The 142704-nt window shown below is 39.3% G+C and overlaps 2 protein-coding genes across 4 annotated transcripts in view; both read left to right on the top strand.

Annotated features, from left to right (window-relative positions):
* The first annotated feature begins 21112 nt into the window (after nucleotides 1–21112).
* Nucleotides 21113–93512, top strand: VWA3B (von Willebrand factor A domain containing 3B). Its single transcript, XM_069876311.1, has 29 exons — nucleotides 21113–21198; nucleotides 22543–22629; nucleotides 24498–24716; nucleotides 26627–26721; nucleotides 29051–29301; nucleotides 31653–31812; nucleotides 34806–34975; nucleotides 37558–37682; nucleotides 44318–44434; nucleotides 46745–46941; nucleotides 47576–47730; nucleotides 49544–49682; nucleotides 51067–51198; nucleotides 54248–54346; nucleotides 58728–58910; nucleotides 60347–60474; nucleotides 61855–62036; nucleotides 63289–63452; nucleotides 64502–64554; nucleotides 64674–64830; nucleotides 69095–69213; nucleotides 71703–71753; nucleotides 73846–74065; nucleotides 81336–81456; nucleotides 82569–82693; nucleotides 83870–84007; nucleotides 84543–84640; nucleotides 87219–87457; nucleotides 93212–93512. The coding sequence occupies exons 2-29, from the start codon at nucleotides 22590–22592 to the stop codon at nucleotides 93448–93450; spliced, it is 4116 nt and encodes a 1371-aa protein (XP_069732412.1). The 5' UTR covers nucleotides 21113–21198; nucleotides 22543–22589; the 3' UTR covers nucleotides 93451–93512.
* A 35730-nt stretch (nucleotides 93513–129242) lies between these two features.
* The window catches only part of CNGA3 (cyclic nucleotide gated channel subunit alpha 3), a 22460-nt gene continuing 8998 nt past the window's right edge, over nucleotides 129243–142704 (top strand). For 2 of the 3 annotated variants that reach the window (XM_069876298.1, XM_069876289.1), the window contains exons 1-3: nucleotides 129243–129381; nucleotides 134855–134971; nucleotides 137704–137883. In XM_069876298.1, the coding sequence (XP_069732399.1) occupies nucleotides 129281–129381; nucleotides 134855–134971; nucleotides 137704–137883 (398 nt within the window). In that variant the 5' untranslated portion in view covers nucleotides 129243–129280. Of the gene's footprint in view, nucleotides 129382–134854; nucleotides 134972–137703; nucleotides 137884–139260; nucleotides 139315–142704 lie in introns of all 3 variants that reach the window. The other variant, XM_069876281.1, reaches the window with a different exon arrangement.

The following is a 142704-nucleotide window of genomic DNA, read 5'->3' as shown; positions in this document are numbered from 1 at the left end:
GCTTTAATCAGCTTTAGCTGGATTTTTTGCAGAGTACCATATTTACCAAAGTGTAAGGCAACCTTGAATGTAAGATGACCTCCCGCTGTCTATTTTAGCAGGAAAAACAAATCAAATATCATCATGTGTTGAAAATTCTCTGAATAATCACTGCAACCCAGAACAATTCTGCCTCTGACAAGCCACCCCTGATGCCTGCTGGAGACAAAAGAATTAATATGGAGCAGGAAGCATGCTGGTGTTAAGTAAAGACTAGGTTTGCTCTTACATGTGACAGTTGCTTGTTCCCCGTGAAGTCAAGAAAAAGCCAGAAAAAAATAATGGCACCTCTTTAAATGCTGAAGGGTTTTTCCAGGGGCATTTCTGGAGAGAAGTGTACAGAAATGACAGTGAAGACTTCTTCAATAAACAGTGTGTGGGTTTGTGCCTATGATACGTGGATAATGACACGAATGCTACCTGTGGGCAATTACGTAGCTTATTGGATTTACAACATAACCCATACATTGGTGGAGATAATTATTTCAGTAATTAAAGGTATACCTTACATCTAGATCCTAGGATCAACAACTGTGGGAAACCACAGTAGGTTCAGTTTTGTGTTTGGTAACCAGATTGTAAAAGAAAGAACCATGAGCTACAGATACTCCTTGCTAGCAGCAGTGCCTTCAGCTAGATTTCAGGATGCTATTATAAGCAGTACTACCCTTAAAGATCCTTTTGATAAACATTTGATAAAGTCACAAAAGTAACCACTTTGTTATTCAACCCTATCCAGGAAAGGCACATGGAGACAGTAATGCCTTTCCTACATGCAGCCAGCCAGATCTCACGCAGAAAAGCTGTCTTCTGTTTCTGAGCACTGCTTTGCTGTCTGTAGAACTCGTGATTGCAATGGTGAGATTGAATTTGTGGTATAACAGCTCGAATAGGAAAAACGCACATTAATTCTAGAGGCTGGCTAAACCATCCATCCCAAACTCTACACAGGCTGAATGTTTCAGCACTCTTATGAAAATGACTTCATTTTCTTTAGTTGATTTATGATTGAGGTTATTATTCCTTTGGGAATCAGATTAAAGCCAGTAAAAGTCTGAATGCCTAAGTTTCCAAGAATAAGCCCTTTCTTTCCCTACTTCTCCTCCCTCTGGTTCTAAAATCTGAAATGAAAGCCCCCAAATCATTAAAGTTTTATAGATTTATTTAGCTAGAAACAATCTTACTGCACGCAATTACAAGTTTGAAAAGAAAGAGCACCCAGTTTTTAAAAATTTTGCAATTCTTGTGACAGACGCAAATTTCCTGGAAATGGCTTAAGATGTGTTGTACTGATTACGCTCATAATCATGCAATTTCCCTGATTTAGGCTGCAGCATTCAGACTTTCAGTTTACAAGATTGTTGGGGGTAATTCCCAAATGTTTCTGTTCACTCAGCCAAAAACAGGGAAGCTGATACAAAATTATTTTGCTTGGACCTGAACCCTAACATTGCGCAGAGTTAAAGCACTCAGAGCCACATGGCTTTGAACCACAGGAGAAAAGTCATGGCTCAAGGATGTATTACACATACGTGAGGACTACTTGGATGACTTGACAGCTTAGAGATGCTGGGGAGGAATATATTTCAGGAAGGTCAGGGCTTTGGAGCACTGCATGGCATGTCTTCAGCTCTGTGAGCTGTTCTCTGTGGGATCAGGTTTCAGAGAGGAATGCTGTCATGGGCGGGTTTACACCATGACTAAAACTGCTGACTTTCCAGCAGGATGATTAACCTCTTGTTCCAGGCTTGGCACTTGCTTTATTTACTAATGCAGCTCCTGGCTGTTACGTGGCAGAAAACTGAGGGTAAACGGTCTGCCTTGGGAGAATGTGTGAGTGGAGAAAGTACCAGTCATCTCCCCAGCGTCTCCCCAGTGTCTTATTCTCTCCTCCAAGGTAGTAGGAAGAGCCATCATCTTCAGTCAGGGAACTACTAGAAGGGAAGAGCACGAAAAGGAAGAGGGATTCACTGTCAGCTTTGAGCCCAGCAGAAAAAGTAACTACAGAATAGAGCATTTTAGTCTGTGATAAGTCTTTTGTTATGTTCTCAGTGCAGGGAGGAGGATCTGGACAGGACCCACTGCAAAGACAACAGCTGAAGGGAGGATTTATGGCCATGTGGTTCTACTAGAACTGTAGCTTTCTGGTGTCAGGAGATTGAATTGGGACAATTCCTACAAAACATACCTTTTGCTGTATGGCAACAAACTAGCCAGGGGTCAAACCTCTACCTGCATTCACACCAAAATATTATTTTGGGTGAAATAGTGGGTAGTCAATTACAACTTTGAAAGATCAATAATACTTAAATGATAACAGTTTCTTAATGTCACAGAAATACCAAGTTTCTTATTAGCTGATCTTTCATACTAGCAAAAAATGTACCTCAAAATACGGAAGTTCGAAACTGGAAAACGTGTAAACGTTGCTAACTGGTGCTGTGCTCTTGGTTCAGTCACTGCCGATGTTCACAAGTTCTTCATGAGTAACAAGGTTGCATCTTGAATCCCAGCTTCCTAAATCATGGGATTTATTGTCCTTTTTCTCTTGTCTAAGGATGATGTTGGCAGCCATCACGGAAGTATTTGAAATGGCAGGCTTCCTGAAGCCTGAAAAAAATAGAGAAAGCAAACAAAACCACGTTTTGTGTGTGTGTGTGCATACACATGCATACACCTATAGAGTCATAGGTATATGTATATATGTTGTAGATGGGTGTGTCCACATGTATCTGCCCATCTGTATGGAGGGAGGGAGAGGCATAAACTCCTCATGGTCCTTGTGAAATCAAGGATTTCAGGTTTTGGAAGGCAGTCAATGACAATGCCAGCCCTCTAAAAAAATGCCGTAGTGGAAGTTTGGAGGTACAGAGCTGGTTTGGAGCAGAGTCAGCGTGCTCCCATGCTAGGTCCTTTAGGAAACAGCACACTTACGCTTGGGTCTTTCAAGCACTTGATGCACGTGAGCAGCTTCTCTGTGGATGAAGGTGGTAGTCAGCAGGGAATGTGAGCTCTCCATGAAAAAGCATAAGAGCTCTGTCTCTTCCAGCAAAAAGATTCCAGCACCCTGGAATTCCAGCACTTAGTTTTCTCACTCATAGTAGTAAAGCTTGCATCATACTTTGTGAGGTCAGAAGCTAAGGATCCAAAAATTACATTCTTCCTCATGAGTAAGCTGTAGCATGATCTGGAATGACTCATCAGGTTAAAGGGTTGTAAGGCCAAGCCATTTATGAAAATACCCTTTAAATATTGGCTGAGTTTTCTGAGAAGGAAATTTTGTATAAAAAACCATGAAAAATTGCATCCAGTAGGCACTAGATATTTAAATATATTTATGTTAAAATTTGTAATTCTATTTTCCTTTTATTCTTTATTTTTTTTCTATATGGAAAAGTAAATTTTAAAGCAAAACCCCAATACATAAACGCTTGCAAATATTCTTACTATCCAGCATATTCAGCCATATTTAATTAACTGGTCAGGCTTGGTTTTTACCAAGCTCTTTCTGCGGCTATGACAAATTATATCTTCCAGATCTGATTATTCATTAAAAGTCTACTGTGAATTTCAGCCTCCCTCATGCTTAAAATGCAGTGCATGTTTAATGAGATTAAGAATTAAAATATGTTTCTTAATTTTATTTAATATATGACTTGAAATTAGAGTTTAAATTAGAAGGTCACTACAGAACACATCAATTAACTGTACTGAGCTAATTAACTTCTATATTTTTTTTTTTTTACTGAAGCACATATATTTTCAGACCTGAAAGATTTGACTGGACTGTTTATTACTGAGATTAGCTTAAAAGCTTTGTTTTGATTTCAGTGATGGGCACATTTTAATCCACTTTTGAAGTAAATTATTAGTGATTGAATGCTCATTGCAGTTATCAGAATGATTCAATTATTAAATGAAACATTATTTTAGAGTACTGTTTCACACTCTTTCTTGAGTGGCATAATAAAATGTTGGGAAGGTTGTTGCAGGATTTTAAAGGCATGAACATCTCACTGCTGTGCAATAATAAGCAACAAAGATTTTCCTCTCCTGCAGTAGGGGAGCAGGATTAGAGCTGAGGTTCTCAGTAGGTGCTGCTCAAAACCCCTGAGCCTGGCCCAGTTCACAGCAATGGCTATGGGCTGGTTCCCAGTGATTCCTATAGATCCCGGGTTAGATGGATTAGAGCTGTGTTGCACAAACTACTGTTGGCATATTGTTTTCATATGCCTGTTTCTCTGAAGAAAGGTGGTTTATTCTTTTTGTCATGATGATGACATTTTTTCTTTTTCTTTTTTTTAACCAACTATTATCCCTGTATGGAAGACTATTTTCTCCATTTGAGGCTATTAGAGACCCTTTAGCGCAACGTTAGGTAAAATTTGCATGAGAAATTATTTGTAGCACACAGCCAACCACCACTTCATTATACTCACAGGAAACTCCCTCTCCTCTCAACAAAGCAAAAATTTAAAAATAGGACTCTATATGCAGAGCCTGATGTTATCGCTGCTGTCTTCAGCTGCAGTCCTGTCATTTATGACAGTTGTGTAATTTGTGCGGCAAAGGTCTTTACAGGCTGAAAACTTGCTGGAAGAAATGCAATGCTTATGAAAATGCCATTAGAGTAATAATCAAGAAGGAGGACGCAGTGTGAAAGACAAGTTTAAAGGACAACACAAGCATCCCAGACCCATCCCAATAGATCTTTTCAACTGCCTTAACTGGGAAGGAAAATAATCCATGGACAACTTGACAAAGATTGTTTCTCCTTCACAAGTAACTCCAAAATCCAAATGAAAGACTTTTCCAAAATATATTTTCTGCTTCAGCTACAGCTACAAGCAAGTCCTACCGCTTTTGTTATGAACACTTCTCTGACTCAAAATTGAACATGAACAAGTCTTTGTGTCTTACTAGACCAACACCTGTCAGAAAGGCTAAGATTTAATGTCAATAGCTTACATTTCTTGTGGCCCTTTTATCTGTGATATCTGTGATAATACGTCATTCTCTACTCTCCCTTCGTAACATGTTTCTCCATGGCATCCTCTTCTGCATGGAAGAAGCCCTCTGAGGTCATCTCATGTTCCAGCAATGTGTTTGCAAGTCCCTCTTCTGCTGTGGTGCCTGTAAGAAAACAGCTGCTATTTAATAGCTTGAGAGAGGCACCTGTAAAACAGGAGCTATGCTAAAAGCATAAGAAACTTTGATACAGTTTGTTTTTATATTTGACAATGTCCCTCTCTCTAAAATGGGGACAGAGCTTGTTTTCTTAGAGCCTCATCTATGAAGGGCAGCTCAAGTGTGGCATGGGGCATTAAGAACCTGTGGCAGGTTCTTACAAACATTAATTAAATGTTTAAAAATAATAATATGTACACCCAGCCCCAGTTAACTGAGCCTGGTTACATAAGCAGTCATTTTGCTGCTGTGGGACTTTCTTTGCTGCTTGGCAAGAAGAGCTGGAAAATAGATTTTTCTGATTTCTAAAACTAGCTGGTGCCACTGCCAGTTTTGGATAGACACATGAATCCAGTTTTACAATCTGCGATGGAAAGCCTGTTTGAAGACATAGTAGGCAACAAGCCCTGACTCACTAAAATAATCCTTAAATGTCAGATATTCCTCAGTGTTGGATTGAAGGGTCTGCATTTAAGGCATTTGTTGTGTTTGGCATTCATGAAGTTCAGGACAAATGTCGCCATTCAGTTTTTGAGGAAAGAAATAATAATAACTGGGAACTTCCTTAGGTGTTTACTAAATTAACCTACTACTGTGCTCCTTAAAGTTTCACCTGAGAAGTGTTTTTATGGGGGCCTAGTTATCAGTATTAATTCCCAGAGCTGTGCATTATTGTGTTAGTTTTACTGAATATATGGAGATGAGAGATCACAATAGCATAAGAAAACCATTAATAATAATACCAATGAAAAAGGAAATCATAAAAGATAAGACACATTTTTTTCACATTTCTACAAAAATATAACAAAAGAGAACATGCAGATCTATACCATTGTAATTAATAACCATTTAATGATAAATGCAGAATCTGATGAATAGTTTTCAAAAAGACTGCCACAGATGTGGCAATGAATAAATAAGAATATTCAACAGTTTCTGAGTCTAGCATATTCCATTTCACTGTGCTTTGCAAATATCAACTGGGGAGTAAACATCAGCCTGAGATAAATGTGTGTCTCATTCCATGGTAGCGAGAGGGACTGCAAAACACAGAGGGACTGGGTGATCTGCATAGAAATGTCCTCATGCTCTTTCTTTTCCTTCCTGTGTGGTGTCAGCAACAATAAACTGAAAAATAATGTCTGAATTGCACCTGCATGTACATCACGTGTTTGTCTGTGCACTGCTTTTTTCCTGAGCGTTAGCACCAGCCAAGCTATGCACTGTGCCATGCATATAATGCTGTTTTTATATATGCAGAAGTATGAAGTAATAGCCTGTTTTTCTGTTAGATTTTAAACTACATCATGTTTATATATTTACCAAACATATCTGTGAGAAAGGAATATATGCAATGAAAAATATAACACTCAAATTTTTGTTTCAGTAATCAAATCAAGTAAAAGTAAAAAGCACTTTTCTTATTTTGCAGTAAAAATTAAATAAAAATTATTTAAATACACTATATATATGGCTGTCACAACAAAAAACACCTTCTAAAAGAGCAAAATAATCTTTAGCTTCAGAAAAAGTAAAGCAGATGTTCTTATAGAAGAATAGCTGCTGAGCATTATTTTGCATGTTTTCAAAAGTCTGAAAGCTATTTCTCTCAGGAAAGAAAGAGCTTCTGACTGAGTTAATCTTCAACCAGAAAAATAACACACTCTCTTTCAGTAAAAGTCTGGATCCTTTTTACATGCCTAGAATGAATGCTCACACTTAGCAGTTGACCCCCAAAACGGTAAATTAGGAAAAGTGAAAGGGTCAACTTTCACCTTTAATGACCAAGTAAATTACAAATCTGATTGTTTATCATTAGTATATATTGACAAGTTAAACATTTACACTTCTGTAGAGCACACAAGACACCAGGCTTTGACTCTAAAAGGAACAGCAGGGTGTGAAATACACAGTGGAGGAAGTCTAAGTTCTTTTCGGAGACAGGGAAATTCTTATTGTCACTCCAAGCTGTATTTTCAGACTCATTAAAACTCATGTATGGAATTACAGTGACTTCTCCTTCCTCTCACAGCCCTGTTGGAGAGAAGTCCATCTCTATTTGGAAAGTTTTTATATATCTGCTGAAGGGATTAAGTGTAGGCTGAGGGCCTATTTTGTTATTACAAGAATATTTTACTTAATAACGAGCAAGAACAGAAAGGAAGAAATGAGGTATGCCCTTTCCTGAATCAGCATAGTAAAGTACCTGGAGATGCTAATAAGTTGTGCTGACTTCTGCATTTTTTCTCTCTGTGAAAAGCATTAACCCTCCTCCGCCAGCTGCCTCAATCTCTTCCCAGAAAATTCCAGAGTTATAGATCTGTATTCCAAAAGCATTAATTTCCTTAGTGATGGAATTCAGAGGGCAAGGTAAAAAAAGGCAAATGTACTACCAAAATAACCTAAAAAAAAGAACCCAAAATCTTCTTTACTGTGAGGGTGACAGAGCACTGGAACAGGCTTCCCAGAGAAGCTGTGTAATCTCCTTCTCTTGAGATATTCCAAACCCACATCAATGCAATCCCATGCAACCTGCTCTAGGTGAAACTGCTTTAGCAGGGGGATTGGACCAGGTGATCTTTCCAACCCTGACCATTCTGTGATTCTGTGATCCTGTGAAAGAGAAAGCTCTGTTGGAGCAGTGCAAAATAATCCTATATTATTTGCTACATGTGCAGATCCATCCATGTGGGCTGCAGATGCGGCAAAACATGCTTCTGTCTTTCTCTGGGCTCATGGACTGTTCTCATTCAGCCTGTTCTCATTCATTGTGATCCCTCAGTTCAACATGTTTAACCAAGGCTAAAGACTGGGTCATCCTGGTTTCCAGGATGCTGATAACATTTTTCAAAACCAGATACTTTTTGCAAAGATTCTGGTGTTGCACCTTTATACCTTGTCCCCAAAGGTGGAAGGAAGGCTGTTACGGCAATGAGATTTGTTCTGCTTCTTCAAGTCTGTGCTAGGAAGATCCGGAGTCTCTCATGGGACTCTTTACTAAGGAGTGGAAAGAGGGAGAGCAGGGCTTTTGACAGCACCTTACTCAAAGAGTTCCTTGTTTGCTGTTGGAGGCAACAGAATTCTCTGTGTTTACCGTTGTCACAACACAAAGCTACTCAAAAGTTGTTGTGGACCTGTCACCATGCGCTTGTGTAAACACTTGCAAAAGCAAATAATTTAGCAAAAATAATATGAACTGTAAGTGCCAACACCCTTTTGCTAGTTGGCTACATCTTAAACTACTTTTTGTGCTCGCTTTCATGGCTAAACTCAAAATCTTCTTAGGTGTTGAGAGCTTTACATAAATATTCATTGCAAGACCACTGGAAGACAGACAGAACTGAAATGCATCCGAAGCCAAGGTAGGTAGCTGCAGGAAGTGGAATCTGCTGTGATTATTGCTTGCAAATGTCCTGGGTGCACTGGGAACCGCTTGATGGCATAGGATTTTTTGTTGAAGTAGATCTTTGGTACAGGATTCACAGCCTTTAGCTTCAAAATGGTAGAAGGACTTGTTACTGTATTTCCTTAAGCAAAGTAGAATAAAAAGCAAAACTAACTAGATTTCTGCCGACAAATAAATATCCTGGGCTTCAGTAATCTTTCAGATAGGTCCTTTGCTTCTCATTTCTCTCCTCAATAGTGCTTGGATAGTATCTGAAGAAGGATAAGGGTAATGATAAATTGATTATAAACTTCTATGAATTAAGAAACAGGATGTAAAGTTATTAAATTTGTGGATGAGTAACAGCTGAATCACAACTGTGACTTGAATTGGCAGACTCTTTGAATCTCTATTCCAAGAGAAATTCCAGAATAAGAAGTCATTCCAAAACAAACAAACAAAAATATATTTGAGATTGCACATGGAAGGAAATTTTTGAATTTTTTTTTTTCCAGGACAGCATTTTGAATTACGTATTTATTTGTTTTTCTCAAATTCTTCCTTGAGGTCCTTGAACAGCCAACAGCTCTGGCACTTTACCGTGCAGTGATGTGGGAACCTCAAGACTGAGAAAACCAAAAAAGCCTCATTTCATCAGTCTTGGAAGTCCTGGATAAAACCTTCACATGAGCATCTGTTTTGGAACCCGGGGCTGGGTTATTGTGGGATAATTCATACAACAACATAGACTAATCACGAGGACCTTGTCATTTAAATGCTCCAATTACTTTTTTTCCACAATAGCTTCTGTTCTTCTCCATGTCCCACAATGCATTCCAGGGCTACTATGATAATTGGAAGTATATTCCTGTGCATGAAGTGGACATTAATTAGCACCTAGGGGCCCATTCTAGTGTCCTGACTCATATGGCATGGAGGTGTTACCTCAGAGTCGCTTCATCGCAGCCTGTGGACCTACTGCTGATGAAAGGCACTTCCTGCTCTGGACGAAGGTTGGCTGGGCAGCTCCGAGCCACCCAGATGGGACAAGAGGTTCCGCTGACTCTATCAGCCTGCAATGCTGTGGCCTGGGGCCCTATAAAACAATAGTTACACGAATGTTTCCAATTATTTTTCTTGACTAGTGCGCAATATGAGTGGCTCCAGATTTTAAGTCTGTGAGCAATGTAGGAACGCTGTAAAAATTGGGATTGCAGGCAGTCTTCTAGTAAATGAATAACTTTGACTACTAGGCAAGTCATCTGTAAATGGGCCTTGAGTTATGAAGACACAGACCAACTGTGAGGAGTATTCTCCTCGAATACTGTGCCTCCTCGATTACTGTGTTCAGTTCTGGGCCCCTCACCACAAGAAGGATGTTGAGGTTCTGGAGAGAGTCCAGAGAAGAGCAACAAAGCTCGTGAGGGGGCTGGAGAGCAGGTCTTTATGAGGAGCGGCTGAGAGAGCTGGGGTTGTTTAGCCTGGAGAAGAGGAGGCTGAGGGGAGACATCATTGCTCTCTCCAACTACCTGAAAGGAGGTTGTAGAGAGGAGGATGATGGCCTCTTCTCCCAAGTGACAGGGGACAGGACAAGAGGGAATGGCCTCAAGCTCCGCCAGGGGAGGTTTAGGCTGGACATTAGGAAAAAATTTTTCACAGAAAGGGTCATTGGGCACTGGAACAGGCTGCCCAGGGAGGTGGTTGAGTCACCTTCCCTGGAGGTGTTTAAGGCACGGGTGGACGAGGTGCTGAGGGGCATGGTTTAGTGTTTGATAGGAATGGTTGGACTCGATGATCCGGTGGGTCTCTTCCAACCTGGTTATTCTATGATTCTATGATTCTATGAGTATTAGGGAATATTAAAATTAATATGATATACTACTACTTCAATTACAATAAAAGTACTGCACGCGTAAGCGATGGGAAAAGTGGGAGGGACATAACTCCACTGATTAGCATAATTACATCCATGCATCTGGTTTCCAAAAGCAGGGTGCAAATTGGTTTCAGCTTGGCATCAGCACCTCCTGCCAGCCATGCAGCAAGACAGCTGTGAGCAGACACCCCGGTCTCTGCTTCGTGGGGTGAATCTGGCAGCCAGGGTGGAAAGAAACAAAGGGTGCTGATAAAAACAAAATTCTAGTTGGCAGGTTCTGCAACCAGTACATATTAAGTCTTGCTTTTTTCCCTTAATGCTATTAATCGCCTTTCAAAGCCCTTACAAAATTCACTTCCTTGATGATATAAACCACCCCCTCCAGCATCAGTTTTCTGCCCTTTTCCGTGCTCTAAATCCATGTGCACTCAAAATCCTCACCTGGAGGACTGTGGGTACAAATGCTACTAAATGCAGCTTCGTTGGCGGTTTCTACAGAATACGATGTGTCACTGCCCTGTTCACAGGAATCAGATAACAATGCCAGAAGGAGGAACCAGAGGAACCAGGGCCAAGTTATAAATCATCTGGGCAGTGTCCTGATTGTGCTATCTCTAAGAGGCACGTCCTGCCCATAGTGACAGCTTGGGATTAAAATGTCAGCAAGTACTTCATGAAAGTTGTTATCTATGAATTATTTCATAACTCTGCAGATTATTCTGTAAAGGGTTATTCAGACTTGAGAATTGTTGTCTTAACTGTGCTTGGACTGGAAGAATAACTACAATGCACTGAGGTTAGTGAATGAGCTTAGTGATAGTAAAACATTTTAAAATGCTTTAAAATAAGGAGAAAGCTGAAATTATTTAAAGACAAAGCCCTGCCCAAAAATGTTCTAAGTAACATGCCCATCACAAAGGTAATACAGAAATATATGACAACTAGAAGGTGAAAAACAAATCTTAATTGCTTAATGCATTGCTTTTCCTGTATTACTGTATTATTGTTGTACTGGATTTTATCAACACCATTTATTTTATATTGTTAAAAGACGGTAAAATGTTTTAAAATAGAGCATTAATAGGTTTAATGTCTCCCGTAGAACCAGATGTAACTAATATAATGAGAAAAGACTGCATATCTGCCAGTGAAGAGAAAGCCTTAATATTCTTCTATATTTCGGAAATGATACACTAGGTGTTTTTTTCTGTATGAAATAGATGTCCAGTGTACATCCTGCTAGGTAAAGAATTGTCATCTAGGATATATTTCTTTTGGACAAATAGCTCTAAGCATGAATGAATGCAGAGTAATTAATTCAGTGGTCAAAACACAGGCCTTGGTACAAATACAGTGCCTGTGTATAAATGTTGCTTTCCGGATGAATATTTATTATTTCTCAGTGGTTATTGTGTGACTGATGATGCATTTACAAATGGAAACAAATCCTTTTTTCCTCTCCTTTAACTGCTAGCCTTGCAATCTCAGCTTAAGATTTAGGAGTCAGCTTTGAGATTTCTCCTTTTGGCACATAACCCGCAGACTGGCAGAGCTGCGAGACCCTCACCCGCACTCTTGGTCCTGTCTCCCCTGGTGCTCTAAGGAGGGTTGGTGCAGAGGTAAATGGTGGGAGCTGTGGCAAACGGCAAGCTCTCTGCTGCTGAAGTGCAGACCCCTGGTGCTGAAAACAGGCGTCTATCCAGCTGAGATGCATGGATGTGCATTGGTCTCTGCCACAAGCACAGGTCTGAGCCTGCTGGCAGGACCACACCTGCCCATCATTCACATATTTTCTAAAGCTGGAGAGACCATGAATGTTTCCTGCTTCGCAGAGGTGTGATCTGGCGTGATCAGCCTGGACAGCCAAAGCATACGCAGTTATGGGGAGGTGGCTAAATATCTCTCCCGATTGGCTCGTCAAGGAGGGCTGGTGACTAGCTTTGGTTAATCACTCATTTCATAGATAGCTGAAGTCATGTGTGGCAAATCCCTTTCTGTGGACCTAAGTGACCAGCAGCAATTGCCACCTGCAATTCTCATTTCCAGTTATCCTGTTTGATAACACCACGATACTCTACATGAAAGAAAGTAATACTATTTAATTTGAATAATTTTTCAAGCTGACGTACTGCCCTTTGCTGTGTGCTTACTGGTTGAGCAGCAAATCAGTCCTGATCAACTTTACCTGAAACAGAAAACGCTGTTTTCACAGCGAAATACCCAGCCTGGTACCCAAAGAGCTTACTGATGCTCATTTTTCATTTGTACATTAAAGCGTTGAATTTATTGTTATACAATGTTATATACCTCACATGATGGTAGTGAAGTATTTTGGGGTATCTCTTATTCTTCTGGATTCTCCTTCTTTGTCTCCTGTTGTTCCCGCTTCCATCTGTAGCCACCTCCTTCTCCCCCTCACGCTGCCCCCCCCCAGCAGCAGCCATCACTTAGGGAACCTGGACTGATTTTCCTTGAATAGTGCCTCTCTTACCCCAGCCTTGCTATAGTTTTGGCAGTAATACAATAACATTACATTATCTCTTGTCTAAGCGTGATTAGAAATCTTAACATACCCACTTTAATTTGCTGTTGTAGTGAAGTTCCTCTGTTATCTGTTATACAAGATGGGCAACTTCTTAAAATAAAATGTTTGTTTTTAACAATTACTGGCCTTTTTTTTCTGGCATTCCCAACATTGCCACATTGGAAGGATGGGATGTCATCGAAAGGGACCTGAACAGGCTGGAGAAGTGGACCTGTGAGAACCTCATGAGGTTCAACAAGGCCAAGTGCAAGGTCCTACACCTGGGTTGGGTCAATCCCCGTTTTCAGTACATGATGGGGGGTGACGTGATTGAGAGCTGCCCTACAGAGAAGGACTTGGGGATACTAGTTGATGAGAAGATCAACATGAGCCGGCAGCCAGAAGACCAACTGCATCCTGGGCTGTGTTAAAAGAAGCATGACCAGCAGGTCGAGGGAGGTGATTCTGCCCCTCTATTCCTCTCTTGTGAGACCCCATCTGGAGTACTGTGTCCAGTTCTGGAATCCTCAACTTAAGAAGGATATGGAACTGTTGGAACGGGTCCAGAGGAGGCTACAATGATGATCAGAGGGCCGGAGAACTTTCCCTTTGAGAACAGGCTGAGAGAGCTGGGCTTTTTCAGCCTGAAGAAGAGAAGGCTTCGAGGAGATCTTATAGCGACCTTCCAGTACCTGAAAGGAGCCTACAAGAAAGCTGGAGAGGGACTATTCATAAAGGCTTGTGGTGATAGGACAAGGGGGAACAGGTATAAACTGGAGTGGGGCAGATTTAGACTAGGCATTAGGAAGAAATTCTTCCCCATGAGGGTGGTGAGGCACTAGAACAGTGCGTATATTAAGCCAAACATTCCCATGCTGGAGGAAATAGTTCATTCTCCATCTTGCCTTGGAAGAACGAACTTTTAGCTTGGCCTTAGCCTTAACTATTTACTAGCTTTTAAACATTTCTGCAGAAAGTCTGTTGGATTTTTGAACTCTTCTGGCACCCAAACAATCCAAGCATTTTCAGTACAAACATCGGTCGCTATATGCATATTAACTGTGCCCCAAATGTCTCTCCACATTTAGTGTTTCTACGCTTGTGTAAAATGAGTAATAGAACCCAAAGGAAATTTTAATAAATGCCTTAATCTGCTCTTATTCCAATTCCTGCACTGAAAATTTCCCCTCCAGTGCAAATTAATCTACACATTCATTCCTTCTCTCACTCCTTGTTCCCATTTACTCCTCTCTATCTTCTTTTGGTTTATATCTTGCCCTTATCATATTTGTGTCTCTAGTCCTAAGAAAAGATGACTAGGCAGGACCTATTTGGTCTCTTTGAACCCTTGTATATCCACCTCTGTCATAAAGCAGTTTATGTCTCACCAATACAACAGCTTTAGGTCTGTTCCGGTTCCTCACTGTTTTCACATTTGAGAACTTTGTTCTATTTTCTAAACTAGAATTATTAATGTCCAGCTAAGTGTCCTTCATTTGCCTGTTGTACCAGTTCTGGGAAAAAAAAATCCACCCTTACTTTCTCACTTCTGCTTTATGTGCTTCCCAGCCTCTGTACCTGGTCTGGTTTTCCTCCTTTCTCACTAAACTCCTTCTAGACTATCAGTGCCTATAATGTTCAAAACACTTCCCAGACCTTCCAGGGTGGATAGGCCATGTCCTGGCGTTTCACAGCCTGAAGGATATTAGCAGGCAGATGTTTGTGGATGCAGGCAGGGACTTTCTGTTTGTGTTAACAAGAATCATCATGGAACAGAAAGACAGAGATGGGAAAAAGATGGAGAGAGATACCACAGTGAATGCATTCTTTTCTAGTTCCTCACTAGGATTTCCTTTTCTTTCCACTCCACTTAAAAAGAAGACCTTGGTTCAAGGACAACGTATAAAAAAGAGTGGCTCCAGAAAGAAGAAGCAGCACATCATTGATGATAGACTTGAGAAAGAACAAGAACTGTGAGAGTCTTTCCTTTATTTGCTGAGGAGAACATGAAGCACTTCCATCTCGTATGGGTGGGGTGCCTACTAGCATGTTTTTCTGCTTGTGCAAGCAGGCTACCTGGAAAGAAATCCATGGGATATAAGTAAGGCAATATCACCCCAGGGCAGTGAGAAATCGGCAGCATTTGTATCTGTCATCATCCGTTCCAGATGACACAAACACTGCATGGATTCTAGGGAGTGGCAAAACTCAATGTGTTGCGCTTGTCTTAAACACAAAGGTCATGGAACACTGATATCTTATTTTACTATTATTCTATTTATTTATTTATTTATTATTTTAAATTCTGATCAATCTGTTACCTGTTACGCAATGCTCCAAGTAGCATTGCTTCTTCAGTGAAAAGCTCACTTCCTTTGTGCCTGGTCATGCTACATGCAGTAACTGGAAGACAGAAATTTGCTGGGATGGAGAAGTTTTTGTTCACTCCTGTCAGTTTGACAACACTTCTAGTTAAGTATAGATCTAAAGACAAGGGAAAAGAACAGAAAAAAATATAAAAGCCACAGAATCGTAGAGTCATAGAATGGTTTATGTTGGAAAGGACCTTAAAGATCCCCTAGTTTCAACCTCCCTGCCATGAGCAGGGATGTGCATCTTCAGCAACAATCCTTCTTTCAAGACTGCACATGGCAGATTTGGAAAGCAGCAGAGGATGATTATGTAGAGAAGACACGAACGACACAAAAAACATGGCTGGGCTGTTGAAATAACCAGTTGCTGCCTTCTGTTAGAAATGTGACTCTTTTTCCTCAAGGTCTGAATCTAGATACTTAAACATGGGCACTAGATATTCATAGGAGATTCTCAGCTTTTTGTTATTATTGTATGCCTAACAGTTTAGTCCTACCACTATTACAGTTTGGTTAGACCTATTTGCTGTGATATTAGCCTCCTACTGCCATGCCTTCCTCCTCCAGTTTGGTGCTCCGACATCATAAGTCTTACAGTTTATCCAGCACATTCTATTTGTCAAGCAGATTGTGGCGCAAAGGGTAAAAAGTCTTCCACACATCACTTCCACCATGCCACTCCAGCCACAATGCAGTGCTTATTTTTCAGTTTCATGCCACCTCCCTGCAATGTCCTCATCCAAAAGCATCTAAGTTCATGTTAGGCAGACTAAGGCAGACATGAGCTAGAAGTCAGTCGCAGGCCGCAGGTTGCATACTTCTGACATGCAGAGCTTAAGAAATATCTTAACAAAACAAAGGAACACTTTAAACTTAAAATACTTGTCTTTGGGTAAGTATACAAGGTACAATGCAATGCCATATAGATGTGATTGAGCCTGCTCTAAATCCAGTGGTTAATTCAATTTCAGTCCAACTTGCTTTTGTTTTCCTCCTCAATCCTTGCAAGGGATTCCTGTCTCTCTTTGAGAGGGAGTCAACAGGAAGCATGACACTACGGGGCAGGATATGTGACAGGGTTAAACTTCCCGGAGAAGTTCCATTCTTTGTACTATCATAGCCACAATCATCAGTGCAATAAGTGTCCATACTTACTGATTGCGTCACTATAGAAGACCATTTCTTTCTTAACTCAATAGCAGTCAAAGTAGATGCACTATGTATAATGCTTTGCACACATAAAGAACAGTTGCAAATTTATGTTAAATGTGGTTTAATTATCAAAAAAAGGGAAAATGCAGAAGAGTGTTCTTTTATAATTTATGGGTTTTTTAAAATGGAATTAAAAAAAGAAAGAGTTGATTGGTTAATTTTGGTTGAAAAAGAATCGTTACAAAAAGCAAACCGAAAGTTCCATGTTGTAAGTACCAATATAGCGGAAATGCTGACAATGCTGACTTCTAGCGATAAGAAAAAGTGATGAAGTATATTTATTGATAGGTGAAATACTCTAGAGTCAGGACAAAGACATGCTTGCTAATGCAATCTCAGGCTCATGTTACAATACATTCTCTAATGAATGACATAATAATGTGCTTTCCACCCATCAATATCGCTTCGTCATTCAGCCTAAAGGTCAGATGACAGAATGGCTCAAGATTTATTTTTATCACCCCGGTACAAGGAGTGAAGTCCCACTTCTTAGCTGCTTGCATCCCAGCCTCCTTTATTATTCAGCCTTGCCTCATTCAGCAGGCAGCATCTGGAGAATACTTCCCTCATTTTCCACACAAGTTGCAGGGCAGGCAGTGGCCGAGGCAGGGCTTCAATGTGAACCAGGAACAATGCTTATTTGATGTGCAGAGATCATCTTCTTTTCCTAAAAACTTTAACTAAGGAAGACAGTCAGTTGATCACAAAGTCTGTAAGAGTTAGAAGTAGATTTGCATTTGCCAGCCTTTGCCCTTGAGCTTGTCAGGTATAAGCATTACAATTCAAAGCATTGTAAGGAATATTTTCTTGCAACAATTTCTGTTTAGCATAGCCAAGTCTAGAGTGGACGTTTCTGGCAGGCTCTTTGCAGAGAAAGTTACAGCACCTATAGTAACTTTTTTTTTAGCTTGTAATTACTACATTCACAGACATTCAGGCATGGGCTTGTTATTTATAGTATAGAAAAAGTGATCCAAGTGAGGCATTGTAGGTGCTTGATAAAAAAGATTCTGTTGCTGGAAGCAGCAAAACACATCAGGAATTTGACTAGATTGATTTTGAGGCATCAACTTATAAAATCCATTGTACTTGCACTTTCAAGGGAAATTTTAAAAGCTCCCAGGCCCCCAAACATGGGTCCTTAAAGAAGCTTGCACTATGGCAGTTGCGGTGTCCGAAAGGGTCCAGAGACCATGTAGTACCTACTATACTCAAAGATAAAATGGGAACCTATTTCATGCCTGAGAAATAAATGCCTTTTTTATACCTCAGGGGAACAGTTGTGCAATCCTGAACAACTTGCCATGCTCAGACTAGTCTTTAAACCCTTGGTTCCAACTCTACCAGAAGCTAGAGCTCCAGAAAGCTGTTCCCATCCCAACTGCATGCCCTATAAGGAACTTTTCTTTCCTATCTCTATTTACCTAAGTCATCTCAAAGAGCTGAAGCAATGCTTTGGCACGCCGCTGGACAGCCCCGTCTGTGCCTGTGGGTGTGTATTTCCATCTGAACATCAATACACAGATAAGACTGGTCAGTTGATTCTATAAAGCGACCGATCTTTTATTACTTTGTAATTTCATAGTAAACTAAAGCAAAGCAAAGAGAGTGTAGAGCTCAGCGATATTTGTTTCTCAGCTGGAAACTATGCTCACATTTACAGCCCAAACACTGCAAACCTAGGTTTCTGGCTACCTGAATAAATGGGAACAGTTTAATATCAAGTTCAGGTTTATGTTACACATCTTTTTGTACATATTACTAGAGAAGAGTAATTTTCAGTTAGGCTTCTGCAGGAGCATGGCAATTCCCCCACAGCATGGATCACTCCTCTGACTTAAACCAAGGACAGGGGGCTGTTCTTAGTATAAATATTGTCAATGGCTTGGTCTAAGTTATGAATTAACAAGACTAGAAGACACAAATCCACTATATATAGATTTCTGTGGCTCTCCAAGTTGGCTTGGGTTTTTTTGGCTCCTAAAGAAATGAATGACAGGAACACAGAATGGTCAGGGTTGGAAGGGACCTCTGAAGATCATCTGGTCCAACCCTCACCCCTCGCAGAAGCAGGGTCACCAAGAATAGGTGCTGATCTTGGGTCGCTGCTGGCCCCTTTGGCAATGAATTTATATTCCTCATTTATGCCCTGCAGCAGTGACACAGTGTGAGAAGCACTTATTCACTGGTAAAATACTGAAAAGGACAAAGTCTTTGAAGCAAAGGCAATTATATTTTTATTTTACAATTCAGTGCTGAATGAGATGCCTTTCTAAAAAAGGCATCCCATCTTACAAAAGAAGTAGGTAGATATACTAGTTTTAGACACAGAATCGTGTAAGTCCTCAAAGAATGTTTGGTTTTGGTTTTGTTTTTTTTGTTACCCAATCATGTCTGGAGACTCCTTTGAGGTTATTTCCTGACCCAAGACAACTACATCTCACAAGTCAATTCACAGAATCATAGAATCATAGGATAGTTTGGGTTGGAAGGGACCTTAAAGATCATCTAGTTCCAACCCCCCTGCTGTGGGTAGGGACACCTCCCACTAGATCAGGCTGCTCAAGGCCCCATCCAACCTGGCCTTGAACACCTCCAGGGATGGGGCAGCCACAACTTCTCTTGGAAACCTGTACCACTGCCTCTTCACTCTCACGGTGAAGAAATTCTTCCTTATGTCTAGTCTAAATCTGCCCTTCTCCAGTTTATACCCATTGCTCCTCGTCCTATCACCACAAGCCTTTGTGAACAGTCCCTCCCCAGCTCTCCTGCAGCTCCTCCAGGCACTGGAAGATCTCCTTGGAGCTTTCTTTTCTCCAGGCTGAACAACCCCAACTCTCTCAGCCTGTCAATTAAGCACACCAACAAATTCTTGCAGCCCTAAGGCAGGTTCTCTCTTGACCTAAACCAGCTACATCTTACAAGACAACTAAGCGTATCGATAAGTTCTTGCAACTCTAAGAGAGTGCTTATTCTTTTGGGTTATTGGTGTGTTACCTCTCGATACCAGACAGATGCACCTTACAAGATAGTTACACACGCAAACCAGCTGCAGCAAACCTCCCCAGCGCACCCTCACGACAGGGCAGCGCTCCCTGTTGGAGGCCCCTCTCCCTCCCCGCCCCCAGGCGGCTCTGCCCGCTGCCTTTTCCCCGTCCCCGGCTCGGGGCGGAGCGCGCGGTGCTGCTCCCCCGGCAACCGCTCGGGCTCCAGGTGGGAGGCGGCGCGCGGCGGGTCGGGAGCCCTCAGCCCAGGAGACAGGGATCTGCTAGAGCAAATCCAGAGGGGGGCCACGAAGGTGATCCGGAGGGCGAGGACAGGCTGAGAGAGTTGGGGGTGTTCAGCCCACAGAAGAGAAGGCTGCTTGGAGGCCTTACAGTGGCTCCCTTAAAGGGGGGCTCAGGAAAGCTGGGGAGGGGCTCTTTATCTGGGAGTGCAGCGGTAAGTCAAGGGGGAACTGTTTTAAGTTGAAAGAGGGGGGATTTAGATCAGATATTTGGAAGAATTTTTTTGCTGTGAAGGTGAGGAAGTGCTGGAACAGGTTGCCCAGGGAGATAGTGGAGACCCCATCCCTGGCAACATTCAGGGTCTGGTGGGATGGGTCTCAGCACAACCTGATTGAGTTGAAAATGTCTCTGATCCTGCAGGGTTGTAGGACTACGTGACCTGTAAAGGACAGAGGGGAGGTGATTCTGCCCCTCTATTCCTCTCTTTTGAGACCTCATCTGGAGTGCTGTGTCCAGTTCTGGAATCCTCAACATAAGAAGGATATGGAGCTGTTGGAACGGGCCCAGAGGAGGGCTAAAAAGATGATCCGAGGGCTGGAGCACCTTCCTATGAGGACAGGCTGAGAGAGTTGGGGTTGTTCAGCCTGGAGAAGGCTCCCAGGAGAACTTGTAGTGACCTACCAGTACCTGAAGGGGCCTACAAGAAAGCTGGAGAGGGACTGTTCACAAAGGCTTGTGGTGACAGGACTAGAGGCAATGGGTATAAACTGGGAGGGGCAGATTTAGACTAGATGTAAGGACGAATTTCTTCATTATGAGAGTGGTGAGGCACTAGAACATGTTCCCCAGGGAAGCTGTGGCTACTCCATCCCTGGAGATGTTTAAGGCCAGTTTGGATGGGACCTTGGGCAGCTTGGTCTGGTGGGAGGTGTCCCTGCCCATGGCAGGGGGTTGGAACTGGATGATCTTTAAGGTCCCAACCCAAACTATTCAATGATTCTATCATTCTATGACTCTATAATTTTGCCCTTTCTGCAGCTGGCAGCTGCCCAGCTCAGCCTTCTGCACACCTTTCCTCAGGGGTTCAGTGTGCCGGGTGACATGGGGCAGCCTCTTGCATGAGTTTTCCCAAGGCATTTCCCTGTATGAGGGACAGTCTGGTTGCATGACCTTGGTAAACACTGCTGCGTCTGTTAAAACCTCAAAGGATGTGGTGGGTGAAGGTTTTAGCAGATTGTGCTGGCCAAAATGGAAGGGTAGAGGTGCCCAGATGAACTCTCATTCACCTTTCAAAAATAAACTGTTTTCATTCCAAATTTGGGCTGAAGGTTATCCCAGCTGTCATTGGTTTTGAACTCACCTTTCCAAGACTTGAGGTAAACTCACTGTTTCCATTAGAAGTCACTTGTTGCCTTTCAAATGCTCCTTTTCATGCAGCACCAGCATTTCACATCTAAGTACTGAAAGCTAACGCAAGTGAAAATCTGTCACTACAAATCTGGGCGTCTGAAAATGAGGGTAGAACCTGGGATTCATTCTCTGATGCAGGCTGCTGCTGGAAATGTGCCTTAGCTGTTACAGTGAGAGTGCTGCAGCACTCTTTCTGCAGCCTGAGAGAGAAACGGCTGGTGACTTGCTGTGGCCATTCACTATTGTCTGCCATGGCTCGCTTGTGGCAAGGACTCCTTTTTACTGTGCTGACACCAAATCCAGGCTAATCAGGGGCTGTGCTGCTGGACTGCATCTTCTACACAATGCCTGGGGTGTTAGGGTGCAGAATAGAGTCCTGTTTTTTTTAAAATCCTCCCAGACTTTTACACTGTTCACATCTTTCTGCACGGACAGGACAAAACTGCAGTGGTTGATGTGTTGCCATATGGGTATTTAAACCCATATCAGAGGAATAAGTAGCATGTTCATTTCTACAATGAAGAAAGAGGGAAAAGGCTAAGTCTTTGGGTTATTATTTTATCCAGTTTTTGCTTTTCCCAGGAATAGTTGCTTGATGACTATAGCTAGCAGCTAGCCTACTAGTGATTCATAAATATCCCTCAGTCATTCATCTTATTTATTAAAGGAAGAACCAAGTAAATGCAAAACACGATATCTCAAAGAGATACACTCAGCCAATATGTGCTGTCTTGCTTCTCTGGTGTTTTCTGTTCTGTTCCTATGTTCAGCCTTATACCACATACATATACATGTATAATAACGCACATAATTCTTCTATTTTGTGAATCATCTTGTAGTCTTATAGGCAAAGTTATGAATCGCTTCACAAAATTACATCTCAGATACTCCTAAGTTTAGTCATAAATTGTATTATAGCAAAGATAAGGTATAGTGCCAAGCAATAACAGAATATAATGCAACTGGCCGACAACAGGCCAAAACACCACAGTCATTTTTCCAGCACATCTGTGTGGAAACTTCCATATTGGTTCTTTTTTTATGATAATTTGGAGGGATAGGAGGGAAATCATATTACCAATTTCCCACTTCCCCATTTCTGAGTATGGAGCTCCCTGTCAAATCTGAATTCAGCCTTTTGACATGGGGCATAGTTATCCTTTATTATTTATAATATTATTCTACTTGAAAATCTTGATCTCAGCCTTCTGCCTTTTATTATTGCCTGGGCCTGTGGAGCTGATCTCCAGTTCATTTTGACCTATGCATGGGAATGTTTTATTTTTTTAAAAAAACTAATAATTCCTCAGGTTTTCAAGAAGAAATCAAAGAGGAGCTGCCAATCAAGAGATCTATCATGGCCGGCAGTCCATCTAGGACATTTGGTACAAGTGACTGTGAGTATTTCAAGATTTTTTTTTGCATAGATGCCATGTTTTCCTCGATAGCCTCCAGTTTCATTTGCAGCATTGTGGTGTGCATGCTGCTAGCTGTGTATGAGACGTTCTAAAGCTGTGCCAGTCTCACCTGTGGTGTATATGGGGTGCTGTGCTGGCCTTCCTATCTTTTCAGAGGAGGAAACTGGGAATGACTGTTCAAGTGACTATAAACAGTGCCTGACTGTACACAATGCCCAAACAGCTGCAATTCTTCACCTGTCTCATTCTCCACAGTTACCATTTGTCACTGCTGCTCCTGTATTGAGTAGAGGAGGAAGGCTGGTAAAATGTCAGCCTCCACAGGCGTGCCAGCCCAGTGCCTGGCTTGTAGGACTGATGACTATGAAAAAGCTGGTGCCAGTCTGCTCGTATAGAAGGCTACTGTCATTGAAAGATGATTTCAGAAGATACGGTCTCATTTCCTTTATGTGTTATTAACTGAGGTACACTCTATCTAATGAACCTCTGTAACTAGGGTAGTTATTGTAATATTTGATGTTGGCACAGAGTTCTGATCATGTTCTCTACTAGACTGAAGGTTATTTTTTAGCCATTAAAGACAGAAGTATCCTTCTTTGTATGTATAACAGCCTGTCAGGAGAGGTTTAGATTGGATATTTGAAAAAAATTCTTTACCGAAAGAGTGGTCAAACATTGGAACAGGCTGCCCAGGGCAGTGGTGGAGTCTTCTTCCCTGGTGAACAACAAGCTTTTAGACATGGCGCTTTGTGACATGGTTTAGTAGGCATGGTGGTAGTGGGCTGACTGTTGGACTTGGTGATCTTAGAGGTTGTTTCCAACCTTAACGAGTCTATGATTCTATGATTTTGGACCAGTTTGATCCATGTGGTACATTTACAGCCAGCTTACTGTATATGGGCAACGGAGGACCGGCATACTCCAGATAATGTTGATGCTAGGAAAATGGGCAGAAATATGAAAAGTCCACAGAAAATAAACTTAGGTACAGCAAGGGTATGTAAACAACTAGAGCCAGCTTAGCTCATGCAGAGTATTTTGAGAATGAGCAGGAAATACCAAAGTCCTCGTAGAACCTCAGTGCTAAAGAACAGAGGCGTTATTGTTGTCATTTCTGCCTCAACCACTCTAGGCTCTGGGCTGTCTCTGCTGCTTTCAAGTGGAGCTAGCCTGGCCAGCTATACATTGGTATTGGGATATGTTCGTTGTTTCATAGAACTTAAAGTGAAAATAGACCTTCATATCCATGATTTTCTGTACATTCATATGATCCATCACAGCCTCCGGAGCAGATTCTGCCAGAGCCATCATTTACACTTGAGGTAAATGATGCGAGGAGAGGGAGTTTCACTAGTCTTGCAATAAAGTCAGGATCTGCTGCTGGCTCTGCTATTGCTAATGGTAGGAGTTCAACATAGAGTTGTTAAGAAATACTTGTTTATTGCATAATGCTTTTAATTTGTGAGCGGTGATGGTCTGACAATCTTTGAATGTCTATAATGAGTTCTTATTCCTGAGATTTAGGAGAGATGTCTTAGGAATTAGAAGAATTGCCATTCAGCAAACTAGACTTAGCTTTCAGGGCTTGGATTTCAGCACACAAGAGACATTTTCTTTAATAAATTGAAGGTAAATGTATATGGATGAATAAAAATATATAACAGCAATGGATGTGTAGGGGTGACAGCAGCTTTGCAGATTAAGGACATTGTTCAGCATAACAAAATAAAATGAGAGGCAAGCTATATGTGTATAGAGTACCATGGAATACAGGTAAAGAAAGGAGGCAAATGAAGTGAATTTTGGTTGAAGTATAAATAGGTTTCCCACATTTCTCTTTTCTACAGATACCTTTGATTCAAAGCACAGACAAGATCCCAAAGATTTCCATGAAGCCCACGAGAAGAACTCAAAAGAGAAGGAAAGGAGACTGCCGGTAACTCAGTGGGACATGGATGTACAACCCCTCACTTCATCTTCTAAATGGCTTCAAATTTATGGGCTCAAAAGAAACAAATTATCCCTATCCCACATATTGTCACAGATTGGATTCCAGCACAGAGAAGGTATAAGACAAATCGATAATAGAATGATAAAAAAATCACCAACTTCGAATAGTGTATAGGGTCATGCTCATTTCCCCCAGTGTAGGCAGAGGAGATTTTCCTGTTGTCTCTTATCTTATGATAATGGCAGAAAGGGAAGCTGTATCAGCTGCTGACACCGCCAGTTCAGAGAACTGAGGAACTCCAGTTCCTTTTGATCTGAGAAGGACTTAGAATCTGAGAGGGCTTTCTGTACTCAACTGTACTGGTGCTTTGTTCTAGGCTCCAGTTAAAATCCTCTCCAATTTAGCTATATCTGGGAAATAACATGGGCTGCTGAGGCTGTTAGTTTTCTTCTCTTAAAGAACACACTATAAGATGTCTGTCCATTTTTAGATGACAAATATAATGTACGCTGTGCCACAATCTGCAGTCTACTAGTTGATCATCAGGGCTAGCCAGCCTTCTTGGGAACAGTACAGGGATCCAGTCTCAAGGAAGCAGTTAAATTTGATTAGAATTCAGGCTGCTTTTCATGCAAAGTCAGGCTATAGAAAAATGTTCCTTTGCAATTATCTGGCAGCTGGAGGAGAAGAGTTTGCTAATAATTATTAATCACTGTCAGAACAGTGCTTTGCAGGGCATGGTAAGATATTCTTTTCTTCGAAGGGCTTGCTGACTGAGAAGTAGGAATTGTAATGTATTGCAATTGTTCTAGGCTGCATAATTTAAGGTTTTGGCTGGCTTGTGTCCATGGGGCATTCAAAGCTCCAAAGTGCAGATCCTGAAATCCTGTATGATGTAGATGAAGGAGAAGCTGTTAAGCAGGGTTGATGTTGTCACAGATTAATTTTAGGAGCAGAATGTACTAGCTTAGCAGGACAGCATGCTGTACAGAATAGCTGGTTTGTGACGTTAAATATTCCCACCCCTAATGTTTTCCTATCAGTGGAGATCCCGTAGAGGATTTCTAGCTACTAAAAGAGCAGAGTGCAACCTTTTCCTTAGTTGCACCCGCTCCTGCACCCGTTTTGTTGTGTAAGAGAACAGCATTATCTGCTCTGGGTTTTGTGTTTTGTTTGATAGACAAATATTTGTGAGTCCTGTTGTGAGGTAAATGGATAATACACAAGTTTAATTGCCTAAACCTTTCATTTATTCAAGTCCCATGTAGCTTTTTGACCTATGAATAATTAAATGTGGGGTGTTTCCCCATTTCTGGCTAGACTATCATGGAGCAGCAAGATCAGGGCTGCTCCATAGTGGGAAAATGAGCCTGGAGCCAAAGGGGACTGCAGCCCAGGCAATGCCCTCACTGACCAGGATGAAGTCCTGCAGTATCTAAGCACCACAGGCAGTGGAGAGTGCTGCTAACTGTGTCCACAGACCGTCCCAGACAAGTTGAGGTGATGAGCCATATCTGGGGTCCAGCCAGGGATTGCAGCCATGGATTGCAGGCAGGAACAGCAATAGATGGAGCCAGAAACAAGCCTGGAGACAAGGCCATGGCATAGGTCTAAGAGCCACATCCAGGAGACTGTACTGGAGACAAGGCTGTAATACAGGTGTGAGAGGTGCATCCAGGACAGAGGTCCACTAGCCGAACCTGAGGCAGGTATACCTACACACCTACACAGCTAAAGCAAAGATTGGATGCCCACACCTGAACACCCTGTGAGTGGAAACCTCACATGGGGCTGATCAGGTTAATCAAGGTCTGTTGGTGCCCTCAGGGCCCCAACACAGACATAGCCAGAAAAGACTGTAAACCAAAAAACACAATCAGAATTCTCCTCAAGTTTCCTAACATCAAAAGTTCCACACAGATGCATGTGCCTCGCACATGTACGGCATGCACATCAGCTTGAAAAATATCTGTTTGAAGTAATCCTTCCTATTAGCAACTTGATCTCTTGAAATCTTAACTGCAGATTATGTGACCACCTTGGGGAAATATGTGGCTTCTCGGTACGCAGATGGTCTCTTTCCTCAATACAAGAGAGTGCAAGATGGCAGCGTGTATAATGTAAGTGTGACTGACTTATGGTAACTTCCCTGTGCACTTAGAAGTTATCATCACTGTAGCAGAATGGTGTGACTAAAATGTCCCCCTGTGGCACAAAATACTTAAATACTCTGTAAGAACCTTATCTTTTGATAATTTTTTTTTCTGTTTTGTCAAACTGTTAGTGATAGCAATCACTGGTAGAGAAGCTAGATGTATTTTTTTTTTCCCTTACATCTTGTGCTCTTGCCTTGGTGCAGCATTGCAGTAAAACGTTCCAGACAAGACTGCAGTTTCTAAGCAACATTTACCCTAACTTGAAAGAGGGAACACTTAAAAAGAAGATACTCAGCTAAGTTTAAAAAAAAAAAAAAATAGTAGTCAATAAAACAAGAGGGGATGCTGAAATATTATAAGAAGACATAATGTGCTGTCATTGCCAATGCAAAGAGCTGCTTTGCTTAGTGCCAGAAGGTCACAAAAGGCTCAGCCTACTCTATAGAGACAGCTAGCTGGATCTCTGCCCAGGCTCATGTTCCAAGGAATGTCTTAGCAGCAGCTGCTGGCGGCCCCATTGTTAAGGGGATGGATTCTGATTGAAGAGATACACATGGAAGCCAGGAGGGGAGAGAGTTAATTCATAAAGGATTTTACTAAAGCAAATAGCTTATCAGCTTTTCTGATAACTATAGTCACATCCGAGGCACAGGGCTTAATATGGGAAAAGAACCATTTCAGGGAGCCTTTTCCCCTTAATTTTTCCCATCAATTCCATATGAAATATCTACATAATGTTGTTTAAACCTAGGACATGTCAGGAACCATGAAATGACATTTCTTGTAGCGTTAGGGTAGCAATGCCAGTATAGAAGATCAGTTGAGATCTCGTTTAGGATATTGTGTACAATATTGTGTACAGTTACCACTGAGAAGAAGCAATTCAAACCAGAACAGGTACTGCGAAGAGCTAGTAGGATGAACCGCAATGGAGTGCTGATCTTATGAGAGGGCTTGGTTGACACTGACGTATGTAACACTGAAGAAGACCGACAAAGGGTACCATTATTGCCCTTGAATGCCTACAGAAAAGCAAATTACAGGGATAGGGAAAAGCTATAGTTTTCTATGCTAAAAGGCATGCTAGTCCAATAATAAATGGGTATGAACTGCCAGGAATAAATTTAGGCTGGACAGTAAGAAGTTTTCCAGTGCTCAGAGAAATGGGAATTTGGACTGGTCAACTACAATTGAATGGATGATGCAAGAAAACTGCTTTGTTATAGGGTGGAGTTTGATTGGTGTAGTGCAATAAGCTTCTTTGTATGAGTCTTGCTGTCATAGGAGGAAACTGAATTTTCTAAGTTCTCCTTCCCAGGCCTACATTCTTTTGGCAGACAGCCTGAGACTATATCTGGAAGGGACAGTACAGGGCCCTAGCTGACATTAAAGAACAGAGAAAAATACAAATGAGAGGAAGAAGTATGCACAAAATATTTTCTTAATGAGAAATGTTCTTGTTTAAAAACATTTTTATCTCCAACGAAAGTTAGTTGGATATAGAAGGCAGCCAGTAAATTAGACTGGTCAGAGATATTAGGGGAATGTCTTTACTGGAACCTGTGGTGAATTTTTAAACCCACAAATCATTCTACGCAGTGAACATATATTCATAGGGAGGCTCTGCTGTTTTTCATTTTAATATTGAATGTAGGTTTTCCTTATTTTCCGATATGGTTTTGGAAGTTTTAGTTGTTGATTGCAGTTGCCTGAACTAAATTTGCTCAAGCACCTACCTACAATTGGTTAATCTGTAATGCTGGGCATTGTTAGTGAAATAATAGTACAAACAGGAAATGTTTTACATTTTCCTTTCAAATGCTAAAGACAAAGTGGAGATTGAAGTGCCCCTGAACCAAACCCATATGCTCCCTTGTACTGCTGTACAAAACTTGAAGAGCCAGTCAAAATTCTAATCTAAGAAGGTACAAAGTTTCTGTGTCCTTGTTTGTTCACCCATCTGCTCTGCAGCCCTTTCTACATCCTTAATTTTGTTCAGTTAATTTTAATTGCTCCAGTCTTGAGACAGACAAGTCAGCCAACCCACTGGCACTGTCCCATGCTCATATAAAACAATTATGAAAAACAATTAGGACAAAATGCGGTGTCTTTTCTATTTTAGCTTAGATGAATTTGTTAAGTATTTGCTCTTGAAATAGTGGAAGAAAAATGGGCTGTTTTCACTGCTACCTTGGCTGGCATATCTGGCTGTTGCATCTGTGCTAAGCTTGGGTCTGCATTTGTGTTACTTGTTTTGAAGTTCAATTCCTTTCTCTCCTTTATTTAAATAAAGCTGACAGCCAAAAAAGAAATGATTCTTCATTTTGTGGATTGTCTAATGGGAGCTATTGAGCTATATAAGCAGCGAATGGAATGGTTAACCAGTGAAAGTCGGCAGATATTTGGAGTGATTCAAGAACGGTGCATTGTCATAGTTCTGGATTTTGGCACTGCAGCTCAAACAGAATTTGATCTATGTCGGCACGCACTTTCTATGGTACTTGTGGAACAAGTGACCCAAATTGCCAAATTCAACCTTATTCGGTAAGCAGAAAGAATTGTAGAATCATAGAATGATTTGGGTTGGAGGGGACCGTTAAGACCACCTAGTCCAATCCCTCTGCAGTAAGCAGAGACATCTTCAACTCAATCGGGTTGCTCAGAGCCCTGTCAAGAATGGGGCATCTACCACCTCTCTGGACAACCTGTTCCAGCGTTTCACCACCCTCATTGTAAAAAATTTCTCCCTTATATCTAGCCTAAATCTACTCTCTTTTAGTTTAAAACCATTACTTCTTGCCCTGTCGCTACAGGCTCTATTAAAAAGTATGTCCTCTTCTTTCTTATAAGCCCCCTTCAAGTACTGAAAGGCTGCAATAAGGCCTCCCTGGAGCCTTTTCTTCTCCAGGCTAAACAAAGAAGTCCATGTCTGCCCATTGCTGGAGAAGAAAAAGAGGTCCCATATGATATAGATATGTATTTGTATACTATAATTTCTGTAGCAGAAATTGTCCTGATTCATGTAATGATAATTTCTATAGATTTTTCACCAAGTTTCACCCACAGTCATGCTGAGCTTGCTACTTCCGTTTAACAGAAGGCCATTGTTATCCTGAAGAACAGGTAAAGACTAACAGAACCCAAACACTGATATGCGCCTTCTACAAATGTAGCATAGGAAAACAGAAAGTGAATGTCCTGGCTCTGCACCTCTGCATTTGCAAAGCACGGTAAACTGGAAAGAATCCTTGATAGTTTAGCAACAGCTAAAAAAAACCCCAATCAAATATAAAAAAATAAGTGTATTTCCCACATTCTTCTCATATTAGGTCTAAAAACCAGCAGCTGCTGGGAAGAAAATTAATTCTGTCTCAGCCAAGCATAAACATTACCTGGCAACAACTAAAATAATACGTGTTATTGACGTTATTCTCACACTAAATCCAAAACACAGCAGCTACTGGGAAGAAAATTAACTTTATCCCACCTGAAACCAGGACAGGGAGACTTTGTGATGGCAGTAATGCTCTTCAAGCATCGTAAGTATTACAGAGTGAAAGAGTCCCATCTGACTGCCTGGGCATTCTTGTGTCTTTAGGCATTACAGGTTTCTGCCTTGCAGCTAAACTTACACTCCCCCAAGTGCCATAGGCACAGGCATAGTCATTTGTATTTCTATAGATTTCCATGGTCACAGAAATGAGTAGCAGAACTAGGAAACAATACTAGATTTCCATAACAAAAGACAAGTGCCTGTTCTCTAGCAGGAGCAAATGAATTTGGGTTTAGTTACAAATGGAAGAATAGTAGCAGCTATTCAAATTTATGTATCTCTGCACAAATTTTCATCTGCATAAGGGATTGAACACATAAGCTTGGATTTGGGTAGATGATTGGAATTTTGTGAGAAAAATTATGCACAAATGAGGTAATATAATTTTAAAATCGATTCCACAATGATAACTTGCAATTACACTGTGATTGTTAAAGTCAGTTTACCCAAGCTTTGTCCTACAGATTTAATTCTGGTGTCCTACTCCAAATTCTCTGCCTTGTGATACACCTGAGATTTGAAAAGCAGAAGATAACTTCTGTAGCTTTTGAGAAACATGTGAAACATCTTTTGAAACTGATCTGCAAAACCAAGTTAATATTTAGGCACAATAACTGTGTTCATCAATTTGTCTGCTTGTGGAGGAAGGAGACAAAGGACAACATAGCATACAAATTATTACTTAAAAAGAATCTTAGAAAGCATACTTGACTCTTAGATTTGCAGGAAATTCTTCAAAATAGTGCTTGATGGAATGTCACAGACATTGGAAGCAGCTAGTTTCCAATTTGGTTTCTGTCTTTTTATGTGCAAATGCACAGGCATACATGCTCATATTCTTTGTACCTCTGTATAAAGGCCTTTCATCAATTAAAGTATCAAAAACCTTAGCATCATAAGTTTTATTTTTATAGGTAGAGAAGGATCAGCAAAATTACTGAAGAATAAGGTCAGTTAAAATGGTCTGACACAAAGGTCATGCAGCAAGTTGTGGAAAGAGACCTGTAGAAGCCAGATTTATTTTCATATACATATTTTAAAAACTGGATTGTGCTTTCATGTTAAAGGTAAATATGAATTAGGAACTGTTTGTAAAGTACTTTAGCTGTCTTGACCCTACTTTGGAAACAGTTATCTCAAAAAAATTCTTATAAAATTACAGTATTTTTATAAGGGTTTTATTTTTCCTCTGCTTCTTTCATTGTAAGTCTAGACGTATCAGGAGTTTCCTCTAATTATTACTTAAAAATATAAAGGAATAGTAAGCGTAGCAGAGCTTCACTCTTTTGCTCTGCCAGCATCATTCTCACTGCTTCTGATTCATAGTTAATGTCATTTTCAGGACTGCTCAGCACCTTATGAAGTGGCAACAGAGATCTACTCCTGTGTCTCAGCATGCGGTAAAGTCTGCTGTTAGGTGGCTCTGGAACCTGGACCCTATGACAGCTACCAGCCATACCAGCTCTGCTGAAGCCCTGCTGGAAGCCAGGAGTGATGAGACGGTAAGCTTATACATCTTTTCAGAAGCCTCAAGTAAATCCAAGAATATTCAGTGCCAACTGGCTGCTGTGATTTGCACTGATGAATATTGCAAAGAAATATTAACGATGGCATTTGGAAAGGTTTTTTTTCCCCAAGTGTAACTGCATACCCTGTTACTGATGGCCTGTTCATGTAAATGTACTGTACTTTGAATGCAGAAACTTGTTTGTTTTCTCTTCTACAGTACACCAAAAAAATAACATATTCAGTAATTAAGGGAAAGAGAAAACATCTTCCCTTCCACTTTCTTTGCCGTATATGTCTTTCAGGGCTTCAAGCTTATGAGATAACTGCTAGCAGTAACATTTTTGAAGAAGAGAAATCATTTTTTTTTGTTATTTATCCAAAGTGGTTATGAAAAATTATACTTAAAATCCAAAATAGTAAGTACAGAGATTTATTTAAGCATTAACTCATGGTAGAGATACGCAAATCCTTTTTTATAAGCCAGGTTGTTGCTAGACTTTCTTTTAGGACAAAAAGACAAAACATGCACGGGTATTGCTGCAATTAAATTCTGTTTGTTTCTGAAAGTGCCGTGTAACTTCATGCATTATAGTAGTCACAACACATAAAACATACATGCCATCATTTGAGCTAGTCACTTAAAACTTGTGTCTTTAAAGAGGTATTTTATGAAATTTTCTTACAATGCATGTTATTTCAGTTCCCTAGCAGCCAAATTTAATAAAGAAGTGAGCCTAGTGAGAGTGGACTAGCATAATCAGTTTCCACTACCATTAAGATCCATCCCTGTGCACAACTCTAATCCTAGCTCTTTTGTAAATCTCACTGTCAGACATTGTTCGAAGAAGAAAGTAAATTTGGCTTGAATTTCCTTCTGGCTCTCTGTTCTGGTGGGTTCTCACCCAGACGAACCTGGATGTTTGGAAACCAACATTAAAAAGGAACTGGGCAAGAGAGAAACTTTGCAACAGTGAGATTTTTTTCTGACTGCTTTTTTAAATGCCTTCGACATAAATTTTATTAACATTTTCAATTTGCAGTATATTACTGATTTCCTTGCAGGAAATGAAAAAGATCATATTTAGATTTCAGTACTGTCTGGATGAAAAAACGGCTTGTTAGACCTGGAGGGTCTGCATATGAATAAACAGAAATTAAAATCCAACAGTGAGACACCTATTATTTTTCTCTGGATGTTGGAGGGCTAATGAGTAATCTAGGGCTAATGTGACAGGTGGTCAACATAAAACAAACTTCAATTACTCCTAAGTACAGTCATTATAATTCATAACTGACAGTTCAGTTGAGTGCAAGCTGTACTGTACTGCAGGCTAGGGGAGAACCCATTCAGTGCTAGGCAAAAGCTGCATACTCACTGAATAGACATAAATGACTCATTCCTCAGAACTGGCTTCATCAATAGAAGTTGCTCCAAAACAATAGCTCTTTTTTTCTCTAGACTTGGCTCTTCCTGTCATTCCTCTATCTGAGCTTTTCTTCCCATATATAGCAACTCGCTTGATTTCCTTTCCTCATAACCTGTCGGTCCCAAGCTCAAGATCACTCTGCTGTAAGGTCGCAAACCTTTGAGCTCTACCTGCCACAGATGCATCCGCAGCATTTCGCTTGCGGGTGCTGTACAGGTGTCACTCCACAAAGTGTGAGCTGCCCATCCAAAACATATTTCCCCACCAAGGTAAAGATGGTGACTCCTTCCTGTTCTTGTATGATGTTTGTTTGCTTGTTTAAATGGCTGCAGCTATTATTGTTTTCAAAATATGAAGGACTAAATGGAAAGGTTTTAACCTTTTCTGACTAATCTGTGTGGAACATTTCTGGTATTACTGGATTTGCAGCTAAGTAGAGTGAATTGTCTGTGGTTAGTAATTTTGTTGATTTTCTTGTGAAGAGTTTGTTCTGCGACAGCTATGCCCAAGAAACATCAGTGTTTTAAAAGTTGCAGAAGCAGGCAATAAATCCTTAGGAGGAACTGTGAAAATTGATAATCTTTATTGAATATCAGGTTTAGGAATTATTGGCAGTCGTAGAAGGCAGGGGTAGAACATGTGAATCTGAAGGAACACAGTGAAAAGGGGTTGTGCAATATGCATGCATTCCCCCAAGCCAGGAGCCTCTTTGGGAGTGTGAACAAGGTTTTGTCCAAGGATTGTGTTTCAGCTGACAGAGCTGTGTGAATGCTCAGATAGCTTTTTAGCTGGATGAAACAGTTCATGGGATAGCTATTGTTACATTTTTTTTAAATTATGGTGAAAATTCAGAAAGGATTTTACTTACCATGAGGATTGTTAGGATGGATATGTGTAGGTAATGTCAAATTCCTCATAATGTAATACTCAAGCAATAACTAAAGGACATTCCTTCAGCTTCTCTCCTTGTAATACCATTTTCAGAATATAAGTGTGTGTGGTCTTAATAAACCTGCCAAGCTCCCTCTGCCTTGGGAAGTTCAAAAAAATACAAACGATATGTAAATACCAGCAGTAACATTCAAATAATTACGCATCTTTTCTACCCTTAAAATACATACTGCCAGTAGCAGTATGTATGGCATAAAAGTTCCTGCTGATTTTTGGACCTGGCGAGGCAACAACATGGCATCTCTCTTCATAAAAGCGGGATGTGACTCATAATCTTTCTGTGACTAGTAATATGGTTATCCTTCCTTACACTTCTTTTTGGTTTCAGTGAGCTTCTGTGGAAGGGGTACTGTACTGGGCAGGATCAAATCTGGCAGCTGTGGGCCAGGCTCTCTTCTTACTTCAGGAAATTTTTTGTGGATTTGATTTGATTTACTAATGTAAGCGAGAGTGAGAACCGAAGATCTGAAAATCTTATAGCTCAAACAATGCATTGGTTCCAGCAAATTTTCCTACCTGTAGTCAGCACAGGATAGCACTTGAATAAGTACCAGGCATCTGTGTAAAATATTATCTTCCAATTCCCATTTTTTTCTGTTCAATGACAGGTTGAAGCTGTTTATTACTTTGCTGTGGGTGATATTCCAGTGGACACAAAGCAGCTACTCCTTGAGAAGGTTTTTGATGGCCCCTGTCCAGTCAACACTGTATCTTTCAATGCTAGGGAAGATGAAACTATTATTTTTCTGAAAGAGTTGAGCCACTTGGCCTCTGGCAGGTATGACAAAGAAGAAGCACAGTAATGATTTCAGTACTTGTGATACCTGAATATAATCCCTGTTTTACTCATGAGGAAAATGAGACAAAGCAGTTCAGTAAGGTATCTGAGGAAACTGGGGAAACAGTTTAAAAGATATGACTGAAATGCAAGACCTACTTGTACAGACAAGCTTCTCTCCGCATATGTGCTTACTGGCTTGCATAAAGGCCGTTCCTTTTTTATATCCTAAACTATCTGTCATCTGCTCCTTTTTTAAGTCTGAAAATTTGTTTAGGGGAAAGGGTCACAACATAAACTTGAAAAGGGGGTTATTGTATTGCTTTATACTCTGGCAATACCCACAGGCACTGGCAAAGGATCTAGTGTTTTGTTCGACCGAGTGCCATACAGACATGTACTGAAAATGTAATGCCTGTCCTAAATGGGCATTTCTTGGAAAAACAGAAAATTGATGTGGTGTTTTCCATCAAGCCTGGTTGTGTGGAAATGCATTTCTGTACCATGCTCTCTAGCACCTACTTGGTACGGTTCATGGAAACTGGTACATTCCACAAGGCTTGTTGGCTGCTTTATCCTGGGAATCAGCCCAGGGGTGAGAATCAGCCTTCAGTATGACTGTAATCTTGATTCTGACATCAAAATAAGGGAAGAAACCACACAAACTCAACCCCTTGCAATACTGAACTTATGCTGAGCAGCAGGAGGGCAGTAGGAGTCAGTCACTGTTTGGCTGCTTAACACAAGTCACTGTACAGTTACAGAGCTGTGAAATGGCTGCTAGCTCTTTCTGTTTCACTGTTATTTGTGCAAGAGTGGGAAGATGTCCAACATCAGGATTCTCCCAAATGACTGCAGAGCAATTGGTAAGATGGCAGCTACTTAGCTTTTTTATAGCCATCTGTGTTTAGAAGTAGCTTTTAAGAGATGGAGCATCTGACATGAAACAAGACTCTGGGAAAGTCTTATGTTCATAGCATCACTAGGTTGGAAAGGACCCACTGGATCATCGAGTCCAACCATTCCCATCAATCACTAAACCATGCCCCTCAGCGCCCCATCCACCCATCCCTTAAACACCTCCAGGGAAGGTGACTCAACCACCTCCCTGGGCGGCCTGTTCCAGTGCCCAATGACCCTTTCTGTGAAAAATTTTTTCCTGATGTCCAGCCTAAACCTCCCCATGCGGAGCTTGAGGCCATTCCCTCTTGTCCTGTCCCCTGTCACTTGGGAGAAGAGGCCAGCACCCTCTTCTCCACAACCTCCTTTCAGGTAGTTGTAGAGAGCAATGATGTCTCCCCTCAGCCTCCTCTTCTCCAGGCTAAACAACCCCAGCTCTCTCAGCCGCTCCTCATAAGGCCTGTTCTCCTTCTCCCTTCACCAGCTTCGTTGCTCTTCTCGGGACTCGCTCCAGAGCCTCAACATCCTTCTTGTGGTGAGGGGCCCAGAACTGAACACAGGATTCAAGGAGCGGTCTCACCAGTGCCGAGTACAGAGGGAGAATAACCTCCTTGGACCTGCTGGTCACACCATTTCTGATACAAGCCAAGATGCCATTGTCCTTCTTGGCCACCTGGGCACACTGCTGGCTCATGTTCAGTCGTTGTCAACCAACAGTCCCAGGTCCTTCTCCAGGCAGCTCTCCAGCCAGACTTCTCCTAGTCTGTAGCACTGCACAGGGTTGTTGTGCCCCAAGTTTGCTCTGGTCTGATGCGCGCCTAAAATGATTGTGGTCGTTTAGAACCATGGTACCTCCATGATACCCGGGACATTGCCAGTGACCATTCTTCATCTTCTGTTGGCAGTGCTTTTACCTTCTTTACAAAAGGAATGCAAATATTTCCTTATGAAAGAGGCAAGAAGGGTTGTGGTAGGGAGTGTAGAGGAATTGTTTTGTTTGATATGATTCCCATTATCATCTTTTTACCTGATTCTAACTTTGGTGCAGAGACTTTTTGGGCCAACTAATATCTTGCTGGTGTGTGGTTGCCCAACAACTTTCTGTAAGATTAAGCCAGTTTTCCTGAAGAAATGGCCAAGGTCAGGGGCTTTTCATGGCTTGAAGCTGTTTCTACTGAGGTTCTGTTTTAGAAATGCATAATTTTTCCTGCTCTGAGAGCTCTTCTATTTTGACAGTGAGGGTAAATGAAGTCTGCTTAACTTCCTGATTTGTATGTCGATAATGAAATAAATGTGCCTGTTGGGCTTTCAACTGGGAGGATAATCTGATAAAAAGGTGTTGGTGTCATCTCAGACATCTCAAATGACATGCATGTTCAGCGTGTTAAAAGCATTAATTAAAAATAGATTTTGAGGAAATTGAAAACGGAGGTGCCTCAGAGTAAATGATACCAAAGTGAAAGCATGTTCTTCATGAGAAGAATCCAGAATGTACACAAATGTTTATAAAAGATTTTATAATATTCATAGTGTTGTTGTAGTTGAAGGCTTAGATGTCTTGAATAGATAAGCAAGTAATTCTGAAGTTGTACGCAACTATGATCTTGTGACATTCATCTTGTTAAAATTAGGGGAGTATTTCTGTAGTTCACGTACAGGTGAAAACTCATTTTGTATTACAGATTCCATGCTTTTGCTGAGAAGAATGACTGTAGAGATGCTACTGGACCTGCACTGAAATGTGAAGAGGATGGAAAAAGTCTAATTGCCCTGAATTCCAGAAAAGTGAAAGGGCGAATGCCACTAGGTAGGCAATATAAAACCCAAGATGATATTGAGTTTCTCAATGAAGTTTCAGAATGTTATACAGGCACTTGCTAATGTAAAATCAGAAGAAGCCTTCTGTAGGCATGGGGTGGAGTGAGGGCAGGACTGGTCAAATAGAAATTCTTTTGGTGGGAAGGAGAGAAAAAGGAAAATATAGAAGTGAAGAGGGCAGAAGGTGTGCATGTGAGAATGAAAGAGAAGAGAAGAGAAGAGAAAAAAAGGAGAAGAAGAACATGTTTTTAAGGAGATGAAGGATAGCACTGGTGTGCTTATGCCACTGACCTTGTGGAAATTGTGTATAGAGAAATGGTCAAAAGAAAGAGGAATACTGTGGTAGACCATCTAATACAATAGCAACATCAATACAGGCCAAGTTCACACATAGTATTAAGGGATTAAATCCACATGAGGTTGACTTGCTTCTCTCCAGATCTGAATTTGCCATAAAGACAGGCAACAAAAACAGTAAAAGGACATAGAGAAGAAAGTGCAGGGGAGGAGCAGAGGAACTGATGAAAACAAAAACCCAAAAGAAACAAATAACAGAAAGAAACCCTTTTAGTGGGGGGTGGGGCTGGGCATAAAGCTCTCAGTGTGTTTCGTGTTAGTCACAGTGCTACTTCCTCTGGGTAAATCAGCCTTACTGCTCAGTGGCACTGGGCTGGGGTTTCAGCCAGGTTGGGAGGAGACTAGTTTGTGCGTTGAAGTGAGGCTTGTGTATGTCAAGTTTGATATTTTTATCAGCAGGGCATTACACTAAAAAATGGTTTCTTTTAAGTATCAGGAGGCATGAGATATCTTTATTGTAATGGCTGGGGGGCATTAGTGTTGTGGTAGAACAGTGTTATCCACCAGGGGAGGTTCAGGCTTGACATTAGGAAAAAACATTTCACGGAGAGGGTCATTGGGCACTGGAACAGGCTGCCCAGGGAGGTGGTTGAGTCACCTTTCCTGGAGGTGTTTAAGGCATGGGTGGATGAGGTGCTGAGGGGCGTGGTTAGTGATTGATGGGAATGGTTGGACTCGATGATCCAGTGGGTCCTTTCCAACCTAATGATTCTATGATTCTATGATCCTCTTCTTACTTCAAGGGCATGTTTGGCATAAGGTAGATTTAGCAACTCACTCAAGGTCTTTTGTCAGTCTTGGAATAACTAGCCCCTATTTCTTGGGTTCTAGTCTAGTTCCTTGTGGACTAACCTATCCTTCGCTAGGACTGTGATTGTAACAGCGCGAGAGAACCATAGTGGGAGGACGGAAGTAGGAGATTGAGGTACCATCTGTTTTTTTGATCTTGTGAAGGGAGACCCAAGCCTCACCCACGCAGGGTTTAGAAGCCAACAGCGGAGTATGCTTCAAAACCCTGTTTGTCATTTCATACTAATTCAGAAGCAGTATAATGTTTGCCTTCAGTCTGCCATGAGTACTACCGCTGGACCCAGTTTGGGGTTGGGGGGGTGTGGGGGAGCTGGTTTCCTCTTCCCCCGGGCAGTCATCCTGTTTCAATAGATGGGTCTAGAGCTCCTGTATGACTGAAATTACTTCCTCACCGCTGTTTCTAAAGCTGAAAGCTGAATAGCTTTAATTGCTCAAAGGGGTAGTAATCCCCTTGAAGTGCATTGTCTGTTGTGTATTATTGCTATTATGGAGTAGAATTTACACATTAAAAAGGAACACAATTAGCTTTCTGCATTTACTGGGTGTTATAAGCACAGTCGTGACATCATTGGCAGCCAATGAGAGCATTTCTGTCCTATGCAGAATCTGAAGTCCTTTCAGAAAAGAAAATACATTTGAGACATTATTCTGGTTTGTGTCTGATGTCTCTTGTTTCAGAGACTCCTTCAAGGGTGCAGAAGGCAATAATAATAAAAGTGCTGATTACTCACAAACGGGCTCTGAAACTGGTTCTCAGATGTGCGGCATGAACTATACAAGGAAATAAATAGAGAATAAACCAGAGATTTAATCTCCCAAATGTGGTGTTTCTTGAAAGTAAGGGGAGGCACAGAAATTTTGATTGTTTCTTTTTGCACCACAAACGCTACAGCTGGAAACTGAAAGTCATCATTATGTTTTATGGACTGGAAAAGCTGTTTCAAGGACATCTGATAGTTTTCTGGATATCCACTGAATAACAACGTTTTGCAAATACAGGATATCTTGATGCTCACTCTTTTTCATCTGCTTAACCAAAGCAAGTTGGAAGTGAACTATTTAAAACTTCAGATAAGAGCTCTGTTCTCCCCTGTTTTGCATCTTGGGCAGTCAGAAAGCAAGCGTGAGAAACTGCCAAATTTGAATTTTTTTTTGTACACTGATTTTGAGTGGGTGCTCAAGATCAAAACAGGTCTAACTTGGTAAAAAAATTAAGGTCCTTATGTCAGCAGACTCAGATTACTTAAGGCAGACTCAGATTTACTTAAGGCAGAGAAATGCTTTTACATAAAGCCTTATTTAAACAGTGTGATGATATCTCCTCACCCAGCACTCATATGCCTGTTATCATTTCTGCCTGCATTCTTTGTGTAGCTTCTTCACGTGCAAAAAGCTGCAGAATTAAGCAGTCATGTTAGATAGTTAAAGTTATAAGTGGAAGGGAGGTGAAATTTAAATTGGAACTTGAAGACACAGAGGGCAAGAAAGCTGGTGAAAGCTGTGACAGGGGACAGGACAAGAGGGAATGGCCTCAAGCTCCGCATGGGGAGGTTTAGGCTGAACATTAGGAAAAAATTTTTTCACAGAAAGGGTCACTGGGCACAGGAACAGGCTGCCCAGGGAGGTGGTTGAGTCCCCTTCCCTGGAGGTGTTTAAGGGATGGGTGTACAAGGCACTGAGGGGCATGGTTTATTTAGTATTTGATAGGAATGGTTGGACTCGATGATCCGGTGGGTCTCTTCCAACCTGGTGATTCTATGGTTCTATGATTCTTGCCGAGCAGGGATGCGGTTGTGTCTCCTGCTTGGAGTGACAGGGAGATAAACATGTCAGTCTCCTGTATGACATTGAAGTCAATGAACTGCACTGTTTATGTACACAGACATGGGAGAGACCGAGCACTCCCTTTGGAGAGCCAGGGTAATGACTTATGAGTATCTACTTTGCCTACAAGCTGTAGCAAAGATGATCGCCTCTGCTTTTTCCTTGCATGTGCATTGTCTAATCTTAGCAGCCTAACCCTGGCCTCGCAAATCTCTTTGCTAATGTGTAGAGAGTGATGCAGATGATAGCTGCCCTGTGATACCGCATGGGATACAAAGTTCATTTGCTTTGTCCATTTGCCCAGTGGGAAAGGGGCAGGATTGGGCTGCACGGAGTTTCACTCCTGCTTGACCTAACAGGTACGCAGCTGCACTCCCCTCCTGTGCTCCTTTGTGCCTCTTTTCATGCGTCTCTTTGTGAGGATTTTAAAAACCAGCGCTTGAGGAAATATTGCTCTGCTGCCACGTAGAGGCTGAGGAAGGGACCAGCAGTGAAAAAAGGAAATTGCCCATCTTGACTTGGAGACAAATGAAGCTTAAAATAGACTTTATTGCACTATATTTAGATTTACTTGCTTCCACTGTTTAAGTCGGATAATCAGAGAACGAAGAAAAGCTTCTGTTTTCCCTGAGTTACTTTTGCATTTTATAGGCTTCTTTTTTTTTTTTTTTGGTGTGGGCTTTTTTTCTCAGCAGGTTTTGTATCTTGAGTATGAAATCAAGCGGGTTACAGTGACTTGTCAAACTGGATGAGTTTGTTTGCTGGGAGGTAGGTGTGGAAAAGCTGCTTCTTTTAAGATTGCCTGACAGTGTTAAATAACTGGGAAATGGAAATGAGGGTGGTTATGAGTTTCCGTGTACATGAGCAAGTGCGCTTGTGTTTTCACTTCAACCTACCATCTTGCTTCTCAGTTCACTCATGTCAGCAAACGCTTCTGCCCCTCGCCGCAGGTTCTCTCTGCACCCTTCCCCATCCGCTTCGTCTTTTTCAGGACCTCCCTCCTCCAGAGCAGAAATGCCGTTTAACCGAGGGCAGGGCACAGTCTGAGACATTCCCCAGTGTGAGGTGCTCTGCAGGGTCACGATGGCCACTGGCAAGAGCTGAAACCAGCCTATTGTGCTCGGTATTAAGGCCAGTTCCCTCTTGTGTGTCTGGTAGCCACCCTCTTACTGTTGCTGTGCAGCAGTTTTTGAGTTAGAACCAGTGGGTCCCCAGGGCTCTGGTGGTTAAACTGCCAGCCAAGGCAGCTGAGGGGGTGCTTCAAGGCGGCAGAAGACACAGAGAGCCCTTTCCCTCTGGGGACAAAGCAATCTTTTTAGGACATTTTAAGAGGTCGCTCCTGGGATGCAGACACCTGAAGGCTTGTGAGAGCCAGTGAGCCTGGAGCAGTTGAGAACTGCACCCCCTGGGGCGGTGACTTTCAGCTGCTTTTCAGTTGGTGGCCCCCAGAATGGCACAGCTGACATGCGAGCTCAGGAAGTTTAAACCAAAGAGAGGTTTGTGCTTTCTTGTTCAGTTTTTCCTTATGCGCTTTGACGGATGGGTCACAGGTTGAGAGCCACGTCTGAAAGATACAACGCCTTGTATGTGTATGTATATTTTGAGTTTGGGGTCTAAGTTTTGAAAGGTGCAGCTTTTTTCTTCCCACTCCTCCTTAGCTGGAGAGGAAAAGAGTCCAAGATGGAGGCAAGTCTCCTATGTAGAGAAAGTCGCTATGGTTATCGCTGCTTGCAACGTGCTCTCACAGTTAGATCCAGGGAAAACTGTTGCCAGATAAAAGGTTTTCTAAGCAACCTGACCTTCACAATGTGCAATTTTTGTTACCTGCATTTGTCCTGTGCAATAAGTGTGTCAAACTTAGTTGCTTTTTACTTTGCTGTGTTGCAGCATAAGTAAGGAAAAATTACCTTCTTGTCTAATACCAATTCAATACATATATTTTACTGGGCACAGTAACAATAATCTTGTAAGTTTTGATAAGTCCATAGCAACATTTTAAGGGGAAATGAAGCAATACAGTGATATTTTCAGAGTTGTTTTAAAGGTAGTTGATATACGTGTATTTCTTTCAATATTTTCAAACATAACATTGAGGAGGATATGGAGGATATAATATATGGAGGTTATCCAGATTTAGTTGGAGACTGCTCTTCTGGAATTGCATTCTTAACAGTCTTAACTTGGCAATTTGTGCATATGTGGTGTGAATGCATGTGCTTTGTGGTTTTAACTGTGATGACAGGTGTGTATATACTTAGCCAATGGCTGACTACTCATCAACAAATCTCTGTTTCCCTACTTGCTGGGGTTTTGCCAGTGCTGTGATTTGCACTTTGAGGAGGGACTGTTTATAAAAGAAAAGTTAATGTGAAGTATTTAAACAGAATAATTTTCTTTAAACTTAAGAGATAATGATAACAGATTGAGGGTTTTTTTCTCCCTCTTATGTTCTGTGGCACGGAATTATCTTCATTTTGTAATTTAAGAAATGTCGATCTTTGTCCTAATGGCTGAAACAGATGTTTTTGAAATGCAAGAAGGTCCCAGGAGATGGCAGTGTATAATAACACATTTCAAAATATTTCTTGGAAAAGCATTTCACAATTAAAACTGCCTTGTTATTTTGCATAATGTTCATATTATTATTGCAGGGAAGATTATAAAAGAACACAATGATCAGGTGGGTTTTTTTAGTGATATCCTACTTTAGTAGAAAGGTTTGCATGTCTTATCTTTTATACAGTGAACCACAAGATGATAAGGTGTGGTTTGCCTTGTTCAGCATCTTCATGTGCAATTCAGTTATATGTTGTAATCTGCCATAGGTCTGCAGCTCTGGCTAGAATAGCTCATCATTCAGTTTCTTTTATATTTTTACTGTAATGCTACAATTCTGTATTGTCCTATATTGCAATTTAAACTCTGAGATTAACCAAATTTAACACCTATTCTAGTAGTATTCATACTATGTAGGTATACATGGTGCCTCAATTTTAATAATTATACTCTAATAAAGATATAAGTATTTTTGTTTTTTTAATTGAGACAAACATATCTATTGAGATTAAGAAAACCTTGTATCAACTTCAGCTTTGGATTTCTCCAGTTTTTTGAGAAAATAGCTTGATAGTAAGACATTTTAAATTTTTTAGCATTTATTTATTAAGAATTATTAAGATGAGAATAAACTTCTCTTAGCAAAATTTCATTAGATACTCTTCAGGAAAACAGTATTTTGTTTAAAATAAAGGTATTTCTGGGCTTAAATGGAACTAAAAGAGTTGAAAATACCTTCTCCTTAGCATTTCAAAGTTGGGCCTAATATTTAGAGCTAGCTTTTGCAATGAAGTCTAGGGGACAATATGTGAATTTATTTGTGGAATTTCCTTATTATCCAAGAGCACTAAATGGGATTTGTTTCTGCTGTGGGAACAATCTGTGTCCTACTCTGGAGGTTACTTCCACGAGGCTAAGCACCTCTTACATCCAGGTGACAGCTTTAAGCCCTTTTTTGAAGTCTGTCAAAGAACAGCACTTGTCACTACAATGGAACCTCAAGAGAACAAGGTTATATGGCAACATCTGGATGAACCCTATGACAGTGTTAAGTTCTTTTTATGATTTCTCTTGTAGTAGCTGGTGTCCGAGAAGATGTCTTTTTGATCTGGAAAGAGTTGGAGGAAGCCAGGAGTACAGTGAGAGAAGCTCAAAAAATTTTAGCAGAATCTGACCGGCCTGCTTCTCGAGATGGTATCATTTATGTTTCTTTCAAGAGAGTTACCATTATATTCGTGATCAATATTTTATTTGTGAACTGTTTTGATTACGTGTCAGTTTGGGGATGATTTTCTCAGAAATGTCTACACACAGGTAGCACCTGTACTTGGCATCTAACCTTAGGGTTTCTTAGAACTTTCCATTACAAATCTCTGTTTACTACTGCTTAAGCTTGATGAACTTAAACAGCTTATACTGAAACACACCATTTTTAGCTCACTGGTGACTAGATTCAGAAATTGCCTAGATTTCAAGAAACTAAAATTTGGGTTTTTGTGGTCTCTTCCTTTCCATCTGTACGAGTAAATTTTTAACTTTATTCTACACAGTGCTGGGGATCTACCTAATCTCTCTCCCATTACGGTCTTGTTGCAATAGCCTCCAACCTGGTAGCAAGTTCATCCCCTAAAAGGGAAGAAGTGTGAGTTTGAATTCTCATAGTCAAAAGGTGCATGTCTGAAATTGATCCTGAATGAGTGCTCTGGCGCTCCTGTGTTATGAAACATGGAGGAACACCCACAGTTGTTCGTAAAACTAATAGTTCCCACCGTTATGTTTGTCTTAGAACATGTTCCATCTATTGTTCTGTACGTATTGATTGGATTGAGCCCTACAGAAGACAGAAGCATATTGTGAGAAGCTACTCAGCCCTGCTAAGACAGAGGTGCTATGGGCATGATTTGCAGCAGAACAATCACACTGACAAAATTTAGGTGCTGAAAAATTAGAAATCTGTAGACTCTAGGCATCTGCAGTTTTGGACGGCGACTGGAGGAGTGGATTTTCAGGATCATGGCTGTGGTTGTCAGTGCCTAAATTCTGCATTAGTCCCTGGTTTTAAAATACTTACATGGTATTTTTATGTAAGTTGATACAAGATTCAGGTTGAATTAGCACAAGGCATCAGTGAATTCATGTAGCGTCAGTACTGATTTTGCAGTGCAATTGCTTTTGCTTTGGCTAGATGGGGCCTGAGCCTAGATACTCTTTTCTGGATCACCTGCTGGAGAACTCTTTGTACTGTCAGTTAGTCAGTCACCTGAATTCTCAACAGTGTGTTGTAGGATGGTGATGGTGAAGATTTGATCCTGGGAACTTCCTCTACCTGCACTAGATTGGAAATTCAATAACATAACTCTGCAGGACTTATTGTTGAGTTTATGACAGTTTTCTTTTTAAAATTATGTAAGTGCATTTGTGACGCTTGCCACGCTAGCTGTCCAGAGGACCGCAAGCAAGCAGAAAGCAAATGTTTCCACATGAACAGGCCCTGACCCTACACCTGCCCTGATGCTGGCTGATCTCTGTGTTTGTTAAGGCAGGAGGTGCATCCATAAGTTCATTTGTAGGCTTAGGATCTCAATACTGTTGTCACCGTAGCTGCACCTAAACAGAGTCCTAGGTCCAGTGAAATTAAAATGTGACAAAATAAATACACCCTGCTATGAGACCCACTGCTGGGTCATATGATTTAGGTGTGGTTTATTGAACTAGTGAAGAGTGAGTGCAGAACCCTGTATCCTGTTACCAGTATCCAGAGATACACAGTGTCCAACTTCAAGATGGTCCTTACAAGATTTTTGAGACAATGTGACATAAAAATGTAAGCATGAGAACAGTCATACTGGATCAGACAAAAAATATCCTGTTTCTTTCAGGAGCAATTAAAAATGATAAAAAGAGGATGCAGAACTAGAGAAAATATCACAATTGTACACAAGTGATTTGTGGCTTGGGATACTCAGCCTATAAAAAGGCTATATTGCAGAGAAACACAATAAAATCTCTTTCAAAGACATCATAGTTTGCCTTTTCCTTTAAATGGCCTTCTTTGAAAAAGGGAAATGGCAATGTTAGCCAATGTTCTCGACTGTGATTTCAATTATATCTTCTATTGTTTCTTTTTCTCAAATGATTCTCCTTGAAGTTAGACATCTTATGCAGCAATCTTTTCTGGAATTTTGTTATGTCAACCTTCATACTACTAAGAATATTCCCTTTATATGTTGATCCCGTAGCTATTCACCTCTTTGCTCTCTGTTTTCTGATGGGTTTATTCCATTTACAAGGGAGTTTGTTGCAAAGAAATGCCTAATAAGAAAAAAAACCACAAAAAATTAAAGAACATCAATTAATATAATAATATAATATTAATTAATATTAATATCGGAAATATCCTCTCACTCCAAAGCTGTAAGTGAAGTAGCCTGCTTTCAAAAAATACCTTATACGAAATGAGCCATGTTATATAGGAAGTTTTGTTTGTTTTATTTTCTTTATTAGCAACCAAAACTGATCATCTATTACAAAAGCATACATCTGACAAATATTTGTCTTCTGAGAAGTGGTTGCGGAAGTATGGCTTGAAAGCTCAGAAGCTCACACTGTATGATGCACTTGCTGATTGTACTTTTCGCCACGCAGATGGAATTGTTGACATAAAAACTAAACCTGAGGATGAATCTTCACAAACTGATGCTGTGAGTGCTGTTAGTTTTCCCTCATGTCCTATGAGTTGTTTGATTTTTCTTTTAAAACTTGAAAACTTGTCTGATAGCTCAATTTCTGATGAAGTGTATGATTTGTTGTTATCCATTTTTTATTAAAAACAGCTTATTAATGGAATTGGGAACAGGTGATTTGTAAATAAGATTGTTTCAAAAGGCTATTTGAAAATTATTCTTTTGATCGCTCTTTCCTGGTCCACTTATAATCTTCAAGGAAGGATCAGGGCTGGCTTAAGCAATGCCTTGCTTTTCTATGTATTTAGGTAGGGTAGGGCAAAGATTGCTTGTCATCTTTATTTTTCCTCAGAAAAAGTGTTGGTCTCAGCTGCTCCAGTGTTTGCAGATCCTTAAACAAATTTGGACTAATTTGTCTTCTATTTGTTCTTCTCAAGCTCTACCATTACACTGTTTGATAAGCTTCTGTTCTTGCTAGCTACAGTTCTATTGACTTTAGCTAGAAACAAATTCTGTGACCACCCTAACCCATGACTATTTCTGCACTGTTCATGTGCAACAAGCATGTACCTTTGAAGTTTGTTCACCAAATATTAATAGCACTGCAAAATAATGTGTTTTGGAACACGAAATCTGTTTTTCTTGGCTGTAGGAGACAAAGAGGAAGGTAATTCATGCAAAATACTGTGACAAGTTTGTACATACCTTCTGGAAAGATGGATCTATAGTTCACGTACATGTTAGTACGGAAAAGTATAAGAAATATAACGAGAAAATGAGGACGACTATCAGACAAATGGAAGGAAGGTTAGTGTTCTCTCACAAAAAAATCAGTTGGTGCTGAAAAATTCATTAGTGTTGAAATGTTTGACATTTACTGTCATAATAAGCTGAAATGGTTGGTAAACTGCCAGTAGCAGTACCAAGCCAGAAATCCCTTTTAGATCAGGATTTCCTAGTATCCATGTAAGAAAAACAATGAACAGCTTTATCTTCTGTTCTCCTTCTGGAACTCAAATGTGAAATTTAGTCTGCACACTATTGAAATACTAAAGTGCTAAAAGGCATGAGGGCTTAAGGTGGCAAAGAACTTGTAGAATCACCAATAAAACTTAGTAAATGTTCACCCTGTGTACCTAGGTCTCCTTGTGGTACCTCTGACACCAAGTAGCTCAGCTCGGCTTGTGCCCATGCTGATAATGGTTACCTGCCCTATTTGCAGTGTTGTGTTGAAGACAAGTTTGAACAGCCTATATCAGAGCCAGGACATGAGCTATTAATTAATGCATCTTATCAGAAGTGAAGTGCTCAAGCTGGCTCCCTATTTAACTTTTCTGCAGTTGTACAGATACACTCCTAGATTTTGTAGGATGTCTACAAAAAAATTGGCAAACTGAGGGTCTGATTCACCTGTCATAAAGGTGCCCTAAAGTGAATTGGTTTTTATATCTACATTAGGAGAAGAAGAGGGCTTTCAAAATTAATATTGTAGAACCCAAAAAAGAAACAATGTTGCCCACTGTTTTGTACGTTAGAACAATGAGATGTCTCACTGAAAAAAGTAGGATGTGAATGATCATTTTACTGTTGCTTCAGTACCAAAAGTACAACAGCCTGACTACGTTTAGCAAGGTCAAACAGAGTTTTGCTGTTCCTTTTAGTTTGTCTTCATCTTGCTGTATTTAGGTTAACATTAACATATTGTGAAAGGAAAATTTAAGGTAAAGGGTTTTGGTGAGTATGTATTTCTGAAATCTAAGCCAAGATTATGGCTTTGCTTTTTGAAGTGGTTTGTCCCATTGTTAAAAAGTCTTGGTAGACTTCGTCAAACACTTTTGGAGAAATAACTAAAGGCAAAATAGTCATCAGTAGCAAATGTAATAGGATCCTTTAAGTTTCCATGATATAATTTCTTTAAAACCTCTGTGGAGTTGAGTAATATTTTTCCCAGGGCTATTATATTCCGTCTGTTTCAGAGCAGACAAATAGTTTGTGACTTTTAAGGGAAATCAGATTTGGACCTATTGTGGCCATTACTGAGGAAATTCTGCACACAGCAGCATGTATGCACGCATATAACTGGCAAGCATGCTTAAATCCTGTTTAAAATGTAAAACTAAGTCTGTATTTAGGCTCAAGGTCAACAGAGCATTGAAGCATCTGTGTTATATTAAGACTCTTCAAAGTGTTCAAGTTCCTTTCAGAGTAAGTTCTCAAGTGGTTTTGTGGAAACAGAGATATATGAGCATATGCTTAAATGATTTCCTGAGGCTGGAGAACAGCTACAGAGGCAATAGTTATAGTTACTTCCTCATGGGATTTCTCAGCCCCAACTACCTGATAATTGACTTTATAAAGGTGCTGTATTGCTTTTTCTGTTTAGCCTGTCTAGAGATTCCTACTCAAATTAGAAAAACAATGCCTTGTGTTGTTACATAGTGATGGAGGATTGGTTTATCGAGGCCAATGTACTGCTTCTCACAGTGACTGGTAACAGGTACTTAGGGAAAGAGAATATGAAGTCCAGCAGGGATAAAAAGATATTTCCTGTTAGATTCTGATACACAAAGCTCCAAAGATCTTACAGACCAGGTTTTGATTTTTTTTTTTCTTCCCTCAGGATGAAGTGGCTTCAACAAGGAAGCAGAGGGCTTTTTGGGACTGTGCTTGAAGATGATGTCTATATTCTTATTGATATATCCCAGTCTATGAAGGACAAGCTGCCTTTAGTGAAGAATAAAATATTACAGCTCATACAGGTATGACAAAATGATGATTCTGAAGACAGAGGATTATTTTAGAACAGGCTGGTCTTTTCTGGATGGTTGCTATTCTATTTTTTATTTTCATATTTAAATATATGAAAAAATATATAAAAATATTATATTTTTCTTGGTGTGCTCATTTTTCAGTTAAATATATATATGTTTTCATCATTTATAAAAATATTTTATAAAATCTGGAGAAAATGTTAAAAATTAAAGAAGCTTAAGTAGTTCTCCTTTCTCTCAAGCCATCTTCCTCCTAAAAAAAAAGGAAAATTCAAAATAAGGAAAACAAAGAAAAATGGTGCAATTAAACACCTTTTAACATTTTTATTTTTATTTTTAAACAGTGTCATCCAGTTGCCCCAGTATGTTGTTATTTGTAATGTGTGTTCTACATTCACTTTCATACTTTTACACTAGAGGATATAGAAAGTTTTGAACTTCCTTGCATCTCACAGTGACTCAGAACTTTGCAAAGGGACTTGCAAAGTGAAGAAGTACCTCAGAAGCTACCAGTACTGGGAGACACACCTAGGATGTGATTTGTCTCACCTAATTTTAGGAATCTATGAAAAAGACACTGTTAAAATGTGTTTACTCTTAACATTTTTAGACCTGAGGAGTAACTGACAAAAAATCCATCAGTCTGGCATTGATAGCACTCATTAGAAGGACTAGAAAATTTAAAACTAAGAAAGAGCATTTTGAGCTCAGTGCAAAAGTGGTAGGACCTAGTATGATGTGGTCGTCTTGGCAGATCAGCACTAGAAAACTGCTAGATACTGTGCCAGAAGGTGTCACAGGCAGCAGCACAAAAAGTGGTAATGAAAGGGAAGCAAAGATTCCAGGCTCTGAAAGTTTTTACTATCTTGCACAAATCTTTCCCTCCTTGTAACTTCTGTCCAACAGCAACTTCAGCAAATTCTTAACTTCATTCTCTCTTGTTCTCCTGGTTCCCCTTGTTTGTGGTCTATGACTGTTTCTTTTTCTCCTCCTCTAAATGATGCCTTGCTTTGTTTCTGATTTCAATTTCCTTTGATAAGGAGTAATAATCTCTTCCTTATACCACTGTTCATACTCAGTTTTGTTTCTCTTTCTCTTGGCCTCCTAGGCATTTGCTGTTCAAGTGGTTTGAGAAACATGAGTAAATGGAGACATTGGGAAGTTCAAGTAATCTTAGTATTAATAGTTGCAGGCAATAATTGTCATTGTCTCTGTATGTCTCTTTGCATACCATAACTGAATATTATAAGTATTTATTGTAACCATATAATCAACTATACCTAATTTAAAACAACTCCTACTAGTCAGTATTTCAGGATACAATTATTCTTTCTCTTAACACTGAGTAAAATTCAGATCCTCTCTATTGCAGGAACAATTAAGATACAAAAAGAGATTTAACTTTGTGAAATTTACTGCCCAAGCAGTGGCATGGCAAGAGAAACTTGCTGAAGTTAATGAGGAAAATTTGCAAGATGCTTGGGTTTGGATAAAAGGGCTTGAGGTAATATGGCAACTAATTATCACAAAGCATGTTTGTACAAAGTTATATTTGTGTCTTCTCTTCCTGAATGGCTGAGGTATTTTGCGATTGATTAAGTATTTTACTTTAGTACGATGAAATGTATAGATAAAGCATAGACTTCAGTAGATCTGAGTACAATATATAATGTGTCACATATAATAACCCTTTAACATATTAATTCAGCTTGCAGTCTGGTACATTTAGCAGCCACAATGCAAATGTTGGCCGGTTTTATTTCTGTAGAAACCATGACTCTGCTTGGACCCTGTGTCTAAAGTTGTCACTCTCGCTGCACGGCTGCTGCATGGGTGAGGGCTGTCGATGACAGACTTGCAGCTCAGAGATGATGCAGGAAACTGGTGCCAGCAGGCTGGAAGAGCATTTCTAGTCCCTTTTGGTGCAGATAGACAACTGACTTCAGCTTTCATAGGAACATGAGAGCAACTATACTCAGATCAAACATCTGTCTATCTACCCAATATTCTCTCATTGCCAGTGGCCAAAATCTGAGGACTTTTCCCTGAAACGGAGTAGAAATGCCTGTAGGGAGCCACAGTCAGCCACCACATTGTACCTGTCAGCAGCTTTAGGGCCAGTTAATGTTTCAAACATGGATAGTAATGTTAGGAGCACAGCACTGAAAATCAGTCAATCAAAGGTACAGATATATCCCATGTTATGTTTTCTAACTCAAAAACATGTTTATATAATAAAACTCCTCAGCTTTTCCTCAGACTTCATAATGAAATTCCTGGGGATGTGGGAATTGAGGAAGCTACACAATATCTCTGAGACTACATAGCAGGATAAGTAACTCAGTATTCTCAGAAAATGCTAACAGAAAATGACACGGAGAAAAGGAAGTTTTAGTGTGGCCTCTCCGAGTAGTTGTGAATAATTATAACCGCAGTCAGTAGACTTAATTTTGCTGCCTTCCTTGAGACTTGAAAACTTGTGTCTGTTTAACCCATATATGTGGTACAGCATCACACAAGTTCGATAGCATTTTGAACTGCTATAATTTGATACCATCTTGCATATACATTTGGGAATGACCTTTTTCATCTTTATTCATGAAGCTGTGAATTGTTCATTATAAATTTCCTTCTAAGTTTAGATCTAGGTATCTGAAATGGTACAGGGAATAGTACAAGAACCATCTACTTTTTTCAGGGATGACATGTGCTGCTGACCTTTTAGTCTGTTTAAAGCAGTGCAGATGTAAGTCTGAGATCAGAAAGCTGGCTTTACAGTAAAGCTGAAATGAATAGAAGACTGCTCTGCAATATTAATCAGAGTAGATCTTTTGATCTCATTTTATACACTCTGGTCCCAATATGTTGAATAAGAAAGCTGAGCTATAAACAGTAACTAACTATTCCTTAAAAATCCTTTAGAAGTGATAACATTTAAAATTCAGGGGATGATTATGCTATGTAGTTGAAACATGTCAACTTTGTTTAAACTCTGATAAAACCAGCAGCAACTGAGGAATTGAAAACTGAGCTTTTACCGTGAGTTACATAGTTATTTCCCTCATATCATCAACATCCTTCCTATTTTCCCATGATATAGTGGAAGAAGTTATTTTGTTTCAAATTGGACCAAACCCATGTACTATTATTGTAAAAAGCAAGGATGAACAATTTGCACATAATAATGAGTGATGTGTGCTTAGAACTTTATACTGCTTACTAGAATATTAGGAATATTACATATATTAAACACAAAGAAAATGGCTCAGGCTAGCTATTTCTTATAAGTGAGTACTGGTAAGGATTGTTTGTGGATTAGAAGATAGGATTATAAAGCATCTGAGCTATCTTGTTGCCTGGACCATATATTCCTGTGCAGCCCCATAGAGCCACTCTCAGAGTGTACCAACTGTTCCATTTCACCTGATTTACTTACATTGTCCTTTCCAACCCTTTCTAATAGAACTCCTTGCTGGAGGGATGAACTGGAAAGAGTTTTAACACAATTAATAGGAATGAAAAAATAATGCTCTCTCATATGTTTTTGCATGTCTGGGTCAATGTTGCTGATTTATATTTATCTTCTGTAATGCATTTTAAATAAGGATCCTGAGTTTCTTCTCACGCCACTGCAATCCTCACTGCCCTCCAGAGCGGTACTCAGGTGCTGTACTACCATAAACCAGACTCATATAATTTCAGGGATTTGTCTTTGGCCCCATTAAAGACTAAGACTTGACAAAACACTTTTCCATACTGACAAAACCTTACTTTTCCCTTAAATTTTGGAGGTTTTGTGCACTGAATTTTTGAAAGGTGGAAATCTGAAGATGTAAACCGTGGGTTTTAGGTTCCTAAAAGCAGTGAAATGCATTTCAGTAAATTTAGAGTCTCTAAAAGACAGGTCATGATCACTAAGCACGTGAATGACACAGGAAAAGTGCTAACATTACTCAAGTATGAATATTTAGGGGGCATAGTATTGCTTTAATGTGTATGTTTTGTTGTTACAGCTATTTTTTGTGCTAAAAATTAAATGTTGTTTACATTGATGTGCTAAGGGGCTAGATAGCCTGAAAAAATTACTGTTCAGAAAACCAGGAAGTCCAATTTTTGAGAAATAAATTTCTTCAACTCTTTTGTGGAGCTTTTGAATTATTTAAGTAAAACATGAAATTCAAGGGGGAGTGATGAGTTGGCAGTCAGGAGCAGCAGTGGGAAAATATTATAGAATGTAAACTTCTGCTTATATCTTCCTGTCTGTTTATAGTCTGCTAATGATTGCTGTAGTGTCTACAGCTCCTATTTATCTTGCCAGCATTTTGCTTATGTGTGGTTGCATAAGCACTAAATACCAATTTGGCACCAATTTATGCAACTTTGACACTTTGATCACTTTGATTTTTCTAACTATTCGGCAGAAATCTTTTTACCATTGTATTACTCATTTCAATTCTGTAATATCACTTGAATCAGTACACTGTTATTTGAAATTTAAGAACACAGACAAAGAATTGTAGCTGTAACTTTGAATTTTCCTTTTGGTTTCTTAGGTTGGAAGTTCCACAAACACACTTGAAGCTCTCCAGATTGCTCTTTCTGATATTGACACTAAGGCTATTTATCTCTTGACTGATGGGAGACCTGACCAGGTATTTCTGAAATGAGAAAACAGAAAATGCAGTAGTGTGGTGCTACAGTGATCGTGTCAGAAGGCTGAAGCATGAGATGGAGGAAATCCCCTGGAGGAACCAGGGGAGGTTCAGGCTTGACATCAGGAAAAAATTTTTCATGGAATGGGTCATTGGGTACTGGAATAGACTGCCCAGGGAGGTGGTTGGGTCACCTTTCCTGGAGGTGTTTAAAAGATGGGTGGATGAGGCGCTGAGGGGTGTGGTTTAGTGATTGATGGGAATGGTTGGACTTGATGATCCTGTAGGTCCTTTCCAACCTAGTGATTCTATGATTCTATGATTCTATGATATCATGTCTGCAGAGCTGAGACTCTTAGACATTGTCATAATATTGAAAAATTGTATCTGAGAAATGTTCTGTTCATAAAGGAGTTTTGCTTAGAGCTCCTCACCCACAATCTAGTCTTTGGCACATGATAACTGATGGCATTTCTTATGAGCTGTTTGAAGGACCTGGTAATTGTTAAAGATGTATGTTATTATCAAGGTTAGGGCTTGTGTTAAATAAAATATCTTCTTAACTTAGTACAAATATCTCATGAATTAAAACTCAGAAAATAATGATGATCCCATTATATGGTTAGATTTAAATGTTAAAACTCTGCAATCTTGTGTGATGTCCTGCAAATCTAAGAATAAGGTGAGTGATAGCAAAAAAAACCCAAACCCAAATTTGTCAACATTTTCCGCCAATGAACACATTAGATACATAAGTAGGTACTTTCTTACATTCTGTTGCAGAACTTACATAAGGGCTATGTTGTATCTGAGGAGTAAAGTACTAATTATTAATTTACTTCATTTTCTTATTAAGATGTTACCGTTCATATTGCTCTATTAGGTCTCCACATGATATTCAATTTCATCTTTATTCCTACTGAGTCAAATTTGATCTCATGTAGGTGCAATTCTGAAGTAGCAGTGTCTAGAATTGCTTTAAGTCTAGGTTTAAGTGGGTAACAAAAACAAAAGTATGCTTTTATTTTTGGAAGTGTTGTTGCCATGACTTAAAATGGTGCTATTCCATGTGATAATACATTATAGAACATCAACTAAAAACTCATGAAATCCCACTTGTTGTTCAGACATAATGATGCAAATAAGGTAGGACTGAGCTTTGAAGCTATAATGCATGGTGAAAACAAGCTGGTATACTGAGAACGGCATTTTAAAAATACTTTAAAGTTTAGCTTGGTTGTAATGGCAGGTATGCAGAAAAACTCTGACGTACGTAAATAACTGGGCTGAAGGGCACATAAAAATAATTAGTGAGGAATATAGCATAAATCCAAGATTCAGAAAGCTTCATAAACTTGCAGAAATAATTTATTTATTCCTTGATAAGGAAGAAGGATACTAGAATCTCTCTTTTGGTTTTATTTTTTCTTGATAAAAGAACAGTGGTCTAGAATGAAGGCTGGATGTATATGCTTCAAAGTAATTTGTAAACCTCTTTTAAGTTAGCAGATGAGAAACTTTGTCTTACATCTTCTAATGTTGTTTTTAACTTTAGTTTCAATCTTTGTAATTTTCTAATCTTTGTTATTTCCAGTACCTGAAAGGGGCCTGCAAGAAAGCTGGGGAGGGACTTTATAAAAAGGGTTGTAGTGATAGGATGAGGGGAGATGGCTGTAAGTTGTACAGGGGCAGATTTAGACTAGACGTAAGGAGGACATTCTTCACAATGAGGGCTGTGAGGCACTGGCACAGGCTGCCCAGGGAAGCTGTGGATGCCCCATCCCTTGGAGGTGTCCAAGGCCAGGCTGGATGGGGCCTCGGGTAGCCTGATCTATTGGGAGGTGTCCCTGCCCATGGCAGGGGGTTGGAACTAGGTGATCTTTAAGGTCCCTTCCAACTCAAACCATTCTGATTCTATGTTTCCATGATTCTAATGACAAGTTGAGTGATTAAAACTCAATTTACAACTGATCAAAATCTTTGCATTCCTTTGCTAGCTAAAAGCATATATTCATATTGTATTAAAGAATAATTTGGCTTCATGTATCCCTTTTCAGATTCTTCATCTTAATATTTTTATTAAGTTTGAAGTTAGTGAGCACTTCACTTCTTCTTACCTAGTTAATAATGGCTTTTATTATTTATATTATATTTTTTGATGAAAAAGAGGAAATAACCAAGATTGTTTTTAACTATTAAGGTATAAAAACCAAATACATTGCTAATATCAGGGGAAAGATAAATTAATCAAGATTTATGGCAGTATTCTGAACAACTAAAGTATTATGAGGAATTAGAGAATTTAAAGAATAATTTATTTCTACCATCAACGTTTTCAGACACGGTAGATCTCTTGCTTTTCTTTATTGAAGGAGGAACACTAACTGTTCTACTTCCTCAGCTTCTGTTTTGTTACCTGACATTAAATCAACTTGTCATTGAGCTAATTTGTCTTAATAAAAATATCAATGGATATATATATCCAAAAATATTGACTTATATACAACCAGTGATACTAAACACCAATGTAGTGGTTTCATTTCCTTTACTTCAGTAATTTGCTTTAAGACTTAAGAAACAAAGAGTACTGTTTATATTATAACTTACATTTTATTTTATTAGTGTCCTGTGCCTTAGTGCATTAGAAGTATTACAAATTCACTTTTAAGTTGCATTAAGTTTATATAATTATGAATCATAGAATCATAGACCCATAGAATCACCAGGTTGGAAAAGACCTCCTGGATCATTGAGTCTAACCGTTCCTATCTGCTACTAAACCTTGTCCCTGAGCACCTCGTCTACCAATCTTTTAAACACCTCCAGGGAAGATGAATCAACCACTACCCTGGGCAGCCTCTGCCAGTGCCCAATGACCCTTTCTATGAATTTTTTTTCTGATATCCAGTCTGAACCTCCCCTGGCGCAGCTTGAGGCTATTCCTCCTTGTCCTGTCCCCTGTCACTTGGGAGAAGAGGCCAGCTCCCTCCTCTCCACAAACCTCCTTTCAGGTAGCTGTATAGAGCAATGAGGTCTCCCCTCAGCCTCCTCTTCTCCAAGCTAAACAACCCCAGGTCTCTCAGCCGCTCCTCATAAGACTTGTTCTCCAGCCCCTTCACTAGCTTCGTTGCTCTTCTCTGGACATGCTCCAGAGCCTCAACTTCCTTCTTGTGGTGAGGGGTCCAGAACTGAACACAGTAATCGAGGTGCAGTCTTACCAGTGCCGAGTACAGAGTGAGAATAACCTCCCTGGACCTGCTGGTCACACCGTTTCTGATACAAGCCAAGATGCCATTGTCCTTCTTGGCCACCTGGGCACACTGCTGGCTCATGTTCAGTCGGCTGTCAACCAACACCCTCAAGTCCTTCTCCTCCAGGCAGCTTTCTCACCCCTCTCCCCTAACCTGCAGTGCTGCCTAGGGTTGCTGTGCCCCAAGTACAGGACCCAGCACTTGGCCTTGTTAAACCTCATCCCATTGGACTCAGCCCATCGGTCCAGCCTGTTCAAGTCCCTTTGGAGCCTCCCTACCCTCCAGTAGATCGACACTGCCTCCCAGCTTTCTGTCATCTGCAAACTTGCCAAGGGTGCACTCAGTGCCTTCATCCAGGTCATTGATAAAGACATTGAACAGGGCTGGACCCAGCACTGAGCCCTGGGGAACCCCACTTGTCACTGCCCTCCAGCTGGATTTCACACCATTTCCCACCACTCTCTGGGCCCGGCCATCCAACCAGTTTTCCACCCAGGAGAGTGTGCGCCTGTCCAGGCCAGAGGCTGACAGTTTCTCAAGCAGAATGCTGTGACAAACTGTGTCAATGGCTTTACTGAAGACCAGGAAGACCACATCCACAGCCTTTCTTTCATCCAGTAGTCGAGTCACTTTATCTTAGAAGGTGATCTGGTTAGTTTGGCAAGACCTGACTTTCATGAACCCATGTTGACTGGGCCTGATCAGCCAGTTCTCTTGCATGTGCTTCATGATAGCACTCAAGATCACCTGTTCCATGACTTTCTCTGGCACTGAGGTCAGACTGACAGACCTGTAGTTCGCTGGATCCTCCCTCCAACCCTTCTTGTAGATGGGCACATCAGCCAGCCTCCAGTCCAGTGGAACTTCCCCAGTCAGCCAGGACTGCTGGAAGATGATGGAAAGAGGTTTGGCAAGCACATCCACCAGCTCCCTCAATACTCTTGGGTGGATCCCATCCGGCCCCATCGACTTGTGGGTGAAGTAGCAAGCTGTACAGAACGTGTGCTTTTAACTGATAAATATCTGTCTCTAAGCAACAGTATGACTGATTAAATTCTTACAATTTCTCCATGTTTTTTTAAATACATTTCTATATGCCACATGTTTTATATGTATTTTATGATTTTCAGCCCCCTCAAACAATTTTGGCTCAAATCCAGCGTCATCGTAAAATTCCTATCCATACAGTATCCTTCAACTGTGATGATACAGAAGCTAATAAATTTTTGTATGAACTATCTACGGAAACAGAGGGACGGTTTCATTATTATAACATTTACTTGACTGATCCTGATGCTGGAGAGATTGGTGTTGTGAGTATCTGAAAATAAATATGATTGTTTTTTCTTGCCATTGAAGGTACCGCAAAACTCACATTATTGTGATTCCAGATTACATTATATTATTTTAAAACAGGGTTAATCCTGGTCAGATTTGAAGTGGTGTGGAAGCAGTGAGTGACATTTTTTGTTTATGAAATTTTGTTAGACCGCAACAGAAAGGCCTAAGGATCATGCAAAGTACATTAGTAGTGCTATTGTTGCAAAAAACATTCCAGCCTCCAAACCCCAGAAACATATAATCCAAATTCAGCTCTGGAAGCAACACGCATGATCTCTGCTGTCTAAGAGACAAGCTACTATTTACAATGAAGCTATGTTTTGTATCATGTTAATAAATGAGACAATGCAGTGTTGAATTTAAATGATGATGAATGAATCATTCTGTGAATTTTGCTAGAAGTTCACTGTACTGAACTGAGGAGAGATCTGTAATGAGTGAAATGTCTGGAATAGCCGTGACCTATCAAGTGTGACTAAGCAGCTCAATCTAACAGTCCCCAGTAGGAAATTTCTGAATAGACTAACAGAAACACCCATTTAAAGCAGATTCCTGTTTTTAATTAAACACTCAGTTAATTAGTTCCACAACTAATGGTGGCAGTGGAACAACCAGAACAACACAGTAGAATGATATTTAGAACTTTGCAGACACAAAGGAGAAGAAAGATGTGAAAGTATTCCATCTCTTGGAAGATACCAGGGAGCATACTGGGCAGTTTTGGTGGTTCTGATGATGTGGACTGTGTGACACTGCATGTTGGAAAGATAAGGGCCAAGTCCATGTTGTCCATCTCCAGACTTCCGTCACTGTGGGAGTTGTAAAGGGATCATTGCTGGAATTTCCTTCCTGTTTTCCTGTAGTCCAAATTATTCCTACTCAGTTCCAATGTTTACTTGAAGAGTATGGGTTTTACATACAATTTTTCAGAGACAGTATTGTGAATGTGATACAGCTGTGATTTGTAGAATGACAGGACAACAGTTGTTACGTACATATCTTGCATTATGTTTAATTTATTTACTTATTTGTTGTGCTTGCTTGGAATGAGGGGAGCTATTGACCTTGTTACATCATTCAGAAATATGGCTGTTCATATCTTAAGGGATAACTGGCTTGTTAGAGAATGCTTGTCCTTTTCCTAAAAAGGAAGAATGACTTGAAAGATTGTATTGCCACGCACATGTTCATCTTTTTTTCCATAAGCCTGCTCGTACGTAGAGAAAGTGAACAAAACAAACTTTGGTTTAAGAGACAGAGAGACTGTGGGAAAAAGTACACAAAATTATGCAGTTGTCCTAACTGAGTCATTATTCAAAATCATCACTAGAGCTTGCATTGTGTCAGTTCAGAAATGAAACATGTTTAGGAGTAATTGTAATAAAACATTTGATTTCATTTTTGTTAGAGTGAAGACATACAACTTTTGAAAAGAGAGATTGAACAAGGAAAAAGAGACCTGGAGAAAATGAAGACCTTTCATGATGAATGTCTGATAAAGGATCATTATAATGGAGAAAATGATCCAGAGAATAAGTATGTCCTCATATTGCTATTGTGTTAATAAGAGATAGGATCTATCTGTTTCATTTCTCCTTTTTCATTGTCTTGCATTTTTAATCACTGACATTCTCCCTCCTAAAAAGAAAGTTAGTTGTTTCTTTTTTTTTCTGAACAGTTACAGTAATGGAGAAGAAAAGTCTGGAAAAAATACACTAAATGTATTAACAGAATGATCTCAAATATATCTCAATAGTCTCAGATTATTAGGAATAATTAAAGCAAAGACGTTATTGTCCTGTTGTAGAGCTGGCATGGTACTCCATGCCTATATTGACACTCATTAGGATATGCTGATTGAAACAAATTACATACAAATGTACTTGTTTAAAAGATGGCAGACACCATAAATGATATTCAGCTCAAGTATTTTCACATTTTTGATTGTATAATATGTGTCTGTATATTATTCTATATTTAACTTTGCTTTTTATTAAAGGATAAGTAATCTCATAATTAAAAAGTGTTTCATGTCCACCATCAGCTGAAAAACATGTTGAAAATCTTGCAGTGCCAAAAATGACTGTTAAAAAATCTGTCCTTTCACAGCATTTCAAAGGTAGGCTCCTGAGTCACCATGGAGAAGTTTTCTGATTGTACCGAGTTTCTGTTTGGGGAACAAACACAGACCTAGCTTCCAACTTGGACTTACTTCTAATCTTTGTGAGAGCACAGCCTTAATGAAAAAATAGCTTGCCCAGTGCCTTTTTCATCTGTGCAGTAATAGTACAAAAGCCGGAAAGTACATTGAAAAAAATCCTATTTTTAAGACAGAAATCTATTAAAAACAGTAAGTTAAAACAAAGGTATTAAAAATAAAGTAAAATAAATTAGAGGAGGAGACTGGTGTGGAACAATTCTGCATGTGGAAGGGCAGGCAGGATGTCCAGCCTAAAAATGTAGGTAAGTGTTTCTATCAGAATTTGCATTTTTTTTTACTTAGTGCTGGAATAAACATATATGTGTGTGTTTGTATATATATATATAAAAAACTGTTTATGTATATAAAATCTAAATATACATGTGTGTCAGTCATTTTCATTACTGATGGTAGGTTTATTTTCCTCCCTAGGATTCAAAGAGGCTATTAAACAGCATTCTGACCTTATTAAAAATGTACAAGTGTTGCTTTAAAAGTAACAAACACTTTTAAAATAGACTAAGAAACAATTTTTAGACAGTTAAAAAACACAAGCATATTTTAACCTCCTTTGAACTCCCCTTTGTAATGCAGACTAGGATAATAGAGAAAACATTTTGCACTACTGGACGCATTTGAAATGAGTATTTAAATAACCAGAAGAATTCAGCTTAGTCTTTTTTAAACCATTGCTATATGTTTGAAGAATTTCTTAGAAGCAGTAATCACAAGCAAACACATGCTGTTTCTTCTGTAACCGAACATGTTGAAGAACTTAATACTGCTTTTAGCAGCAGGCCATGCTGTGCTTCAGAAGACCCAGAATTGACACCACATCACCAAGCCTGGCAAACCACTGCTGACAGTCCAGCCCAAAGGAAGAAAGTATTATATGCAGGTAAGACTACTATGAACTGTAGCTGTTAGTGGAATTTATTCACTAACTTGAAAAGCTTCTGTCGAAAATAGCAAAAAGCACCCCTCATTGTAGGAACCAATTAAGCCTTTGATGAATTAAATAACCATCTTTCTGAAATTCTGACTAACTTTCCTTCATTTTCACTTTTCAGCCATCTTACTCATTTGACACAAACAGACAGACAACTGTCTGCTCATTTATACTTCATCACAGACCCTGTGATGAAAGAAGTGTGGCCAGCAGGTCAACGGAAGGGATTCTGCCCCTCTATTCCTCTCTTGTGAGACCTCATCTGGAGTGTTGTGTCCAGTTCTGGAATCCTCAACATAAGAAGGACATCGAACTGTTGGAATGGGTCCAGAGTAGGCTACAAGGATGATCAGAGGGCTGGAGCACATTCCCTATGAGACAGGCTAAGAGATTTGGGGTTGTTGAGTCTGGAGAAGAGAAGGCTCCGAGGAGATCTTATAGCGACCTTCCAGTTCCTGAAGCGGCTACAAGAAAGCTGGGGAGGGACTGTTCACCAAGGCTTGTGGTGATAGGACGAGGGGCAATGAGTATAAACTGGAGAGGGGCAGATTTAGACTAGACATAAGGAAGAATTTCTTCATGATGAGAGTGGTGGGACACTGGAACAGGTTGCTTAGGGAAGTTGTGGATGACCCATCCCTGGAGGTGTTCAAAGGCAGGTTGAATGAGACCCTGAGCAGCCTGATCTAGTGGGACATGTCCCTGCCAAATGGCAGGGGAGTTGGAACTGGGTGATGTCTAAGGTCCCTTCCAACCCAGACTATTCTATGATTCTGTGATTTTATGATTATCCATTTTCATAGAATGTTTTAAAAGCTGTGCAAGCACTTTTTAAATAGTAGATATTAATCTCTTCTTTGTTTGTATTAGAAATAAGTACATTGGCAGGGATGAAGGGCTGATCTCTGTTTCACTAGTTGCAGCATTATTTATGCTAATATTTCCCCTTACTACACCTGTAACTCTACATTTGTCTCTGAAGTATCCTGTGTATGCTTTTTGAAACAAAGTTTGCTTGGCTGATGTGAAAGAAGTCTTTGTCCTTGGGGAAGTATGAGGTACAAATTAGTGCAGAAGTAATTTTGTGGTTGAGGTCTTGTGTAGTCATTCCCTTAAAAACTGGGATTGGATTCCAGAAATCCCAGGCAAGTCTTTGAGCAATAAGTTAGCTCTTCCTTTCTTTCCCTTTTAACATCCACAGAGCAAACAAAGACAAGTCTGCTGCGAATCCTGAGCCACAGTGTGAAATCAAGGAAAGAGAGCCCAGAGGAAGGAATATCTCCTGAAAAAAAGGATGTTTCTGTCAAAAAGAGCATGAAACACACAACCATTTCCAAAGGCAAGTTGACAGCCAGGAAGCTCTGGGTGGGGCATCAGATAACATTTCTTCTGCTGCACTTGTTACTAATAGCACCTCATTTGAGGTGAAACAGTGAAGACCTGTAGTACAAAGGACCAGGATACAGCAAATACGCAGAGAGCTGGACACACGGGAAGGTATTGTAACAAGGTCCTTACAACTGTTGCCAGATTCCTTCCAGTGCCCAAACTATTTGGTTTCCAACAGTATAGTTATGTCCACAGTATGTGACAACTGTGATACTGCTGCGCCTTAGACTGCTGAAAGGATATCAGAGGTACTTCTTACCTTATAATAAATAGATCTTGAGAGTCTTGTTAGAATACAGTAATAGATTTTTGCCGGGATACATTAATTTGTAGTTTTGTTCAGTGTTATTAAAGCTGAGAGTGGTCGTTCTAATTCTGAAAGCAAGTGGCAATTTATTAAAAAACATGTTCTCTAGTAAACCATAGGTAGAAGCAAAAGTATTTCAAGTGGGGCTTGAATATACATCCAAACAGTTTTCATTTCTTTCAGTAATTCATGCAACTCTGAACTGTATGATAGGTCCTCTAAGTCCACCTATGATACTTAAAGATGTTTGTATTTTTTTTACATTTCAGCTTCCTATTCATATGCTTTTTATACAGATTTTCATAGTGTTATACCCTAAATTAGCCAATCCTGCATCTCATTAGTGATAGTACTTTGTATAACATCATGAATTGGGGAATAAACTGAGTTATCTTTATTTTGGGGCTATAAGAAATAAATGCATACAGAGCTCTGTTTTTTAAAAAAAAAAGCCTAACTTATTCCTCACCTATTTTACAAATTTCTCATTGATTAATTAAGTCTCATGAAACATACTGTAACATTATTACTATTGATCAACAGTAAGAAAAGCAAGAAACTTAATTCTCATTGATTAATTTAGCAACTGAAATAGACATTCTTGTGTAGTCTTTGTGACGCTGCTAGTAGCTTGAAATGAAAAAATGTTGCTATTATATGTCAGCTTATTAATGCATACTTCTGTGTGCACAAAAACTTTAAGATAATGAAATGCAAGTGTTTTATCTTAGATCTGAAAATGCAGAAAGCCATGGAAAAGACATCGAAAAGGTATGTGTGTAGATACTTAGAAACAGCAAAAAAATTACAGTTTGTATTTTCCTTCAGTCACTTCAGAATTCTCAAAGGTATTTCTACCTTGTGCTACTTCTTACCACCTTTTTTTCCAGTTCTCTAGATATTTCTTCGGCTCTTTGGTTAGAGACTCATGGCTTGGTTGCTAGGCGACTCACCATCAAAGATGCCTTAGCTCCTACAGCTGTCCCACACAGTACCAAATACATCCCAGTTCTGGACAAGCATGTAGCTTCTAAAGTATTTGATGAGGTAAAACTCTTACTCTCTTTCAAAGAAAATGTAAAACTTGGTTCTGTTTTAAAAAGTATTTTTTATTCATTTCTGTAAATGTCATAAGTGCATTCTCTAGTCATCATTGTAGACAGTTGATGTGCACTAAATGTTTAATGCATATCTGAATGTTCATTCATCAGTAAGAAGGTAAAACTGATAGTTAATAGTATTTCTTGCAGATTTTACCCTTAAGTTTTAGAGCCATATGTTTTTCTTTCACATTTACCAGTTGATGGCAGTGTACAGCCATCAGGTGTTCAGCAATTTCTTGAGCACCACAGCCTCTTCTGATGCATATTAGATCACTGTAGTATGTATTTTAGGTCCACAAAGTCATTTGGAAAACTGTACAGGTGCATAATTTGTGCATTCTCAAGGTTTACATATGTCTGCTAAGACCTTTTGAGAAGTACTTGAAGTCAGTAGTTAAAATTTAATTCTGATAGGTGTAGGCACCTGTAAGATTGTGGAGGCGCAAAATTCATGATGAATTGTGTATCATGAAGCTCTAATTGCCATTCCAGTTAAAGGAAATCAATTTTGTGGCAAATTGCTCTAATTCTTCTTGTGTGATATATCCTATGAAAGTCCTATGTGCATGCTGCAGCTCATTTTAACTATTAAAAACAATTTCTTTAAAAAAATATTCAGAGAAAAACTAAACAGCATCTGTTTGAATAACAAAGGGTAAGCAAGGAGTTTGGAATAGGATGTGGTATGGAGCTTAGTGAAATATCTGTAACTAATGTACACGCTTGTACATTTTAAAGTTTTCATGTTAGGAATGGGAATTTTTGCTATAGCATGCAGATTGTGGAAGCAAAACCAGATTTAGCTGGTTTAGTAAAAGCAAGTCAAACCTAACATATTTAAGGATTTTATTTTAAGTGTGAGATTTTTTTGGTATGCTATAAAAAGATGTCTTTTTGTACAAAAAGTATTTTCAAATGTACATTTTAATGTTTCAGATGTAAAATAGACATTTTTTAATGAAGAGATATTTAATGATTACAAAACAATCTACTGTGAAATGTCAAACAAAATACATTGACTTTCATACAACTCTTACAATTGATTTCTGACCAGTCACTTCTTTTCCTATCTTCTTCTGAATACACCTACCAACTAGAGCTCTTTCTGCCGTGTTTCTAAATGAAGACTCCTTTGAGTCCTTTCTAGACAATTCTGAGCTGCATTTGAACCGCTGTTTGCTAAAACAGTAGTCTGTAAAACATAATGGTCCTTGAAAATAGCCAAAGCTATGATTCAGCAAATGACAGAAGTAATTTTTAATGGTAGCTCCTGGGAGCTTGTGGTAGTCTAGTTCAGGACTGATTAAGTTCAGTATTCTTAGAATGAATAGCAGCTTTACAGAATCAAAACTGTGATCCATGGGCTTTCTTTAGAGACAGGGATATAAACAAGAAAGAACATGTCATTCTTACCACTTTTTTGTACCTGCTAAGCCCCTTTAGTTGTATAGAGACACTCAGTTTCTCAGGCAGTGGAGAATTATTGTTCTATGTGTAAAAGCATGGTTTTTTTCTGGATCTGAAGCAGGGTATAGAAAGGAAAAAGAAAGTTGATGGCTGCACACAAGGTGAAACCAGTAGAGTTTATGAGCTGTGGAACCCATTCTCCTGCAAGTCTTATGCCAGCTTATCAAGGAAAAGCAGAAAATAAGTTCTGGGAGTACACACAGAACTTGAATAGGAGTCGTTAACAAATCGATTAAGAGTTTTGATTATTCCACTATCTCAGAAGACTTCATTGAAGATAATAAACATACAGACATTTTTGCATTCTTCTTTCTGAAATCTTAATTTTCTTGATATGGGATGCATACATCCCTGATTGCTTTTCTGGGGGTAGTGTAATTTATACTTTTGGTTTTTGTTAGCAGTGATGGACTCAATGATCCGGTGGGTCTCTTCCAACCTGGTTATTCTATGATTCTATGATTCTATGATAATGCAATAACTATGAGCAGTTTTCTCACCTTGGAAATGCAGCAAGTAAAAGGTCTCCATGACAACTGTTGATTAATAAGAAGCTGTGCTGTTGTTTTCAGGTCTGCTTGACCTGTCAGTTTCACCTGAGTTATTCCAAAGAGGTTAATTCATTAAGTTACCCATCACATTCAGATCTAGAAAAAAGAAAATTGGTTTAGGGACTTGTCTAAATTATGCTGTGATATTTCTGGAAGAAACCTTCCCTATAGAACTATCTGACTATCTGTTGCAGATTGTGGCATCTTAAGTACTGTTTTGCATGTCGTGGAGTTTTGACTTAACATTTTGCTCAGAAGAATCAAATTCAGATTCAGCCAACCAAAATGTCTTGCTCTATCTAAAGTAGGAAAAGTTTTTTCTAGCATTACTGTGCTTTGGTTTTGTCCATAAAAAGTGAAATTTTGAATTTGAAATAAAAGTCATTTTGAAACAAGCAAATTCTTTTGGTGTGAAAGTTTAAGTATTTAATTTAGAAAAATGACAAAACATTTTGGCACTGAAAAAGCTTCCCTGTGATTTCTTTCAGCAGAATATGTCAAATTTCACTTGACTTTGTGAGCAGTTTCCATTGCTTTAAAAACATACATAGTATTTCAAATTTACTATTTCATAAGAACACATTCCGTTCTGATTTTATTCTTTAATACTGTAATAAAGTATTATATACCCTCATGTTCTACTCAAAGTGTTTTATAAACTGTATTAAATATTAATTTTGAAAATTATGCTGTTTGCACTTGGAATTTGTAAAGGGGTATCGGAGAGGACTTCATGCCCTGTTAAACTTGGTTTGAATAACATAGCAGACAACCACCCTGGCAATATAAAACTGGAATATGGATAGTCTCAGTTCCTTGTCTTTCACCTTTCAAATGCCACCTGGAAATGACAGCTACCCAGATTTCATGGCTCACAGTTCTGGGCAGAGATTTCTCTCATCTGTCTCTGGCAAGATACTTCACTGACATGTTCCCATTAACTTCAGCTTCTACATGATCTTAAGATTAATTTAATATGAGGATCTTTGATGTGGTTTGGCACTGGTGTGACACAGATTAATTAAAAAGAGAGAAGATGTCCTCAGAAAGAGAGTGGCATATTAAGTCATACCACTGATCCTGAAAAAATAGTCATACAGCAGTAATTTGGAATCCAGCTAAGCTATGATGATTCAGACACAAATAAAACATCACTGGAAAATGTTCTCAATTAAGGAAGTATTTTTATTGTTTCATCTGAACCTCATCTGTTTTTTTCTCATCTAAGTCCTGATCTCAAGCAGGCACTTGGACAAGCTCTTCACTCTACCGTATGTATTAAGACAGTTTTGGGAATAGTAACATTCTCCAACTTCTCCATTTCTTTCTTGGATTTTTTCTGTTTATAATCATCAGCAGGACACTTTAAGCTTTTCTTATATGAATTGCTGAGTAATATAAGAGGCTGAATGACGGTACTTTGGACTGAGAAATGGGAAAGAATCTTTCCTTCTCTCTGTCATCTTTTTCTACACTTTTCTCTGCCTTTTGAAGGCCTAGCTCTAAGTGTAAGACTTTCTATTTTATAATTAAGTTGGTTTACAAAGATGCTTATATATTGTGAAATTTGCAGGGTAGTGAAGTTCCTGATTCTGACCAACCAGGTTAGGCTTCTAAGCATTAATGTGGTTAATTAAAACCAGTTTCAGTGAGCAGTGTCCACCTTGTTCATGCTTTGGTGGTCAGTGTGGTGGTAAAGAACATCTCTTTCCACCTTTAGTACTCTAATTCCTTGGAAAATATAGTCCTCTAGAATAAGAGCATTAAATACACTTAAATAAGTAAGTATCACACCTGTATGCTTGAATTAGATGCTAATAAGTTTATAAGAGTCTTGTTTTAAAGTAATACAGTTTGGAATATGGTCATGATCTAGACAGGATTGTCTCCTTTCTGACCTACCCTTCCATTGTTAGAGTGACTTTTTGACAGTCTATTTTGACAGTACTGATTTAATCAATTTGCAACTTCTGCGTTGAAGGGATTCTGTAATTTCGTAAGATTTTGTTAACAGACTGGAACTATGTCTTAATTCTGACATTTCTTTTGAGGTGGTCACATCTTTCTGCAGCCTTCCAGTGTTCTTTGTGTCTGTTTTGATTCCTGGAAATGGACTCTTGGACATTCAGTTATTCTGGTGAAGGAAAAATTGTGTGATAAATGAAGTTTTTGTCTTTTGTTCTATAATAGATGTTACCTTTGGCTCATGTTAGCAGCGATAAAAAGCAGATCACACTAATTAATCCTCAGGCAGTGAATCTTGATGCCTATAAAGAGAAGCTGGAACAAGCAATTAAATCCTATGAAAGGCAAGTCTACTCATCAGAAATTTATCATATTTGCAGTCTAATTTTTGATTTTTTTCTTACGTAAAGGGTATCTGCTCACACATGCTTTGCTCAATACTGGTAATTTTGTCCATTGACACACTTTAATCAACCAACAGCCTGTAGGATAAATGTTTATTTTCTTCAAAAAATGTGTATTTTCTTCAAAAACCATGCAGAATGAAAAAACAGATAATAGCCAAGGAGACAAGAAACAACAAATATGTTGCTCATATTATGTTTTTTAATGACGAAAAAATATTTTATTGTCTTTTCTGTGAATAAACCTGAAAGCAATCTTCCCTGGGGAAGAATCCCAGCTAAACATACAGTAGTAGTCAGACTTTTAACTTGCAATTAAACTCTTAAATCCATAGACTGACATTTAAACTAGTGGCCTGTTTTTTGCTGCCAGCTGCCTAGCACCTGACTACAGATCTAAGAGCGGAATTGAGGCACCCTTAAGATACTGACAGTTTTAATTTCTTATTTTTTGTGAGAAGATATGTGTTCTGCTTATTAATTAAATGTTCGTAAAAGCACATAAGAGGTAAACAGGACAAGGACATTATCTCTCTAAGCTATTTCTTTCCTTGAATCTAAATTGGTGCATTTTTTTTTTGAAGCAATGCAATTACTTGACTACAGGTGTCATTCAGTAGCCTTAAGAGGTCTTTGATGAGGCTCGCTTTAATAAAACAGATATCTTTACAAGTGGTATTCTAATAAAATTTACAGTTGTAGTTATTTCAAATGATCAAAACCCCCTTGATGACTAGTGTTTAGTCTTTGCTTTTGATTAATTCCAATGAGGCCCTTTAAGGTTTTTTTTTACCTCTGTAGCTCTAAAATCACATCAGTTCTTTTTAAAGCATGTAATAGCTCTCTTTTTCATTCTCCTTTCCAATTTCTGAATATATCCATCTTTTTGCCATAAAAATCATGAATAACAGTTTGCAAATGCTGCTTGCTGTACCTAATATCAGTGTATTTACAACAGCAGGATTGAGTTTCCTACTATTCCCTACATTAAAGATGTGTAGGAGTGAGATCTGTTGGAAGATCCTTATAATTGACAATGTAAAAAAGAGTTCTCATTGCTTTTCCTCTACATGTGAAACAGCAACCCAGTCAAATTTATTTTGCTCCAAATGTTGCAGTACTTTTCCAGTAACTGACTTTTGCAAAGGCTGCAGTTCAGCTTAGTGAATAGTGATTGGTCGCAAATTTATTCTGACATCTACAGATGAAATAATACATCAGGACAAGTAGGTTTCAAGAACAGAAGCAAGCATGACAATATCTTTCCCAAATGTAAATTGACCTCAGCAGGAAATACAGAAGGAGAAAAGTGTCGAGGGCAGAAATATTGTGCTCTGACAGAAAGAATATCCAATACTGAAGGAGAAAAATGCTGAAAGCTTCAAAATGTGTATGATCTTGTATAGCCGGAGGCTTTTACAAATGAGTTAGATATGAATGTGCACATTTAGAAGTATGAAATAGGCAGTGGAGCTTGCTGAGACTGCAGTGTGAATGAACTAAGTAATTTACATTCTAAAAATGCTGAGGTTTGGTTTCTAGTAGAGAAAATGAATCACCAAGAAATTAATATTCAAAATCTGGTGCTAATGAGCTTTTTTTTTTGTACATGCATCAGTAAATCTGGCAAGGCTATCAAAAAATCTAATGGTTACATTCTGAATTTTTTCTAACAATGAATTTGTTCTTTTATTTCCAAAGGAAGCTTGGAATTTTTCTAGAATTACAGCAATTGAGATCATCAGTAGAGGTTTATTTGTGTATTATGAAATGAAGTCATTGGGTGATGGTTTGCTTGAGATTTTAACAGAGAAAACTAAGTTAGATGACCCCATAAGTGTTTATCATTTATATCTAATAAGTAACAGCAGAAAATTTAGTGATGCTTTCAAAAGATCTCACAACTGCCTTGCTTTGGCATAGTCACTTCTGTTTTCCTGTCAGTAGTTTTTCTTCATAGCCACATTTTAATGAAGTAGAAACCTGATTGCTACAATCAAGGGGTTATCTCAGCAGGAAAAAAAAATAGCATTAGTCTCCATGTGTCTTCGGGCTACAGTTTTCAGACACTGTTTAATTGGACAAACTGTGCTTGGTTTAACTGGCATTTAATCACTTTTTAAATTTGATTTATCTTGCTTATGTTTTCCATAGAAAATCCTGGCAGGAAGCAGTAGTGATTGCCATTAATCTTTCTATGACCCTGTAACAGACGTGTTGCTACTTGATGGAAGATGCTGTTTTCCCATCTTCTCTTGCAGTTGATAATTTCATAGCTGAATAATAACGATCCAATCTGATGATGCAGTGCTCTTAGAATACAGATCAGTGTAGACATCTTAAGAAACTGTGTTTATTTGCTAGTTTTGCAATTATCAGATGCACAAGGAGCTGCATTCCCTCAAAAACTGTTCTGATCTCTTTAATAGGCGCCTAAACCTGGTCGTTTGGAGAGCACTGTCTCAGGAGGAAAGAGACAAGTAAGCTAGCACCTTTTGGTGTTCTAACTTAACTCTGAAAGGCTAGTCATAAATATCTGATACTTTTTAAAATCACTATTCCTATAACCAACTGGTTTTATTGTCAAGTATTTCTTAAGTGTACCTTGCTTTCAAAAATGTACGTGTGATGTGGAGTAATATTACATTCAGGACCAACTTCTTGCACTGCTGATTATTTTTAAAGTATTTGCATTCCATTTTAATGATTCTAGTCTGTTCTTGATCAGTGTGAAATGGCAGGGCTTTGGGAGAGCAGCGTGTCATCACCTTTGGCACCAAGGTAAATGTGCTCATCTGGTAAAGAGCACTTCAGTAGCAGGTTTGTAAAAGTACAATAAACACCTTTACAGCATGTGCTGGAATTGTATTTCACACTAGAATTTTGAAACTAGCTTGTTTCTGTATATTGATTTCAAAAACTAGTAACTGTATAAACACGAGTGACATCAGTGAAGTTAGCATCTCTTTACTTCAGAGAAAAAAGTGAAAATCACTTAATGGAAACTGAATTGGCATGAAATATTCTATGTAGAAAAATGGGAATGAAAAGTAGAATGCTTTTAACAAGGCTTAAATTAACGAGCAAAACCCACACAGTTCTATCGTCGATGATGAGAACTAAAATCCCATTCTGGTAAAGAGGAAGTGAAGGCTGTTAAACAAAAGAACAGCATATAATTAAAAAAAAGTAAACAGGTAACTGTTGATAGACAGTGAATAACTGAGCATAGGAAGTTGACAAGGTAGTATCTAAGATATTTTATTGTTTGGAACATATAGACAATTATGTATGTAAGGGAAAAAAAGTCCTAGCAATTGTGCAGTCTGTTGCTAGAGGGGCATATTGAAATTGTTAATATTAGTGCATAGAAATGGAAATATGTGATCTATTTATTTTCTAAATTTACAAATTGAATTATCAAATAATCAAATATTACAAAAGGATGACAGTGTAATTTCAAAATAATTAGTAATATGAAGAGAGAGGATAACAAAGCCTGCTAAGATGGCCACAGGAGTCCTGAAAGAATTGGTTGAGGACATCTTTTGTTCAGTAGTGTGTATTAAAAGGCTATCTCAGATACTAGGGAAATTCAGCTACGCTACAGAAGTAGTAATTGTCCTTGTGTTCAAAATTGTTGAGAGATCCAGCCCAGGAGATATGTTAACTTGACATTGATGAACAATTGACACAGAGAACAAAATCTAAGTAAGTAACAATACCAGTCAGTGTAATTTTAGTACAAAGTGGTTCCTAGAGAAGAGAGATAAGCAATGACAAAGAGCAGGGCATTGTGGTAGGCATTAAGACAGACACTTAAATACATTCTCCAGGTCCAGGTTTCATATTTTGTTAAGTGCTAGTAAAGCTGTAGAGAAAAGCCACAGGAATTATTTGAATACTAAAAAGAAGTATGTTAATTTTGACTGGAGATTTAAGTAATGTTGCCTGTTCTGCATTTTGGAGGTTTTAGTTTGGTTTTATCAACAAGATTACTGTATCTATTTCACCTTTCTGTGCATAGTGTAGTCTCAAAATGGCTCCTTAGTCCAGTAGACATTGATGTATCCCAATCAATGGAAGCAAACTCCTGATCATTGAGTGAAAATTGAGCAGTGCAGAAATGATGGAGGAATAAACATCAGGAGATTATATCTTTTTTTTAAAAATTATTTTATATGACCAGTCAAGACTGATGTGGCAAATCAGGACTTAATAGGCATCCAGATGCTTGGCACTTCACAGTAGCTGCTGCTCCAGAAAGACCATGGATTTCCATAATTTCTCAATCACTTCTACAACTTCTTTTTTTGATGGCTCACATAATCTGGGACATCTAAAATGCTTGAACTGTTCTGTAGATATCTATCTGTGAGGTATGGTTAAACCAGATGTGATTGTCTGACTAAACACAATGGTAGGTGGATGAAACACAAGAACTTATAATATACAGAAGATAGGATGGATTAATCTGATGTATTATTCTGCTTTTAAGCTTCGTGATTTTATTTCTAAAGTATTGCCAAAATTATTATTTTTCCTGCCTGTGATTGCTATATTTTTTTTAAGGTTTAAAGAGGATGGTCCAGTCCAATATATGCAGCATAAAGAAGCTTTGCTGGAGTCTTTAGAGAATTTGGGGTGGCCAATTTCCTGTGAAGATGTAATATTGTTAGAAGATGAGATAGCGACAGCATTAGCATATATACAACAAGCCTCTGATCTTCAGGAAGCTATCAAAAAGGAAACTGCGAAAAGCTCGGAATCACACATAAACAACAATAAAAGGGTAACAGATATTCCATATATTCCTCTTCAGTATGTGCTTCTGGAAGAATTTTGTTCTGTGCTAATGGCTGATAAATCAGGTGTTTGGCATGATGTTATTATCCAAATAGATAGAGGAAGAAAGGTAGATAAAAAGAGAGAAAAATTTCAATGACTTTTTGGAAGTACCAAGGAAAGAGAAGTTTGGAGCTGAGAGCACTGCAGAAACTGAGCCTCTTTGAAACAAATCTGAGAAAGTATATTTACCTCCTCTGCAGTGACAGCAAAGATATATATGAAAGAAGGGAAAGAAGGGAAAGAAGAGATATATGAAAGGCAATTATGAGATAAGAGTTGTGGTTGGTTTAATAGCTGATAAATTGGACTAAAAGATCTTGCAATTCTGGAGTAATTAACTGTATTCTTCTGTGGTATCTTTCTTCTAAGAGAAAAGATTAAGAGAAGGGTTGGGATTTGGCTTCCTATTTGGAGACTGAAGCTTAGCTGTTCATAAAAGGTAGGCAGGCATGAACTGGTGGCTAATCTCAGTGTTATGAACAGAGCCCTAGTTGACAGTCAATGGCATGTGGAAAGCTGTTTAGCTTACCCTTAAGTGTACACCTACTACTGGCGAGCTCCATTCCATTAATACATATGGTAATATATATGTTCAGAAAACATATATTAGGTGACAATGTTGTATTCTTCTATTATTGTTTTTACTCTTTCAGAGCATTCTTGAAAATGGATTCTACACTAATGGTTTTATCATCAAGTTATGAATATAAATTCTCAGGAAAATGAAGAACAGTCGTTTAACTTTAAAATAATAATATAACATTCCCTGGTGAAAAGATTTCTGTATACCCTGCTGATTCTTTTTACCTCTGAAAAAAACCCAAAGCACTTCTCTTATTTGGTTTCAGGATTTTTAATCTAATAGATTCACCATTTGGTGCTTCACTGGGAGAGCTGTTGCCTCCGCAGAACTGCTGTCTAGGTGTAGTTGTACTATGATAATATTAAAACAAGCTGTCTTGGAAACAAATAAGAAAGGAAATATTCTGTCAGACCTCTAGGTTCTAATAGAGGATAATCAAAAACAAATAGAGAATTAATCATAAAGCTTGTCTATTAATATATTCCTTCTCTTATTCATTGTTTTATATCACTGAGTGAGAGGAACAACTAACTGAACTTGAAGGTGTGGTCGCGCTATTGCAGAGAATGCCGAGGAAAGCCCTTATGCTTTTTATTGTGTAGGAAACATAATAAAATGGTCATAGTAGTTCTTTTTTTGCCCTGATGTATGCATATGCATATATACTAATATATATATATACACACATACATCAGTTGGAGGGGGAAGCTAAGTGCAACTCAAGTGAACAGAGTAGAAACCTGCGCTGTGTGTTCTCAGCAATGAATGGGAATGTGCAATTGAAATTTACAGTTCTAAATTATGCCAAGTATCCATATACTCTACCTAGCAAGTCATGCTTAGAAATGTGGCAGTATTCTTTAAAAAGGCAATTTTTTTGTTTCATTTGACATTCCTTGATTGACATATGTCTCTCTCTTTGTCAAGATCATTTTGACAATAGGCTACAACATTTTACGTAGTATGACATAAGTTATAAAAAGAATATATTATGTTGACTCAAGCCATGGGCAGGATCATATTCAGTTTTCTATAATCTTGGAAAATTTACTCCGCTAAGAATGTACATTTGAAAACATTTTAATGTCTACAAAAACCAGATGATCTTGATTCATTTTTCATTAGTCTGAAAATAATACATTGCTCATACAACTGTTTTGATTATTGATTTACCTCTGTCATATAATGTTGCAATACAAGAGCAGCAGAAACACATTCATGTTTCTTTTGGTGACTGTAGTTTTACTGTTGCCTTGAAACAACCAATCACACATGATGTGATTAACATCCAATCAACAATCACACATGATGTGATTAACATTGTGCAATCACTTATCCTGAGTCAACCTGCTTTAGAAGCCTAATCAGAGCACCATCTTCAGTAAATGCTAATCTGCAACTGAAAGGCATTAAGAGTGAGAGGCAGAAATGCAGATGTAATTAGAGTTCTGTTTGTGTGGCAGAAAAAAAACAGTGAAAAAATCCCAGAAAAAAACCCCTGCAGAGCCTTTTAAAAATGCTGTCAGAGGGTTTTCCTACTGTGATTTCTGTCTACAAAATGGGTATAAAAAATTAAACTGCTAGCTGAAATACATTTCATCAAGGAAATAGCTGGTATGACATTGAATGAAAATTATCATTGTGAAATGGTAGAAAAATCACAATTATCCTGAAGGTCTACTCAACAAAGCAGACCTCAATTTCCTGCTAATTTTTTTTCACTTAATTAAAAATACCCCACCCTCTCCCCATAGCTTTTAGCTTTTAAAGGTTCCTACTTACCTTCACAACTTAAAATAATTAGTAATCGTTTTTGGATGTCCTTGCTATGAGAACTTTCTGTTAAAGCTTACAACCGAGTTAGTGGTCTTGTTATCTGTGCTCTGATCTTCTCTGGGAGTTCTACTCTGTCTGCTATGTCTGCACATGTCCGTGAAAGGTAGGGTATGTTGATGTCTTATTGGAGGGAGATGAAGTAGTCATCCATCTGCATGGGGCCATGGGGTGTCTGAAGACCTCTAGTAATGCAAGATGTAAATGCTTTGAGAAAAGAGCAAACACATTTAGTTATTATCAAGCAAAATATAAAACACTGAAGGTTTGTGATTACCTAACCAGAAGGCTAATTGTAGACTGCATTTTACTCAGTTTATTCAGTTCCTTCTCCTGTACAGATTAAAGAATGGGTTGACAAAAGTCTTCCTTTTCAAGCTGACACTCAGCTGTCATCTATAGATATGAAAAATGAGGAATGTATCATTCTTTGTTCTTGGGATTTTTTTGTTTGGTTGGGTTTTTTTTCCCAATAAGTAACTGCTTTGACTTAAAATACTATATCTCTTTTCTATTTTGAACTTGTCAGGCATAACAGTCAGCCATCATTTCTTATTATGTTATTTTTCTCACTGAATTATAAAGCAGTTTATAACATGATGTCACTTAGTAAAAGGAGTTTTTCTGGGTCACTTACCCACTTCTCATTAGATCACCTCAGGTCTACTGGGGTCATGGCATTACTATTCTCCAAGCATGACAGCTTCCAAGATAGTTTGGGGCATTTCATCAATGCCCATTTTCAGGTAAAGGATTTCTTTCGCTAAGTGGCATAATCTGAATTTTGAGAGTGTTGGAAACCATTTAATCTCATACTAAATATTTCTGTTTCTGCATATGAATAGATTTCAGATTCTACAGAGAGATAAAGATGCATTCATTGCTAAGGATTCATTCTCCTTAAGAATATATTTTTTTAAAAGTACTCTGTTTCCCTTAGGATGAGCTAGAATGTGCAACACTTACTCCTGTTTTTGACAGTGTTGAATGGCCACAATGTGATAAAAACAACTTTAAATGGTTAATAGGTATAATTATTTTGTAAAGCAGGTTTATTTGGGTGGAACGAGACCTCTAGTGCTGAGTTTATTCTCTTTGAAAAATGTATTTCATATACAATTGATTTAATTATTCCTTATGAAATATTTATAGCTGAGATTTGATTCTTTATAAGAAGGGAAGTTCAGTATCTCTCCTGATAGTTTCTTCTATTACCTGGTGTTCTGATTCTTACAGTCCTCATTCTTCCTCACTCTTTAAGGATTACAAGTTGCTGTCTGTTCATATTTTTTATGCATTCATATGTTTCCCAAACAGCTCAGCAAAACTCTGCCTTTGCTCCTGTATCTCTTCAGTGAGACAAGGGAAAACAAGCTTCCCAAATAGAATCACAGAATCAAAGAATGACCTGAGTTGGAAGGGATCCACAAGGATCATAGAGTCCAACTCTTGTCTCTGTATAAGACAACACCAGAATTTACACGATGTGTTAGAGGATATTGTCCAAATACTTCTTAAAAATTGTTAGGCTTGGTGCCATGACTGCTTCCCTGCAGAGCCTGTTCCAGCGCTCCACCACCCTCTGAGTGAAGTACCTTTTCCTAATATCCTACCTAACCCTCCCCTGGCTTTCCTCCTACCATTCCCTCGGGTCATGTCATTGGTCACCAGGGAGGAAACCAGCACCTGCTCCTCCTCCTTCCCTTGTAAGGAAGCAGTAAACTGTGATGAGGTCTCCCCCTCAGTCTCCTCCAGGCTGAACAGACCAAGTCACTTGGCCGCTCCTCATATGACTTCCCCTCTAGACCCTTCACCAACTTTGTGGCCCTCTTTTGGGCACTCTAGAGCAGCTTGATATCCTCTTTATACTGTGGCACCCAAAACTGCACACAGTACTCGAGGTGGGGCTGCACCTCGAGTGCAGAGTTGAGCAGGACAACAAAATAGTGCAGCAACAAAATAATTATACCTACCTAGAAATGTTTGGTCAAATTTTCCATCATCATCAATTAAGTAACTTGCTGGACTGACAGCGTGTAGCTACAGTAACTTAGGCTCTTTCATAAAAATGGATTTTACTCTACACAGAATGGGCTTGCTGCCACTGATAGCCTGGGAAAAGCAGCGGTTGTTTGGCTCTGGAGGTGTCAGGATTGTGAAAGGACAAAGTTAGAACCAAGACATGTGGAAATCTGTGGATAGTCTTTCAATCTGTTCTCATTTACAGTAGGGAAGTGCAAAACCTAATCTCTTTGAAAGGGAATTTTAAATTGCTGCAGGTGGGGGGAAACTAATTCTCCTTCACCTCCTGGTTTAATGCATAGCCTTCAAGAGAAGCAGAGCTAAACAGAGGGAAAATCCCTAAGAATCAGACAAGGCTCTTTTGTAATAAAAATACTGGAGAATGATATTGCAGACAAGGGCGCTCTGACAGTGTCTGGGTCAGTCATGCTGAACACCTAAAGGCTGCATGAGAGGTAGGGGAGATGGAGTTGAATGTAGACAGTATTTCTGAGCCACCTGAATTCTGCAGGGCTTGGCATCCTCATTGTGGATGCCTGCACAGTCTTCAGTATTTGGATTAATGTGAAGTGCTGGAAGTTGCCCAAGTTATTAGTCAAGCATTACAAATTAGCTGATAATAAATATTCAGCAGCAGCTGTCCCTTTGGAGCCTGAGGAATTAAGTAAATGGTTTACCCAAATACCTTTTTGTGTGTCTGGAGCTGTAAGTATTTGCACTCAAATCAGCCTTTGTTAGGTTATACTTCAAGCAGTCAGTTAAGCACTATGAAGAGCCTCTAGTTTAGACCAGGTCTGAAAAAGAGAAGTGTTGATATAATTTATATTCTATAGGGATAAAGAATAAATTAGAAAAAAACACCTATCTCCCACTAAAATATATCTGCTTTTTGTGTGTGTGTGTGTGTGTGTGTGTTTTGTGTATTTTTCAGACTTTCTTTTAGGGTTGTTTGTTATTTTTGAGTGGGAGATCAAAAAAAATAGTTTGTGATAGTTCTAATGGAAGTGAGAAAAAAGAGTTTAGTCAAAGTTATTCTCATCTTCACTACCCGTTAGGGAAAAAAGAGTGTCAAAATGAAGTAAATCTTTTTAGGAAGAAAAATACTGTCAGACAAGTATCCAGGTCATACACACCTTAGCAAGGAGGGAAGGTCGGAGTACATGAGTTATGATTGTTATTTCAGGAAAGAGTGTACAAATGTGGAAAAGTTTGAGATTTCAAGCTGTGTGTTTTCATGATTCAAAGGAACTGTATAACAGATGGATGCTTGCAAATTTTTTATAAGATAGGCTAATACATATGTATTTTAAAAATTAATGGAGCAACAATTATTTATTTAACTTCACATGCTTATAATTTATATTTAGAAACATTGTTGCCAGCAGTATGGAGAAAATAATAGACTTTTTAAAGAATTAATTTGCCATTGTTGTAGTAAACATAAATTACATTGTTACTCTTGAGGATTATTATAATATATGTATAAAAATACTGGGATTACAGACTTTTTAATATTAGAAAGAAAGGGCTTTATATAATTAGTTTTCTTAATTTTCTTGGGAAAGCAAAATTTAAAGTGTCCTTTCACATTCTGACATATAGACATAATACTCTGATCCTCTCAAAACTTTCTGTAAGAAGGGTGGGAAGAAATTCTTCTCAAATAAAAAAAAAAAAGGAGGTTCAGAACTTGATCTACTTCAAAGACTAATACTTCTGAGACTCCATAAAATGTTATTGTGAGATATTAAAGACTTAAAGGTAAAAGATTATGGTGACTATTAAGTCAAGTCCATAGAAGGTTGGGAAGCCCAACAGTGTATTTTTACATAGAGCCACTTGTGAGTCTCTGGCTATTTTTCACATATTGTGTTTCCCCCAGCTCCCTGCTTCAGTTTTTATGTAAGATCCATTGTGCTTTTTGCATTCTTCTATTAGTTACTACCATTTGTAGTCACTGGCTTCAACTAGGAATTGAGTCAGTCTACATATTGCCAGTCGCTGCACTGGTATTTCAGTTCTCAGCAGTGTGGTGCAAGGTCCTTCAGACTTATTTATGAGCAATTCAACAGCAAACTCCAGTGTTCTGTGTGGCTGTGGTACATTACAGGAGCTGTAGTCTGGGGAGCTGCCCCCAAAGGAAAAAAATTAATGTATGAAGAACCTAAACTGGCAGGGCAGAATGATGGACCAGTGGCAGCTCTGGAAAATGCGGTGCAATATTTTGCTAAGCTGGAATAGTATAAAACTGCTAAAAAAATGTAATTTTTTATTTATAGTTTGTAAATAAACATATTTTCCAGGCACTTCAAGAGTTTTTTACAAGTTTTTTTGTTCTGGGTTTGATTTTTTCTAATCAGCCATTCTATACAGTGGGGTACTTCCAATGAAAGTAAGATTATTGTGAAGATTCACCTATCTGGACAAAAAGAATGTGCATAGCACCTTCACTTATTCTGTAAAACCAGTTGATTTTTCTTTACCTCATCCTTGAATATAAATTGTACAACTTTGTAAATTTATTTCTAGGCAAATGGCTGCTAGATCCATATTGTTATGACCATGTAAAGTATGATTTTATAGTGAAAAGTCTTAAATGATCTAATCTAAGAGTACTTCTTGCAAAACCTTCCTCAATTTTTTACTACTCTTTATATTTAAAATAATTCCAGTTTTTCATAACATTACATTGCTTAAATTTGTAGTTAATTTCAAAGGATAGATTGAGGTTGACTGGCTTAGTTGTTGTGGAAAAAAGAATTGTATCGAATTACAGAGAGCTGAAGAAGAAACTGTGAAGTCGAAGTCCAAAAAAAGACAAAAAGGCCAAGTATTTGTGACTCACAAAAGCCAAAAGGTGATTGCAAGATCAGACATCACAGGATTTTATTATCCAGGTATATATTTTTGTCCATTTAAAGTGGTTTTTAGAGTTTCTCAATACTGATAAAACACTAGCTATTTCTGCCTCAATCAGGTATAATACTACATGTGCATATTAATGAAAAATTAATATATATTTGTGTATGCACATATAAACATTTTTATAAAAAAATACAGTTTTTAAAGTTAGAAAACAAAGAGCCATTTATATAAGAAGACTAGGAAAGGAAATCTTTTTAAGCAAATGAGTATTCAAGAGGATCGACCCATCTGCCTTTGATGTCTCCCTTGAATGTTTTTGTTGAGCATTTGGCAAAAGCCCAGCTTTTGCGTGTGTTCAAAGAATTCACTAAATGCTTCTGCCATTTTGTGAACTTTAAGACAGAATGAATAGTAGGTAAAACTATGTTCTGTTGTCTTTATGTGTGGATATGTGTGTTTATTTTTGTGTTACCCTTACTTCTTTGGGTTTTTTTAAATGACAGATTTTTAACTTCGGTAATAGTTTCATTATGGCCACAATCATCCACTTGATCAGCTTACGAGTTTCACCATGTGCTTGAAAATTATCCTCTGTTTTATTTTTATAGAATCATAGAGTTACGGAATGGTTTGGGTTGGAAAGGACCTTGAAGATCATCTAGTTTTTCCCCCTCCTCCCTGCCATGGGCAGGGGCACCTCCCACTAGATCAGGTTGCTCAAAGCCCCATCCAGCCTGGCCTTGAGCACTTTCAGGGATGGGGCATCCATGACTTCTCTGGGAGCCAGCTCCAGTGCCTCAACACCCTCACAGTAAAAAACGCCTTCCTGATATCTGATCTAAATCTCCACTCTTTCAGCTTTAAACTGTTACTCCCAGTCCATTCTCTACATTCCCTGATAAAGAGCCCCTCCCCAGCTTTCCTGTGATGTTATTAAGAATGGTTACTAGGACTGTATGTTTTTTATGTCCAAGTTTCTCTATTGCCCTAGCACAGCTTACCCTACCTAAACAAAAAATACAGATTCTGTAGGATACACAAGTCTGACCTCAGTGATGTATGACAGCCTATAGAGTTTTTAAAAAACCCCAAAAAACGAGGTAAAAGAAAAAGCGTTTGAATATTTTATTATGTTATTTTTTAGGAACTGTGATAAAGAATATCAGTTCTACCTGTGCACTTGTTGGCTTCAGCCATGGGGAGACCTGCATTGTTCCTGTGAAGTTCGCTATACCCGTGGGAGGTGCTATGCCATGCCCCTGTCTGCAGGTAAAAATTTCTATTTTTTAAATTTTTTTATGCAAATATGCATTTTTTATTTTATACATTTGGCTACACATACAATAAGAGGTGTTTTTCAAAAATTTTTTAAATGTATCTGTTTAATTTAAAGAAGAGTTTTTTAGTGGTAGTAATGTAACGATATTATCAACAAGCTATTTTTCATTTGTTTGGAACTTGTTTTCATTGTAATCCAACTCCTTTGTTCATTAGAAGTCTATATTATTTTCTTAATGAAACATGATTATTGGCCACTTATAGAAGAAAGACAAGCTATTTACCAGCAGAATGATTGTTTCCTAGCACATAGATCATGAATCAAGGAGAGCCTTTTATACACGTGTCGTGCAGCAGTTTATAACCATTTGTTTTTCACAGCATATTTTAAATCCAGCAGATAGCCTTATACTAAGGCAAATGACAGCAGTAATAAAAATCTTATTCCATTTCTGTTTGTATTTAAAATTACCAGCAGACTATCTGTAATCACAGTTCTTTTATTCAGGTGATTCTTACTTTATGCATGAGAGTGATGGTGGATACAGAAAGGATACAGAATGGATATCTCATTTTTGAATACAAAAATCTGGTTTATAATTTTTTTGTTACACTTAAAACTAAAGATGTGCCTGTTTACACCTTTAAATTAAGGCAAATCCTGAACAGGTAGTTTCTCATACTGCAAGTGGAGCATCTAGTTCTAGAGAAGATCAGCAGAATTTGATAGAAAACAGTGACTTCTGTGTACAGTTTAAAATGATTTTCTCTAAGTGACCAACTTTGTGTCAGTTAGATATGGAATTCTCTGCAATTCCCCAGGCTGGTTTAAAAGCTTACTAAAAGCATCTAAATTTGTGGAAAGTTCAAGGGGCTGAAGGGTTGTAGGAATTTTCTCATTCTGTTCTTCTTGCTAGTTGAGCCGTGGTACATTTAGTGTTCTCTCCTTTATTTTTGCTCTGTGTTCACTCCCTGATTCAGTGAAAATTGTGGGTGATTGGTACATGCAAGGACTAAGTTCTTCTTTTCTTTTAGAGATCCATATTAAATCATGGGAGCATGTTAGAATGATATGATTAACGTAAAAATATCTTCATATTTACTTTTTATGTCTCGTAAAACTTGTGTTATCTAGCAATTGCAAACTGATGCTTTCCTGGTATGCAGGTTGGAGACTATGTGCTTGCCAGAACTAGGACACAGGCAGGAATAGAACATTATGCACCTGCCATTGTCATAGCAACATCAAAGAGGGTGGAAATGGGTGGCAAACTTTACACAGTTCTGATGTTCAACAACAGGATGGTAAGTAAATCTAGAGGATTATACCAATTTGGCAATGGTATTACCCTTGTTCTGTTTCTGATGAGGCAGATATAATTTTCCAGGATAATGAGTTCACTGTCCCAATCCTTGTTTCCAACTAACCAAAGTAAATTAGATTTCAGGACTCAAAGAAGAGCTCGTGCAATAGATGTGAACCAAGAAATTCTGTAGGATAATTTATTCTTAAATCATACTCCGTTCTTTCCTCTCTAATCCATTTGGTGGCTTTCACAAGCCTCATGATGCTAAAATGAGGAACATCGGGGGTTTTATCACAGTCAGTATAGTCTTCGGTTAATTTCATTATATTTGTTTGTCAGCCATTATGATAATTCTACTGCTTTTTTTAGTGCATATTAAGAAAATCTATTTTGTACTTGAAATTTATCTTCATTATTTAGAGGTTGATTACAGTTACATTAAAACAGCTAGCTTTTTATACACATGTATTTTCATTGTTTCTGAGATTTAGACTTAAACATAACTTAGATGAATGTTGATTGTGTTATTGTAGGAACACTGTGTAAGAACTGGGCTTATTAAAATCAGCCAAACGAAGTATGCTTTTTCCTGTCAATACATAAAAATGGTGCAGATGGTGGATTTTGTGACGTGAGTATGCTTGAACCTAAAAATATAAAAATTGTTTTACATGAATCCTAGATGTTGTACTTTGGGTTCAGCTATGCTGTCAGATTTCCATATGTAGTACTGTAACTGTAGTTGTGAACTGGCTTGCTCTACACATACAGCCAACTGATTTGATGCACAAACATATCAGTCAGAAGAACATCAACTGTCTGTCCAGCCATTTTATTCCCTGTCAATTTATGGCCCTGTTTTCGTTTTGGAAACATTGGTGGGATATGATGGTTTGAAATTTAGTGCCAGGAAATTGTTACAAGACTACTGAAAAGTGAAATGGAGTTTCTATTTGTTGTAGACCTTATTTTTCTTCTAAGATATTTATTGTGATATAAAGCTATGCATTAAACTGCAAGTTGCTTCTAAGATACTGAATCTTCTGCTTGGCTTAAATCTGAGGAATGATGTGGAGAGAGCATGTAGGATGAATATGAGCCCCTGCTTAAGTTCTGCTGAACTTATGTGTAGCAACGGTAACATTTTTCTGATATGAAATGTGTGTTGAATGGATAGTGTTTGCAAGTGACTGTGAATTATTTTTTCATCTTGTGTTAAATTCTAGTTTAATCCACTTGAAACAGCATCAGATTATGATAACTGCAACAATCTCTGACACCTGGCAACCACAGATCTTAGGAAATAGAATAGGATCAGAACAATCATCTAGGGATATTTCGCCAGAATATATTCCCAGCCTCCAGCAATTTGTGAAATAATGATTTTATGAAGTAGAATTGGAGTCTTCTCTTGGGAGATGTCTTCCCAAAAGGTTGCTTGAACAAAACAAATCCCACCTTTAAAAGCAATTTTAGAGTTCTTAATTTTTATTGGAATTTTCTAATATGATGGTCAGTGCTAAGGATTACATCTAACCATGCTGGGTGAGGGTACCAGTTGTGGGCTGATCTATGGATTCCCTGAGAATGATGAAATGAAAAAAGAACACTGATTCAGGACTTGTTCCCCACACATTTCTGGTGGTGATTTCAGTGCAGTTTGAAACTCATTCTTCTGCCATTTTGCAGCCACAGCACAAACAGAAATGAACACCCCCATTTTACTGAGCAAAATTAAAAAATCTGGAAATACATCAACACCTTTCTCCCAGCCAGATCACTTATGTGATGGTAGCCTTTTTTCACTGAACCCTTCCACTGGGTTTGATTACATTCTAAATGAGGTTATTAGAAAAGATGTGACTAAATGTATAAGCAATAAGAATGGCTTCCATTCTATGTGATTTGTTTCATGACTGAGAACTTTAATTTTAAGTTTAATAGTCATTCTCCAAACAGACTTTATTGGCAAGCTGACTTGCTGTTGTTATGTACAAATGATGAGAAAATTGAGTTATTCACTACTAAACTGAGGCATTATTTGGGGAAATGACTGAAAGAAATGTACTAATTTTTTTTTGCGAATGAGAATAAATATAGTCATTAGACCTACATTTTAGATTAAGTGATATTCATCTGGCAAGTCTCTGGGCAAAATAGGAGGTGAAACTGCATTTTCAAGTCATTTTAATTGTGAATTTCTATATAATGTTTCCTGTTATTAAACACTGATTTGGTTGTAAATGCACTGGCCAGTTTGTAGAGCAGATTATTGAAATCAAAGTAATGAAATCTAAATAAAATATTCCAAACAATATTGCTACCACAGCATGAAATAATGGATTTTTACTTATGGCATTCGTTTTATACCCTTTAAATCAAACTAAAACAGTTTCTTGTATGGCCTGAAACAGAAAATAAATTTTGCAAGCATAATGATTGAACACATCAATGTCTTATTGCTGTTTTAATATCTGAATGTTTCATTACATAATATCTGGGTTTTTTTCTTGTAGCACTTGTAGATTTTAGAACCAAACCATCGTATCTGCGATGAAAATAGTTTACTGCAAAATGTCTCCATTTTTGAGGATATCACCATTCAAATTGTTCTCAAGTTCCCCCCATTAAAGGAACATGAAAAGGGCTTCCAAACAATGTTATTTCAAGTGCTATTACTTACATCTGATTGCTAGTGTTTTAGACACCAAGGCCCAGATACACAAAGGGATGCTGTGGGACTCAGAGCAGTAACATCTGAGCATTTGGCAGCTCTGAGCGTGGAATTTAGATGCTTAGGTTCCATGAATGTATACTGAACGTTAAGATTTATAGTGCAGAGTGAAGTGAAATGTGTAAAGCATCTAATAAGAAACGACAAAAAAGCTGAGCATCTAAAACGGGGACTCTCTTAACTTAGATACCCCCTTACAGCCCTGAATCAGGCATAGGTGAACTTGTGGGATTCCTAGGGTCCTTTGTTGGCTTTGGATAAACTATATAAATAGTAATTTTAACTTTTTTTAATGAACAAAAGGGAAACTGAATTGTAGGACATCTATTGCCCTGTAAAAATGGTCAATAGTGTGGAAAGTCCTTTTCTGTGAGATGTGGGAAATTGTGAAGTCCATGTAATGTAAAAAAGGATTTAAAGTAGTATACAGTATGTGTGCTTTTAGCTTAGTAAATCCCCTTGTCTGATCTTTTAGCCTGGACAGAGAGACCACAAAGCCCTATCTGCAGTCATCTGTGGAAGATGAAGGAGGAGAAGAAACAAAGAAAAGTATTGTGAAAGAAGACAGAGGAAAAAAGAAAAAGAAGAAAGCAGAAGACAAAAGACATCCCAGGGAGAGGGTGTCAGACGCTGATGATCTTTTGTCTGTGTCCAGAGGGGAAGTAAAACACAGAGGAAGTAGTTCACTGCCTAGCAATGAAGAAGACTTTGATAGTAAGGTAGTAGCTTTGGAAAATTATAAATATTAGGGATTAAACAGACCTGATGGGCTTATCTCCCTCCACACAAGGAATCAGGGTTCTGCATTATCTTTTCTGGGTATTAGACCAGCCTACTTTCCTATGTCCTGTGTGATGGGGCTCTTTCACTGCCTTTGAAAACCATTCTTGACACTGATCATTCTCATATGTGTTTCCAGTGAAAAAAAGCATGTTCAAGCATATGCCACCTTAATTTCCCTAACATTTGTATTAGTAATGAATAACAGTAATAGTAGTGCAATAACACCAACCTTAATACCTGCTAATAAGCAGAGTGTATGTTCCAGTCCCTCTACTGTTTCTTATTTGTTAAAGGTGTGTATATATATATTAGAGGCAATAAAATATTGCATATGGAGCTTAATGCTTCAGAGGTTAAACTGCTTTTAGGGTCTGAGTTAGCTCAGTTATGGCTGACATCACTATCTATACTTCCTATCACTCTGGAGTAGAGAGTTGGAGACTTGGGCTAATGTAGGTATGCCATCATGTGCCAGTCAGCTCTTAATTTTGAAGATTATACTGTCAGTGGAAAAAAAAAAAAGAGGATTTTTATCCATACTTGCTACTTGTACCTCCTTATACTATTTTACATGTTCTCAACATCTTCATTAGTTATTTACTTCCAGAAGCAGTGAATCATAGAGTCACTTAACCATCATGTTGTCAATCAACTTGATTTGGCTCCTTTGTTAAACTTTCCTTCTGTGTTCTTACTTGCTGTCCAAAGATTGTGTGCAGATTCTATTTACATTGCTTATACTGGGTATCATGGTGCTGCATTTTAGGAGTCAGGAATTAGAGCCAGGACTGGTCAGAATTGTGTGAGAGCAGACGTGCCGAGCTTGTCCTGCAGCTGTATGAAAGAACACAGTTTCCAGCGGTAGGGCTACTTCACTGGAAATGCTTAATTGTCCCACACTCCTCCCTGTTGGACATCTTGAGATGCTGAGTAAATGTGAAATAATGCTAATGTGATCAGCAACTCCTGTTACTGAATTTAGGTAGGTTGAAGTAAAGTTTAAATGTGAGTAGTGGCTATCTAGCACTTGAATCCTGCCTAGACCTACTAAATAATCTCATAACACTCTACCACAGCTCTAGATTTGAGGTGGTATGCAGGTCAAACATGCTATAGGAGAGTACTCTATCATGTTTTGATGACACCAGGGACATTGGATATGGCTTTTATTTTTTTCTCTTAAATGTATTTTCATTTATATATCCTTCTGTGCTTTACCAGGAAGGGGAAAGTCAGAGAGCTAATGAAGATTTTAAATAAGTCTGTATCATCATCCTCACAGGGCTTCATCAGATATCTCTTTATCTGATCTCTGTACATGATTGTGCTTTTATCCTATTTGGGTGTAGCTATTTGTCCCATTTTCATACTCTGCTACTGATTGTATAGCATTTTGTATATGTAATTTTGTAAATTACATGATTTGTGTTACTCAGCCCCTGACACACTCATCTATTTTAACTACGTTAGTACTGGATTTCATTTTAAAGAGTGAAAAGAATAAAGAAACTGCCTTTGCCTGGATTTATTTTTTTTCCCTTTGCCCAAGGTCCAGGTCTAGTATGATCTATTAGTTTAGACTTACTGCATGGCAGTCCAACATGTGCCGCGGACCAGATTTGTGAAGTTCATCTGTACAGGTTAACATTTACCATCAGAAGTAGTCATATTTAATTATATTGGTATGAGTAAATGTTGCATAACATAAATGAGGTGTCGGAAAGCTCTACTGTTCTAATGAATTTAGTTAGTCTCTGTGGACCAGATATTAAAGATGTTAGATATCTAACAATGTGCTTTCCTTTCATAGAATTTTATAAAGCTGGATATTCAAGCCAACAGCCTAAATTACAAAAGTATTTATGAGCTGAAACACTGTTTTCATCTTCAAACACCTACACAATCCTGAACTCTCAATTGTTTCCCTTCATGTGCTGGACACATAAATTTTCATCAGAGTGATCTCTTGCTTCATTTTCCTAGTAGCTGTTTTCAAGACTTCATTATTTCTTAATTGTTTATCACTAAGGCAGATTTTTAAAAAATATAGACAGCATCTCAGAGAACTATTTTGAATACCTGTAATTACCATTAAGTGTTAAAGCCAATTACTTTGATATCTAGATATCTTTTAGAGTAACTAGGTTATGTTTATTTTTTCAAGATCTCTAAAAGCAGCCTGTTAAACTGAGAAGTGATTTATCTAAAAGATGCATAATCTTCCCACATATTCTTTTCCTTGTAATATCTTACACCTGAATACTTGGGATATCTTTTAACATTCAAAAAAGCTCAATAGTCCTAATCTGTTTCCCTAAAGTCAAGGCTTTTTCTTCATGTTTATACACAATAGTTTTCCGTGAATGTTAGTATGTGTCTGAAGTGTTAAAAGCATTTAATGCCATCAACATTCCCTACATTTCCTTCCCAAAGGTTTGTTTTATCACTTCTTAAGAACTCTCTAGATACAGGTATATTTTTATAATAATCTGATTGGGCTGCGTTTTGTAACTACTTTGTGTGTTAATCAGCACTTCTTCCTATGGTTCTGCTAACTTCATGTATAAGTTTATTATATGAGAAAGCTCTACTGAACTTGAATAAGCTCTGCTTAATACAGGGATGGATTTTTGCGCTTTCCAAGATAATGCGGATTCAGCAGCGTGGCTTTAATATAGGTGGCTGATGGAGCCTTGTATTTCCACAGAGCTGTGGGTCTCATATGAATTAATGGAACATTTTTGAATGTTTGTGGTTTGGTTTGTGCTCAGCTAAAATATTGCTGATTGTTAGGGAGAATCCACAAACTATTCCTGTTGTTCCCACTCAGAATTCACAGAAGTGAATTTTGTTAGTTATTTAGTATGTGTTAGCTTCATTATTATGTTGATGTGTAATTTTGTCTTATTTATTCCAGAACTACTGTATTTAACTTATTGTTATTTTAATGTGCATGACTGCTACTCCTATTGTGTTAGCTCTGTACAGTTACAAGACAGTGAATAAAGTCCTGGCAAATTCCCGCTGGTAGTGGGATAATGATTCTTTGTCTAGGTAACTCAAATAGAACAATTTAGTTGAACAAAATTATAAACACTTAACTCTCTCATTGGTTATTGCAATCATTGTTTTTATAGATGATTTAAAAACGTGCGTGTTTCTATAGAAAAATTCTTCTCCCTGTCTAATTTTCTCTCTGTTCTGTAATTTGTAAGATCAATATTCATTTCACATTATTTCCTTGATGATTTTTCAAAATGGTGATCTAGAAAAAAAGACTAAATCAGAAAACAATTCAGAGTGAAGCACAGGCATGATATGTAGTGACAGACTGTATTGCCTGTTGCATTAGCAAATCGTATATAACAGAGCCCCCATCTCCTTTTTAATTTATAATGGGATGTGACTTAAAGCAATCACACTGATAATTATTGTAACTGCCAATATGGGGTAGGTGGAAGACCTTTGAAAATGATCATTTTCTATCCTTTTCTGTGACAAATCTAGTTCCTCTGAATTGGGTTCAAGAGTGTAACAGCTGTGGCACCTGGCAGTGTCATGGACTGGCTGCGTTTCCCACAGTAGAATTTCACATTTTTAGCACTCCCTTGTTTTTCAGTCTCATTTTCCAGATAGTTCAGTCAGTGTTTGGAGAAGGCTGTCATAATAAAGCAGTGTTCCCATCTGTTGATCATGACTGGTTTAATAAGCAGTTAATGCCAATTCAGCTATGCTTACATCTGTTACTTACTGCAGCTGTGTGCTGTTAAGGGCTCCCCAACAGCCTTCAGATTTAGCTTTTGTTTCTCTGTTCATAGCATGTTACAACTTAGCCAGAACTACTCTTTTCCCTTAGGGCTGTCTGCTCATTGAAAGAGGAAAGGGTGTAAAACTTTCTGTCTTTTTCCCCATAAAGAGTGAAACATGGAGGTGTGCAAGGAAAGTGCAGTTCCATTGGTGTAGGAGACATGTGTTAGGGTGTCTGGGGGGTGGAAGGAAGGGTTGTTTTATCCACATTCTGGGAGCAAGACCAGAATGGTTTCTTTCAGCACCTTGGGAAGGCACGTAGAGAGCACATACACTGGGTAAAGAAAAGGAACCGTTTGTGAATTAAGGGCAATAGGAACACTCATTTAACAGTGCATGTTTCTTTTTATACAAGGCACTATTATGGCTGAAATACCTTTCAGTATTTTAGTGGTTTTCTACTGCACACAGATACTGTCAGCTTATAGGATACAGTCAAGAAATTTTCTGAACCTCACACAGGTGAAATCCAGATCCCTGTCTCTTTGGTTGCCTAAGAAGAATAAAAATGTACCTTTTGTATATCTAAGCGCTGGTCTTGTTGTTATAGCTGAGTTAACAACACGAAGTCCAAATGTGGATCAATTTACTATTAATTTAGATAGGAAAGCAAAAGCAGCGCTGGGCGGCCAGGGGAGTCGCAGCTCCACCAAAGCTCGCAAAGTCAGGAAAGCTGAGCAACGCCTTTTATTTCCCCCTTGTACAAGGCCGCATTCTTTGAGCTGGCTAATCTACGTCTGCTGGGGCCTGAGGTGATTTGTTGCTTTTGGCACTTGCTTCAGGCGGTTCCAAAAGGCTTAGTTGTAAAATGCAGTACATACTATCTATATACAAAATGTATATTGTCATGGTAACCTTTAGCTTTTAATTAAGATAGCATTGTGGCTTCCTCTTTCTTACCAAACAAGATGTTCCTGTGCTTTGAAACAGAAAGATCGCTGCTCGTTTAGTTGGTTTGATCAGCAAATTACTTTCTGTTACTCATTACATTGTGCCTGTATGAGATAATTTCCAAAGCCATGCTTTTGATGTTTAAAACCTCAGCTTCAGGGTTTTCAGTAGTAGCTATGGATGATCAGCATTCCTAAAACTAATCATACTTATGCCTCGTACTCTCGGTGTACCCTCTCTGTGTTGTTGTTCGCCCGCTTCATGTATCATAACTTTATCATTTAGATGCCTTTCATGGTTTTGTTTTCTGCTACATTAATTTATCATATGATCATTTAAATCCCCCAAATCCTCCCTAAGCTTTAGGACAGATATATAAAATAAGCAAGACATATAAAATAAGCAAATTATATAAAATAAGCAAAATAAAGCATGTGATTTTGTTTACTTTTTTTAATTCCTATTTTATTCTCTTTGATTTTTTTCCTCTTGCTTCCAGTCTTTTGCCATTCTTTCATTATTCTTGCCATCATTTTGTGCCAGGAGGGTGCCTAGTAGTTGGTGGTCTAGTTTGATATATTTATAAAAAATGACTTTTCAGTGGCACAGTACTGTTACTAGCAAATCAGAGAAGACAAGCACATTTGTACTAGGTCAGAAAAAGCTCCATGTAGCCTAGACCCTGTCCCTAGCTGTGGCTAAAAGATGATTCCTGAGGAAAAGTAAGAACAATGTACATAACAATGCTATAAGCTTAGAAAATAAGAATGAAAGAGCAGGCTGGTTTGAACTTCTGAGGATGAAAGCAAAAAGGAAAGTGGTAAAAAGCTTCTTTACACAAGATGGTTGCTCTGTTACCACCATCAGGAAGTCGTTCGTTCCATGATAAATTTCAGAGTGTGTCTTGGAGGAGGTGTTGAACTGTTACATCCAAGCTCATGATGGGTCAATGTATTCTTTCACTAAAGACTATCTTTTCTCTTCTAGCATCTTCATTCTCCACTTCATCTTCCTGGCATTCATTGAGGCGTCAATCTCTGGAGCTGCCAAGAGCTTCAATTCACAGCTCAGCAAAGCATTCCTGTTGCTTGCATAGTCCTGCTGTAGAACAAGCTCCAGAGCCTGGTAAAAAAAACATCACCGGAACTACTAGAGTCAACACGGAGCAGCAAGGTTTGGCCAAACAGCCTCAGCACCACTGTGCAGAGCAAAAGAAGCTGTGTTAAAGGCACCTGATGAAGGAGCGTGTGAAAAATGGATGAGACTGCAGATAGGAAAGATTTTTAGCACTTGCAACTGTGAAATTTAATTCCTTAAATAAAAAATAAACTGACTACTTTATGCTAAATTATTTATGACTTTGGAGTCTTACTTTGAAAGTATGAAAGAAAAACAGTGTCAGAGGTTCAGCTCTGCTGCTGAAAAGTATCAATATAATAACAGAGAATGGAAAATTGTATTTGTCAGAGTATCCTTTGTTTGCAGTAGGCCTATTTGATTTACTGACTTTCTTACTAAAGATTTACTGTCTTCTTACAAAACACCTTTTTCCAAAACGCCTTTTTCCAAAACTCATTTCTCAGATTCAGCCTGTAAGGCAGCTGTGAAGACCTGCTGCAGGGAGCTTATCTGGTTTCCTACTGGTGCTGACTTTTCCATGTATCAGTCCTAAAGCTTTTCCACTGATGGGGCCTGTCCCATGAGAGCACAGATGAGGTTCTTTGTCCTTGTTTGCCCTAATACAGGCTTAGATGATATAAATCCAGTGCTATTCTGAAGGAGTATTCTCAGAGGAATTGTTTCAGTATTATGGTATTATGAATGAAAGCAGGAATTGCATCGAGCCACATTTAGGAGCACCTCTACTCTTACCTCCCAAAGAATAGATAGGCGGCTGAACTGAGTAAAAAAAAAATCCAAATAAAGAATAATTCTCTCCATCTAACAAAGGTAATGTGATATTCACTGTCCAAGACAAGACATTTGAAATGGCGCAGTCAGGGGTATTTGGTGCATCTAGCACTGAAGATGCTCACCTCAATGAATGTATGACTTGTGAATGTAATAATACAATTATGTGGTTGTCTAATGCTTTCTGTTAAGAAGGTGAAGACTGATTCTTAGTATTGTTGACATATCAAGGTGAGAGGAAATGAAAGATTCTTGCAAGCTAGACTGTAGATACCAATACAATTTCCAGGCAGATACATGTATTTATGTTTACGTTTGAAGTAAAGTGGAGTTGGAAAGATGCACTTAACCAAACAGGCCAATTAAAGTGTACACAGGAATGTGTTATAACCCAGTGGTACATTTATATTCAGTCAATTCCAGCTTTTATGGTAGCCAATTTAATCGCAGACCTTTTCTGTGTTCCAGATACATGACACATTTATTACTGTATCTGACTGCTAAGATACTCTTTTGCTGGATGTAGTAGTAATATCTCAGGTCTTTACTACCTCCTCTACACTTTGCTTCCCCTCTTTTTAAATGTCTCTCTCAGATAAAGTATATCCTCAGATTAATATTACATTATTAATTTCCACATATCTTTCTGAATGAATTAGCAAATACTAAAGATTGCTGCATGATTAAACAAAGAGTAATACAGACAATTTCACCTTACGAGATGGAGTCTGGCTGTCCTGGCTCTTCTGGATGCTTAGAGTGTAGGATTATTACTGCACATTTCAAATGACAGGGACAAATGTCCTGTGCTACCTCTACCTGGGGACGCTAGGGCCCTGACAGAGCCAGTGATACAGTGAGCCAAGGACATCTCTGCAACTGGGCATAGGTTTCTGCATGTTGTTAGGGAGGCTTTGGCATAGATATGTGGAGACATAATTTCCATCAGTGGCAAAATGAGTGGGAAAGAAAGGTTAAGAAAGGTTAAGAACTCAAGAAAGGTTATTCTAAGTTGGGGTTAGATGAAGCCCAGGTATTTTACCATACAGCTTCTCCAATGGTCTTTATGTGTGTCTGTGTCTGTTTGGAATAATAGCAAAGAAGCACCTTCTTTTCATGAGGGGTGTCTCTTTCATGCCGCACGCTTCTGAGCAGTAGATGTTTCACTTAGCACAATGTAACCATGGTAGCATGGTAAGAACCTTGACTTTGTGGCCCTGAAATATAAAAGAAACAAAGCAATGAACCGAAGATGCCCCAAACATTGTGAAATATTCAGGTCCCAGCAAAGGTCCTTCTGTGTTGTCAGTACCTTGCTCTTGTGAGGCAAATTCCCAGTACAATGGAGTGGGTGAAACATTCTGTTTTGATTTTGCAGATGCAGAAAGGTCACATTTGGTTCATGTCAAAGCCTATAGAGACTTCCTTGAGGCCAGTGTGGAGGCAACACCTGGAGCTGCTTGTGGTGCTTATTACCAAGTCTCAAGCAGCCACTTGGACAAGAAGGTGCCACGTTATTTTCAGATGAATGTGTACTTAATACCCTGTTTTTCTTGAGCGTGACTGCTGGTCGTGCTTCTATATGCAAACACGCTGAAAATCTCAAGGTCCACTCTGCGCTTCACATATTTAGCCATTAATATGAAACGAGAGCAATCCAATGCTTTCATTCAAGAGAGAGTGTAATAGATATATATATATTCCTTTATCTATCAGTTTGGGGAAAATGCTGAGATTTTGATACCTATCAGCATGGTACAAAAAAACCCCAAAGTATATAGATATTTTTATTTAGTATAGCAGAATTATGGATTTTGTGCAGCCAGAATGACCTTGCAGCCAAGATAATTGAGTGGGATATGAGAGTGTTGAATTTTCTCCCTAGTTTGATTCAGAGAAGACTTAAACCTGGGGAAAACTGTAATTCTGAAATGGTTATCCTGGAAGCTGCAGTCTGGACAGTCCATGCTACCTTCTGTTCTGCAGGTCAGGGTCCTTACTTGATCCATGATGTCCTGGAGTTTTCTCTTGGAGAATGGAGCTGGCACACACATGGAGTCCCTGGTTATAGGGATTCAATGGGGATCTGTTCTATGCAGAGGGAAAACTGGAAGCTCAGAACAAGTATTTCCATTGTCTACATGAACACTTTGTTTTCCTGGAGGAAATGGCACTACCAATGAACAGAAGAATCCTGTAAATGTTGATAGAAAAGATACCTCAATGAAAAATCTATTGAATAGAAAATTTACTTTTCCCCCAAGAACAGCTTTCAATCAAATGGACTTTGGAATCTATAAGCTCATATTTCTAGCAGAAGATGCATCTCTATTGCACTAATGCAGCATTGATGTGATTGTCTCACCTATGCTGCTTGTGGTTACCGTGTATCGGAGGCTGAAGATGTGCAGTTTCAGTAATGTGAATGGATTGGATTTTGCAAGTACATACGATTAGGCATGTGCAGATGTATTTTGTGCCACCCCGCAGTGATGAGGACTGTGATCCTCTTGAAAAAATGGCTGAAGAAATCTTACCTTAATATTCCACTAGGTGCAATGAAAATTCGTGAGAAATACAAACAGGAATGCTAACCAAGTGCAGGATCAAAACCGGCAGCACAGGTAGCCTGAATGATGAATTCTTCTTCTGCATAAAGAGTGATCATCAATCACTGTTGGTTCTTCAGACAAGCTACGTTTAAAGATTGATTTATTATAGAAATATGAATGTGATGGATGAGTTCCCTTTTCACTTTTGATCAAGGATCCATTTCACTGTTCCTTTCTGGATGTGCAGTCTGACCTCAAGAAGCACCTGTCATAAACCAGCATTTATTAATTTTCCCTACTGCAGCCACAAGATTTTTTTCCTGACTGAGATCGGTTAAATGTTTTGTTGCATTGCTTTGTATTGAGCCTGGGAATTGTCAGGATGATTTATTCTTTTCATTCAAACATTCCTGTTGGTCCATTCACACAACATGAGCTTCTTCCCGAGTTCCCCACAATGCAGGTTATGTTTTCACATGCTTGCTTCTTTCCACTGATCTGTTTTAAAGAGGCAAATAGTATGATGGTGGTCTGTCAAAAAGATGAATTTTCCGATTAGATTTCCCAGATGGCTGAGCTTCACCAGCATGGTCTAATTTCATGTTCTGTCAATAGAGCATAACCAAATCTCTAAAAATGTAGGTTGCTGGCTCCTCACACTGCCTCATACAAAACAGGCATTGGTGGGGTCTGGGTTGCCTCTCTGACTTTGGAACTGGCCAAGACTATGCTCAAGCATTTTTGTGATTCTTTTCCAGCTACTAAGATGGTAATTTTCCTATTCACACCCCTCGACATTCTGTTTCTTTTTGATAAGGAAAAATAGCCTACAAAACAAAAACAAAAACAACAAAATAAAAGAAAGAATTCATATTCATCCCCACCTGTATTTGTAATTCTGGGTCAAACTCTGGACCCCAGAGGGGCTGGGACTCAGACCCCGGCATTCAGCATGACATGCATTCACTGGTGCTGCATGAGAAGGTAAAATATATTTCATACTGAACTGCTTGTTTGAGCAAGTGAAAGGCACAGGAAGAGGACACCTGCCAGTTAGCTGTTATATTGGTAGTGTGGCTATGAAAATCCTGAGATCCAAGGTAAGTAAAGATAAAAGGGGAAATGAGAGTAAGGGCTTTTACAAGACCAGCTGATAGAACTAGAGGAAGTGGAAAAGTGTTTGAGATCAAATTCCTTTGGAAAGCCATCAATAACCTCCTACTCATTTGTGAAATTATGAAATCAGATGAATGTTCTATCTTCCAAGAAAAATGTCAGCTTCACAAAAGAAGATTTTATAGCAAACCTTGACTCAATTTTCACAGGTGTGCAAAGGACCTTTTTCTCCATGGCTGTTTCCTTCCTTGCCTACTGAGAACACAGCTAGCTTGACTGCTGTATAAACGCAACTGAGCTCCAGAGGGCTCAGTCTTTTGATAAACGACACTGTGAGAGGTCACACAACTCTCTTAACCGCACATCCACACTCTTCTGGATGGATCTGGGACCACTTGTAACTACCTCCTGTTGACAAAATGAGGTTGTTATCACCAAACCCAAGGTTTTCTCCCAGCTGTGAGGTGCTTCTCCAGGCAGGAAGGGGTGCTTGGCAGAAGGGAGTGCAGGCTTATGCTGACTTCTTTTGAAAACTGAGCAGTTAGCAATGTCAGTCCTTGTGGAGACATTTTATACGGAAGAAGGACTTGATGCTGTGGGCCTTGTTGACATTGAGCAACTCTGACAAGACCTTGAAACAGAGAGCTAGCTCAGTGGGAAGAAGAAGCAACAGAGAGAAAAACAAGAGCTAGTTCAGTGGGAGGAAGAAGCAACAGAGAGAAAAACAAAGGAAGAAAAATATCAACATGGTTAATTTTAGTGTAATTTCTTTATTAGCATGCACAGTTGTTTAGCCAATAATATGTTAGTAATAGCCTCGTGGACAAGCACCTAACCAATAATAAACTGTAGATAGGCGTGTGGACAGCTTATGCACAGCCTGTTGTGTAACTTAAAAGGGTATATAATGAAACATCTAACTCAATAAAGGGTCTTCGATCCATCAGATTGAAGTCCATGTCTCAATCCCCTCGACAAGTCCTCCCCACACTGGCCCTGGAGCCAGGCCAACAGCACTAAGCAAGTGCTGTCCCTAAACAAGTGACAAGATAAGGTTTGCTGATGAAGCCCTGCTGCCTCTGGAGAGACACAACTCCAACTGACTCAGCAGTGCTCAGGTTGTGATTCAACAGAAAATCTGCTGAAGGGCAAAACTGTGAGGATTGATTTCAGCACAGTGTAAGCTCAGTCTTCTAACTACAGGGCTGTAAGAAAAGTTTCGAAGCAACACAAACACATCTGTGGCCAAAATGGAACCAGGTCTTTTTGCCCGGTTCTTCTTCCACTTCAATCAGCTTTCAGATTTGGGACGTCAACACTGATATTGCTACCCTTTCCACTGAAAACTGCCCCACATCTCAGTCCTTAGCAGGTTTAGAAGGGGTAATCTTCCATCTCCAGTGGCATTCCCTGCTCCAGACAGTTCCTGCCACAGGTAACCCAGAGCTGAGCATTGTGGCATTTGTCCAGCTGCTTCTCTAAAGGTTATGAGGAAATTCAGGATATGCTACTTGCATGCAGTGGTCTTGAGCCAAATTCTGTGATTGTAAGCTGACCTTTCTCTAAGTCAGACAGTGATGTGGAGGATGGAGATCCCTGCACACCTTGTCTTTGTTTTGTGTTGTATATCTCCAGCAGAGTGGAAAGAAGGCCAAAGTGGGAAGGAGATTTAGTAGGGGAGATACCATAGTCTTCAGGGAAGCTGCTGAGACAGGGATATTTTAGAATTTCTCCTCAGATTGCTTATGTCTTTTTCCTCTGGAAACAGCCTTTCATCTGGAGAGAAATGGTTATGGACAGGTATACAAGGTTTTCCAAGCAATGGCTCAGCATAAAAAAAAATGGCTCAGCATAAAAAAAAAAAGTCTCAGCATAAAAAGGAATAGGGGGATGTACTACAGGGCCTCATTTTTCCAAGTGGTCTTTGTTTTATACCTAAAGCTTGCCTTTGATATCATTGATACTTTCATTCCCCAGCACCTGAGTGGTTCTTCTGTGCCATTGTATCGAGACTATTGTCCTTAATTTTGCTAGTTTAAAAAAATAATTGTCATTGTATTTTACAAGCGTGATTAAGGCAGGACTGGATGCAAGGCTTTTGATTTTGGTACTGTGGCTAATTCCAACATTTAGTTTCTCTGAGGTGGCTTCAGGCTCAGCTGAGATCTAAAACTCAAGGGTAACCTGAACAGCCTGGCAGATCTCCTTGGTTTTGCTGTAAAGATGCAGGTCATACTAATTCAAACCTTCACCAGGCGTTGTTCTGGAGGGATCACAAGCTCTAGTCAATCCTGCAATGTATTTTGAGTTCACAGCATGGCACATCTGACTTCACGTATCAGTTACAAATTTTTTTGCCTCTCCTCCTTATCTGTTAAAACGTTTTCCAGGCAGGTTTTTTCTGCAAACAGCTTCATCAGTGTCCTGAGCCAACCAGAAGCCACACGAAGGTGGCTGTTGCAGCACCGAGCCTGCATTGATCAGCCCTGGCGACAAGCAACCTGCACTGGCGTGCGATCTACCCAGCACTACTAGAGCTACACAGCTGCTAGTAGGCTCAGAGTTAAAGCAGAACTTGGTTGCTTGCATTTGAAAACAAAATCCAGGTCAGCAGTAAGTAATAAATACTCGTGGACACCGACATATAAAGCTCAGTGGTCTCTTCGAATTAAATCACTACTATTATGCCCTCCTTAGATTGTCCAGTTAGCATCTATTAAACTTGAAACTGTAGCTGGTGCTGCACATTGTGCAACAGCACCACTACCACAACTGCTCTCCAGGCACTGCGCTGGCAGGAGTTATTGCAGGATCTACCTCTGCACTCTGGCACCCTTTGGCCTTTAGGGCGTTACTGTCCCTGTTTTCTGAAATGAAGTGGGGCTGTGTTCGTTAAGAACGTGGAGGGGGATTTCTGGGTGGGAATAGTTTCCTTACATACCAGCAATTCATAAAATTACGCTCACTCCATGCTTTTTATAACACAACATGCTGTGAAGCTACACCCTTCTCACAACTAAAATAGAAAACCAGACCTTTTACAAGAAATGTGTATAAGGGATGAATTCAAGCAATAAGGTGAATACAAATGGAGAATATAGCCAAAAATGCTTTGGTTTCTTTCTACTATTCTTCATGTTTTTCATCTTCTCTGCCTGCCTGCAGAGCCTGACTTTCTTCTGAAAGTCTTTTCACAAATAGTGCAACCATTTACCTCCTGTGGATGCTTCCTATTTCTCTTTTTCTGTTGTTTTCATTGATCTAACATGAAAGTCACCTTGAACTGAAGGAGCTTTGCCTTTTCTATGCATGTAAAGTATTAAACCCCATGTATATTAAAATAGACACAAAAAATAAAAGGGCTAGACATATTTTTGTAGGGATTGTTGTTGTAGGAAGTCATGGATACTAAATCTGAGTTGTCCATAAGAAAGGCAACATGCTGTTGGATTGAATAGGTAACTCATAGAATGGCTGCAAACTAGAAAACAAAGCAGGGTGTGTTATGCCTTTCAATATTTGTTTTGGTGTATATTTTTTTCTGAGCAGAAGCATGTTTGAGTACTTGCTGGCCAGTTCCTCATTCACATCAATACAGGTGACATGAGTTCAGTGTGTAACTTGCCTGTGGATATGTTAAAGAGGTTTATCACTGGAGGAAACTATCTTTCACTACAAAGTTCCTGCCCAGGTTTACCACCAACTCTTCTTTTACGGAGCTGCTTCACGGACAAAGAAACTCAGACCTTTCCTTACCAAACAAGAGGCAGGAGTTCAACTTAACAGCTTAAATAGTTTTTGACACCTGAGTTCAAATTACGTCTTCAGACAATTACATTATGAATACGCCTGAAGTGCTGGTAGCTGAATGTTGATTTGTTTTGTTTCCCAATTAAATATGTAACTAAATGCATTTATCCACGTTAGCGTTGGCTAGGACAAGTGGTGCTGTGCTCGTTAGTCCCATGAATCTCTGCCCACCCTCGTGGCCACAGAGCAGGTATATGCTGTCGGTGCGTGCTCCCATCCCAAGCCTAAAAGCCAAGATAGACTTCCTCCGTGCCTTCCTTGATAAAATTAATTTCAGTTGTCTCCCTTTTCTCCTTTTCACACCACAGATCTTCTGCTTAATCCTGGCTTTAAAAGCAGCAGGAGATGACATATTTTACTGTCACAAAGAAACGGGTTACGCTCAAGGGAAATACTTAAGAAGATGCATTTTTTAAATGGCACAAAAGAGAAAAGCCATATTTTTTCCATAGTTTATGGGTATTTGGGGTATCCTTTCTCCTGTAAATGTGTGACACTTCGTGCAGGGTGAAATCTGGTCCACCAAGAACTTTCCTAGTAGCAAGCTGGTGGCTGGCTTGTGGTCCGTTTTTCTCCCTTTTCCAAGCCTACCCACTCTGAATTGCTTCAAAAGAGGTCAGCGCATTCAAGTGATTGATCTAGCCAGTTTTAACCATCACCTGTACAATTTGAGTGCAAAAGCATTGAAGTTCACAGGATGCCAAAGTGCTGAACACAATATTCCTTACCTCTCACCGTTCACTGTGCCTCCCACTGAAACTTTTGTTATGTGGCCTTGTGCATGTGCGGTTTATATGCACTTTGGCAAGCCTGTTTCAAATTTAAAGAAGCCAGGGAGAAGCTGAGAGGTCTAGTCTACTCCTTCATGGAAGCTGGCACAGATCTGAGAATACTTACAGTATTAGCTTGGGTGCAGTATGTAATACAAAAGAACTTTTCTTCCATTATACATTGTACCTACATGCACATCTGTTGCTGGTTTGCCTTTCTTTCTTGAATTAGATTATGAATACTTCTACAAGGGCTTTGGTCTCCTTATAATACTGAGCTCAACAGCAGTGGAGTTTGGATCTTTCCAGCCATGCCCACAGATAACTTTAAGGGGTTGTTACAGGCACCCTACACACTAATGTGCAGGACTTAATGAATTCCCATAATCATAGAATCATAGAATCTCTAGGTTGGAAAGGACCCACTGGATCATCGAGTCCAACCATTCCCTTCAGTCACTAAACCATGCCCCTCAGCACCTCATCCACCCATCTTTTAAACACCTCCAGGGATGGGGACTCAACCACCTCCCTGGGCAGCCTGTTCCAGTGCCCAATGACCCTTTCCATGAAAATTTTTTTCCTGATGTCAAGCCTGAACTTCCCCTAGCAGAGCTTGAGGACATTCCCTCTCATCCAGTCAAATGTTCACCTGGTACTTATGGCTATATAATACATAGAAAATATGTCCCATTTGTGATCTAAATGGGCTTTTATGAATTAAAATGCATAGAAGAAAGTTATCCAAGTCAGTGGTAAGACCCACATTTGGCAATTTTCATCTGAGAGATGAAATCTAAATGCAAGCACTCAATAAGGTGTATGTGTGTGTCCAGAATACGGACTTAGCATCCATCTGAGTTGAAGAGGAAGAAGAAAATCCAGTGATTCAGGATGCAGATGTGATTCTCATGAATACTGTATCCATAAATGTGCTTCCTGAGGAAGTCTAAATAAATTAAGGAACTTCAAAAATCTCTATTATTTTGTCTTCAGACCACAATTGAAATAAACAGGATGAAGTCCAGGTGTCTAGACACCTCTATATGGTGCTTTCTGAGATGCCCGAGTCTCTAAGGCATCTGGTTCAAGCTGGCTTATAAGACATAAGACCTACAGAAGATTCGTTTGTTCTGGCTGCTAGATGCTGGGTAAGATAATCCACAGCACCTAAAATAGCACTCTGCCCTGTCAGTGAAGTCATTCCCTTTGGTGAATGCTGAGGAGAGGCTTAGATTTGTCTGTTTATACCCATTACACCATTTATATCTGCTTGACTATGTGAAGGGTGAAAGAAGTAATTCTTCCCCTTAGAAAACTTTAGAAAACAAAGGCAAATCCACTTCCACTAAGGAATGCCATGACAAATATCACTAAAAAATTTTTTCTGAGCTGCTGCCTGGAGAGTCATCATAAGAACATTTATCCATTCTGCAAGGTACATTGACAAATCATTCAAGTATGAAAACCAGTCATAAATTACATAAAAACCTTAACATAACTACCATCCTGTAATATGTTGATGGGCAAGTCCAGTCTTTTAGCTGGACAACACACAGAAAGCTTCTTGCCTGAGGAAATACGACATTTTTAACATGTTGCAATCTACAAGTGGGAGCTGCTGAGCAGAGAGTTTCAAGCCCTGTCAGTGCCATTCTCCCTTGCCAGCCTGATTTTGTGTTCGTGCTTGTGTTGGTTCAAATAATACTTTGCTAGTAGAAGAAAGAAACCCCCGTGGCTCTTTTGTCCTTTCCGTGTGGCAAAGCAAATGAGAAAGGGTGCTTCTTTCTTTTATATGAGAGCGCTGGGGCTGCTTGCTTGGAGCTTACCCCTGCCGGCGGCCAAATGCTCAAAAGCTCAGAGGCAGTGTGATTGCACACTCTGGGATGCATCAAGTTGCCTGAAGAGACAGGCACTTATGGAGACATTAAAAAAATACTTCTTTTTTTTTCTGTTTTAAGTGGCTGATGCTCCTGAAAATCTTAAAACTCTGGCCAAGGTCCCCATCTAAGGGTATGCGACTCGAGAGTGCTGACACCACGTGAACAGTGCCTGGCACTCAGCAGGATCCATCCCGGAGTTCCAGTCAGGCCCTGCTGGGCAAAGCACTTCCCAGTGGCAAGGCCACAAAGGCTGCCTGACCCCAGCAGAAGCCTGAGCTTGACCTGCTAGAACATTATGATGCGAGGTGACAACTCCAACCACCCCAGCTGGAGCCTTCAGACACAAAGAATTCATGGAGCAAGATTTGAGGTGGAAGGAGGAGGTTGGTTCCCATTGCTTTATTTCTTTATTTCGGTCTCAAAGAAGAAGCGATGGGTATATTCCCCTGTGCATTTAGACTGAGCCAGAGCTCTGCTTCTCAGTATCTGGCTTTTTTTTGTTGTTGTTGTTGCAAATAGGACATATTCCCTACAGTGCACTGAGGTTTCCCTTTAAGCTAACACCCTCTACTGTTCACTCCTGCATACTATGCATAAAAAAAAATGTAGCCACAGTTAAGACTCCTGACTTCTGTGTGATGCTGAGATTTCTTGAACGCTGTCCTGACTTTTTTTTTTCTATTCTTTGAAACAAGAGCAGCAGTAATTTAGTCAACTGACCTACCCTGTGTGTCTTCCAGAAAAAAAAAATAACACACAGCACTTTTCAATAGCTTTGATGTAGTATACAGCTTCAGGATATATTTTTGAAAATATCTGTGATTGCTGCAGTGCCAAGAATGGTCTGATCATACGTTGATGCTGCTGAATGTTGGGGCCTTAGTTTAGTGATCAGAAGTTTGTGAAGCTGATTTTTTTTTTAATGCTGTATTTTTGTTCAGTACAGTTGTGAAAGTTGAATGGAGTTTAATTGTGAATGGCGATTGCTCATGTTTCAGAAGTTTTGATTCTGGAGAAGATGCTCCTCTTCTTTCCTGTGTTTCAAGAATCCATGTGGATGAGTTATCTGACTCTGAATTATCATGTAAAACAAACATCTGGGCTTGTCTGTCTCTGAATTACAGGCACGTGCCATTCGCCACCTGTTTATGAAGTAGTGCAATCAGGCTGATCATTGAGGATAAGTTCAAGGCAAATTAAAAATCCCTAAAATGAAATATTATTTGTCACAGGAAGAAGGTTCCTAAAACCAAAAGGACTTTCAAATTCCTCTCTTTGAAAAAGCTACATGGCAGTGGAAAAGGCCAGAGAAACTGCTGAGCTCTCCTCCACAGTGTCTCAATAGCTCTCAGTAGCATGATGCAAGTGTCTGAAGCCCAGTTTCAGTCTCCTTATTTCTGCATAAGAACATATAGAACATAGTACTTTATAGCAATCCCCATCTCCCTCAGCAAGCAAAGGATTTAATGATAATCTAAATTTAGGTATATTATTTTCTAGGAGCACGAAAAATCTTCAGTGCTATTCTCCATATGTAAGGCAATAAATGGGAGCTAACCTTTAGGAATAGAATCTGCCAAAATATTCCTTTCCCTCTCACCATTAGCAGCACCAAATCAGCCAGTATTTGTTGTTCAGTGAGTAGGCAGGTGTGAGCACAGTTAATTCTTATCAGCTGCATCGGATTTTAGTGGGATTAATCTCATGAGTTCTTCTGTTTTACTGCCAGCCTCTGCAGATTCTTCCGAAAAATCTCTGTCTCTAGCCCTCAGGCTTACTGACCAAGCAAAGTTTTCTCTGAGTTTCCTCCGTGATGAAAAAAGAGGCACTATCCTGGGAAATGCTTTCTCCCAGTGGCAGCTGTGCTGCCATTTCTCATTTGACTTTCCAAGAGGCATCAGAAGATTATCAGCAATCTGTTTGCTAGCTGCTAATCCAGAGAGCTGCATTACAGACCTTGCTGTCCCTGTGGATATGGCATTAAATAAATAATAAACTGAGTAGCGTTCATAGGTGCTACAGTGATATTAGGAAAGACATAGTGATACCCCTGCCCCAAGCCCTGTTGAAATAGCTGTAACATCCTCCAAGGCAATTCCATAGGCCGATTCAGCTCAAGAATCACAGGGTGATGCATAGCCCTCCGTGTTCCTTGTGCATGGGCAGCATCAACATTTAAACTTATGTTCCGCTGCCAGCTGCTGTGATTGGAGGGTCTCTGGCCATACTATAGGATTTTTCAGTATGAAATGAAAGTCCAGTTGGTATGGAACTTGGACAAACTAGTCTGAAAGTAGGATCACTTATTTTCTTGCTAAATATATATGCCTCCCGGTAAGATCTGATAGGCTATGGAATAGCCTTGATAGACTATGCCTAGCGTTCTCTGTGTGTGTAGGTTAAAGGGAGTTAGGGCATAGGTAGCCTGGCACTCACCACAATAGTTGGTTTCTCCTTCCAAAGAGAGACAGAAAAGCCATCTAACAAGAGCCTGTCTCTCCCATCAAGAGAGTAGTGAGAGGCATTAACTTGCTCAGTTCAGGTAAATCAATGAGGGAGGACGTTAAATACTGACTTGAGCTCTCAGGCAGCTTGCTTGTTTATGCAAGGCACGTGTACAGTATTTTCTCATCTGCAAAGATTTCTGCTGTCTTTGCCTTTGTTCTCTATGGTCGACTTGATATTACAATACCACAATTCCACCTGTCCCTACCAGTGATATTTGCTCTTTAGAAGCATTTCTTACTTTCTTCAGGATTTCAGTTTTGCCCCATCTAATTTGTGTGAGCTGGGGCTGGCCGGATCTGCCTGTAACACTGTAGTCCGAGTACTGCAGGTCTGGCTGTGGTTTGCTCACACAGAACCATGCCTGACTGCTGCTGCCTTGCTTGATTCTATGGTCCATGAGAAGTCATATAAAGACATTTAACAGAGCCAGATAAATGAAGATTCATCGGTACTTGGTACTTTTTACTCAAATATTGAACTTTCTCTTGCATTTTCAAATGCTTGCCTTTCGTGGCCACTATTAACACCAGTATTAGCGAGGCATACTTTACACCTTGAGCCTTGTGTACCGTAAATGGAAATAAACAGTGCTGGCTAAAATAACTCCAAAGCAAAATAAAGAGGATAAGACTTTTTTCATCTCCTCTTCACTCAGTGATTGAGGTAAGTCTAGAGTACAAGTCTTACAAGGAGCTGCTGAGAGAGCTGGAGTTGTTTAGCCTGGAGAAGAAGAGGCTGAGGGGAGACCTCATTGGTCTCTACTACTACCTGAAAGGAGGTTGTAGAGAGGAGGGAGCTGGCCTCTTCTCCCAAGTGACAGGGGACAGGACAAGAGGGAATGGCCTCAAACTGCACCAGGGGAGGTTCAGGCTGGACATCAGGAAAAAATATTTCATGGAAAGGGTCATTGGGCACTGGAAGAGGCTGCCCAGGGAGGTGGTTGAGTCACCTTCCCTGGAGGTGTTTAAAAGATGGGTGGGTGTGGTGCTGAGGGACATGGTTTAGTGATTGATGGGAATGGTTGGACTCGATGAGCCAGTGGGTCCTTTCCAACCTAGTGATTCCACGATTCTATGATTCTAAGTCACGGCTTTGCAATAGGAGGCATCAGAGCGCTCCGAGTGCTGTAGAAATGAAGGTCAGCACGTGGACACCTGGAGCTGTTAGCCACTGGTAGCCTTCCAATGCACTTTCTTTAGTGCCTTCAGTTTCTATAGTTCTAAATTTACAACTTGGCACAGAACTTAGAGACAGAGAGCCACCACTCATTATTTGTCTCGTGTCTCTCAGGGCACAGTCTATGGGATTCTTGGCAGACTGTTGCTGGATCCAAGACAAGATATTTATGAGTTCATGAAGGAGTCGTCTTTAATCTGTGATTACCAACATTTGGCTGCAGACTGTCACCAGCATTTCCTCAGACTCATTAGCGAGGCCCAAAAATGACAGCAACTGCCTTCATAAAGCACAACAAGTAAAGCTTTTAAGCCCTGGTTTGTATTTCACATAAGCATCTCTCTTTCCTCTGCTTGCTGCTAATGGACCACCATTATGTGACTGAAAATGCCAATTTATTCTGTTTGGAGGAGTTGGGCTCTACCCCTCTCAGCGCCTCAGGCCTGACTAACATTTTGCCAAAATTCCCCTAGAGACAGTGGGATGGTTTTATTTTCACCAAGAGATAGGATTGTCCTGAGAAGCAACATAAAAAATAAGTGTTCTTGTGTATACATATTCTGCCAAGCTACTCACCTGGGAAACATTAACAAGGCTGCATTTGCAATCATGTTTGTTTAAACAGAGCAGCATGAAAATTTGCAGAAAGATCTCCACAGCTCCCTGAGCATCTATAGTGCTTCTGCACGGCTCGCTGAGCCTGTGTCTTCAGGCAGTTTGACTCACACAAGCTGGGAAATGAATTCACAGGTAGGCTTTCAGTCAGCAGGGATTTCCACTCCCCTCTAGGGCTGTGAGCTACGTCCCTGCTGCTCAGTGACCATGTGCTCCTCGTCCCTCACGGCTCTCTTCTGACAGAGAACTAGACTCAGGCATGTACTTGCTTTTTCGTGAAACACTTGGACGTGTACTTGCTTATTTTGTGAAATGCTCTATAAGCTGGCTGTGCTACAGAAATGACATAGCTGAGTGCTCGCTTGGGCAAGGAAGTTTCCTTATCCATCTGTGCATTGGTCTTGTCATACGCAAATGCCTGCTTGCCAGACCCCAAACCATATTAGATGCCTACCGTTCATTCTTTACAAAGCTTAGCCTGTAATGACTTCCGTTGTGATTTTGCTTGCAAATATGACCTGCTCTAGGTGGATGCTAAAGCTTTCCTTGATATATCAAGGAACCAATCCTGCTACACCCAAAAGTGTGGGATGTTTTCCATAGATTTCAATGGGCACAGTAGTTGCTGCATATTTGGCATTTTTTAATGGAAATCAAGGAAAAACTCATACGTTTTTATTTTAAAAAGACCTGCACACAATACTGTCCTTCTCCCTTACTATACATACCCCCCAATGGTGCAAGTTAAGGTATAAACAGAGTTTCTTCACTTATAATTAGGGCAACATGGAGGTTACCGTGTAGAACACTAAACAGGTAAATGTGCCCTTTTGCTTTTATTTATAAGGATATCTCTCACTCTAGCAGGGCTAGTTTCTGACTTGGCCATGTTCAGTTTTCTGCAGTAGTCAGTTCATAATAGCCCATTTCAGAACTGTGAAAATACATGTGATGTGTATTTTACATAACCCTTTTGACTGTTTCTATTTCTTTCCATCTTTTGAACCATTTTGCCAGGAACTGTATCCTAGCCTGCATCAAAAGATTGAGGGAGGTGATTATGCCCCTCTAGTCCTCTCCTGTGAGACGTCATCTGGAGTACTGTGTCCCTTTCTGGAATCCTCAACATAAGAAAGATATGGAACTGTTGGAATGGGTCTAGAGGAGGGCTACAAACATTATCAGAGGGCAGGAGCACCTTCTATATGAGGAAAGTCTGAGAGAGTTGGGCTTGTTCAGCCTGGAGAAGAGAAAGCTCCGAGGAGATCTTATAGCGACCTTCCAGTACCTGAAAGGAGCCTACAAGAAAGCTGGAGAGGGACTACTCATAAAAGCTTATGGTGATAGGGTAAGGGGGAACAGATGTAAACTGGAGAGGGGCAGATCTAGACTAGACATTAGGAAGAATTTCTTCCCCATGAGAGTAGTGAGACACTGGCACAGGTTACCCAGGGAAGTTGTGGATGCTCCCTCCCCAGAGATGTTTAAGGCCAGGTTGGATGGGGCCTTGAGTAACCTGACCTAGTGAGATGTCCCTGCCCATGGCAGGGGGGTTGGAACTAGATGATCTTTAAGATACCTTCCAAGTCTAACTATACTATGATTCCCTCAGGTCTGCAATTCAGTCCAATTATTTCACATATCTTGGCTCATTTAATTCCTCTCAAGTGGAACAATCTGAAGAAAAGGGTCAGAACTACAATGTAAACAGGAAATGATGATTCCTTAACCTGAAGAAAATGAGAGTTTAAAATGCATTTATCTATCTATCTAACTAACTATAAATCTTTATTATTATGTCATGAATACTGGTGGTGCTTTATTGCAGAGCATAGCAGTCTTGAGAGAACTTTCAGAATAACGTCAGTGCCCCTCACAACACAGCCACATAGCCAAAGCCTCAGACACTGTAAATAAGCTCAGCCCTGGACCTACACTAGTTTATAGCAGCTGAGAACTTGAAGTTCACTGGAGTGAAAGGATGAGGTATCACTTCTTGGATAATATCTTTGCAAATGTTACCACTAATCACCTAACAGATTCAGGAGACTCCTGGCAGTGGCACTAAACTCTCCTTTTTGACAACAATGGATAATTATGTACCAGAATTTCTGCTTTGGCTGTTGACCATCTTCCCCATAGGGTCTGACTCCATGTTTTGGTTGTGCATGACAATAGCACATGGTCTGTGAGGTGTTCTGCCTCACATGACTGAACAACTGAGGTTTACGCTCAGATGACTAATGCTGGGAACTGACCTCAAGATGTGGAAGGGTAACACTGACATAATGTCTGCTTCAGGCTCAGAGCCTCACTCAGCTCAGTGAAATCAGTGAAACTGAACTCTATATAGACACTTTTGGCCCAGGCTAGCAGAAAGCAGGGAGGAAAGGACACAAGGCTCAGCTGGTGTGATCCTCTTCTCAGATCTATGTTTTGCCTAACCCCAGACAATATTAGAGACCTTCTTTAAAATGCCATTCTGCTGCTGGACACAAGGAGACTTCTGCAGTGTATCTTCTAGCAAGTGATGAGTTTTGAATGCTTTCAGTCTATCACAGGCTCAGTGGACTAAGTCAAGGCTCTGAACACTCCTATTGCAATTAACCTCTATTAACTCCCAATTTTCTGATGCATTTGGGAGAAGTTACTGCTGCATCATCTGCCTTTTTTGTTGTTGTTGTTTTTTATTTTTCAGAATGTTTTCATGATTAACCTGAAAACCCACAAGCCAGCTGATCCTTGAGGTAAGGTGAGCTTCAACTTGACAGTCTAACTCTGGAAAAATAGAAAGCAGCTGGAGAAATACATCTATGTGAAGTCCTTTCTTTCTCAGAAGATTGTCAGAGTACATGTTATTAAAAAAATGTAATTTAGGGACTCAGCGACTGTGATTTTTTTTACCAGTTTTGTTTCTTTTTTCCATTTTAAAGAAAATACCTCAAAATCAGGTATGATTTTTAAGGTCATTTAGCTATTGTGTTACTGTTAGTATTTCTAACTCACAGACAGAAATTTCATTATATGCAAGTAAAGACAAATAAGCATTCTGAACAGGCAGTGTCACAAAACACAGATAAAGGGGAAGGCCGTTTCCCCATTTTCTCTCCTGAAACAGTCTAAGCCATGTGCTACAACCAACTTACCAAAACCAAATATTTCCTAAAATGTATTTTTTGAAAAACAGATTAACAGAAAATATTTTGAGATGTGTCACCTTGGCTCACCAGCCATATTCTAGCAGCTATAGGACTTTTAAAGCACAGATAGTTACTCCGAATTGGTTTTGGAGAAATTATACTTCATGTTATGCTCTGAAGGAAGAAAGGGATACTACAAAATTAGAATGGGAGAGCTCTATGAAGTAAAACTTTTCAGACAAAGCCAATAGAATGCGGGCTTTTCATCATATCCCTTGGGGTGGGGCAGAATGATCCTGCAGCATCTGCTTTGCTGATTGATAAAAACAGGATAAAAACATTTCATCTTGGCAAGACTTTTTGACCCGAGGTTGCTAGCAAGGAAAGCTCCTGTTTTCAGGACACATGGACTCATATTGTGGTTACCTGTAGTGCTCCATGCACTACTAGATGTGCAGTCAGAAGAAAATTTTCTTGGTTCTCCAACTCAAGAGGCAGCTGATCTGAAAATGGATGGAATGAGTATGAATTAAAAAGTTATTGGATTGCACTGACACTCATTGACATGAGATGCTTGTCACTCCTGAGGGAGGCATTGCTAGCTCCATGCTCCTCAAGTCCCTGCTGGATAAGATTGAGAAGTGCTTATTTTTGAGGTGGACTGCTGAAAAATCCTGTATACAGCAGAAAACCCATTTGGGTTTAGTAGGGAGTGGGTGACTGATACCATCTTCCTGGTGACAGCTGGGTGCCTCTTCTTCTCAATCATCTACTATACCTGCGTTCAGTAATTTGTGGATCCTTGTGGAACTTAATCTTATTACTGGTAATATGCCTGAATGCACGTGAATTATTTTGCTTTATTTCACTAGCTTGTCTGTTTAACACTCAGGTATTTTCTGTTTTATTTTTCTCTTGTGGAGCAATTTTATTTCTTCACCTGCTTTTTTAATGTCAATCTAAGTGCTATAATTTCCCTGCCTTTTAATTCTTCTGCTGCCAGTCGTGCCACTATTTAATTGAACTTTTATATCTCGATTATAGAATTTCTTTTCCATACTATGTAGTTACTGCACAAGTGCAAACTGGTGAAGTGATGCTTTACAGCCATGAAATGGGACTGCATTGCCAACCACCTTGCCAGCTACCTCCCATATATACTGAGCATGATGTCATGGTATTGAATATCCCTTTGGCCAGTTTGGGTCAGCTGCCCTGGCTATATCCCCTCCCAGCTTCTTGTGAAAATTAAGCTTTCCCTGTTGAAGCCAGGTAATTAACCCTTTCCCAGCTGGACCAGGACAAGAATTCTTGGCACAGTAACAAAATAAGAAAACATGAAAAAGAAAAGCAGATGGGCACAGCTGAACAGGACCTCGAAGGTTAAGTATGAGAAGTTCATGACATGCAAGGTGAAAGAAAAAAAGAGGAAGAATTTGGAGAGTGGCATGGCAGTCGAAGAGTTTAATTTACAAGCAGTAAATAAGATGCAGAAGAATAAAATGAGAAAGCAACGTATGAAAGAGAAGACTGTGTTTAATAACCAGGTAGCTGAGAATGTAACTTAAGAGATTGTTTTTTCTTTCTTTTTTCCCCTCTCTTTTTTGTTTTTAGGTGCTGGAACTGTAGATTTTCCCTTTCTTATTAATTATAATTTCCAGCTGCAAACTATCACTGATGCATTTCTTAATTGCAGGCGGGGTGGAACAAAACTGATATTTAATCTGCATATAAAACTACAAAATACTTTGTTAAAATTAGACATGGTAATTCATGGCTGTGTTTCCAAGAGGTGTCTATCAGAGACCAATAATTGTAGGTCACTGAGTTGAATCATCAGTAGTGCCTTGCTAAACATAATTATTCTGATGGATGATGTTTTTCAGCTGTCAGCATGCTGGACCTACTTGTAGATGGTTCTCAGAGGACTGGTTTAATGACTGTACAAATAAAGTAAGAGATAAACTTGGAAAGAAAATGTCATGGAAATTAGGAAACTGTTGGAAAGAAGGAATATTTGTTCCCTGAATAAGCATGTTTTCACTCATATCTAACAATTCAGAAGATCGAAAACTGAAAAGGCATCTATTTTTTCATGTCGTCTTGATACCTAGGCAACTGCCCAAACTCTGCTACTAGTAGGCTGAAACTTGCTAGTAATTTTGAATAGGAATATAATTAGGGCATAGGTATCAATATGAGAACTAGGAAATATTGCCAAATTTAATTACAGCACTCAGAGTGGTTTTCTGCCTCTTAGCACCTACTGTTTTGACAACGACTGATGACTGTAAATAGCAATTAAACATTTCTGTAAGTTTGCTGTACGTACTTCACTCTATTAGCCAAGCATGTTTAGGGCATTAGTGGTTCTATATCAACACTTCTCTTCATTTTGTCAGTGCACTTCTATATTGTAAATGTGTTTGTTCAATTTCTTTGGGGGATTATTTAGCAGAATTAAATCCGAGTTTTGCAATTGGTTACATTTCATTTTGGACCTAATTTTAAATATAAATACTAGCCACATCACTGAGGCTGCCTTTGAAGAGGTATAGTCCTGATACTAACGTTTGGAAAGTCAGCGATATTTAGACAACTATTACAGTTAGCAAACTGAATTTTCATTGGGGTAAATTTACACAAACTAAAAACCTGTTCCAACATCTTTATTGAATCACCTGCACTCACGAGTTGTACAAAGCCCTCAGCAGCACCTGTGCCTCAGAACCAAACAGAGCACAAGGATCAGAAGGAGGGCCAGTTCGATCAGCAGCTCCCTCCCATATGCTGACCTCACCATGCCTGGAAAGTGTTGGAATTGTTTTGGTATATTGCCAGCACACACTTTGTACACATGGTGCAAAGGGGCTGTTCTGTTTGACCTGACAAGAAAAGGGTGCATGTATAATAAGCCTTAAAATTGTAGCAAATTTAAAACTTCTGTTGACATTTTGTTTGCTTGTTCTTTTTTTTTCATTGCCTGAAAGATTCCTTCATCCTTTACAATAGGTTCTGATCCTCGCTGCAAGGAGCTTTGCTACCACTTTGTCCTTTTCTTCCAAAACTCCCAGCTAATCCCACCTTCCCTAATTTTCTTCCACTTGTATTCCTTGTCTTTCCTCACTCCTTCCAACAGGTTTGTCTCCTCTTTAATCCGCATTCACCTCTGTTATAGTTGTGCTGTTTTAGTGAGGCATGTCTCATTTTTCAGACATCAAGTGGTTATATGGCATATTTTTCTGGAAGGTGGCGTGGAACACTCTGTCCCAGCTATACTGTGTGAGCAAGAGTATTTGCTCTGAGCAGCTTCTCATCTCAAACTGTTCCTTCAGTGGGAGAGTAGTTGGATTCTCTCAGCTCTATTTAGTGCTCTGTGAAGTGTACCCTGTTCTCCATGGGAGCATTTAAATGCTCCCCAGTCATTCAAGTGCATGTGGTAACAGATTATAGAACCATAGACGGGACCCTATAGATCATCTAATTCCAATCCCCTCTGCCATGGCCAGGGATAACTCTCACTAGATCAGGAAACCCAAGGTCCTATCCAATCTGGCCTTGAACACTTCCAGGGATGTGACACCCACAGCTTTCCTGGGCAACTTGGGCCAGTGCCTCACTACACTCATAGAATCACAGAATCACAGAATCACCAGGTTGGAAAAGACCTCTTGGATTATCAAGTTCAACTATTCCTAGCTGCCACTAAACCATGTCCCTGTTGCCTACTCGTCTTTTAAATAACTCAAGGGATGGGGACTCAACCACCTCCCAGCTTGTTTCAGTGCCCGATGACACTTTCTGTGAAAAATTGTTTTCTGATATCCAGTCTGAACCTCCCCCAGCACAGCTTGAGGTCACTCCTTCTTGTCCTGTCCCCTGCCACTTGGGAGAAGAGGCCAGCACCCTCCTTTCCACAACCTCCTTTCAGGTAGTTGTAGAGAGCAATAAGGTCTCCCCTCAGCCTCCTCTTCTCCAGGCTAAACAACCCCAGCTCTCTCAGCCGCTCCTCATAAGGCCTGTTCTCCAGCCCCTTCACCAGCTTCGTTGCTCTTCTCTGGACTCTCTCCAGAGCCTCAACATCCTTCTTGTGGTGAGGGGCCCAGAACTGAACACAGGATTCAAGGAGCGGTCTCACCAGTGCCGAGTACAGGGGCAGAATAACCTCTCTGGACCTGCTGGTCATGCCATTTCTGATAGAAGCCAAGATGCCATTGTCCTTCTTGGCCACCTGGGCACACTGATGGCTCATGTTCAGTCGCTGTCAACCAACACCCCCAGGTCCCTCTTCTCCAGACAGCTTTCTAGACAGACTTCTCCTAGTCTGTAGCACTGCACAGGGTTGTTGTGCCCCAAGTGCAGGACCCGGCAGGTCTCAGAAGAGTGGAGTAGAGGGTCAGAATCACCTCCCTTGGCCTGCTGGCCATGCTTCTTTTGATGCAGGCTAGGATATGGTTGGCCTTCTGGGCTGTGAGCATGCATTGCTGGCTCATGCTGAGCTTCTCATCAATGAGCAATGATGGTTGGTGGTTATTGGGAGCTTAACCAGGTCTCTCTCTTCTACGCTTGCAAGCAATAGGAACAGTTGACATGGAAATCTGGGATGGGAAGACATTCACCTTTTTTTGCAATGAGGAACATGTAGCTGGAAGCAGGAGCAGGCTAAGCACAGTGATTCTAGAGGAGGGAAGCTGGGAGCTGATCGAGAACCACTGGCTATGTTTTGGTACTGATGGTATCTCCATTGTTCCAGGTAGCACCTTGTCTGAAGGGAGAAACATGCAGTCTATCTCAGTGAATGCGACAAAACAGCTTCACAGGAATTTAAAGAGTGGGTACCGTTTTCCCTGTTGCTACTGCAAATTATATTTTTTCATTTTTTTTGTAATGTATTTGTTCTCTTAATTAAGCCTTCTACAAAACTGTAAGTGTTGGTTTGGTATTTCTACAGAGAACAATGACTCCAGAAAGAACCCAGAAGAGAAAAAGGAAAATAATCTGTACAGACTGTATATTTATACACTAAGGAAACAACTACCTATTCTAAAAATTTATGTAATTCAGCTTCACCTAAAAATTGAGAAATAATTCTGTATCTTTTTGAAAAAGTTGTTATATTGACAATGCATTATTTTCTTGAATAGAAAATAGTATTTTTCAGCAAACATGTATGTTATGATAAATGCTTAGATAAATTTAGTTGCTTCTTTTTTCCTTTATGAAGTATTTTTTCTGTCAGAGATTTAAAAGATGTTGAGACACCTAATGTTTTGATTAAGAGAGATAAATTGAGGTACTGCAAAGATGTATTATAACTTTAACATTCTCCAAACTTTCTTACACCAAAACCACTGAATATTACAACAGACTTCGGGAAGTGATGCATTCCAGTTTTGGATCTTCTTTTTTTTTTTTTTTTATTCAGCCTGGTCTCTTTATTGTCCAGACCTTGGACCTTTTGGAAATCTTTGCAGCTTTTTTCCTGGATTCCCTTCCCAGACTTTCATAGAATCATAGGTTGGAAATGACCCACCGGATCATTGAGTCCAACCATTCCTATCAAACACTAAACCATACCCCTCAGCACCTCATCCATCCATCCCTTAAACACCACCAGGGAAAGTGACTCAACCACCTCCCTGAGCAGCCTGTTCCAGTGCCCAATGACCCTTTCTGTGACCCTTCACGTAGCAAACCAGAACATGGGGGCAAGGTGTACAACTTGCCATAGCAGGAAGCCAGGACCTGTAAAATGGGTGTATCTACATGTAGCACCAGCGAAGAGCAATGATCAGTGCTCGAGCCTCTTGAGAGACAAAGGCAACTCAACATTTGGTGCACTCCTGTTCAGCTGGCCCCCCCTATCAGAGCTTCCAGGTCAATGCCTGGAGCTCTCTCCACAGGGGCAATAAGGCAGGAAAGGAGGAGAAAAAGCTTGCTTGTCAAAGACTTTCTGTCTTCCCAGGTTTTCACAGAATCATAGAATCACCAGGTTGGAAGAGACCTACTGGATCATCGAGTCCAACCATTCCTATCAAACACTAAACCATGCCCCTTAGCACCTCGTCCACCCGTGCCTTAAACACCTCCAGGGAAGGTGACTCAACCACCTCCCTGGGCAGCCTGTTCCAGTGCCCAATGACCCTTTCTGTGAAAATCTTTTTCCTAATGTCCAGCCTAAACCTCCTCTGGTGGAGCTTGAGGCCATTCCCTCTTGTCCTGTCCCCTGTCCCTTGGGAGAAGAGGCCAGCTCCTGCCTCCTCCAGCCCTCTCCTTTCTGTTTCGATCTCCCAAAAACCTGTTGCTCTTGAAGACTGACGCGGTTGCTAGCTGTGTGACCTTGAGCTTCTGGTGGGGTTTTAAGAGTTTTAGATGTTGCCTTTTCCCTCTCGTTAGTGCTTGCTGCGTGATGTCGTTCATCTCCCACACGTGAGAGAACCCAGAGCGAGGGGAGAGCAGCAACTTTCCTCTCCACCAACCCAAGCACGTAAACGCATTTCTAGCGTCACGTCGCGCTCTATCCAGCTGAACCGACATCGTTGCCAAACGACACGGCTTTTCAAGGCTCTTTTTCCAGCCGAAGAATCATTTGACAGAGCGCGGGATCGGAAGGTGAAGTTCAGGGGAGCGCGAGTGAAGCCTTCGGGGAGCTTCAGGAGGGAACCAAGACCAAGAGTGAGCGCGAAGGTGAGCTCCCTCCAAGGAGGTCAGGCAGAAAAGGGGCTCAAAGATTGAAGAAACAGCCTACCCGCCGCTAAACCGAGGAGAAAGGCGCCGCTCCCCGCCGCGCAGGGACGCTGGGGGCGGGGAGGACACGATTCCACTGGGCGCTCGGGCGGCTCCGCCCTGCGGGGAGAGCGTCTCCCCCCGCCCCTCTCCCCCCTCCGCCTGCCCGGGGCTGCTTTTGACGTCTTGATCCCCTCGGAGAACTTAACGCGCTCGCAAAGCCCATCCGAGCGGCTTTCCCCGCGGTGAGCCGGGGCTTTCGGGCTTTATCGTCCTCCCGGGCCGAGGCGGAGCGGCGGCGGGCGCGGCCCCGGGGGGACACGCTGGCGCGGGGGGAGCAGCCGAGGGAGCGGCCGGAGCCCGAGCGGTGAGGGGGCGGCGGGGGGGAAACGGCGCTTCTAGCCTCCTTGTCCCTTTCGGGGAAAGAAAAGTGTTTATTTTATTAATTGGGGGTGGGATAGCGCCCGGCCTCCCCCCTGGTCCGAGCGCCCGGTCAGGGGATGGAGGGGGAAACGTCACCTACGATCTCTTTTTCCCTTTTGCCTCTCACCCCAGTCCTGACCCCCAGTCAGAGGCTTGAAATGGAAATGTGACTTACGACCTGTTTCTTTTCTTTGGAGTGGGATCGTGTCCTGCACCTGATTTCAATTCTAAACCCCCGCTCAAAAGCTTGGAATGGAAATGTGACTTACAACCTTTTTCTCTTCTGGAGAAAAGTAGTAATTGGGAGTGGGATCATGCCCTGCACCTGATTCCAATTCTAAACCCCCACTAAAAGGCTTGAAATGGAAATGTAGCTTACAACCTCTTTTTTTCTTTTGGGAAAATATGATTATAATTGACACAAAGATCCACCTATACGCAAATATGTTAGATTTGGGACACATCCATACAGAAGTGGGGCTGAGGGGAATTACCCCACTCCTCTTGACTGATGTTTGGCTTTACCAGTTTGATCCATGTGTCTTTTAACTTCTCTGCTGCCCGCTGCCTGCAGTACAAGCATGAGCTTGTCAAACCCTAGATGAGGAAAACGCTAGGAAATACCACAAGCATAGTGAAAAGAAATCCCTTCCCTGGGATTCTTGGTGTTCCAGGTAAACTTGTGTAGTGTAAACCGGGCCAGAGTGTGCTTAAGAGTGTGCAAGATGCAATAATGACTATAATTAGTGTCTTTCTCTTAACACATGGTCCATTTACTTGTTAAGAGGAAAAAGCCAAAAGAAGACAAGAAAAAATGATGTGAATGTTGTTGTATATCTCTGAAGAAATAATGTTAAACATAAATGTTAGTACCTGTTAGTAGTGGACACTTTTTACTGTATTTTGTTCTCCAGATTCAGAGTTGTTACACTCCAAGCAAGTAGTGTGAGGACTGTTTTATTTAAGATCTGTAATTTTCATTGCTAAAATTGAGTAAATTTTAGTTCCAGGTATTACGGTTTTTGAAATAGCATAACTTTGCCTTCATTTGGCACAATTTGTGGTTTTTTCTCTCTGATATTTTTATGTCATTTTCTTTGAGTATGCTTGCTAAACCCATCTGATTAGAAAAATACACGATGCAGATGATAATGGGACTGTCAGGATATCTAATCAGCAAGAGTAACCATGGTAAACAATCTGTGAACGACTCGAGGAAAGAGCACATCAGCTTTAAAAAATTATATGCCATCCTTCCATGTCAGCATCTCTCAGCTCAGCCTTCTGTATACCTCTGCACGTCCCAGCCTTTGTCATCCAATTTGCACCCAAGATCTGTCGTGTGTCGGTTCAGCACGTTATCCTGCAGCCTTCTCCAATGTTGCCATCTCTTTTCATTAGCATCTCTTAAATCCTCTTCTCTCGAATGCCTTGTTACTGGATGTGAAACGTGACACAAATTGCCCCTCGTGTTTTCCTTCACTAGCCAAATAGGATGATTGTGGTAGTTTATATAAAGAAAGTGGGCAGGGAGTGAATTTGAATGGGCAACATTTACATGTATGCATGTGTGCACATGTAAACATATATATAAAAAATAGATTCTTGTTCAGAAATGTAAACCTGCTGTGTTTTAGCTGTATTCATGCCCTTGTTATGTTCACTTTTAAGAGTTACCTTGGCAAATTAATGCACTGACAGAGATGTTGGCATAACTGGTAAATTTTAGACAATGCTTACAGAAGCCTTGCACAAAGTCTATTTTCTGTATAGAAACATGGATACCTGCATCATGTTAGCCGTCACAGAAACAATACAATGTGACTTGGTTGTCCAGTCAACTGTAATTTAGCGTGTCTTAATTTACAGTGTTATGTTTGGTCTACACTGCTAGTTTCTTCTTAATGGTTTCCAGTCTAAAAAAATGCTGCATTCATAGGAAGTGGTCTGCAAAAAAATTCTTAAAAAATTGAACTTAAAAAACTATAAATAATTCATAGATATAGCAGGGAAACTGAGCTCAAAAAATGCAATCTTTTTAAAAGATTATTTTGCTACTGCAAGATGATAGGGGCTTAGTCATCAAATGGACCAAAGATAATCATATGCATTTCATTCTAGAACTATAAATCATATATATATGAATATGTAGTGTTGTATGTAGTATATACATATCCTGGATACCTGTGGGAGGTGGTGTATTTGTTTGACTCACCTTTAGTACTGAGGTTACTAGGCTATGCATATAAATTGTGTTCATTTTCAGGTGATATCAGTGCCCAAAAGCTATGGAAAATGCAATATAAGGTAGCAGAGAGTAATGAAATTTGAGAAGTGTACAGAAGAGATCATAGGATTTAAGAGCTGTTCATTTAAACTCTTATGCATAGTGATTTATGAGGGTACGGTGTCACAGCCTGCTTATTATTTTTTCAACCCCTTGGGCTTGATTCAGTAGCCTTTATACAAAGCCAGAGTTAAATCTGCAGGTTAATTTATAAACCTCCAAATCATTGAAGGAGAAAGTTGCACCTTGTGTTCAAATCCCATAGTTGCTTTAAGGATCCAGCATCCAACCTTTAAAGTCTGTCTGTTGCCTGTACTGGTTGTTAAATTGGAACTGCTGCCAGTCACACATAAAACACATGACAGACATAATGCACAGCTGAACCACAACTATAGCTGAGTGATGTAACAAGGATCATGTAGGTGGTGGTCAAATCCCAGAACAAATCCCAAAGACTTACCAGGGTTGAACCTGAGAGGCTGTGTGAGGATTTGAAACGTGTCTTAACTAAAATGATGTAAGTGATGCTATGCAGCTTATCACTGCTTCCATAGCAATAAGTAAAATCTTGTTGAAAGACTCAGGAGCAGCAGTGTATTACCAAGTACAAAAAAACATAAGATCCAATATAAAATCGTATGTAAAGTTACCTTTTACTTCGTGACAGTGTTCCACATTTCACCTTGAAAAGCTGTTTTTTTAATTCTGCCATATTTTCTGCCCCTAGTCCTTTTAATCTAAATAAATAAGCTTTTAAGAATACTAAATGGTGGTATAAACAGCTTGATCTGTCATCATTACTTGATAAACAACACATTTATTTCATATAAAAAGTATTAATACTTGTTTGGTTAACAATTTTGAAGTAAGATAGGGTGAGTTTACATACTCTGCCGAAAAGTAGAACTGCTCGAGTAGCCCAAATGTGGACTCCCAAGGCTCTTAAGAGGGAGACTGTAATATTTCAAACTTCTTCCATGGACGTTTAAACCAATATGCATTACTGGACAATTTTGACAGGCTACACAGTTCATTTTGTTGGCTTAGCTGACAGTCAGCAACTTCCTAAATTAGATATAACTGGTAATATATAAATGTGTGCCTGTGTATTGGGTTTTTTTCACTACTGAGCATGTGCAAAATTGTCTGAAACCTAAGCTACGAAGCTGCTCAGTGGCCTTCAATGTGTCCAGATTGCAGTGGGTGCTGAGAAGGGTTGTTTCTGCAGTGCCCTGATATGTGTTCTCAGAGCACTGCAAACCATGAGAAAATATGTGTAAGTGCATCAATCTGTTGGTAGGAGAGAGGGGAAAAACTGGTTTTGGCTTGTTTAATTTGAGGCAGACGTGAAAATTTTATAATTTTTCAGGTACAACTCCTGGGCACAATGCAATTTGTTGCAAATGGGTGAATAGACTTGAGAAGGAGGGAGTTACTGGGTGCAACCTCCTTTTTCCCTGCAGTTAAATGCCAAATTATTTTCAGTCTCTCTTTTTAGCTTCAGCCATTTCATATTGAGCTTCCTTCTCATCATCTTGTTCCTGAGTACCTGCCCAGAGAAGTCATGGAAGTTCCATCCCTAGTGGTGTTCAAGGCTGGGTTGGGTGAGGCTTTGAGCAAGTTGATCTAGTGGAAGGTGTCCCTTGTGCTTGGCCAGGGGTGTGGCAACTGAGTGATCTTTAAGGTCCCTTCTAACCAAACCATTCTATGATTTTATGATTTTGTAGGAAATCCACTGAATGGTAGAACTCTGAAAGTGTAGATGCTGTAGGCTTCATACTTCTATATCTTTAATATTATAGTAATAAAGAGATAAGTGGAAACTAATTTTCAGAATTATGAAATGTTTATGTGAATCTGAAGTTTTCCTATGTTACTTGAACTCATGTTTGTTGTCAAACAACTGGCTGTCTTGATAAAACAGGTCTTCTATACGTCCTATATATACGATCTCCTCAGAGAAGACTTGTTTACAAAGACTTGTAGTGGTAGGACTAGCAGCAATGGGTATAAACTGGAGAGAGGCAGATTTAGACTAAACATAAGGAAGAATTTCTTCCCCATGAGAGCGGTGAGGCACTGGCACAGGTTGCCCAGGGAAGTTGCGGCTGCCCCATCCCTGGAGGTGTTCAGGTTGTATGGGATCTTGGGCAGCTTGATCTAGTGGGAGGTGTCCCTGCCCATGGCAGGGGGTTTGGAACTAGATCATCTTTGAGGTCCCTTCCAACCCAAACTGTTCTGTGATTCTACTATTTTATACCAGACAGTGCATATAAAATAATTTGACACTAAACATCAGTTGTGATAGAATCTAAAAGGAAGAGGATAAAAGAGTACATGAACTATTTGCATTTGGAGTAGGGAGTACTATCACTAATGTGTAATTCGTTATATTTTTAGCAGGGTAATACATCTTTCTCATTTAATTCTAGTTTCAATCTCAATGAATTATGCACCAGAAAGCAATATTCTTGAGTGTGGAATTATTATTCATCTCTTTCAGGTTAGTAAAATTGCTAGCAAGGAAAGAAGCAGTACATGAGAAAGCAAGATAAAATTTTGCTTAAGTTATTGGTAAAGATATCAGCCCTTCAATCAGCTAGGATTGTTTCAGAGAAATTTTATTTTGACACTGAAAAAAACCTGCCTCAGCCTGAGGCAGTTTTTGTTTTCCATAGTTTGACTTGAAGTGCTTAACAATAAGTCACTGAGTTCTGTAAAAGTAAAAATCACAAGGATACTTTAAAGATCTAGTTCCCCAGTTTGACTGCCTAAAACCGGGAAGCTAGATTCAGGTTCAGAGGACTGTATGTATCTCCATCTACCTGTCCCTCTCATTACTGCTTGTGAGCTAAATACCTGTGGTAAGTGCCTAACATGGATTTATCAGAAGTGTCAGCCTTTAGGTAATCAAGTTTTACCCTCAGTGTAATTGCTGGCTTATAAATATTCAGAGCAAAGAGTGTACTGTGAAGGTAACAGAGATTTTTATAAAGGGCAGATATCTACTTGCATTGAGTGCAGGTGCCCAGACGCTGGCAGGAAGGCTGCAAGGGTCTCTGTGAGGAGTGACTGGGGCTGCCTGTGCTGGACACAGATGGTTCCAGCTTGCTCCACTGCAGGGCACGGCTGGGCTCCACAGCCATGATCGTGATCCCTCAGGAAAAATGTATTCCAGAAAGGGTAAAATACTGCACAAGCAGTGTGTGAGGAGTGAGGGGAAGAAAAGTGTGAATAACGGCTCTGCAGACACCATGGTCAGAGAAAAAGGAGGCTAGGTGGTGTTCCAGGTGCTGGAGCAGGGATTTGCTGGCAGCCTATGGAGAGGACCATATCGAAGTAGATATCTACTGTGGGGGACCAGGACCCTGCAGCGGAGCAAGTAGATATTTCCTGAAGCAATATGCCTTCAGTGAAGAGGAGCCCATACAGGAGCAGGTTCTCCTTCTAGAAGCTTTGCCCTGTGGAGGACCCATGCGGGAGCTGTTTTACCCTAAAGGACTGCAGCCTGTGGAGCGGATGCACACTAGAGAAGTTCACAAAAGATGGCAGCCTGAAGGAAGGACCCGTGCTGGAGCAGGGGAGTGGTGTGAGAAGGAAGAAGTGGCAGAGAGGAACCAGTGGACTGACAGCAGCTCCCTATTCCTCACCTCTCCGGGCTGCCAGGCAGGGTGGAGGAGTTGGAAATAGAAGAGCGAAGTTGAATCTGGTGCAAAAAAGAAGGGGCAGGTGTTTTTGTCTTTGTTCCTCACCATCCAAATCTTATTTTAATTAGCATTAAATTTAAATGAATTTTCTCCAGTTTGAGTCTGTTTTGCCTGTGATGATAACTGGTAAGTGATTTTCCCGTCCTTATGTTGACCCATGAACTTGAGTAATTTTGCTTTCTCGCCCAGGATTGCTGAGGAGGGGGAGTGAGAGAGTGGCTGGATGGGTGTCTGACAGCCAGCCAAGGCCAACCCACCATACTTCTGTAACAAGTGTGGTTTTAAATACAAAGCTGAGCTGTACTCTATTCTTAAAACTGTTTTGTAAAAACTGTCTTTTGGTGTCAGTTTTAGGACTGTGGGCCCCAGCTAGCTGGAGCTGTCTTTGTGTGTCCCTGCAAAAGGTGTCTGAGGACCCTTGCGCATCTGCTGTGGTTTCCTGCTGGCTGACTCCTGATAGCTTCATGCTTACTGTAAGCTGCTCCCTATCCAGTTGCTTGCCAGAACTTGGATCCAGTTTTGAAATGACGATTTCTTTCATAGGCTGTTAAACACATCTGTCATTAAGAAACTTGGAGGCCTAGAAGGAACGAATATTTCTCCTTTATTGCATAGACAGTAATTTGTCAGAATTCTATTGGCATCATGCAAGGCCAAACAATGTTGCTTCAGAAGGTCTCGCCACTTGCGCTCACCATCTGAATTACTGCATTATGTATTTCTACTAGTCCTCTGTTATGTCGCTACCAGAGGTGGACATGCATGGCACAATTTAATAATGAACCTTCATCCCCTCTGACTACCTTCTTCTAAAAATGTATTAGTGTATTTTATTGCTTAGTGATAAGGTTTCATTTCTGTGAAAGCCTTCCCTCCACCTTTCCTCCAGTCTAGTGCAGATAAGAATTCAAACCACACTATATACTGAATTTGGATTTTACAGCTGAAATAGTAAGGGCTTTGAAATGAGCTCAATATTTGACTACATATTTTTATTTTATAGCTTCTTACTCTTTGCCTTTCTAGGATGAGGAAGCCCTTTTTTTATTTCTCTACCTTGGTCATTCTTGCCTTGCTTATATTCTGCAATCTCTTTTGTTTAAGAGGAACTCTAATAGTGTTCCAGATAAGTCCACACTGTTGTTTAATGGAGCAGTTTTAATGGTGGGTTTTTTTGTATTATTAACACTTTCCACGTATACGTCCCTTCACTTTGTTGGTTATTGTGTCAGCAAGCCTGCCCTTCACTGACCCATGTGTATATAATGTTTAGGTTCCTTTTCTGAGACCATATGGTTAATTTGGAAGCATATAACGTAGTAGTTTACATATTTTTCACCAGCATTCATTGCTTTCCATTTGCCAACATTACACATCACTTGCCATCAAATTGAGAAATTGATCTGGTTGATGTGGGTCACCCTGACGTTCTCAGTATGTTTTTGTTTCTCTTGCCCATAGTACCATCTTGAGGTCTTCTTGTCTCCTTCTTCTTGTCAGCACCATTAATGAGATATTTTCCTATGGAACCTTGGGGAATATTGTCCTTAACCTTTTGTAGTGGTGAAGGTGACTGTTTAATCCCATTCTTGCTTACTGTCTTTTAAGAAGCTAGCGTTTCATCCAAAATTATGTTTGGTTTCCTATCCTATGACTTGTTTGTTTCTTCATTGGCGTAGCTTTTGGAAGTCTAAATAAGATGTACAACTGTTTCTTGTGTTCAGTGCTCCACTGGCATACTGAAACCATGACAGGAGATTAGGAATATCTAACTCCAGTAACTATTAGTATGTAATTGCAGGAGATCTGTAACATCTAGAGAAGCTATGTCAGTTTGGAGTTTAAAGGAATGCTGTACTTAATAGTTTTTAACCCAGCTTTCAGGAACTGATTCAGAAATGACAGGTCTGAAAATCTATGTGTTCTACCTACAGCTTCTGAAATATAGTAAGACTTTGTGCCTAGTCTCCAGGTTCAGAAACAACATGTCTTTTCAGTGAAACATGTTGTCGCTAGCTAATTATCTACATTATCCCTAGGCTTCAGAAGGTTTTTATTATCTCATACTTTCATTGTTTTAACAGTTAATTTATTTTGTTGGAGATTGTCAACCAGGTGACCCTTGTTTAGAAGCTGCTGTAGACAGATATCAATCTGACTGTGAATCACCAGAACTGGTGAGAGGGTTATTTTTTTTATTAGATGGCAGAATCAGTCAAGAACTTACTTCAGTACTAGCTTTTTCTTGGAAAGATATCCTTAGAAACAAGGGAATGCTTTGTAATGATTCTGGTTTTCCCATCATCGTTTTAAAACCTTGAACTAGGATAAAGTGTAGGTTTAGCAGGGGTACATGAGCAATCCATGGCACTGTTCAGTGGAAGAGTGACAAGTCTTTCCTCCCTCCTGAGCTTTAAAGGAGAGCAAGGTCTATAGAGAGCAGTAAAATCCAAGCAGCTCATGCCACTTTACTCTTAAAAGTTATCTTCTATGAGACTTAATACAGCTCAAAGCAGTGGAAGTGGTGTATGCAGCAAAAGGAACTATTAGTAGGAATTTGCCATTGGTAGCAATTTGCTACAGTGCCTTACTTTCTGTGTATGGGTAGCAATTTGTCAGCAGGAAGCATGCTGCTGTGTTTTTAAATGAAGCTGTGACACCCTGGCTGCTGTCTTGTAGCCTCCTGTTGTAGCTTCAAGTCTTGGAACCTGAACAGTGAGAAAGAGCGTAAATTCTAGGCTACTTTTGCAAATTTCATTAAGCTGAATTTTGAAGGAATCAGTAGTAACAGAAGGAAAACCACATTTTTTTCTTACCTTGAATTATGCTCAAATTTATATGAGAAATAGGAGTTACTTTAATATTCACTGTTACAGCAAAAAGAAATCTAATCACCAAAGCGCTAATGCATTATTAGTCTAATTCCATGTAAGCAAGTATGTAATAGTAGCTGTAATTTTAACTAAAAAAATGGTTTATGGAAAGTTTTCCTGGAGATGAGATAGTTCTGGCATCATGCCTACTTTGAAACCTATTAATTTGGCTGATTAATTTATTAATAACAATGTTTGTCTCTCAAAGGCTGAATTCTTTTAGAAGAAATAATATTCATTGATGTTTATAATGGATACACATTAACATATACATAAAAAATTTGGCAAGTGTTTTTTGAACATTCATAATTGATTCATTTTGTAAGACTGCTCCAGCTAAAATTTTTATATGCAGTTATGTTTTAGGAATAAATTATCTTGGGAATTAACTATTCTGAGTGAACATTCAAATCTGCGAGTGGGTTGAAAGATCTCTTTTTATTTTATTATATCAGTGTGTCATAGATATGCCCATTTTTTTCCCAGTAAAGCTTAAGTTAACCAGTTTCTACAGGGCTCAGTTTAAGGTGAGACACAGTTGAACATCAGCTTATCTGCACTGAGATAAAATTAGTAACTGGAAATACTAACCAGAATTTTAGGTGTTAAGTGATGCTCAAGGACTATTTCTAGATTAATTTCATTAAGTAGATCTATTTTATATTTTGAAATATATTAAATAATTTGAGAAGTTGTATATAATTTCCTTTAGTTGTCTGGGAGTTGAGTGGAGAGTAAGGTATCTTTTTTTTTAGAAATAGGATGCATGATATAGACTAATAATGGATTGAGAACTTTGTGTCAGGAATAATCAAGGGCAGAACGTTAGTTTCTGTAGGCCTATGTTTCATCTGCTGCTAAAGCTGAATGTTGCATGGTCAGTGAGACAGGATTTCAAGTTAAAAAGGGACACTAGATGATCTGAGGTAGTTGAATGATCTCAAGAGATAGTATACGTAGTATGTGTTTACTGCATGGTTTAGGTAACAGAATTAATGTATGGTATATATTAAGCTGAGAGATAAATTTCATTATCTGCTTAGTTAATATACATGTTCAGAATTAAAAAAAGAAAGTTGTCATAAACCAGGTAAAATCAGCTGAAGGGGATCGGCTTAAAGTGGAATGGGGTATCCCAACGCATTTATTAACTAGCTTTCTTTGGTTGGCTCTCTAATTGTAACTTTCATTTAATGAGATTTTGAAAGCAGTTTCACTATGCATAAGAGGTATGACAGTGTAGATATTCAGTAAGCTCCGAGACTAAAAAGAATGTAGTGTCATGTAACCCTTTTCTTTGGTCATGATGAATTTTCTTTGTTACTCTTTTACTAGCACTTTTTTCTGTCTAGTGCAAATAAATCAAGAAACGGGTATCATATTGTATTTGTAAATATCACCGGCTATTCTTCAAATGGTTGCGTTAGGGTTTTTTTCCTATTCCATTGTTTTAATAAATTGCTATTTTTAAGTACTGAATGTATTTCTTCTGCAGTCTTCAAAAAATGTTTTTCCCGCCTTGTTTCAGCTGCAATTTAGATGTTGAAACGTAAAACAAAATGGCAAAAATCAACACCCGGCACTCCTACCCTGGTATACACAGCCTGTCTGTCAGACCTATTGATGAAGATATTGAAAGGATTGGAAATGGCTGCATCAGGTAGGATATTCCTTTCCTCACAGTCAAGAGGCCAGATTGCTGTATAATTTGTGGCACTAGCTCTGCATTATGGGAGTGTTTTATCATGATATTTTTGACCCAGTGTGCTTAACAGACTTAATGATGTATATCCAAAGTACAGAAGAGACAGAAATGTTGTTGTGGCTTGCAGTTTTGGAGCCAGGATCTGTATTTCCTCAGGAATAAACCCCATTTTCACATCAGTGGGAATTAAGGTAACTCATTAAGAAGAAACAACTACCTAAACAACTACCTAACTTACAACTACCTAAAAGGAGGTTGTAGCAAGTTGGGTGTCGGTCCTTTCTCTCAAGTAACAAGTGATAGAATGAGAGGAAATGGCCTCAAGTTGCACCAGGGGTGGGTTAGATTGGATATCAGGAAAAAATTCTTTACGGCAGGAGTGGTGAAGCATTAGGTCAGGCTACCCAGGGAGGTGGTGGAGTCACCATCCGTGAAGACGTTCAAGAAGTGTGTAGATGGGGCACTTCAGGACGTGGTTTAGCAGGCATAGTGATGATGTGTTGATAGTTGGATTTGATGATCTTTTCTAATCTTAAGATCTTTTCCAGTTTTAAGGATTCTCTGATTCTATGAAACCTCTTTCTCGGGTCATCATACAGATGGCAGGGTCTGTGTTTCCCACAGTGTCTGTGGGATTTGGAGAAAAATAGATCCTCCCAATGCCATGCAGTGAAAAGCCTGAGGAAGTTTTTCTACAAGTAGCCTCTGCAAATCCCCTTGTTCCTATGATATGGAACATTTATAGCATATAAAAAATATAAAGGTTTTTGTACTGGAATTTCAGAGTTTTTTACTGTATGGTAGATTTGTAACGGTTTCTTTGCATTCACCTTCTCTGCTTTGGTAGTTTTAAAGTGGCTGTTTAAAACGTGCCACTGAGCTGACACTTACCTTTTACGCAGTACAAGTCATTTGTTTAGTCTAGGCAAACCCTGCTGAGCCTGCAGGAGAGAGTCTGATGATCCAGAGCACCTCTACAGAGTGGAAAGAAGTGTTCTGCTTTTGGCTTGTTACGGTCAACGACCTCTGCTATTTGGACCCTGTCAGACTGTCTTTTGCTGTTCGAATGTGTACCCAGACTAGAGCACTCAGAATCCTGCTGGGCTGACAGGACTGCCTGAGTTATGATAATTTTGGATTTCGTGTCCCTAGCACCTAATGTAGTTGTGATCCTTGTCCTGCTTGAATTGGTCCTTGTTTTTCTTTCTGCTTTGCTTAGACGATACCTTCTGTATGTATAGGTGTACCTATACTAGTCAAAGTGGAGCTGCTTTCATTCTGCACAGTATAGCTTGCTTGACTTAGTTATACTACCCCATGGTCTCCTTAGAGAGATTTGCAAGAGCCGTGTCCCTTTTTCTCAATTTACAGCGATATCTCAGAAATGGGGGGAAAAACCAGATCAAAATGAGTCTCTTCCTTTCCTTTTGTTAATGTCCTTTTTGTAGAGGATACCAGTGATTGGCAGCTCACAGAATGCAATTACTGGCATGGATACAAGACTCTGGTTATAAAACTTTAAATGTAGAATTAAATCACTGCAGTCATCCGTGTTTCAGAGGCAATGAATTGCTTATGACACAGACTGAAATATGAATCGCGCTTTATCATGATGATGATGATCTTGGAGAGCCATTTATTTGAAATAAAGTTTGCTATTATCAACATTAATAACAGAAGTCAATAGGTGAGTAAAAAAAATGAGATCCCTGTAAGAGGGATCTCGTTTAAGGTTTTTGTCTTGCTGAGGTGATTGCTAGTATTTACATATAATACCTTTGTAATAGCTCAAAATAATAACTCAAAGAATTCCAGTACGTATTTTTTAGTCAGATTTGTTTTAAAATGTGTCTCTACGAAAAGATAGATCTCATCCAATGTTTTATCTCTTCTTCATCTTGTAGCAAAATATGTAACTATAGACATTGGAAAAAAAACAGGTTTTCTGGTCTAGTAGCATTTCTCCTTTGCTTTTATCTCCCTCTAACTCCTGGTGGCAATTAAGCAATTAAGCACATTACTTAGTTCTCATTAAAGTCAGTGGGTGTTAAATTTATGCTTACTGCAAGGATGTGCTTCTCTGCTGTGGAATGAGGTATTGTCAAGGAAAAGCATTCACTGAAACAGTTAACAGAAGGCTGCTGGTGATCTTTAATTTGCCATTCTCAGTTATGCTAGTGTAAGTGATTAATGTGCACAGATTCTTACAGTGTAGTATGCTATAAAGTTGGTTCATTTTGTTAAAACAAAATTCAAAAACAACAAAAAAACCCAAACGAGTCCTCACTTTTAAAACCCAGCTTCTGTATAGAAATATCTCAAACAGGACTGACATCACGTTAGCTTATAGGCATAGGCTGGCTATCTAAAAGTTTGAAGCAGGAATCAGCTGTGCTTTGTAGATATCTAGATGTGTCTTTATGTGAGTAGATGTCTAAATTTGTGCTGTCATCAGTGGAGATGTAGTCAGTACTGACAGTCATGGAGCCTAGGGAACTGTTTGGTTAACCCTGAAGCTGGATATCTCTTCAGGTTTCTTTGACTATATCAATTATGAGAAGTATTTAGTTGCCTAAAATAGGCCTCTAAAGCTATTTGAGATACCATAGAGTATCTGAAACATTTAACTGGGGCTAGTGAATGTGAGGTGAGACCTATGTGCTCTGAAGAGGTCAGATAAAGTGTTTTGAGTTATTCCAAGTGGTACTGACTCCTGTGTTGGGGCAACTGAAGCAAGCCATTGGATGCCAGTTGCTAGAATGGGAACTTATATATTCAGGTTATATTAGAAACCGTAATTTATGTCATCAATTTACTGCCCTCTAGACCCCAGTCCCCCATGTGAAGTCTGGCTCATAGTCATTACTCAGAAGAGCTTCAGCAATTCCAATTTAACTGATCGGACTGCCAAAACAATTACTGGTAAATGAAAATTCTCAATTATTTGCATGCTTTTTAGGTGAAAATGGTCTTCTGGGGTTTCCTTGAAGACCTTTGTGCAAATTTAGAGCCAAATTAAGTCAAGGCAAGGGACAGCTACTGAGCAAGTGTTGGTGTAAATATTCTTCCCAGACCTTAATCTGCTAGAAAGTATGACAATAAATTATCCTTCAGAGAGCTGAAGAGGCATGGAGCAGACACCTTAGTGCCAGCGAGTTTTCTCTAAGGGATAGTGACAGTGCCACCCCTGTGCAAATGAAATATTTCTCAACATAAGACAAGAAGGCACAATAATCTGCTAGCATTTCTGCTTTGTAACCTGCTTTTTATTTCTTGGCACTCTGCATATTCTCTTCTCGTGTTGATTTCAGGCTGTGTGACACCTTTGGATAGCAATGGCAGTGGTTACTGTTTTGCTGCAGATAACAAGCAAGCAAGAGTCCAGATGGAGATGAATCGCTTTTTGTAAAAACTATGCTACATGCATTGAAGGTGACACATCAAAAGCCCCATCTGTAACTGCCCCTCTACATCAGCATAAACCCAGCTGACAAATAAGGCCTCTTGTAATTATCTGAGTAGATAATAGGAGGAAATTCATGGATGAGTACATGAGTTTTATATAATAGAGACTTGCAGTGGGGAGTAATGATAATGGAAGAGTTAATTTTAAATTTACTTTCTGATATGCATTTGTGTGAATTGCATGGTGTTTATTGTATTTCAGTATGCTTATAGAGGCTAATAAAATTGAAATTGATCTCCGAGATTTCAGAGAAAGCCTGATTGGCCTGATTTCATGGGCCTGACCTCAGTGCAAGGTTTTCTTAGACTGACAAAGAATGCAGTCTGACGATCTTTTCTCTTTTTACGGTTCTGCGTGGAAGGATACCTAAAGTGTCTGTTTACCTTTTTTCTGTTTTATTATTCGCTACTTTATTTTGTGACCTTTATATTTAATTACTTATTTTTAGAGCAAATATAACAACTAAATGTACAGTCACTGTAAGTAGTTGGGTTACTGCAACTTAGTGAGGTACTCTTCGTTATCTGAGTCACTGATTGAATACAAACTACTAATTAAATGTGCAATAAAAGATACTGGCTTAAGCCTCCATGAAAGGCTATCTATTTCTGCAAAATACTTCTTTTTTTTTTCTTTCCCATCTGAATTGTGACACTTGAAATTATTTTCTAAGAACACAAACTACCTTCTTTTAAAAATGTACTTTCAGGATTAAAAAATAGTAATAATTTGTAAGTAATAATATCACGCATAATATATATTCTCCTGTAAAAAAGGAGTAAAAGAACTTAAAAACAGCTGTAGTAGTGCAGTCGAAAAGACTGACTGGTCCAGTATCCTTTCTGCAGGAGGTCTGGAGGCAGATACTGCAGGAAAAAGGAAAAAAAAAGTGAGAAATCTGCAGTTATCTGCAACATACATTCCTCTAGTACTCTCCCAGCATCCAGCTCAGGAGACTTATTGAACTGAAAGTAGGCTCTGTGTATCTATTAATCCATAATGGATTTCTGTTCATTCTCCCCTAGAAGCCACGTTACATTTGGCATCCACAATATTCTCCACTCCCTCAACATAATTCAAGTTATAGAAGTTTTTCAATACTGTGCAGTGTCAATTGGTGTCTTCTTACTAAGAGAGAAGAAGAAAACAGCTAACAGATTGAGAATTCTGGGAGTGTTTCTTTTTAGTGGTTCTTTGTGTAGAAATAATAAAATTTTCATTCTCTATTTGTCAGTTTCTCAGCTGTGAGTACACACAAAATTGAGTTGCCAATTATCCTTTTGTGGGCATTCAAAATGCCATTGCCAGTTCTTATGAAGATGCTGCAAGTATTATTTATAGTCAGTGTTTTCCTGGCAATACAGATTAACAGAGTCACGTGAGAGTTCTTGTTTGCCTTACAAAGTGGGAAAGAAGTGATCATAATGGACGTGACAAAGTCTTGTAATAATGAATACTAAAGAATGGAAAACACAGAGAAAACCCCAGGTGTTTTATAAAAAAATCCAGAGTGAGCCCTTGAGTTTGCTTTGAGTCATAAATAGATAGAAATTCCAGACTGTTAACCCCAAACAAAGTGTAGGAGAACCACACTGAAAAAAAGCAGTGGGCAGTCACTTTAAAGCTCCCTGAAGATGAACTCTTTGTTGAAGGAAAGCTGTTGATGCCTTATAGGAGATGTTAAGAGTAGAAAACATGCTTCCCATAATTGTGTTATCGGCACACCAGAATAGTACTGACCAGAAAGGAATCAGCTTCTGAGCTTGCTGGAATGAATGGCAGAGCCTCCATGGACTTCATTTTGTGTTGGATGGCTTCAGATAAGCAGGAATGTAGTCTGAACTCTGTGTATATCAAATGTATGCTATATTACCAGGAAGAGGACAGTTTGCTGCATTGTTTTCTGATGGGGGAAGTCTCCTGGAGGCTGTATGGAATGCTTAAAAAAAATTGCTTTTGCAGAACCCACTCGCTGTGTGAGGATGCATCTTCAGAACTGCAGAGGGTCATTTCTGTGGATGGAAGGCATCTATCTGGATCCCAGACAAGCTCATTCACAGGCAGGGGGGCACTGGCAAGGTAACATGCTACCTAATACTGTTTATAGTGTTAAGGTTAACTTGTTGAAAAAGACTGATTACAATTTGGAGGCAAAGTAAGAAGAACCATCACCTTCCAAAGAAAGTGGATGGAGTCTAGCTGAAGAAAGTAAAAGAAGCTGCTTTTGACCTTGATTTTGAATGCATGGCTGACTCATTGCTGATGAAAAACCTTAGAATCCTAGAGATGCTGAATCAGCTCACACAAATTAGTCTGAATAAAAAAAAAGATTAGTTTTACATGATCAGATCTGAAAATATATTGAATGCTAAGGAAACGCATGAAGTGAGGCCAGATTGTAAAGTAAATGAATCAGTGTTTAGTTCTGGCTGATAGCTGATGCAATTTTTGTTTCCTATCAAGTAAGACATTATGATTTTTCTCTTGTTGGTAGATGGTTCTGGCAAGGGAGGAGGCAGGGGCTTTTGTGCTGGGAGTGCAAAAGTTTCTCTCAATTTGTAGAGTTCAGTTATGTTTGTAAAGGATTGGGAGCCTTAGTCAGCAAAATTCAAGTCAACCGTTTGCTTAAATCATTTACCAGGTCTTAAACATAAACCTGAACTGGAGCTTCAAAAACTTATTGTGTCTGCTATAAATATTTCCAGATGAGACTAAGTGCTCTTGTCTTCAGATATGATTGTTACATATAATACAGATCGTGCTCAGTTTAAGCGTAGCACGTTTCAAAGAGCAAAGAAAAAAATTATTATAAAATTAGAGTCATTTACACTTCAGCTTTTTGGATGGTGGAGAATAAATTTATATTTCCCTGTTTGGTTGTCAGATAGTGACACCACTGTGTGTAGACTACAAAGTCTGCAAGAAGTTGGGTTTAGGTGGAAAACCTTTTGTAGGTATGTGTTTTGTGTGAACATAAAACATAAATATATGAGCTAATATTGAGAACTTCTTTTAATCTTTGTTTATATTGTTCTTTACCTTTTATCAGGATGGTTTGAATTATGTGTGTGTAGCTACAGTTACTTAATCTCTGAATATACTAAGAAGCCTGTGGTAAAAATGGGAATTCTTAGCAATTTATGTAATGCTAACACTACATGCCTCTTGAATGTGAATTCTCAGGGACCTAAGACAACAGCATCTGATGGACTTGACTGAGTAACTTTGATGTGTAAAGGACAAAAAAGTGAAAATAATATAGCATGGCAGAAATCAGAAAATTCTGTTTCTTTGTTCAAGTAGAGAGGCCCTCAGTCTTATCTGGTAAAATCTGTTTACTTCTTAACTAACAGGTCTCATCAAAATGCTTTATTTTCTAATGTAAGTAAGAACATCCATATTAGTAGTCTTCCATGCCACTCTTATGTGAATGCTGAGTTCTGCTCAGGCAAAAAAAAAATCTGTAGTTTAACTATATGCAGTGCTTTTTGAATAGAATGAGGAATCTATTAAATAATTGCAGGCTTTTATCTGGAACTTTGCTTTTCTTTTGCATTCTTGCTAGGCTTTGAATTTTCTAAATTGTTGGGAATTGTAGATGGTTTATATGATGCTATCATGGTATAGTGCTAAAGAACTAGAAATATATTTTTCTAATTTCTCATATGTGATAATATTCCTGCCTTTATTGTCATTTTTATTTCAGGGTAAGAGAACCTGGACAAGATCTATGAGGAGGTATAGTTAGGCCCTTGAGAACTGCAGTCAAGAGGCAGATGTACTTTACCATAAGGTTTAAATTGTTTATATCAGCCCCTTTGTGGGTTCTGAACATATATATCAGCCAATACAGAGAGAATGTAAAGAGATTTCCTTGAGTAGCCCAAGATCTACACAAGAAGTTAAGCATTGTTCAGGATTTCATTATGCTGTTTTCCAGGCTTAGTTTGGGACACTTGAGTTAACACCCTTTTGTCCATAGTAGACTGCTAATAGGAAAGAATACAATATATTTTGTGGGTAATAGATGTAATCACTTTGGTAGATTTCAGTCTCCGTTATTTTAAGTTTTTCAGAAACATATTTCCTTTCAAACTTTGACAGAAAACATTGTAAGTATTCGTAATATGATTTAGTGGGTAGAGAAAAAGGTACATAATGGCACAATGATAAATTATTGCATTGTCATGATTGTTTTTTATCTCATTTCAATGCTCTTCTAGAAGCTTAGGATGAAGAAATAGTGATTCCTATACAACAGGCCAGTTCATATGTGATAGGCAATTAATACGCCTTTAGAGAAACCCTTTAAAAATCTCAGGGAACGTGCCTGAAGTTTTGTCATTCCTTATTTCAAAGTTCATCTTCCCTCATGAGCTCTTCAGCTTTTGTTTCCACGGTGTGTACCATCCCGTGGGCATGTCATCCTGTAAGGTTTTTTTGTTTTCCTGTTCTGTCAGTGCAGAATTCCCTCATTATCACATAACGTCAGAACTTTGTCAGAAGTCATCTGCCCTACCCCAACCACTTGGTTTGCCCCCATCTGGCAAATATAGTCTTCTATTGCGCCTGTGGTGCTAGTACTGTGGACTGGGAACTTATGTGTGAGGTACTTTCCTGATCCTCTGCAAAAAGTTGATGTATAAAATTGTGGGAAGCGACTGGGTTCACAGAATTAATCCATCAAGTTTGATTTTGTGGCAGATGGAGATGTGTAGAAAAACCCTCCCGGGCGTCTCTTCGTGGGGATGGTTTAAGCCATCTGATGTTCTTGTCTGGTTCAGTCAATGTTGTGTGTCTGTTCCATGCAGGCTATCACGATTTGTCATATCTGTGAGGTCATGGGCCACAAGACATTCACACCACGAAGACCAAAGACCTGATTCTTTCTTAGAGCGTATCCGAGGGCCAGAGCTCATCGAAGTGTCCAGTAGGCAAAGTAACATCCGTTCCTTTCTGGGTATCCGTGAGCAGCCTGGAGGAGTAAACAGGTAAGAAAAAACGTTTATATTTTAAAGGAATATGGCCGACGTCAGGATATTTTCTTGGTGATTAGGATATAAGTTTTATTTTAAGAAGAGGGTAAGGAGCTTAGCACGGCAGCTGAACAGATTATCTAATGCTTCCCAGGAATCTTGACATAACTGAAGTATTATGGCTTTCAGCAGACTTTCTCTTTCCCTCTCAAACATACTGTAGCAAAGATCTTGAAGTAAAGGACTTTGATCACGCTACTTCAGGCAGAATGGTTTCTTAAAACTGGAATTTTATCATACGCAACTTGATGTGGCTAAATTCCTTGCCATTGAGGATGAATGCAATTTCTGTTTCAGGAATCTAAGATGCTGCTTGTTGTGGCTTTTCAGAACATTCATGTTATGCACATTATTTACAAGTATTAGGAAGTGCCAAACAAGCAGTTGTCCGAAATTTGTCATTGCTTTGTTAACACCTACTCAAGAATTCAGCTGCTAACATAACAGAAGGCTTCTAATGCAGAAATGAAAAAATCTTGTCTTTCTGTTTGGCACTACTCTTTGAAGCATAGACTCGCGTATTTTTTTGCATAGCTGAAGGTAAGCAACTAATAACCTGACTTATTTCAAAACCTCAGCTAGTAATTCAGATTAAAGCAAGAACCTTTGAAGGATTGTGCATGGTGGAGGTTATCTTGATTTGTTGTGGGCCAGCACAGCCTTATCATCTTCACTTAATCTACTCCTTAGAAATTCAGCTCAAAAGCACATTTTGTTGAATTAGCCAGACTGCTGTCTGATTTTGTTCAGACATCTCAATCAGTAGCAACTGCAGATTTGAAGTAATTAGAGAGGACAAGATTGATCCTGGGCCAATGAACCCCTATATACGGTTGTTAGAAGTAAAATTTGAAGTATCCATCCTTACCTCCTCAGTTTTACACTGTTGTCATGTGACAGTAACTCCCAGTTGTTCTATCATGAAGGCTTATTTCTACAGCAATGGTAGGTATGCTTGTTACTTATCCAGAAGCCTTGGCACTGCATCTGTCAAGAAGACTTGAAAGGATTGAGGAAAGCTTAAATTAGCAGCTAAATGAGTACAGGGCTAAAAATAGTGAGATGCATGTTGCTGTGCTCTAATACGCCTGAGAACAAGCTTCAGACATCAGATGTGGTCACAAGTGTTCATGCCAAGCACGTGATAAAAAGAAACTGATGCCTTGAAATAGTTATGCAAAGGGGCTTATCATTGCAGTCAAAGTTGACCTCCCTAATCTTATCAGTGCATATGTGAGAAGCTAGTAAGTCAGTCCATCATGTTGGTAAACACGTGCATGAAATACCAACAGTCTTTACACTTTTTAATGTGTTTTATTTAACTTGCTGCAGTCACTGGCCCTTGGCCAGGTTTAACGTCAACTACAGCAACAACACCAGTGAAGAGTAAGTACTGGTAACTTCCAAACACCTTTCTACTAGTAGCTCCTTCTCTTTTTCCCTTTCCAGCCTTGTAACATTTGTAGTATAAAATCCTTATCTCTTCGTAAGCCTTTCCTAAGAATATAGTTTAATTATAAAAAAGATATAGTTTTCTTAGTATAAAAAGCATCCTTCGTGCTCCCTGTGGACTTCTTTTTGTCTGAAGTTACCCTTACCTCTTAAGTAGTGAATTTGATTAAGCATTTAGTCCTTACCTCCTATAGTTCAGTTGGCTGATTTTACTGCATTCCTAATTGATTTATTAATTCAGTCTTGAACTGAGATTCATGTATTAATTTTTAATACTGATTTTCCTCTTTTAACATGCTAGTCCCCTTTTGCAAGTCAAGTGCCCCAAAAATTTCAGATTGTCATATGAGAAGTGGATACTGAGCAGGGTACCAAGAAAACACTTCTGTGTGCAGTCTAAATGAAAACTAAACATCTTTTTTAAATGTGTGTTTCAGTTCAGCAGCTATTGTTGGTGTAGACTGAGAGAGAGTGACAGCCAACATAATAAGGCTTGCATTGCAATGGAAGCTCTGACAGCAGGTTTCCTTTGGAGTCTATTTTATATATTTGATAAGAAGCACAGTGTTACACCAAAGAGAAATATGAAAAGTTGAAGAATTCCTGAAATTTAGAATCACCCAACACCAATGTTTGTTGATGTCTTAGGCCACAGCTATCTGAGGACACATCTGCTCTGTAGCATCCAGCAGCAGATCTGTTCTCATGTGTGATGATAGTTAATTTCTTTCATTGCTTTCCAGGTGAAAAGAAAAATTGGAAATGATCCGAACGGTTTCTGATTATGTCAGAAACTTTCAGGAAACTCTTAGGTTTTATTTCAACAAAAAGCTCCATCACGAGCTAGCTCAAACTTCATATTCTAAATGTTGCTGCAAAACTTTTATGCGCATATCTGAACAAGAGGTTTCCCTGCTCCTGAAGCAGCTTTTTGGTTTGTTTGTATAACTTTTATTAAAAAGGAAAATCAGTGTGCAGTGAGCAGTGACAGAAATGTGCAGAATTTTATTTAGATTGGTATAAAAAAAGAAGTGCTAAAAACCTGGAGTTTAGCCTGCTAGTCAGGGCCCAAAGGACCAATTAGGATGGAAATACTGCTTTCTGACAAGGACTCATGTACCTTAGGCAAAACTTTCATCCTTCCAGTATTTAAAATGAAGACAACAGCTGTCTGTCTACTTGCCTGGCATTCTGAAATATACTTGATTTGACAGAGTTCTCAGCAGAAGAAAAATGCAAGTATTTGACTCAGTGAAAGACTATGACAGTGTTTTAATAGAGGCTGATGAAGATGTGTTTTCTAAGTCTGAAGATGTCCTTTTAATGTGCTGAGAAACACAGAACGGACACCACTGTATTGCTGTGAAAGAGGACAGGTGCAAACAACAATTTTAATAGCTACTGGAGTGCAGTTTACTGCACTGATAAAAAAAATATTTGAGTTTTCTTGAAGCTTTGTGTTTTCCATGTTAAAGACCTAAGAGTGACTGCCCTTAAGGAACTGTAGGTGATGCTTTCAAGTCTTTGATTTCCTGTGAGTGACTTCCACCACCAGACTACAAAGTAGGTGAGAATATGATAAGTTAGGAGTTGCCTCAATAGAGACATAAGCAGAGGCCACAGAAATCACAGAATCACAGAAATGGAAGAATCTCGTTTATGAAAGATACCTGTAGTTGACAGATGAGTTCGTAGGAGATCTCAAACCAGAGAAAAAGAAGCATTAGCATTAGATGCTGTGTGAAATAATATTTTTCTTTTTTAAAGAAACCTGTAGGATTAAGTAAGAATTGTCAAAATGTTACCTCCAAAGTTCACCACCACTGAGACTTTTTGACTGATTCTCTGTCTCAGCCTACTTTTCCCTGCATAACAACATCCACAAATTTATAGTGGCCCTACCCTTTGAAAATTGTATTTACTCCTAGTTCTTAATTTCTGGTAAGAATGCCAGACATTTTAAGCATTGAGGAGCTATGTCAATGTGAACAACGGCAACTGTGAATTGGCGCTTAGATCAGGCACTGTGCATAGTGATGTAGTGAAATCCTGACACGTTTTTTAGATAGGAAAGATAAGAAGGAAGTTTTGGGGCCAATTAAAAAGAAGCCATAAAAGTCCAGGGCTCAGTGGCATAGAAATAAACACCTGAGTGGCAGTTCCCACTGCCACGTAGTAGTTTAAATTGATTGAAGTGGAAGCTTAGTTGACCCAAAGGTTCATTTCTCCCCTAGTTATCCCATCTTGCAGTGTGTAATTGTAAAAGTTTCAGTGGTGTTGGTCAGCTTGATAGGTATTTCCCTCGACATGGAAGAGCGTAGGATCTCAGCATTTTTTGGCAAACTAGCTTGGACTTTCACAAATTGCACTGTGGTGCTGCATCACTGTGGAAGTGTCTGTGGGTAAGAACTGAAACAGGTGCTTAGTGCTGAGAGGTGAAAGCCATGACTACACCTATTATATTTATCTTAAGATTGTTGACTATTGTCTTCTCCTTTGCAGTGCTTCTTTCTCCCTGTAACAAGCACATTCATAGGCAGGACAGCGATTCACAGTGTAGACGACTTCTGATCTGAGTAATATGAGCAAGTGTATGTGCAAAGCACAAATGAGTTCACTAAACTGTTTACCTGTTTGTTGCAATCCTGTAAGCAGCTTTTTTTTAACTGTTGCTATGTCTTCTGTCTTTGCTGTGGGATATTGCTGTCCTTAAACTGATTTATCATTTTTTGACACCAGTATATGGGGAGAATCTTGACAATTCAGAGGAGAGCACATAGCTTCCATGGAAGGGGGAGTATGGCTTTCATCCAAACCAGACCGTAATGTTTGAAGAGTTATATTTTATTTATGCATTATGCACAAACACTGTAGAGTCAGGAATATTTAGGCTTTTCTGCCTGGGGACACTGTCTGCTTCAAGGAATAAAGAAATATTAAATACGAAACACCGACACCTCAGATGATGGGTTTTCTGCTTCTGCAAATGAGTGCAGTTCCTCAGCTTACATGAGTCTTGAGTAATGCATGTAGCAAGTTTAGCTCTAAGATAAAGTATTGACAGAACCTTAGGAAAGAACCTTCTGTGGTTTTGAAGAGGATGTGTGGACCTATCTGCATAAGTTAAAATAGGGTAAGACTCTTCTGTTCGGACAAACCCAAGAATGCGGGAAGTTAGATCCATCTTTATATTTGGCTTATCACATTCTAGCGAGCTAAAGGCTGTACATATTTGAAAAGTATGAAAATCCACACCTGGAATTAAATCTAGCAGCTTGGGTCTGTGCTGGATATTGTGGAATGGTAGGATATAATTATGTATAT

This window comes from Phaenicophaeus curvirostris, chromosome 1, assembly GCF_032191515.1.
Source record: "Phaenicophaeus curvirostris isolate KB17595 chromosome 1, BPBGC_Pcur_1.0, whole genome shotgun sequence".
NCBI classification, from domain to species: domain Eukaryota; kingdom Metazoa; phylum Chordata; class Aves; order Cuculiformes; family Cuculidae; genus Phaenicophaeus; species Phaenicophaeus curvirostris.
The sequence above is the reverse complement of the archived record's forward strand: the minus strand, read 5'-3'. Positions and strand labels throughout refer to the sequence as shown.

Coding starts and splice junctions, on each gene's coding strand:
- VWA3B (XM_069876311.1), top strand. CDS start 22,590: ATGGCCGGCAGTCCATCTAGGACATTTGGTACAAGTGACT. Junction 22,630..24,497: donor GACATTTGGTACAAGTGACT/GTGAGTATTTCA, acceptor TCTTTTCTACAG/ATACCTTTGATTCAAAGCAC. Junction 82,694..83,869: donor TGCCATGCCCCTGTCTGCAG/GTAAAAATTTCT, acceptor CCTGGTATGCAG/GTTGGAGACTATGTGCTTGC.